The 144,179-nt window shown below is 43.2% G+C and overlaps 1 protein-coding gene across 2 annotated transcripts; it reads right to left on the reverse strand.

The window, feature by feature from the left end:
* Positions 1–22,779: 22,779 nt before the first annotated feature.
* On the reverse strand, positions 22,780–112,090 carry grik3 (glutamate ionotropic receptor kainate type subunit 3; the record flags this gene model as incomplete). Of its 2 annotated transcripts, none has more annotated exons than XM_084445130.1 (16): positions 22,780–23,259; positions 23,909–24,159; positions 24,289–24,514; positions 29,308–29,525; positions 36,241–36,359; positions 40,320–40,543; positions 55,223–55,426; positions 57,446–57,559; positions 62,758–62,865; positions 63,905–64,048; positions 64,931–65,101; positions 68,038–68,091; positions 70,036–70,217; positions 70,390–70,647; positions 70,941–71,114; positions 111,979–112,090. In XM_084445130.1, 16 exons carry the CDS (start codon positions 112,088–112,090, stop codon positions 22,780–22,782), a joined length of 3,039 nt encoding a protein of 1,012 aa, XP_084301256.1. The 2 variants fall into 2 exon arrangements, with proteins under 2 accessions (XP_084301256.1, XP_084301257.1); XM_084445131.1 differs by having other exon boundaries at positions 22,953–23,147.
* Positions 112,091–144,179: the final 32,089 nt, after the last annotated feature.

A 144,179-nucleotide genomic window follows, 5' to 3' on the forward strand; every position in this document is an offset into this window, starting at 1 on the left:
GTGTAAAAACTAGTGTTCTCATTAGAGCACGGAACATTGATTAAGATTAAATTTAAGATGCAAGACGGCATAGTCAAATCCAAGGACCATGGCATAGGAACGCCAGTAGTGCTAATGCACTGGATCCTTCATCGAACCAGCTTTCCAGTGCTGATTTTTGTTCGTTAGGCTATTCTCCAAAAAACAGCAGAGTTTGGTGGTGAAATCTAAAGATAATTAATTGTCATGGACAGGAGTGGACTGATTAAAACTAGCATTCAGACAAGCTATATATATATACTCAGGAAGCTGAGTTCACTTTGGGTTTAACTAGAGTCAACATTACATTGTCTTCTTGATACAAGGAGAAGGTGGATGAGTGTTCAGGGTTATGTATATGGCGTGAGCAGTGCTGTAGAAAGCCAAGTGGCGGCTTACTATCCTGGTTCTGCTGATTACCATCAGCTAGCATCAGGCAGCTCCCCGCAGATACCAGCACATTATCGCAGGTTTAGTACAGGCTCTTAATCACACCAGCCACAGAAATCCATTACTCTCTGTCAGCCTGAAGCCAGATCTCTATCTGCCATTTGAATGTTATGGTCTCTCTCCTCCCCTCTTTACTCTCTTCTCTGTTTGTTTGTTTCTCTCTCTCTCTCTCCCTCTCTCTCTCTCTCTCCCTCTCTCTCTCTCTCTCTCTCTGCCTTTCTCTGTCGAGATCTTTCCAAATGTTGCTATACCATTAACTTCTGCGTAGCTGTATGTGTATTTCCATTTGTGTCTGGGCAGCAATCTCTCCGTACATCAGCTAAACATTCTATCTTCTCCATCCCTCAGAAAGCCTGTTGTGCCCTCCTGTCAACAAGATGTATGACAACTACTGTATTGTTCCCAGTTTGAAGGCTGACATTTTCTCCTCTGCCATATCTCAAGCCGCTGTGTAGTATGATTCAAAGATGACATAGCTATTTTTTGTGTGAAAAGTGAGCAAATAGAAATAATATGTCAACCTAATCATCTACACACCATTTTCTAGATACTATGGACAATGTACTTATACCTTTGCTTTTTCTCATCGCAACTGGTAGAGTTGACCCTTCCTTCATCATGTATCCACACATTGATGATGTACAGTATAATCCTAAGCAGTGTACATCTGATACCCCCTAGTCTTCAGACCACAAAAAAACTCTTTAAAAAAAAAAATGAAAAAAAAAAAAACAGGTGGATGCAACAAACATTTTTTGTTTGATGTGGCTGCACAGACTTTTTACTTAAAGAAAAATCAATGGGGCTAGAATTATCAAATCCAACTTGTGCTGAAAGGGGGAGCCAGGGGGAAAAGGGAGCAGCTCGAAAAATCAATGCTGAGATATTACCTTATTTAACAGGTGCCATAAATAGTAGCATTATGGTGTTAAGTATTTCGAAGGACAAGGTGAGGTCAGACTGCTTGCAACATTTACTTTCACAGTGCCCTTGTTTATCAAATGTCAGATGCTTATTTGCTGCATCACAAACGTGGCCCTACAATAACTATATGGAATAGCGATAACATTTATCAATCCTATTTTCAAATAATCAACAACAAAAATGGATGCTACTACACTATCAAATAACACTACTTCCTGCAGCACACTGTCTTAGGAGAAGCAGAGTGCCTTGATGAGTGAACAAAATCTACAGAACATTAATTCAAGCCTAGGCCTATAGCCTATGAACCAGTCACCTGGACCATAGGGAATGGTGAAATAAATGTACAAAATAAATGACATTTGTGGCAGAAAATTTAAGATTCATTCGGGGATATAATTGGTGGGAACACATGGAGTTTACAGAGTCACATACACTGTTTATAGGGGAGCTGACATTACTTAGCAGATTCCAGTAAGTAAATGAAGTTGTAATCAACGTGATTGATAGCCCCCCTGAAGGACAGATGAGCAACACTGATGTTAGAAAATGCTATAATGAAACTCAAGGGATAGTGTGTCTGAAGGACAGAGGAGGCTGAATTCAGAGAACAGCCAAATGTATGAATTTCTATAGTCTATCCTTAATACTGTAAGTAGCTTACTGTAGGATGCTAAGCTACTGTGTTGCCAATGATGTCCATCAATCTGTCAACAAGCATTGCATACAGTATGCAGCAAAAACATAAATTCAGCAAAGTTTATATTTATTAAATTATATGACTAATGAGCTTTTGTTTTCATTTTCAATTCTAGTGGTGGCTTGTATCACAGTAGGAACTGTATTTCAGTGTAATATGGAGCCATGTGATGTGAGCTGTGGCAATTGAAAAGCACCAGAGACAGGCCCATAACCGGGGGGAGGGTGGGGGGGGGGGGGGGTCGGGTAGATCGAACGAACCCCGCCTCACGACCAAAGGTCCAGAATTTAAAACAAATGGTCCGCACTCCCCCCCCTCCAGCCTCTTTCCCTCAGACGGCCCGGCCACAGTAAGCCTCGAACCCTTGATACACCAGGCCGGGCGCCGTGAACGTCTGTGAGCATCACGAGTCTCCATGGTCTGAGTTCTGGCAGTGCGTCCCTCACTGTTGGCTACAGCTGAGCATGTTGAATCTGCATCAGAGCAAGCGGGCACATCGGTAAAGAGACATCACTCTGATTGGCTGACCTGCAGTAGCCTATTACTCCCAGTATTGAAATGCATTACAGTAGGTTACTTGAAATAACAGAAATAGGGTCTATATAACATTTTTTGACACCACACTCTGTGGCTTAGTTTGAGGCTGTGAAATCGGTGAGAGGAAAACAAAAGTTTGAGTGCTGTAGCCTCTTCCATCTAAAATAATTGGCCGTGTAGGACGACAGAACTTTATTTATATGCCATTTCCTCTTTCCTCCGGCATCGCTTTGGCACGTGCACTTCCTACTTCGGCTATCGGGAGCTTGGACCCATGGAGGTTCGCTATTTAAGGGTTTGAAAGTCCACTCGCACTCCGCGCTAATTGGCATGGGACGGCCCTTAACATGGCGAAGCTCGGCATGAACGCGCAAACAGAGAGGGAGTGGATAGGGCGAGGGGATTGGGGCTTGTTTGAGATTGGGCCCAGAAGTGCATTTCTCTGTGCCGTAGTGACCCTGATCCTCTGCACTTTATTCACACACATTCGCTTGCGGCTCGCAGAAGACCAGCATAGACCAGATGCAGATTCTATTGCTGCAGGTAACGAGCCGGGCGCCTCATGGCACGTCGCTTTTGCGTCAGGTCTGAACACGGCGTTATTTCATTCCATACAGGCGCAAAATGTATGCAATTGTTGTCTGTAGTCAGAGTTTCACTTGTGTGTTCAAGTGAAACTTTAAAATCAAATCAAACTTTATTTGTATAGCGCATTTCATACACAGAAGCAACACAATGCGCTTTACAGAGAGCAAAGGGGGATGGACATACATGTAGATCCTACCCATGCATGTTCCAGAGGGAAAAAAGAAACAGTTCACCCAGCCGCAATAGAGTTATAAATATTCTTCCCTGATCTCTCTCAATGAGACGATCGAGCAAACTCCTGGAAAATGTTTAAATCTTTTGGCAAGCAACATGGGAAGTCACATAAGCAACACACATTTTAATATAAACAATGCGCCATAGGATACACACACAGCATCAGACAAATGCAGAAGTGTCTAGTTCTTCACCGGTCTGTCCCTCAACAACACACATCTTAATATACACAGTGCACCATGGGAAATAAATTCTCACAGGATATACACTATCATGTACTGTACACTGCCATACATATACATTACAGCATCATCTAATTCCTCATCGACCACTCAAGGCAAGTCACTAAGCAACACACGTCTTGATGTACACACGATGCATAAAAGGATATACGCCAAGGATGTACAGTGAAGGATTCATTAGCTGGCTGGAGACTTTCCTCGTTTTTTTTTTTTCCCTGACACAAGGGATGTGAGGCACGCCAACAGTTGCCCCTCGTCATCTCTAGTTCTTTGATGTCATATTGGTGTGTCTGTACCTTCAGACCCAGCCTGATACCTTCCCACATGCCTTCACCGTGACCCCACTTGGCACCACAACAGAGGGAAATGGTCAGTTTGAAAACTGGCTCACACCGCTGATTACAGCTGTGCAGCGCTGTCGTTTCAGCTAAACCCAGGATGCAGCAGAGTTCAAAAGTCCAGGTTTTCTAGTTTTTATAGACTATTTTATAGACTGTACAGTATTGTATATGTTTAGGCTGTGTATTCACAAAACTGTCTTTCTCTCAAGGCTGTCACCGCAATGTCCAAACAAGATGTGTGTGTGACACTTGAGAGAGAGAGATTTTTTTGTTATTTCAGTTTTTCCAGGGGAAGCAACAATAGAGGCTGAAAAGAAAAGCTTGTAGGTTACAGCTGCCATGCTGCAAATGTAACTAAAATAGATGAGTGTACAGTCCTCCCAACTGGGAGGGACAGAGGGGGGTGTGATAGAAGGAACAACACTTATTTTACTGTAACATAAACACATCAGACTAAAAACATCCAGCTCTCTGGATTTACATGCCACATTGTTTTTAAAGACACATGCTTTGAGAGCCTGTGGATCATTAAGAAGGGCACAGGGGGATTCCGTACAGACCTAATTGCTCTCATTCATTTGAAAATCTTTTCCAGTATTACCAATTAATTAATTGGACTTTGTCGACTATTGTTGTATGTTCACTCAAATTAATCTCAGTATTTTGGCGATAACTTTCCTGTTTGAACGGTCCATTTGAACAGACTCACCGGTGGCTGTAGCTCAACAGATGAAGTCTCATTCTCAGCAGCTGTTGCAGGTTGTTGATGACCTCATTAGAATGCTGCCTGTGGCACAGCGTCCACCACTCTGAAGGACTTCCCATACGCAACGGCACCAACCGCCACTGCCAATGTGACACTCGCTCTGTGCCAAACACCATTTCCTAATGGCAGTTGTTTGAAAAGTCAAAGGAGAATAACCGTTAAGGGATGAAGTGTGGGGGTTCTTCGTTCTCAGAACAGAGACCTTTTCTGCTTGGGGAAATGAACAGTTCTGGGGTTTTGAGAAGCGTTTTGCAAAAAACATTGCAGGCAACAGATTTATAGCACTCATTTGACATTTCAAATCCCAGTTTGTAAACTCATCCATGTCAACTAAGTGCGCTTAAGTATGGCCTCAGGTTTTGAACTTTAGTTTTGAGGTAAAGGGTGGAATCATTGCACTAATTAAAGGGTTCTCAGCTCTCCCGTCACACAGGAAGGTGATATAGGTCTACAGTCTCATTTATGCACAGCTACGGGCAAGCCGTCACTCATGCTTTTATATCGGAGATGCCGGCCTGCATTAATGAAGCCTCATTGCACACGAATATGGTTTCTAAATCTGGCCATCCCACCATCACAGACAACAGACTGCATAATCCATAATGCACATTGTAGCCATAAATTCTTAGGATTTTCAGTGGCCATGCATTCCATTTTGGTGGCAATGTGGAGGCTACTAAGCCCAGCCTAGCGTAACCGAAGTAGTTGTCATAAATAGTGTGGCAATTATACCAAGCCACACTTATTTTAATAATGCATTTTACTGCGACATTTAGTGGTTGGCTTTGTTGACAAGAGTATATTTATGTGTTTACTGGATGACAGAGCAGATGCCCTGCCAAAGTCACTTCATTTATTGGCTGCATAAACCAAATAGTCTGAAAGATGAAGAGATTTCAAAGACTGTCAGCAAGTACATGATGCGGACATCAATTTACTCAACGTAGGTTTGTAGGAAGGTGAAGAAATTGAATACTTTTAGGATGAGTACCCGCCTGGATTTTATAGGTATTGCAGCATATGAGTGCAATGACAGAACACCATCCGAAGTTAACCAAGCCTTGGTTTGTTTCAAGCCCTGAAAGAGTTAGCTATTCGTCGACGATGAATAATATGTTGTGGCATCCGCCTCGCCGAGGGTCGGCGGGAGGCTGCCACGGGAGCGCTCCAGGAAGCCGCCTTCGCGCTCCAAAGCCCTGGTCAGCACCATGGACAGCACCGCCGGCGCCCCACCCCCCTGGCAGCTAAGGTCCAGTACCATGCTCAGCGCGGCCAGGTAGTGAGAGGTGTCTACTGGCCCTTCTCACTCCCCATGGCAACCCTGCCACCCAGCTGCAGCCGATTGCCCAATCAGCCTCTGCTGCCGGGACACCGGCTGCAGGCGATCGGCTAACGAGCTCCCACAGCATAAAAGCCCAGCAAGGGAGGCAAACAGGAGGCTTAGGGCTCAGTAAGTGACAGCGGTGCTTATTTGATGGACCAACCTTTGCAGGCGTAACCAAGTACCGCTCTTGACCCTGGTTTGTGTTTTTCTTCAGGAGTGAGCAGCCCTGGAGTACCCCGGCCCCACGCAGCACGGCTGAGGGAGACCGAGGGACCCACCTTATCTACAAACCAGCCTTTGTTCTAACCTTTGTTTTGTTAATAAATGCGCATTAGCGCGGACTAGCACCCGGCCTGGATCTCACTCACTGTGCTCCACCCTCACGGCTCTGCGGGGCATGCTACAATGTTAACATCAGCAGGAGCCATTGCAGCTGTTATTTTCGCAGAAATGCTGTTTTGACTGACTAAGAAACTAGACACATAGGCCTATGGTCTTAACCATTGGTTTTGGGTTTTACATTTACAATACTACAGTATCCACACATCGTTCTAAGTACAGTACTGTATAAGTGACCCTCCACAGGATGATACATCCAAAACTGAGTACATAATGCCTTTCTCAATGTTCATATTTTGATCTCAATGCACTCTATCGCAAACAGTACAGGCTACTACTTTATCAAATATTTCACCCCACCCACCCGCCCGCCCAATGTGAACCAGCCAGCTCTTAGAGGTCCAAACCAGCTGTTTTTTTTTACTTAAACACCACAAACGGAGACAAACAAAGCACCCCATCCGCTATTGGCAGTGCCCCCAAGGTACCAGGCCACTGTGCCAACCTCCTCCAACTGTCACTTCCTCATTGCATATTAATGAACAGCCTAAACAGCAAACCTGTAGCGTCATCCCAAGTAGTCAAAGCCAGTGTGCCAAGTTTGCTCAAAGCAGGGGATTGTGTGTCATTAGTGATATTGTTGCCTTCAAGGCTCTGATGGAGAGCAGTGGAGAAGGGTGACACTGAGAGCCAGGACTCTACAGGCTGCTCAGTTTGGCCTTCTCAGCCCATAACCCCCACCCCAGTCAGCCTCACATCCTCCAGTCAGCCTCACATCCTCCAGCTCCTCCATGGTAGCAGCGATATTAAGTCCACTAGATAAAAGACAGTGACAGAGAGAGAGAGAGAAAGAGAGAGAGCGAGAGAGAATATTTCTGACTTTATCACTAAACAATCAATCTTTCTGTGGGACACAATGAGATGGTAAAGTAGACATTGATTAAAGAAGGTCAAAAAAGGGATTGATTTTAATCACGCTGGAACATGATCCGCGACCTCCGAGATCATGGACTGGCATCTATTTGATTGGATCCGGCGGCATCATTGTATATTAAAATCTGTAACTAAATAGTGTGTAATAAAAAAAATAATATGGGGAGTAAAACCTTCCTGGGAAGGGGCCACACACGCCACCAAAGACTCAGACGATGGACCAATTTACTTAATGCATTTATTTAAGCACAACGTGTTTCACTTTACGCTTCATCAGGTGCATAACAAATAAAGCAGAGATCTTTCTTTTATAGAGGGCTGTGTGACATCACACACCCTCCAGGCACAGCTTGAATCAATCAATCATCAAACAATCAATCAATCAATCAATCAATCAATATGTTAATTACTTGGCGAAAAAGGTCATGTGCGTCACCATATAGAAGTATATATAGACTGTATATAGATATATATACAGTACACTGTAAACTACTCATTAACTTATCATGCATTCCTCAATAACTACTGTAGTAGTCCCCAGTCTGTTCTCCCATCATTATCTACTATATGGATTCATAGTTGATCAGTAACTAGTCATTAACTAATCATTGGTTCCTCATTAGTTACTCAGTAACTACTCACATTTTTGTTTACCTTACTTTAAAGGGGAATCGGAACAAAATTGATACAATGTTAAGACTGTCCTTAGTTCCAGTTTGTGTTCACACGGCAGAACACCCAATCAGGACAGATCAGTTCTGAACACGCCTCCAACACGCTTCACTTGCAGACAGCCTTCTGATTGGTCAGAATAGAGGGGCTCGTGGGATGTTTATTTTCAATAGAAGAATAGAAGGCTATACATTCGTCATGGGTAGGTTATGGTACTTTCAGGTGTACATACTGTACCTGTACATGCAAAATACAGAGTTGTTGTAACAGGGGCAGGAACCTATGTGTGGTTTCGGTAGGAACATAATATATGATGGACGCGGATCTATTTTCGAATGGCGAATAAAACCTACATAAGTATACGTGTGTATTATGCAGTGTGCAGAAATCTAGACAGGAGACTAATGTAATGTTAGCTCTTATACTTTTGACGACGACATTCTGCTCGGCCAGTGTTGTGTTGCAATAGTAGTGAGTCCTTATGTATGGCAATGTTTACGATAGCGTAGGAGTTGATTTCTGGCTAGCTTTCGTTTTGAGGGCCAGATACTTTAAAGACCACAACTGAATCGTAAGGGAGAACGCTTGAATTGAGACGAGACCACCCTCTCCAGGTGACCACCCTCTCCAGGTGACCACCCTCTCTAGGTGACCACCCTCTCCAGGTGGGCTCGTCGCGGTTGGTTTGTTGCGGAACCTGTCGCAATTGTTCACACGTGCAAAAATGAATCGTAATATGAGAGAAACGTGATAAATTGTGTGAAAACACCCTTATTGTTTTTGACTTTGAGTGATACCCAGAACATTTTTGTATGTCTAGGATCAATCTTTTTTATTTTATTGAGATCTGAAATGTTGGTAACAATGCATACTTTTCTCAATTACTGTCTGTCATTGGTACAGTCCAGGATAAATTACTGTAGGTTTAATTAAAGGTTTATTGCTAAAAGGTAATTACATGTTGCATACAATTGATACCCATCATACCGAAGGGCATATTTTTGATTTGAGCTTTGGTGGGTACATCAACCGGTGCACTTGCAGCATACAAATTGATAACAAGGGTTAAAAAAACTAACCTAAACATTACATGTCTGGTTTGTTTACAAACGTTAAGCAATTCAGTAGACACCTCATGGCTCAAATCTTGTCACGTTTGCAATGATAGGCAAGTTGTTGCCGTAAGTACAGGATTGTCACATATTGAAAAATACAATTTCACTTTGCACTTTCAATACTGAATCAATACGAGACGCGAGGATTTTCCCGTAGGCCTATTTATGTGCAAAGAACTGTAGTGTTGACGGAGGCTTGAACTTTGTAGCCATGCAACTAAATTCAAATAGATACCACAGCCAGCCTCACATGCGTTAGCAAGAAACAGCAAACCAATACTATCAGTGATATTGGGCTAGGGAGGCGGGGCTAGAGAAGGAGATCTGTTAAGCGTTTGTATACCAAATTATTGCTGGGGACAATTCAGTAGTCTCTGAATATTGATGGGGACATGTCCCCAGCGTCCCCACTAAATTCTATGCACATGATCATACCTTAGACAGGAATATTACGCATTATTACCTAGTGAGAATGTACTCAGGAACCGCTGTTTTTCCATTAAAGAGGAAATTAGTTAAAGTGACTGTAAAGTGAGATTTCTTTTTTGAATCATTCAAATTTGTCTGGGTGGTTAATAACATTTTTCTGTGGTTTGAGGAACATATTTATCATTGTCTTTACAGTCACTTTAAGGCACTGTTACGGGGGTCGACTAGCCTGGCTCGTACTTCTACTGCACTGCTCTACAAGACTAGTCAGCCCGTAACCTGGACGTCTTTCCCTACGTGTAGGTAGACGTGTTGAGTATGCTGACTTACCTGGGTGAGAGCAAGCTAACCTAGTTAGGGGGGATAGGATCGCTACTCACCGCAACCCAGGTAAGAACTCGACCAGCTCGACGCCGATGGGCCCGCTACGACAGCCCCCCGGAATAGATGCGCGGCCAGCTCGCTCCTTGATGGTCCGTTCAGTATTTGTTAAAAGGGTGTTCACTTAAGTCCATAATTATGGGGGAGAAAGAAGTCGATCGCACGGTGGCATCTCTTGGTCCATGTCTGGTCAGCGTGTCATTTCCAAAAAAGATACCTGCCCAGCTGTTTTCCATGAGCCGCTAATGAGCAACAACCCCCCCCCCCCCCCATGTGTCATCAGTCTGCCCCTAGCTCTAACTGTCAGCTAAGACCTGGCGTAACAGGCGTAATAGACATTACATCTGTGGGCTGTAAGGCTGCTGGGGCATTATATGCTATATGGCTAGGGAACCATTTCTGGTTAAATTACTTTTATACTTTTCCAGCATTCGTGTGTGGGGAAATGTGAAATAGACCCGTTGCTTAAACGTGTAATAGAGCCGTTTCTCTTATCCCATATAGCCTAATAACAATAGTTTGACAGCCAGGAGGCGCGCGGGCAGCGAGCATTGAGCAATCCCCCTGCTCGCCAGCGAGCCTCCAGGCGAGCGCACCCTAGCAGGGGTATTGCGATATGCGGAGCGCGCGCCCACTCAGCGCCCCACCCGAGTAGCTCCCCTCCCGGGTGCAGTTTCCTAAATCAGCCTGATCCCTGTGTCCAGTCCTGACGTGCATTGTAAAATGTCTCCATTAAACATTTAAGCAATGGCTCTATGCTTAGGTGTAAGCATGGCTAAAACGTGATACTGAGCCGTGCCTCTACTCGTCTATTACACGTTTAGCTGTGATTGACTCCTCCCAATGTGCATACAGTAGAGATACATAATCATGTATTCATGCATACAAAGTCCAATCAATACAGGTGGAAACTGTCTTCGCCTATCACTGGACCCATCTGGGGATCCATGTGATGGTTTACATAAAGGCATGCTATAGTGGATGCATTGGCAGCTCCATAAGCAGAGAGATGAGGATGTAGGGATAGGGGGGGTTGCATCAGAATAGTTAATCACCTGCTGGGGAACCTTTTCCCCCTGTGGAACAGAGATGTGTCTGGTCCCAGGGGCACTTCAAACAGTCTTGCTGTAGGCAGCAAGCAACCTTGAGATACGACACTGCTAGTGTGTCCTTTAGGAACGAACAGGAAGCTCAGAGGTTTCTGTCTGATGAGGAGCAAAACCTGCCTTGCACAACAACTTCTAAATAACAGTACACTGTGTCCAAATTCAGAATAACATTGCCTCGTGCTGTCTTATTATGGGATATGGAAGGCTCTTTGTAGACAATAGTTAATTGTATTTCTTTAAATAACTTTCAGATTCACAGCATCACCAAGAAATGTCATGTCCGATATCCTCTGATAGGTTTCCCCACAAGTCAAACGGAATCATCTGAGGATATGAGCTCTGATATCAGCCTGTGTCTGTGAGGATGAACATGAAAGTGAAATGAAATGAGTCCAGAATAAACAGTGGACTCTAATTCCAACATCCAGCCACATGGTCTCTCCCTGTACAGGCGTGACACATGAATTGCCAGGCTCATTATGGTCAACAGAATATTCATGAGTATTCCCTCGATGGGACCTCTCCATTGGAGCACTATGGTGTGCTGTAATTACACACTCATTAATTATTCACTGTTACTAATGTTATTGGGCTGGGTGGTTATAGCTGCCCTCTATTGCCCTAACATTCTCTGTTTTTTTTTTAGCATTCGGCACCAGCATTAAAGGAGAAGGCTCTTTTTCGACAACCTGGACCTAATATACAGCATATTATAAGACGTTTGACTCACCGAGATAACTTTGGTGGCGGCAGATGGGGCACCGAGAATGCAGCTTCTAAAATGTATTTTCTGCCGCGAAACGGTTGTTTTCATCAATCTATTTTTATGAATCGCTAGTTGTGCTTCCATAGAGCGAGGACTTGTTGTGGTTTTCACATGCCTCTGTAATATGATCTTTAGAAACGAAATAAAGCTCCCCCTCTTGCTCCAGCACGCATGCGCAGAGCAGCATGAAGACTGGCTATTCTCCGTCCGTAGGCTACATTCGCAGCTCACATTCTCTACGCTACGATCGGCTTCCATCATATTCTAAATCATCTTCTATATCCTCAAAATCTGATAAATATTCAGCCATATTGCACACAATATTCCAGGCACCAACAAGCCGATCGTTCTATGGAAGCACAACTAGCGATTCATAAAAATAGATTGATGAAAACAACCGTTTCGTGGCAGGAAATACATTTTTTAGAAGCGGCATTCTCGGTGCCCCGTCTGCCGCCATTACATGGATAAACTGGATTTCAAATTTCTTCTACAGGCCTCCGAATTACACCAAAGTTATCTTGGTGAGTCAAACGTCTTATAATATGCCGTAAATAAGGCCCAGGTTGTCGAAAAAGAGCCTTCTCCTTTAAGCTTCAAAGACATGTCAGAATACGAGAATCTAGCAATGATGCTTCTCTGAATTCCTGAATTTCTTTAGCCTGTAGGCTGAAGAGGAATTTTGATTATATGCATGTACTCAAAAATGCATGTTTGGTCTTTCTTAATATCCATCTCTACATATTGCCTTTGCCAGTATGAAACCTAATAGTCTTTCATCCCCAGTGCCTTTTTACATTTAACCTCAAGCCTCTGTTTGTGATGCACTCGTTACACAAAATGTTTAACTAGGCAGATGCTACTATCCTTACTCAAATGTTAATAATAATAATAATAACTTTAATTTATAGCGCCTTTCATAGACCCAAGGTCGCTTTACAGGAGAGAGACAAACAAAGCAAAGACATCCCAGAGAACAGTAAGAACATGGAACAGTAAGAACTATAATTTATAGGCAGAGGTGAACAGGTGGGTTTTTAGAGCAGCTTGTCCAGGGTTGGTGAATGGCGGATGTCCTTGGGGAGAGAGTTCCAGAGGGTGGGGGCTGCCACACTGAAGGCTCTGTACCCGAAGGTCTTGAGGTTTGCAGTAGGCTTGACGAGGCGGTCCTTGTTAGAGGACCTCAGAGGTCTGGGTGGGGTGTAGTGGTGGAGGAGATCGGAGAGGTACTGGGGGGCCAAGCCGTGGAGAGCTTTGTAGGTGAGCAGAAGGAGGTTGTATGTTTAAGCTGGAAGTTCTTCCTTCCCTAAAGGAATTTAAATGCCTGATTTCATTTCTTTATGATACATGTTGTAACTGTTTTTAACTAAGTGCACTGTACATTGTTTTGTTGTTCTATTTTGTTGTACACTCAGCAGCTCTGCAAATGAGGTGGCCTCACCTCAGAGCTCACCTGAGTATAAATAAAGGTTTCAATCAATCAATCAATTCAATCAATGTGATGCTGGATTTGACCGGGAGCCAGTGCAGGCGGATGAGGATAGGGGTGATGTGCTGCCAGGGCTTAGTGCGGGTGAGAACCCTAGCAGCTGAGTTCATTGCATACTGGAGCCTGTCCAGGGCAGTGTCCGGTAGCCTGGACAGGACTCCGTTGCAATAGTCTAAGCGGGAGGAGATGAATACATGAACGAAGGTCTCAGTGACGGAGTCGGAGAGATACGGCCGGAGTCTGGAGATGTTCCGGAGGTGGAAGAAGGCGGATTTGGTGGTGGAGTTGATTTGAGACCGGAAGGAGAGGGTGGAGTCCAGAATGACGCCCAGGTTGCGGACTTCAGGGGATGGGGAGATGGCGCAGCCATCAACCTGAAGGATGAGATCTCCAACCTTCCGGAGCAGGGCCGGGGTCCACACAACCATGAGCTCGGTTTTCTTGCTATTGAGTTTGAGTAGGTTAGTGGTCATCCAGTTTTTTATGTCTGTGAGGCAGCTGATGAGTGACTGAGGGGGGATCGGTGTGGATGGTGAGGTGCTGAGATAGAGTTGAGTATCATCAGCGTAGCAGTGGAAGTTGAGACCGTGGTGGCGGATGATCTGACCGAGTGGGAGCATGAAGATGGTAAAGAGGAGTGGGCCTAGCACGGAACCTTGGGGGACACCATGATTGACAGGACTGGGGATGAGCTGGAGCCATTGATGCAGACCAACTGTTTCCGGTTAGTGAGGTAGGACTGGAACCAGGTGAGGGCAGTACCGGAGAGGCTGAGGTGGACAGATAAAAGGTGGAGGAGGATGGAGTGGGATATTGTGTCAAAGGCTGCTGAGAATATTAGTGATGCGGCACTCTTGTTTTTCACATCCACGATTTCCTGGAGGGAGCTTGGGTTCAGTCATCGTCCATACTAAGGTTCACTGCACACTGTCCCCCATATCAAAGCAATCCTCCGGTGCAGCTCTGACTCCTCCAGTGCAGCTCTACAACCCTCCGGGCCCTCGGAGATGGCCGTGGCCAGGGTCGGCTGCGGTAGAAGCTCCACTCACCCTCAAACGGGTCGATGATGCATGGCAGCTGGGTGCCGTCGGCTCGCCCCGGAGAGCCTGTCAGAATCGTACCCGCGGACGGCACCGTCAAGGTCACCAGGAGAAACACTGGACATCTGCCAGCCCAGCAACTACATCACTGCTGACAAGCATGAGCGATGGAGGGAGTAAGTTCCCACAATGGCAAAGAGGGCGGTGTCAATGTACACAGCATTCGTTTGGTTTCAATTAAGAAATATGCAGTGTTTGTATGTACAGTATTCCTATTCATTCATTGGTTATGAATGAGAATATGCAAACCACATGAACACAGTTCCGACATATTCATGTATCGCTTTTTGATGCGTTTTCCTTCAGATTTGCCTTTGTTCTCGTTCTGTTTCATTCTCTGCTCGATCTCCTGATTCGTCGGTCTCTACCTCAGGTGGCCCCGCCCCTTCCCTCACAGGGCCCTCGTTCTCACCTACAGTACACCCCATTTCATGCGCCGTCATCTTCCATTCCTGTCTTAACGCTCATCGATTTTGTCTTCGCTTTCGCATTATTCACTTTTAACCTGCCCTTATTCTTGTTCCTATCCTTCCCCATCATTCTCAATTCTGCATGGATATTACCCTCCGCAACCTTTCCGTATCCCCCTCTCTCCTCTGTCTCTTCCCGCGCTGTCGTTTTAATTTCACTCCACGTCTCCCTCCACCTCTTTTTACATCTCTTTTTTTATCTGCCCCCCCCCCCTCCCCCAAGGCCCCTCTTGCTTTTTTACATACTCCTGATGCTTTCCTCCTGGCCCCCGCCTGTCCACAGGGATTCATTCATACTGAGAGATAATAAATCTTCCCATTAGGAGCCGGGCCCCTACCCATCGCTCATTATGCGCCCGCTGCTCCTCGGCGCCGGGGCCCGGGGTTCCCCCGGCTTCTTTGACACAGTCGCCTGCCGCCTCCGCGCCAGCAAGGTCAATCTCTCTCTGTCGCGGTCTGTCGGCGGGTCCGCAACATGACACATATACACACACGCTCGGTCACGCATATACTGTATGGTATACTGAGCGTACAAGCAGAGATGCTGAAAGACACTGGCATACACACACACACATACACACACACACACACACACACACACACACACACACACACACACACACATACACATAAACCCAGACCCACACCTACAGTACATACAAACACACACACACATGCATGCTCACTCATACACACACACACACACACACACACACACACACACACACATAAACCCAGACCCAGACCCACACCTACAGTACATACAAACACACACACACACACACATGCATGCTCACTCATACACACACACACACACACACACACACACACACACACACACACACACAGACTGCATCATTCTGATATACTGTACTATTTTTTTTCTTGGGTTAAGGTTAGGATTTTATCCCTTAGGTCAGATGTAATTTGGTAACCAATCACATCTGACCTATTGTCCACTTGTCCCCTGTCACTGCTGTGGAGGGTCTGTCGAACACCCCCACGGTCAGCGATCCGGAAGAGAGCCAGCTACCTAAATCTCACAAGTCTGTGACCGTGACTCCGACGCTAGACGGGTCACTGTAGAGCAGTGGACCCTCGTGCTGAAATTAAACTAACCACCCTCGGGAGTGAGGGCTCAATATGTCACTTCCCTGTGGGATCCGGCCAGTGATTCGGATCTGGTGAGACCAGGGCGCGAACCCCGGTACCCGCTGGGCAGCTGATGATGTATTTTGTAATACATTTCTGTCTCATTGTTTCGTCCCTTAGGTCAATCCAGGGGATGGAGTAACATAAAATGAACCCGGGGTCAAAGGGGCAAGGAGAAAGGAAGTATAAGAACAAATCAAGAATTGATTATATAGTCTTACAAAATAAAATAAAATTAATGAAACAAATGAAACATCAAATCAATAACATAATTAACACAAAGCCAAACACAACACACACTCCTTCCAAAAGAGAGGGAGTAGCCACAGCTCAAACAGAGCTGATCATATCATTAATGCACACAACACACTCCCTCCCAAAGAGAGAGAGCCACCGACTCCAATGCATGCAACCCGGCTTTATCTGCTAACACCAAAGCAGTAATGTGGAAATAAGGGACTCATGATTGGTAGAAAGGGTCTGTTTGAGACCATTCGACTGAGAATAGTCATCACTAGCCATGTTTCCATCCACTTGTCAATCGAATTATGTGAGGATCGCTAAAAATATGAATGCGAATAAAGCCGGTGAACGTGCGTTTCCATCTAGAGCTTTAAATCGGATAAAGCATTTATCACAAAAGCCTTTTATCGAACAAGAGAAAATCCAACGAGATCGACAGTACAAACTTTTTGTCGATTTTCATGACTTTGAATCGAATTTTACTGTTTCCATAAGTCATTTTTAATTCGATATAACTTAATTCGCATGAAACGTGTGGATGGAAACATAGCTACTTTCACCACATTCAATTCCATTAGGCGTGAGAGAGTCCACCTGTAAGGGTCTGTCTCTGCTTCCATGAGTGCTTTGCACTGAGAATAGACAAACGATCACTCAGGGTGTCTGTAAGCTCTGCTGTAGTCCCATTCTCAGACATTGAAGATGGATACTTCAAAAAGCCTCCATTCATCTTTTTCACAAGGCAGGGGTGCCCCACGCATTAGGCACTCACTCACACTCCAACATGAGGGCGCATCTGTAAGTGAGTCACAATGACTGAGATGCACCAACAGGCCTTTGCCACCTCCTCCACTATATTGTACAACACAACTTGAAAAAAGCAAACTGAAAAATGTATATTACAACTCCACTGTGCCTGATATATCAGGGTGTGTATACTCCAGTGTTTAGGTACAGTAGCAGTAGGCTCGTGTAGAACGTGACTTAAAATACATATTCCACCATAAGCAAATTGATTTTTATGGCAGATGGAAACAAGTTCTTCTTGAGAGAGCTTGAGATACCACAACTGTTGATTTTATAAAACATGGGCACACCTTTAATTGCTTGAAAACCCACAGCTGCAGCCATATATAAAATGTAATTTGATGCTGATCTCATCTTTATACGATTTTAAAGAAGTAGTAAAATATCATGGCAAAATATCAAATCTAGGCCATAAAGGGAGGATGAGGGTTTGTGTGTTGCCTTACTGATGTACTGTAACAGATGTTCACATCTCTAATAAGGACTGAAATTCGAAATACTGTATGATTATTTATATTCTATACCATTGTGAAATTACTTTAAGATGTTTTCTTTTTCTTTTAAATGATAAAAATGTATACTTTTGGACATATCCTTTGTTTTGAGTGACAGCTTGTGGGCGGACTGTCTGAGGCTGAGATTACAGTGACCACTGGTTTTGTTAACTAAGTAGGCTACTGAACTAATATTACTAATGAACATGGTAAGCTCAAAAACATTATGTTGAACATAAATACGATTGGGGCAATCAATCCCCATATGAATGAGCCACAGCAGCTGCAAGCCACAGGATCAGATGATGCTCTACCATGCTCTCAAACATGTATGGGGCGAGACACGGGTCAATGGTGCCTGAGCAGGCTTTGCCATCTCTGCTTATGACTGTCAATGAGCATGCAAGTTAGATAGCTAATCAAAAGGTCAGACTAGTGATATTGACTATTGAGTTTCACGCTATCAATAGATCAAACAAGTAATCCAAAAAGGGAACACTATATTTTCATAATTCGGATTGTGATTGAAAATCAACTATGATCACCAGATCTTTTCGGTGTCGACCAAGATATCTACCCTTGGTGGCAAAATAGGCAGTGTCAAATGATTTTTAAAACACCAATTTCTATCATTAAAAACACACATAAACATATATATATATATATATATATATATATATATATATATATATATATATATATATATATGTTTTTAATGATAGAAATTAGTGTTTGACACTGCCTATTTTGCCACCAAGGGTAGTACAAAATGAAGTGAATCGATCAAAATGTGACTTTAATAGGTAGGAACTTTCCACTGAGGGCTGTACATTGTTGCTTCATTAATTATTGTAGTTATCAAGAGTTAGTAAGGAAGTCTAACTATCATAATACATAAATGTGTTGTATTTAATCACCAAACAGGAGTACTATTGTTTAAATTTTTTATTTAAAACTTTAAAATCATATAACCCATACAGCAAACTGTACAATTGAATTATTCACAGTGTGTTAAAAAGAAAATAATCCATACCTTCTCTATATTTTGTATTTCCTCATGTTTAACTTCAGTGTCAGTTCTAATAATGGTCTTCTCTTAACACATACAGTTACAAGGAAAAAATGTTACAAAACATTACAAAAAACTATATTCATAGAAATTCTGCATGTCCACAAAGAAAACCCTGGTTGGCACCAACATAATCATTGAATTGTTTGAGAGGTTTTCTGTCAAATGATACACAAGTGCATCTCAAAGGAAATCATTTCTTAAAGAAAGGTGTATTCATTGTGGCTCAAGAATAACGGTAACTCAGAGCACGTACTGCTTATGGAACACTTATTCACTGTAGCTTACTTTTTCAGAACTTTTAGAACTCTGTCCACTCTCATCTATTTGCGAAGTTGAGGGAAGTGGAATATCAGGAGGAAAATGAAGTGTTTACAGCCAGTGTGTGTGTGTGTGTGTGTGTGTGTGTGTGGGAGGGGGAAAGGGGGGTCAGGCTTAAGACCACCTGCTTCAATGCACTCAATAAAGAGGCAGCTAGATCACAAAAGTCCTATTATAAGGGTGTTTTCTACAGTTTGGGGTAGTTCAAGATTACAATGTCACATACACCTCATATTGTTTGATAAACAAAGATATATTAATTTTCTGTTCTTGTTGATCATAATCCAATATATTATAATGGAGTTCAATCATATTCATTAGATAAATAGAGGTTGTGGGTATGGGAAAAGGGATCAGGTTAAAGTGACATTTGAAATCAAAGAAAAATCTATACCAAGTTCTACTCTGAACAAAATGCATGTACAGGTGCATCTCAGAAAATTTGAATATTGTGGAAAGTTAATTATTTTCCGTTATTTAATTAAAAAGGTGAAACGTTCATGTATTCTAGATCCATTACACAAAGTTAAATATTTCAAGGCTTTTTTGTTTTAATCTTCATGATTGTACAGTATGTTCATTTATACACTCAATACTCACACTACACAATACTTGGTCAGGGTTCTTTTTGCACAAATTACAGCATCAACATGGAGCGTGGCATGGAGGCAATCAGCCTTGAAATATTTCACCTTGTGTGTAATGCATCTATAATATATGAAAGTTTCACTTTTTGAATTAAATTACAGAAAATAATGCACTTTCCACAACATTCTAATTTTCTGAGATGCACCTGTATTTACCAGTATAAATTTAGCAAAATACATTTTTCTCCTGTTCATCTTATCTACATAATTATGCTCTAATTTTCTGAAGGAAATTCATAAACATGTATACAGTTAATCTCTACCAAACCAATGATAAGTCACACAGATTTAAGTTTCCTTGAATCTTAGATATTGAAAAAAGTGGAACCTAGGATATTTTGTCTTGATTTAAAAACAACATGAACCTCACAGAGGTCTGCTGTCTCCTCAGCTCCCTGTTCTGGCAGCTCACAGACTCCTAGGCTGTGTTCCAAATCGCATACTTCTACTTCTTACTACCAGTACCTACTACAGCTGCCCTTAGAAAGTACGTACTTTTCAAGCAGTAGGCATCCAATTGGGACATACTACCTTGTCATAACATTGCGCCGTCGCTGTCCATAACGCCACATTCGTCTACAGCTGTCACGACTTGCACATGTGACGCACATTTCCGCTGCGAACAGGATTGTGGGTCAGAATAGCCAGAAAAGCCTGCTGGCTTACATACTGCAGAATACTGGTATTTTTGCCATACTGCATCTGGCATACTATGTATTGGGACATACTACATCCTGTTTTGGCATACTATATAGTAGGGTAGTATGCGATTCGGAATTCAGCCGTAGTATCCTACAGCTTGACACTTTTCGCAGTTATATTGTACAGTTCATAGGCGTTAAAAGTCAACACATACGCACAAAATTGTATTAATCTGCCTGTTTGTTGATCTCATTATCATTTAGACATTATAAATATTTATTTAGCATATGATCTCTATCTCACTCCACGTCTGGAAATTCAAATGTAAAAAATCCACAACAATGAGTGTCTTATTAGCCACTCAGGGCCGTCTTCCAGACCAATAGTCAGTTTGTTGTCTCGTTTGCCTTGGCAGATTTTACACAATGCTCACATGAAACAACCTCAGCAGCCAGAAAGCTTTTAGATCAGGCCAGCAAAATGGAAAATAGCAAATTGGTGCGAGTTCCAAGGACATTCACTGGTGCTATGGCCACACAGTAAACACCTGGACAAAGACCAGAATGTTGTAGCTCACTGAGCAGACAATGATAGCATTGAAACCTCAGTCATAGGGTCACGGTTTCAGCCACATATCCTCCATCCAACACACCACTGAACCAGCAACAGAAGAAGGAGGGAACACAACGCAACTTGTTTACATGGCTATTGGTTTGAAAAACCACTCAAAGCCATTGTAGTCCATTTATAAAAAGTTTTATTAATGGGCAATGGCCACACATATTCCGGTTCAGTCTTAATGATTACAGCCTGGTATCACACCTTTTTCCCTAATGTGTGCCAAAAGCTTCTCGATATTGTCCTTAAAAGAAAGGATTAAGACTAGGCAATGAATTCATGTTTAGACACTTTTGTAGGAGGATTGTTTCTTTCAAGGGATTTGACTATACAACCACGCTCCCAATAATAATATAGCCTTCATTTGTTTGTTTGATTGATTACTAAGATGCCAAAAAACATGTTACTTTATGCAGGAGGAGTGTTCTCTGTCTCCCATCCAGAACTTCTATGGCCATCGATTGGCCGTTGCCTGGCATCGCCAGACCTATTCGCACATTTGAATTAGTCTGGAAACTCTCAGTTCATTTTCGATTTCCAAGGGCCGTTATCAATAGCCACAGATCAATGCCTCTGGATGCAATTGAACAACCAATAAGGGCAATGACACTTTGGTTTTCACTGTACCCCATCTTTATGGTGACCAGTGGGGTGAGTTGGAAAATTAAACTTTTACAACATCATGTTGCTAGTACAGTAAACATATCTCTCTCATCAACAAAAGCTTTAAGTGCAGTTATTTGTTATTCTTTTAGAGAAAATATACCGTCCAGTTTGCTTAATACTGTCGCAATAGCGGATTCAACAGACCGTTCCACATCAGCGGCAGCCATCTTTATGAAAGTGCCTCAATGGCGCTCCTTTGTACAGTCACTGGATCAAACCCGCAATATATTAGATAAAAGGTTCTGATTGGTCCGTCCAAGGTCAGGTATCGGGAAATCTGTCTGAACGGGAGGGTTACCAGACTGATCCACGGAGAGAAACAGAATGTGATCTCATGATCAGGATGGCGATGCCAGGCTAGTTTAATGTACCATCTAATGGGCATATCTTTGGCAATTGACAAGTTATTCTGATCTCAAATTTCTCTACATAAAAAAGTATATAGATACTGTATACAAACACCTGCAAATAATGTGTTTAAGCACAAACAAGTCTGACCATATACTGTACTGTTTGGATTACAATAACAAAATGGCACAATGTGTGGAAATATTATTTCAAAGTAAAAAATAAATCATATGTTCCCCAAACTTGGGACAGCTTATGTTATCCCTTTGTAATTTGTGCATTGAAATAGTCGATTTAAATTCCTTATTCACTGAATGATCTACGCTCATCCTCATGTGGTAGGTTTCCAGCGTTGTCAACAGCTGCAGGTTCGAATTGGTAGATTCCTTACGATGTCTTAAATGTCCAAGCCATATGTCCAAATGTGTCTTCCGTCATTAAGCCTATGACTTGAAGTCCAGTACCCATGTTAAGCCTGGACAACATTTGAGGTAACATTATCTCTGCAGCCAAAAGAGGCCCAGTCTCTTGCGTAATTAGGTAAAGGATAATCGGTAAGAACGTTGAATGACTTTGATGTGCTATGTGTGTGTGACATAACTGATCTCCAGTGGAAACTGCCCATCCTTGTCTGTCTGTAGTTCTTTTATTGCCATGCTCAGCTATGCCTCTTCTCTGACTTCAATTTGTCCAATAAAACGCCTCTATCTTTGTTGTTGATTGAGACTTTGTTGGGTATTTCCTTGGGTGTGTTTTAGAGTCGCGCAGCAGACTTGAATACAGATTATTTGGAGATGCTGTTGTTTCCTTTTCCTTCCGTTTTTGGAATACGTCGTTGAATGTTGTCATACCTGTGTTGCTGATGCCGCCATTTTGATATGCCCATGTTTTGTCAGTGTCCCCATGTTGCTGTGGTTAATAGTGAATCTGGTGATTCCCTCTATCCCGTTGTCCCTGGTCTCTGGCACAGCTCCTGTCACCTGACTCAGGAGGCTATTCCCCTGGGGGGCACACACTGTCACGGGAACACGGGGGTCATCCCAGTGTTGCACGTCATGTTGTCTTTTCCCGGGAGTCGTCGGTCGTTGAAGGTGTGCATGTTGATCACCGCATCTGTCTTCGCTGCTGCCGGGGGCTGGGGCTTGTGTTTCACACGCCTCTCGCAGGTGAACGACAGTTTGATCTCGTCCACCATGGCACTGCAGAAAGACCTCTGGGCGAGAAGGGGAGGGATGGGGGGATTTGAGGAAGGAGAAAGAGGGGAAAGGGACGGGGGGTAAATTCCTTAGGTTTAAGTTGTTCTGACAGCAAAGAGCGTCAACAGTCCAATAGTGAATCACACATCACCATGGAACCATTCGTGTTGTATGTGCCGTGGCTCCACGTGGCCCACAGCAATGTCAGACTGCACTAACATCGCCCCATGCAACCCACGCAATGTTTGGTGTTACAAATATACATGCAGTCAGATAGACACGGTGTCTATCCGTTCCAATTTCCTACACTAGCCAGGCATGCTTATAACAACCCACTTGGTTGTATAACTGATGATTTGCAGCTGTTGAGTTTCACAGTAATCTGACATCTGCAATGACTAATAACATATTAATTCTCTATGCTCCAATTTCCAATTATGCTAGTTAAAAGTAAATGCTGCGCTTTTATGGGCAAAATAGCACTAGGGATTAGCTGAGGGCATGCAAATCCTTTTATGGTTTATTTGAACTGAGAGCCATGGACAGCGTACAGCTCTGATTTAGAGCATGTGTATATATTTATTATAGTCATGAAATTAGTACAATTAGTAGCCAAGTCCACCAATGAATTTGAACAACAGAAACAACAGACATGATCTGTAATTGAATTTATGTTATAAAAAAAAATGAAAGGGGCATTTCGATACAGGAAATATTGGCTCAGAGAGGTTTTCAAATTGTGGTTCATTTCATTGATTGTCATCTTCAAGACATCTACCTGCTCGCGTGCCGCAGTCTTCCTCAGCTTGTATACGAACTCGGCGATGGCCACAAAGACGGAGAGGACCAGGCCTGAGGCCAGCACGATGAAGATCCCCCCCAGGTTCTGGATGCCCATCGGGCCCGTCTCCCGCCGCTCCTCATCCAGACAACTGTTCCCGCTCCACCACTTCTCCTTCAGCATGTGGAGACGGCCATCTTCCAGGATACTCAGGATGGCTATGGTGATCTTGTCTCTGTACGGGGAGCCTGCATGCACACAAAGTGTCTGCTTTATTATGGTTGAAAAAAGGAATGCTTTTGCTATTCTTTTGTTTTATTATGTGTAAACAATGCTATACAATACAGTGGCTATAAGGATGGGCAATTAGACCTTACCCAGGGGAGTGCCGATCCCGTAGCCCTTGCTGTCAATGATGCCTCCAATCTGTGTCAGATTGCAGTTCCTCTTTGTGATGTAGTCGATGGTAGTAGACTCCATAAGAAGGGCGTAGTCTGACCTGAGCACCCTTTGGATACCGTCCTCGATGGACTTGACCAATGACGTGCTCGGCTTGCTGCTCATGAAAGCCCACATCTTCTCAAAAGTGGAAACCTTTGATTTCTGAAAAGGACAGAAATAGCTTTGAATCTCCAACAAACCGTTCGACAACATCAAAAAGTGACACTTGATACATGCTGGAATGAACACCTTCTCTACAATGAATTGGCCAACAAAGGCGATCCTCAGTCTTTGTGCTACAATGGTAGTGAAAATGAATGCTTTCAACCTTGAGCACCTGTTATTCTGCATATCCCTGGCTGCTTGATGTACTACTAATGGAGGTGAGATTTTATTATATCCAAGAGTATGAATAAGATTACTACAACCACATCTTTTCATCTTTCCGTTTTAAAAAATGGATAGTTGGGCCTCTAGAGATAACTAGGCATTATACAATTCTATATCTATTCTGCACAAAATGAAATAAGAAATACAGGGCAAATTCAGTCTATCCAAGCCTTTGAGTTGGATAAGAAATATGTCAAGAAATATGCTTTTTCATCATCATCACATTTTATAGCATACTATAGCTAATTTAACTGTCAGGATACCATTTCAAGCACAGACCTCCTCTGCCCATGAATGCATTTCGTGGCTGTGTGCGTGCGAGCAGGACATTGCAGCAACTGTTATGAGCGCTTTATGCAAGTCAAAACCACTTGTCTCTTTCACCTTCCCGCGTCACGATATGGCCGATACACCCTCCCCCCCCCCCAACAGGGTGAATTAATTTTTGGCTCCTGAACCCAAGTCAACAGAGTTCCCCCGCTTATTTTTACCCTGGAGAAATAAGAGGTCCTGAGCCTAAGTCTAAAAAACCTACCCCAGTCCAAACCCTATGTCTCTAGCGCCCCCACACAAGGAGCTGGCTTCGTTTTGTTTACATTTGCTGACCCAGCCCATGATTCGGATCCATTCCAAAATGTAATGGGTTCTAAGTTGGCCCATGTTACACCCTTCCACCGAGAAAATCGGTCCAGTAGTTTTTGGGTAATCCTGCTAACAGTCAAACAAACAAACTAGAAACGCATCCATCCACTGAAAACAGTACGACTTTGGGTGCCTAAGCACCTGCCCATGTGCCCTTTGATGGCCAAAGTGCAAGGCTTTTTGGCAACGCTTTTCTTTTGTAAATAGTAATGCCTGTGGCCCCCATCTAAAAGTATTTTAACAATTAATAATATCATAAATTGAATTAAATATTTGAATGCCCATCTGACTGCCTCCTCAAGGCTGAGGAAGGCCTTGTGGCTGAAACATCCATTGTTTGTCTGCCTGTGTGCTATGAGAAAGTATTAGGATATTAATATATCCTAAAACTGGACATACCTGTGATTGCTGGTTCTTTGCTACTCCAAAATAACTTATTCTAAACCATGCATCTAGTAAGACTGTTTGTAGTTGTTGAGTCATGCTCGCACCCTCTTTCATCTACACTGCCTAACGGGCCCAGTAGCCAGTAGAGATTAAGCGGCAAACCGACAAATCTGGCAGATGATTTCAAGCAGCAAGAAGTCAGCATCAGCACTCAGCAAGCAACACTACAGTGATGAGTTACGTTGAGACAAACAGGTATGTGACCAAACAAAGTATAAATAGGCCTACTGTTCATTTTCGTTGATTGCACTTTAGGAATAGCTTGATTTGGAAGTAGTCTAATGTTATCTATTCTTGAACCAGATGCAGATGTGCCAACTATCATTAGCCTTCCTACCTTTCCTAGCCTAATGTGGGAATCAGCGAAATCCTGTAACGTCAGCAAAATAATTATTTGTGATGCCACCTCAGTTTCTAGCCTACGTTAACTAACAATGTTATCTAATTTAGCTAACAAACTGGTTGGCTAAGCCAGCTAACTTTTGCTTTATAGCTTGCCTGTTGCCAGTTTACATTTTAGCTAGCTATTATGATTACATATGATCACTAACAGCTGCATAGGATAAGCAACTAGGTAGTTAGCTAGCTATTGATGGCTGGTAGCCTATTTTGCTTATTAATTTAATTAATGTTAAATCTACATATTCTGGCAACGACAACATTTGCTGAAGTGAACTGAACTTTAAGCCCCTGCCCCTTTAACATCATCTGCACTGTTGGTTTAACAATAAAATACATACTTTTCCAATGTATATTTATTTAAATGTACATTTATATTTTACTTTTTATCATTTTAAAATGCATCATAAGGTGTGTTATGTTGAAAGGACCAGCTGTGCAGTGACTCCTGCTCATTTTGACCTGATAAATCTACAGCTACTTCCCAACCTCTTCAGTATTTATTTCAGTTCCATCATCTGCTTGAGTCAAGCTCGTTAGCCCTCCCTGTGATACTGAGAAGAAACTGAGGGCACTTGAGCTGATCACTTCTAATGAGGTAATTAAAGACACCTGTGTGTCTTTAATCTCTTCTCTTTTCATAATGCCACAATCATATCCAGCGAGCACACAAGTAAACGTGGTGAAGGAGAGAAGAAGTATCTTTTACTGAGTCCTCATCTAGAGTGAATAGAGAGAATCAGGTTATACAGTCCTCTGAAAAGGTCATGGAGATAGTTTGAGTCAGGGCTCACAACTGGTGTCATTATGAAATAGAAACAATACCTAAATTCTGATTACGATACTTTAATTTACTCTGTGGTTTATGAGCTGATGTAATTAGAGTCTAATTGAGAAACATATCTGTCATAGTAAAATAGATCAAGATCCAAAACCAGCAGAAACTAGCCACGTAGAAAGGCTGGAAGAGTCCAATTTGAGCAGACCAAGGCTTTTGGAAATGAATGTCCACAGAGATCCAACAACATTCTTGATTACATCATCAGGTCTGGGGAATGCTCAAAGACAGCACTCGGTAGACACCACAATATTACATACACATGTATGAACTATTCAACAGAGACTTTTGAAAGTGTAAAACTGGGACAATCACCCTATGGATAAAAGCCTCTTAGCTATTGAATGCCATACAGATATAGGATGTGAGACATAACTGTGAAACATGAATATGTTATTCATACCATAGTAGCAGAAGTATCGAAGTCAAAAACTCTAAATAAAAAAGTCAAAACCCTGCAGGCAAAAGCTGAAACTTGGGGGGGTCATTATGGAAGAACATAGCTGGAGAATTTGCTTTTGCAGTGGGAACTGATGGTATTGATTTTTTTCTCTGACAAGAGAGAAAAAAAACAATTTGGAAAAGTCAGTTAAAAAGTTATGATTAAACATTATAGGCCCTATTTTGTTGAATCCGACGCTGTCACTAACGCAGACACAAAAGTGAGGACGCTCTAGCAAAATCGGTACTTTTGTGACTGAGGATGATAGTGCAACCTCGCGCAGTTGTAAAAGAAGTTTGATTACGCTAATAAAATACATGTGGGTGTGGTGGGGGTTTAGTTTCATACTGGCCAATCACAACACCTGTTTTCCATCCATTTCCCAACACTATAGAATTGGCAATAACAGTTTTGCATGCGCCAGGAGAACTTCCCCCCCAAAAAGAACGCACCACGGTATGTAGCCTGCGTCACGATGGAGTTTGTATCACAAACCACCTGGATACCGCCGATTCACATAAATGATACTGTGATCAGATGGTGCACGCAACTGCGTTGGATATGTTGGATAGCTTATAATCGCTCATACACACACCCACAACTATTATACTATATTTGTCTGTCCAACATTTTGACGGTTTGCTGCCAAGTCATAATAAAGTTAGCGCTCATGAAATTATAATCACCGTTCTTTCCCTGTCCCATCATAAAACTTTAGAGCTACTTTAGAGCCCATTTTGGGGTTCTGAGTCAGAACAGACTAGTTTGCTCAGATAAACAGATGCTGGAAATAGCCTACTTAATTGTTTATAGTGTGATGCTAAAGTGTGTGCTTGTCAGATATTCGATATCCGTGAAATCCCCTGATAGGCTATTTATTCCATTATATGGTAGGCTATGCAAGGCATTCCGAGTAGGCTATATGCTGATATTTGCTAACACAACATGCTTGGACATACAGTACTGTAAACATCTGTAGTTTTTACTTTATGTATTTACAGGGAAAAATTGAATTAGAAAATCTTTTGACTGTGGCTACCACAACACCCATTGTACAGGCTATTTCGTTATTATAAAAAGTTTCATTCCTTTAACAACTGGCCATTTTCATTTAGTAAATTGATTGATTCAACGGTGGCAGGGGATTTCCGAAATCAAAAGCGCCTTTTTGGCAATATTTAAATCCAATTCTAATAGCTGGAGAACCTCATAACATCAATGAGTCAATCTGAACCTCTGGAGCTCGTCATGACATAACGTGAACACCGTTGCTCTTTGCTGCAAGGCTGCGACCCACTCTGCTGCCCGCATGGACAGAGTGAAGGAGAGGGTAGTAGCCTGGCTCCAGCCCCTGAATCTGAATGGCAACTCAATCTGAGTATCAGACTAGTGGAACAGAGCAGACACTTTCAGCTTATAATTGTAGCATCCCAAGCTTATTATTTTACAATGTAGAGATTTTGTCATTTATGTAATTAATAGAATAATACAATTAGGCCTAAATATTAGGCTATATGTAATTTATTTAGTTTAAACAGTTCACATTCCTGCTCCGCCTCAGCAGACAGCAAACACTGAGATCAGTCGGCTACACCTGACATTGTTTATTCCATTAGCCTACTTTTCCTGTTTTAGTTTGTTGCCGTGGTATTGTTTCAGTATCGGTATCGAGATATTTTTAGCAGGTATCGAAGTTATAATTTTGGTATTGTGAGAACACTGGGTGTGAAACACAATACTCAGTTCACTCTTTACCTCATTCATATTAGATGAAGTCAAAAGTACTTCTTAGTCTACCTTGAAGAAAGACATGGTAGCACCATCTTTGACCACTCCGTACTCGATCTTGGTCTGCTTGGCGATGTCGTCTGCTGAGTCCACAGGAGAATCCATCCTCTCTACGGTGAGGAAAGCCGCCAGGTTGGCCGTGTAGGAGGAGATGATGATGAGGGTGAAGAACCACCAGATCCCCCCGATGATCCTGGTGGAGAGGGCTTTGGGCATCAGCTCTGAGCCTGCATGGTAGATTTGGGTGATTGAGGACAACAGCAGTCACATACACGTTTCTCAGTAGAGCTGCTTGGCTTGCCAGTCCATTTTAGATAGACTTTAACATTGATTGAAAAAAAAAAACCTTAATTAATACAATGTTTATTTGGCAGAGACTGTACTTAAGATCTTTACCCGATCATGTCACAAAGTTCATTATCATATTACTATAGTAATACCTGTACTGTAGTAACATTGTACAGTATAGGGCCTACATAAGAACTGCTACAGTACAGTATGTGGTTACATGGTATTTAGCAGCTTAGGCTATTACACAAATGTAACAAGTTACTGTAGTAGTAGTAGTAATAATAATAATAATAATAATAATAATAATAATAATAATAATAATAATGATGATAATACATTTGCTTTTTAATGTACTTTATATTTCAAACAAATCTCAAAGTGCCAGTGTAGTGGGCCTCTCTAGGGGTGAGTGTATCTAAATAGATCTTGTTTTGATACAATTACTTTTATGTCGCCCTTATACCACATCCACACACTCCTTCCCCATGCTGTATGTAAAACATGGGAAAATGTTACATACTGTAGCAGTTATGTAACTATATTAATGCTACTACATATTGCATGGTAATTCACGTAACATTAAGGTAAAGTGTTCCCATTCCAATGATAAAGACTCAGCTAATACATTTCCAAGTTATATCGTCCAAGGTAAAAATATACAGAGCATAGTCTAGTGTTGGCGCTTGAAGCAGGACAAACCTAGCTGGCTATGATTGGCTGACTATGGAAGAAGCTAATCTGCACACTACTTTGTGGTGGCTCCCAAACAAACGTGGGATTAGCATTCCTAGTTCCCACATCTTGAGGCTGGGAGGGAACGTTCCCTTTAAAACCATGACATGAGGTATATTTGAACTGAGAGGAAACGCCCTTTGTGTGCCCCTGTCCCTCTGTGTCTCAGCCATGCTGAGAGCTGATCCATTAGGCTCAAACCCATTAGGCTCAACCGACACAGGAAAAAACACAAACAGACCACTGGTGGCAGACCTGAATATTCTTACAAAAGCAGAAAAACATGTTAAAATCTATTTCGTGTTTTTTAAATAATAAAAGTGACACGCATTTGCTTTTTGGCTGTGGGGTTTTATAAATAATCCTGATGAAAATGGGCCTGCAGCCAATTAAAAGAATGATACAGAGACAGAGGTCATGTCTAAATGTGACTGTCCTCTCACTCTGCCTCTGAGCTGCTACGTGCCAGTTCTTTGTGTATGCAAAAGCCCTTGTTCCTCTTCCTCATATGAGCACAAACATGTTCTTCATTAAGAAACCCTTTTCAGGGAAAGGTTGCATGCATTTACTAGAGAGATAATATGTGAGGTCTGGATTTTCCTAGAAATGTGTCGTACAATTTGCATGAGTGCATGAATTTACAGTGATGTTTGAATTTATTACAAAGCCTGCCTGTCAAATACTATACTAGTAATATATACTATGTATGATAATATATTTTATTGACAAGGGGACAGACAGTACTGTACAACTTACAGTATCAGTCAAGACAAGGATAATTTAGGTTGGCCAGCTCACTTCATCTTGAGCTATGAAATTATGTAGGGTGTTCTTTCACTGTCCTCTATTCCCATATCAGGTTCACAATAGCTTTCTGACCGGCATTAAAGTTACGTTATATTTTGTCCCTGACAACCTTTAAAACGACCTTCCCATCAGAGGCTGCCTTTGGTGCAGTCCGCTTCTTTACAGAGAAGATTTATGAGGGCAATTCTGAGGAGTAACTAGCCCAATGAGGAGAGGTAGAGTGGTCAGCTTTTTAACCTCCCCCACCAAATTTGATTGGATTTGTCCTTTGTGACTCTACAGGCTTACATGGTGGCAAAAACAGTGCTGTACCATCCAGCGATGCGACGGTGCTCATGTCACTGTGAATCAAAATCCGGAGCTGCGTTCTAGTGTAATAGGCAGATCCAGAGGCTTTTGTAAAAACGATAGGAATAGGGCTACACTGTAACACTGTGTTCACTTCACATTATAACAATCAAACAGGTGATTTACGAGTTTGAGCTATAGGCCTAGTGGATAGGCCTACAAGTTAATATCAATTTGGAATAACAGGAGTCACGCAAAAAATAGCAAGTGGATAATAATGATGAATTAAACTGTAGGCCTATTCAATGTTAAACCTACAGGTTCCCCCCAAAAAGTAGACATTTCAAATCATACCCCCCCAAGAGTAGACACTTCAAATAATAATATCCTCTCTTCAAATAAAAGTAACTGGCAAAAAGTTAAAAAGCCTTTATTGAGATATGCCGCTATACGCGTGGGTAGGCTCCCCAGCTTCCTGACCAATCAGCTCCTTCATCACACCTGTCTGAACTTGCACTCTCCTTTTCTTTTTTCTATTCTCTATTCAATAATCTAATTCAGTCCAAATGTTCCAATATATAGGCTAGTCCTTATAATCACTCCATCATGTTATAGTTCCCATAATATGACGAGAGGTATTGAATGGTTTTATGTCAGCAATCCTGATCTGTAATCATTAAACAATAGCCTAAGAATTGGTTTGCTCATGTGTGAATCAATGATCAAAAATCCAAACAGGAATTGGATATGGAGTTTGGATTACTGGAAAAAATGAAAAGAGGAACTTATGAAGATGGGAGGCCCGTCTGTGGACGACCCGATGATGTGGTGAACCGAGTAACACGGCAGCCTTATCCAGGCACATGGAACGCTGCGCTCACGCGCTGCGCTCCAGGACCAAGTTGGGTGAATGGATCGTCTTAATTTTGTCTTGTTGGTAAAAGTATACAATTACAATATACATGAATAAATAAGGTGAACAGTTAGGCTATAATAGTGTTATCATAGCAGTGCAGATTGAGATTTAATTCTCATTTAACAATGAGAGATTGAAATAAAAATGTGCTTTCTTTTTGGATTTGATTATTTTAAAAGCAGGGAATATGCACCAGAGAAACAAGGTTTGGAAATGTGGTATTTGTTGGGGATGGAAATGTATTTGTTGGTGACTGTTGGCGTTGGTTGTATGGCTTGACGGCTTCATTTTAAACTCACAACATTCTAGACTATGCTACTAGCCAAGAAAAATATATACCTTGATTGCTGTAGCTCAAACTCGTAAATCACCTGTTTGATATGCTCTTTAGCCTAATGGTGGTGTGATGTGCGTTTTCAGGCGTGTTAGTGTGATAAGAGATCTGAACAGATCTTTACGTGCAATTCTGCATGTGTAATCCCGGATCGTTTTCCCGTTCAAAAAACGTAGCCATAGTGTAATCCAGGCGTGAATCAAGGTCACACGCAGTATAATACAGCATTATCAAACATCAGCTGTGGGTTTATAGTTTTTAAAAGAAAATAAAAACTGAAAACAATACATTTTAGGTATGTTAAGTGGGAAGGTTTCGTAAGCTAAATACAATAAAAAAAAACATTTATATTGCATTTTTTCCACAGGTCTGTGCCCTTTTCTCACATTTTGACTAGTTTATTAGGCCTCGCGCGAGGCCCTGTGTGACCGCACAACTCGCACGGCCCTGGCGACGGCCCTGAGTGAGGGAAGAGCCATCTCTGCAGTTGTACTGGGAGAGAACCGGATCTTCTGCTAGCACAATTGAATTCCAGGCTATAAAATGCTCTTGTCAGTTGGAACTCTATATATGGAGCTGCATCAGAACACTTATAAATACCGAAAGAAAAACGGATCGGTCACATAGAGTAGAGGGGAATAAAACGGTGTCAAAGTGCTGTGCATCTCCTTGAAGAAGGACTCGTATCTTGTAAGCCAGAAGAAGCATAAATGTCCTTTCAAGGCAGAAGATAATGATGCAATTCGAGTGAACAACACACCACATCCATCTCACTGATGCAGTGTTACGGCAGCCAGCAGGGTTAGATGCTGACATCATATATACTGGAAACACTTTGACAGGACATTGAAATGTGAAATATGCTCACAGGAAGGAATATGGCTACAGTAAAACACAAACAACCATTCCAAGACCGTGGTCCAACTCGCTATAAGCATTTACAATATAACAATGCATAGCTCCTAATAACAGCCATACCATGTAAAACGCTGATGCATTTGTTAGGCTGAAGCATTCATATTTTTATCATTACATAATGTATATTTATATACCTCACTGAAGTTAAATCCAGCATGTAAACCTATCAAAGTTTTAAAAGTATATGAATGTAAATTGTCAGACATGTCCACCATCTGAAAGGGTTAGGCTACTTGGTCTGCCACTGAAATGGGTAGAATGTTCTAGCTCACTCATAACCTGTGAGAATTAAGCTTCAATCTTACTTCTGGGAGGAACGTTCTCCTCTGAGAATCATTATCTGGACTTAGCATTCGGTGCTTAGCGTCTCCATGACATCTCTCTCAATGTTAGTTATTGTTTATTTATCAAGTTTAAATAATTAAACCCATAACAATTCTACACTTTTCTATGCAGGGAAACCCTGATCTGGGACTCGTAGATAACACTGGCACATTCGCATTTGATGATTAATTATATCAAACACAGTGCATGTTTTGTGACTATGTGAAAAGCAATATTGCTGTGCAGATGGGACATAATGTTTGTTGTGAGAAAAAGCCAGCCAAGGCCTCTTGCAAACCCTTTTGAAACACATGAGGTGTGTGCTTTTGCACCTCCTAATTTTTCTATTCTCTGTGTCGTGTTTGTGACCTCCCTCCCACAAACAAGCTGGCAGTTTTTTCCTCACTTCCCTGCGTTTCTCCCAAACATGGCCATTTGCATTTTAAGCATGTCAACGAAATGGCTTCCTCTTCAGTGGCTGTCAGCATGTTTGACGGGAGAGCATAGGCTGTCTGTTTCTATGCCACTGCCAAGAAACACTTCTGTATAAATATTTGGACCGTATTTGTTTCAGGACGGCATGCATACAGTAGGTTGCCACACAGTTACTGTACAATTACTCTGTAAAATGGGTCCATTCTAAACAGAGGGAGAGACTGGGCTTAGGTCTGGCAACCTCTGTAGGCAGGCTTCATGCACACCTCCTGGGCAGGCTGCATGCATACAGTACCTCCTGGATGATGATGCACCACGTTAGCCCACTGGGTGTCAACTCTGACACCCAAGAAAAGTCTGACGATTCATTGTACAGTTAAACAATTAACTGACCTTGAGCTTAACTCACACTTTCTATTTTCAGATGTTTTCAACTAGAATTCCATTTTGATCACCTACCGTAGTGTAGGTACCGTAATTTTACTGTAGGTAACGCCACCTTGCAACATGAGGACAGTACTCAACGTAGACTCACCTGCTTTAACTGCTTCACTTCAATCACACACAAAGATGCAACATAGTTACAGTACATGGGTATCTCACATTAGACAATTAGTTAGATTGTACGGTAGGAAAAATAAATAGCTATTACTAATCACCAGCTGTTTCCCTTTAAGAGGAATGAGCTAACACAGGATGCTTTGAAGACAATTACAAAGGAGCCTCAATCCTGTTTAAAAGCGGAATTCTGTACCAACTAGCTTTTTGATGCGTCTCCTATTCCCTCTGCCACATGGCGAGCTGCTGTGGGATTCCTACCGTCGTCACGGCTCATCGTGGCAAATTGGCAACACTTCGGTGCGTTTTTTCAGGAGAGCTGCCGAGCTTTTTTGCTTAATGAATTGTGAAGCGTGTCTGCTATCCCTACAAGCACAGATCCACTGTGGAGCCTCACTAAGCCTTCTTGATTTGTCTTGTTACACTGAGGTTAAACAGTTTATTACTTGGTGCCTTTCTCCCAAGCTGACTTCATTCTGTCAATTCATTTCTGGGGGCTCTATTTGCCAATATACGCCTGTTAAAGTGTATGCAACTGCTCGACTATCTACAGTATGTGTCCCTGCAATAACTCTGCACACTCACTGTATATACACTGACTGCACTACTTTTTGTATATTGTTCTTTATCCTTTTTTGCACTATCTTTTTGTACAACCCCTTAGCACTGTCCTGTCTCATCCCTGCACCCTGTCCAATGTTGTCTAAATGTTATGCACCTCGCCCGAAAGCAAATTCCTAGTACGTTGTGAAACTGCATGGCAATAAACGGATTCAGATTCAGAATATTCTTGTATGCACAACAAATGATAGGACGCTGAAAGCAAAATACTACACCAGCATCATACAAGGCCTGGGTGGCATCCAGTCAAAATGACACTAACATGTTGTACACGTCAAAGTGAGGACTGACAGCTGGCGTTTGTTAGACACGTTCTTTCATGTCGTTCTTCTTCTCACCCTTTCGTCCCAACGTGCCCAGCAGCTGTTGAACGAGGCCAGCGACTGTATTACAGGGGAAACAAACGCGGCTATGTTTTCTTCCTAGCCTGCCGGTCTGTGACAGGTGTCTGACACCTACTCGCCTCACCATCCTTGTCTTTGAGAGCAGCAGGAAGGTGACAACATCTTTCCTTTGTCATGTACAACTGAGCTCCAGTTGTTCCTGACAGGCAAGTGTCTTACAAAACCGTCTTGGAATGGAAATCAGGTAGCTTGTCAGCTAAAGAGGTGGAGAGGAGGAGACGGGTGAGTGAGAAGAGGGGTGTGTGTGTGTGTGTGTGTGTGTTGGGGGGGGTCAGTTGTTTTTGACAGGTGATGGAGGGGTTGCACCACTCTACCTTGCTGCATCAGTGAGCCCACGCCGAACCAGAAGCTGTTTAGGAGCGTGAAGTTGTTCTCCACCACGTCAGATCCGGGGTTACAGGGATGGGCGTCGTACCATTCATATGGACTGAATCTGGGGAGAGGGAATGGAAGTGTTCAACAGGTACAATGAGACCCAAAATCAACAAGTCAAGACTGAAACAGCAAGGTCACAGGTGTCCAATTCATCAGTAACCTGTAGGGCTCTCTGATTTAAAATAAAATAAGAAGGACACACGCTTACAACACACAAATACACACATTTGACCCTTTTTCCATACAACAATGCTACCCCAGCATAATGATCATTGACAAATGGATATTGATATGATTAAAACAACATTACACAAAACTAACTTAAAGTAGCCTAGTATATGGCATACTGTTGGTATGTCCAAATTAATTAATGTGTCTCAAGATTTGCATTTGTCAATCATCATCCATGGATAAATCTGTTTCTCATACCCTATTGACCTGGAATTATGTTGCTTTTGTAATGAATCTGGTAATGAATGTAATGAATCTGGTAACATCGGTGCCAATACACTGGACCTACAGTACAGCTCTCTTTCATACTGTCCACTCTCATACTGTTTCAGGTCAGGAAATTGAGGATTTTACCTTTGAATAGAGCACTCCTGGTGTGTCCTTAAGCTCCACACTAATCAATAATTCTGTCCACACAAACAAAACTGCCACCCTGAATAACTACAATGTTGAATACCACCGTGTGAAAATGAGGTTTTTCTAATAACCTGCTCTTTGAAGTGCCTACCTGCAACAGTTACATTGTATCATTTTCAACTCATTCTTTGCTGGGAATTACAAACAGCATTTGTATATTGTCTCAACAAGCAAATGTGTCCTTGACAATGGCTGTCTGTCAAGTGTTCAAATTGGAGGTTTCAAATCCTAGCAATTAATTCAGCTTAACTCCGTTTTAGCACTTTAACTGTCACTGCACACACAGGCAGTTTAAATTATACAAAAATGTTACTTTGAGGATGATAGGTATTAAAATGTAATTTGTGTGCAAACAGGATGCATGAGAATCTGAGATGGCGTCACATAAAACCACAGATCTGCCTACCTGTGTCATTTAGTGGAACATCTTTACAAAGAGCTACACACCATAAATCCTTTGACACGATGAAAAGTCACTATGGAAGGATCAAACAGGCTAAATGTCAATGCATCCCCCTCCTGAAATACATTTAGAAGATGGCTGATTATTCAAATGTGTTTTGCTGTCAGGAGAGGAAGAGCAATCTTAGATCTTCCGAAACCACATACAGTAGCATTTTAAAATGTCCCTTTATCTCCTCTGCTTCTATGAGAAATGGTCAATCCATGGCAGAAGTGACTGAAATTGTCTTTTCAAAAGGAGGGGAAATAGAATGGAACAAAACAGAATAGAACTCATCAACTTAAAAAGATAAAAAAAGTTCAAGACTACATAAAAAAATGTACATAGGAAATAAAATATAAAAATATTTCTAGTGAGATTAGACCACATACTGTATACAAGAGGCTATAGCATCAACAGAGAGTGCCAGTTATTCATAAGATACCGTACTTATAGCGGTTTTCTTGACATCCAGACACACTGTTCCAAAATGTTGTGAGGATCTCTTTGAAGGTGTCCTCAGTCGTACAAAAAAAAAAAAGTCACACTCAAATGTTCTCCTCCGCTGTTCCTCCTCTGCTAATTTTAATAGACCAATGTTTCGGCAATGAGTCTTCATCAGGGTGTCTGGTGTTCAGTTCAAAAAGCCCCTGCTTCTCTGTGAAGATGCCATCTTCACTGAGACTTAACATCCTCCCTGTTAAATGTATTATTTGATGTGTTGGGTTTACGTGTATATTTGTGTTTAAATGTATATTTTTGGGCCCATGTACATTTATAAATCGTATCCATATCCAAGTGCAACTAACTACAAATCCTCCAGTTCGTACTGTCTCGTTTTTGTGTCTTACCAGGTGGCCTATACACAGATGGGTGTATGTAGGTGAATCCTTAAATTACCTGTCACTCATTATTGTGTATCATGTACACAAGTACATGTATCATGTACCATGGGACCTCAGAAAAGAGGGAGAACAGACATTCTGAACCACGGTTTGTATTTTGTCTATCTGTTTTAAAATAAACATGTATTGCATTTGCTGCAGTGTACATGCACATTCAGTGTAGTTGCGTCTTTTATCTCTTCAAGTGCGCAGCCAGCTTCTTCATGTTCTGCCTCTGTCTCATGCCAGAGGAAGTACCGGCACCTGGAGCTGTGACTGAGCAAACATTGAAACTTGGCCAGTGTGTTGGTATTCCAGGAGATAAGGAAGAAAAGGGGGTATACCATAACATAAGTACGTGCTTATGTTATGGTATAGAAGTCTTCAATTGCAATCTGTATCCTAACCAACAGCCCATTTTTATCTTTCAAAAGTCGTATATTTTCCAGGTCCTGAGAAGTGTACTGACGCATAGCCTCCACCCCCCCTTCCATAGTGCAATCCCTGCAGTAAAGGGGACTGATGAGACACATTTGTATGAGGCACAACATTTTTCATTCATACTTAGAGCAAGGTTGGTTATTATTTTATTTTCCTTTTTCACAGTCCTGTAAGTAGCAGAGTGGGTTTCCTCTATCCTCGACCCACAGCTGTATCAGGAGGCCTAGTGATTGAGAATAACGTTTGTAGTCCACGCCTGTAGGTGTCCTGTGAAAGAGATCACTGTTTGGAAGCTTACGTCTCAATAGTTTTGTATCATTTAGGATTTGTGTATCCAATGTCCAGTGCAGAACATTTTCTTGGCTATGGACTTCTTAGAGATGTAGCATTTTATTTTCCACAATAATATATTCCTACTTCATGATGCATCATTTGAGCTCACAGCTTTTCAGCTGGCTAGGCCGGTCTCCAAATAATATTTTGTTTGAGATTATTCCATACATGTGCAGGCGGTTGTTGAGGAGTGCAGCTGTGGGCTCTCAAACCTAGAGCCTTCAAAAGCCTACTTTCATGGAATTTTCTTAAGCACCACTTTGCATATAGAGAACCAGGAAATAGAAACAGAAGGCTTGGAGGAAATCTGCAAGTGGCACTTTTGGTTCTTGTCCGCTTTAACGCTAGGGAATATCATGGAGTGAACACAAAAGGACATTTCAGAGAAACATTTTCAGTGAATCACTTAGCTCAATCCGCAGTGATTTCACACATAACCCACACTGTAGGTCTAAAATTGTGCATGATTTGAGGAAATGTGGTAGAATGGGTTCAAAGACAGCTTTAGTGTCAAAGGGAGCGTCACAATTGAGAGAAATTATACAGGAAACACATTGAATGGGAGCCTGGACCTGGCTGGTGGTTAGCTTTCATCCTTGCTTGCTGTATAGCCTCAATGTTTCCCCTACCCTTGCCTTGGAGGGGCGGCCCGCACTCCCAACATCACTAACATTTTTCGAGTCATTGGAATTTAACATAGCGAAAACAAGCATTGCGGCTAGTGGACATTTTCTGACCGGGAGTGAGAGATGATGAAATTACAATATTTTGTGTTGCTGTAGCTAGTTACTTAAGTAATGTAACCATAGTTGAGTGCATGTCTCCTGATGTTAGTAACTATGTAGGCTAACATTAGCTAGGCTATGTATTGTGGACTAAATTGTGTTAGTCCACATGAAGTTGTCGACACCATGAATCCGTGACATGCCCGCCCCGCGACAACACTAGTAGTTTCGGGGGGCCTACCAATACTCCCTGAAAAAAATCTTAGGGGAAACACTGAACCTGTAGGTAACACTCCGTTCTGGACATCCACCAACACAGGCCTACTGCAGAGCTAAACCTTCAGTCCAGCCATGCAACACCCTCCACTGAAGTATAGACACACCACTAAAATGTAAGTGAGATGCAAAATAAACACTTGAGTCTTAAGTAAAAAATACCTTCTGATACTTCAATTTGAACTTGTCTGACATAAATTAAGCCCCTTTGGCTCCAAGAGGAGTATGTCAAAAAGTTGGCACTTTAGTGACAATTGTGTGGGACTCACCTGGCAATGACGAAGAGGACACAGCTTACACCCAGGTAGGCCAGGAGGATGTAGACCCAGATGTCAGGGGTCATGGGGTTGAGGAAGGAGAAGAAGCCGTTGTTGGTGGCGTTGGGCTTGCGGTACAGGATGCTGATGCCCATACTCATGAAGGGCTTGGAGAAGTCTATGACCTTCTCACGCATGTAGGTGATGGTGAGAGGTGCCACGGCCAAGTCTGCTCTCTAATGGAAGACAAAAACAAGACATCAGACGCTCACTCTTCTAGTCTACCTTTCACACCAAATCTCAAAATCAATTCAGTCAGACAAAGCTAATTCTGTAGAGCTTGTAGCGCCGCATTATGTAATAATCGTGCATTATGTAATAATGTAATACATTTTCTTGAACGCAATATGTAATAAACTCATAAACGCATTTTGTAATAAGTTGTTACATATTGCCTCGGTTATTTCAGAATGCGGTTGTTGCACTTTTTTATGAAGAAAAGGTAATAATTTGGTGCATTATGTAATAAACCACCAAAATTGATGTATTTATTACAAAGAAAAAACTAACACCAGAACAACATTGATTTTAAGCATCCCAGCATGAATCATAACTAGGGATTTTTTTTTTTTTTTTTAACTAGTAGGATGTTTCATTGGTCAAAATTAAATCAAATAGACTTAACTGTATTCATTTGATAGAGAATCATAATCGGGGTTACAAACTCATCATTACCAGACTCTGATTGTTTTTCACTGCACTGTTGTTTTCGCGTTTGGAAATACATGGAGGTGAATGAGCCATAGTTAGCCGTCAGCTTCTCTCTCTCTGCTTTATCTCTTTCTTGAGTAGCCTAATATAGCTCGTTGACGTGCCCTAGGAGGCAGGGACATGGCAGGGTCTGACGGTAAAGTTGTAGTCCCAGATTATGAGCCTGGCTGCATATTCAGGAGGTCACCATTTACATTGGAGGCCCTCGCACCTCTTGCGCATCAGGGTTGGACAGAAGGTTAATGAAACCAGCTGCTTTGTTCACGCTTGGATACCTCCTTCAACATGCAAATTCAACATGCAAATTCACAAAGGGAGTGTGGAGCAATCTCCTCTTCTTCTTTCTGTAACAGGAGAAGGCAGTGAGAGGTCAGGTAGACAGTGGTCCCACTCTACATGGGGTTGCATGGGATTACCTGCTCCCGTGGTCAACTCTGCAGCTGCTAAACACACGGCCAGCCTCCGAGGAGAGAGAGAGAGAGAGGGAGGGAGAGAGAGAGAACGAGAGAGAGAGAGAGAGGGAGAGGGAGGGAGAGAGAGAGAGAGAGAGGGAGGGAGGGAGAGAGAGAGAGAGGGAGAGAGAGAGAGAGAGGGAGGGAGAGAGAGAGAGAGAGAGAGGGAGGGAGAGAGAGAGAGAGAGAGAGAGAGAGGGAGGGAGAGAGAGAGAGAGAGAGAGGGAGGGAGAGAGAGAGAGAGAGAGAGAGAGAGAGGGAGAGAGAGAGAGGGAGGGAGGGAGAGAGAGAGAGAGAGGGAGAGAGATAGAGAGAGGGAGGGAGAGAGATAGAGAGAGAGAGAGAGAGGGAGAGAGATAGAGAGACAGAGGGAGAGCCAGAGGGAAAGGGAAAGCCAATCTGTCCTACGGCGCCATCCACTGCGTCCTCATTAACTATGTACATTTACAACACATACTGCTCCCTCTGTTCTCAGTAGCAAACTGCCTCGTCTCTAACCAAGCTGCCACTCAACCGGAAGATCAAGCAGCGGGCGATCCCTATGGCGGGCAAATATACAAGCCGCATGGCCATTTTCTTTTCAGACAGGCAGGCCTGGCATGCCAGCTAACCTGATAGTACCCTGCTGTGTGCCACATGGCTGGATGTTATCGCGGCGCACAGATGGTAAGCTTAGAGCCGATCTGACACCAAACTACCTCACCTGCTCGGACATCCTGTAGGGTTCATACAATTATACTCACTGTCCAGATCGGTCTGTCCAGTGGAGGTGGACCAGCTATTACATTCTGTGTATGGGTTAGTCATTCATAACCAGTGGGTTTGATTGCTCACTAGCGGCTATGTGGAATGATAAGTGGGGACAGTGTATATGGTCAGAGTACATTGGCTTCACAAATTACACTGTTCCCTGCATTTTTCTACCTCTTAACTAATGATTATAGCTCTCAACACAGCTCTGTTGTCCATCGATGCTTTCATTTGCATATATGAGGTGCTTTCATTTGTATATATATATATATATATATATATATATATACACTATATTGCCAAAAGTATTCACTCACCTGCCTTTACACGCATATTAACTTAAGTGGCATCACATTCTTAATCCATAGGGTTTAATATAATGTCGGCCCACCCTTTGCAGCTATAACTGCTTTAACTCTTCTGGGAAGGCTTTCCACAATGTTTAGGAGTGTATTTATGGGAATTTTTGACCGTTCTTCCAGAAGCGCATTTGTGAGGTCAGACACTGATGTTGGACGACAAGGCCTGGCACGCAGTCCCCGCACTAATTCATCCCAAAGGTGTTCCTATCGGGTTGAGGTCAGGACTCTGTGCAGGCCAGTCAAGTTCTTCCACATCAAACTCGCTCATCCATGTCTTTATGGACCTTGCTTTGTGCACTGGTGCGCAGTCATGTTGGAATAGGAAGGGGCCATTTTTCAGGAGCTGGGCTTGGCCCCTTAGTTCCAGTGAAAGGAACTCTGAATGCTTCAGCATACCAAGTGATTCTGGACAATTCCATGCTCCCAACTTTGTGGGAACAGTTTGGGGATGGCCCCTTCCTGTTCCAACCTGACTGTGGCATTAGTGTATGTATGTATGTATGTATGTATGTATGTATGTATGTATGTATGTATGTATGTATGTATGTATGTATGTATGTATGTATGTATGTATGTATGTATGTATGTATGTATGTATGTATGTATCTCTATCTATAACCACAACAATTGCTGCTGTCCACAGAATGTACCAACCATGGAATGTCATCTTTATCTCATATGGGATGTTTGTCTATGCGAAGGGAGACACAGTTTCGTACAGAAACTCCGTCCGACAGCCACACTCAGGGGCTAATCATCATAATTAGAAACAGCTAACAGGATCAGGTTAAACAGACATTTCTCTGAAAAAAAGCCATTTTCCTCACCAGACCCTACTGTGAAGGGAGGGGAAGCCTTCTGTGACACCTTACAGACAATCATTGACCAACAAGGGCCAAACTATGCAGAATTACTGTAAATCTGTTAATCTTCTTAAACTGAAGTGGTGTAGATTGAAAGGCGATTTCCCAGCAGAACTGGAGCTGAATTTCCACGGGTGTTCCTGATGCAGCTTATACAGGAGCTATCACTGCTCTGCACTGCACTGCACTGCACTGAGAGATCGCATTGTGACTACCTTTCCCCTCCGCCTAGACTGGGATAAGGTAAAGGCAAATAAATAAGCACTAAACTCAGTTGCTATACTCAGACTCAGCACAACAGCACTTTATACTCCATAGTCATCAGAATAGACACATCTACATTCTGTAAATAAGCATTTGAATATCAATAACTAAAATATATCATATGGGCCTACATAATATAGATATATGGCATATCAAGATCCACGAGTAGCCTACTAATGCATTTAACTAAACTGTCCAATTAAATCTGCTCTCAGCACATCCCTTTCATGTAGGCTATATATTTTGCATTTTGTATTAAAAGTCCATATACCATCTTGTTTTCTATTGTTATTTTGTTTGTTTGTTTCACCTTGCTTAAGCTTAGTGTGCACGTTGTAAGAGCCAGCGGAGAAACATCTCACTGCTCATTTTACTGGTATGTTGCATGTGACGAATAAAACGTCGAATTTGTACGTGAACTTGAACATCAATCATGTCAATTGGGAACCATGCCATCCAATAATCAGTGATCGATTGCGCTATTTAAAGGTGCAACTTTTCTTTTCTTTTCTCTCAACTTTTTCTGTGATACAGACCATGCAAATCCCAGTATCCTCTCTGATGAGATGCTAAAGTAATAACCTCAGTGTTTGAATTACTATTAGAAAATGTCATAATTGTCCACTGGCCCGCCTCACCATGCAACAGCCCTATTTTACCTGTAAAGAAGGCACAGTACTGTACAAAACGTGGCGTTTTGTACAGTACAGGACTTCAGGGCGATTAATAATGCGGTACACCAAAGAACCCCCGTAGTGCCAAACCCCACCACTATACTCTCTCAGGTGTCAGCAAATTCAAAATTATTTTCTGTGGTTGAACTTGTGAATGATTTTTTTTGTATTCCAGTAGCAGAGGACGCAAAACATTTTTTTTGCTTTTACCTTTAAAGGTAAACGTTTCCTGGATGTGATGCCCACAGGGATATGCAGAACCACCTGCCATATTCAGTGCTGCACTAAATTAAATGATTTAATGAAGGATTTCCTGAGTATAGCACAAGATTCGCTGGGCTTATTAAAATATTTAGCAGAGGAAGGTCACAAAGTAAGGCATGACAAATGTCAATATGCACTTGAGGAAGTTAGGGCATGACATCTCTGCGAAAGGCAGAACAATCGGATTAGAGAATTGAGGTTATTCTCAAAATACCTTAGCCCCTCACTAAGGAAAAACGAATGTAATGTCTAGGGAGCACAGGCTACTGTAGACAGTGGACCTCAAACTATGGCACTTTGACGCAGCCATTACAGGATTTAACTCACCAAAATGGCCTGGCCCCAAAGGACCTGGTGCCATGGACACTAGAAACACAGGAATGCTTTAAGGTGTTAAAACAAACTCTTGCCGCAGCCCCAACTCTGGGAGTTCCTGACATGTCAAAATCGTTCACCTTGGCAGTGGATGACAAGAAAGGATTCATGTCTTGTGTTCTTTTACAGCAACATGGGCCAAGATTACGCCCCGTGGCCTACAGTACTTAGCCTGGTATGACCATCCCGATCTAGCGAGCTCACTGCTTCGCTCCGCAATATCGGTCTGGCCTTCGCCCCATAGAGAGCGATTATGTGGGAGGGGGTACTTGCCTTGACAGACAAACACCTTCAGCCAATGAGCGTTCAGCAAACTTTTGCCAAATCCAGTCGGAAGAACGGCAAACACGTCTTTTCCACCAAGAAACTCCGCTAGTGCATACTCTTGTTCTTGTTTAAGTGTTGTGATTAAGTCTATTTCTGCAATAACTGCACTTATAGCTGCGTTTATTCTTCTAACGTTAACGTTACCACTCGTTGCTTCGGGAGCCGCCATGTTTGTTTAGCGAGCGGCAGGGACACAAACCAATCAGGGGCTGCTTTCCACTGTGGGGCGGGGCAGCGGTTAAAACGCAGTCCCTGATTGGCCCGGTATGGTCTGGATTTTGGCATAATCGCTCTGGAGGAGGCGAAGGCCAGACCGTTCTGCGCTAGTGAAACAGAATGTGAGCTGGCGAGAACGGGATGGTGGTACCAGGCTATACAGTACTGCTCACAGGGGCGTGATGCTGTAGCACCGGGACTTCCTGGCCTGTGTCACAGCCTCAGCAGCACTGGTGGCTTATCGGCCACTAACAGTCTTAGTTCCTCGTGCGGTTGCAGAGATCCTCTTAAAACAGTAGACTTGTCACTGAAATGTTTTAACGATGTGATATTTTTAAATATACTTATTTTGATCTTATTTTAAGATCTATTGATCTTATAACTAATACAGAAGCTTGCTTGATCGTCTTGTTGAGAGGTCTGGGAAGAATTTTTACAGTTCTATACTGGCTCAAATGGGTGAACTGTTTTTTTGATTCCCTCTGGAAAAATCAGGGGTAAGATCAGTTTGTACGTTCTTCCTCCCCCACACATATTTATAAACATGTATAAATAAGGTTTGATTTGATTTGATCATTTTTAGATCCTAAAATGATCTCGGGGGGGATTGTGATGGTAAATTTTGTCCTTAGAGCTGATCACCAATAATACGTATTATTCATGTTGTAACTGATTTTAACCATTTTACTCTGTGTGATTTTCATACAGGGATAATTGTTTAAGGTCAACCATTGACTTATCTCCTCCTAGGGGCCTTGTGCCCAAGCCACCTTGTCTGTGTTTTGAGTTTAGTTAAGCACCAGCTCGATAGAGAGGTAAGAATAACACTATCTGCTCGACTCTGGCTCATTTCACCTAGCTAAGACCTTATCTGGTCCTTCCTTCCTAGCTTAGAGTGTAGCTAATCAGCATCATATTGTTATGATAAACATGTACAAGTAATGTACATGTCCAAGTCTCTAAAATGGACTATCTCAATATTCTGATCCAACAGCTAAATCCTGATATTTTAGTCATTTCTGTGTCTTGGCTGAAAAAATCTGATTCTGATGTAGATCTTGGTGGGTATGCCCATTTTAGAGCAGACAGAAAAGGGAAAGGTGGTATCTGTAACTAATCTCATGCTCTGCTCCAAAAGAGTTTGAATGTCTGTCTCTGTCCGTAATCCGTCCAGCGGAGAATTAAAAGGGGACACCATGTCCCAACCAATATCCAGAGACTACTGAATTGTCCCTAGCAATAATTTGTCATCAAACAGGTTTTGGCTAAAGGCTATTTTATCCTTGCTTAAGAAATCCTAACTACTCGATTCTATCTAAGCATCATTTTCAAAGGGAAGACTGCAATGACCACATCGACCAATCTATTGAAGATGGACTCGAACAAGCCTATTGGTGCTGATCTTCTGAACCCTGATCTGTTGAGGTCATGGCTGTATTTTTTATTTGACCTTCAGCTGGAACAGTCAATGTGAGCACGCACAGTGCGCAAACCAGCACATTTTTTACACTAATTTATAAAATAATAAAGCATACATAAATACTGGTTTGAGCTCCAGATCAGATGATCTTTAAGTTTCTTTCATTAACCTCCTGAACTGATGTTTTGCATTTTGCACTTGCTGTATACAAATTGATAGCAAATTAGGTCCAAAAAATGTCTGGTTTGTTAATGTTATGCAATTCAGTGGCGAAGTGAGCCCCGTCATGGCTCAAACCCACGTTTGAAATGGCTATTTCTACATCCAAAAATAATGGCCAGTTAACAATGGTGTTAATACGAGATCATCCCGTATTGAAAAATAAAATGCACTTTCAATACTGATACATGTGAGATGCGATTTGTCCTATATTTTGGTGCACAGAACTGTAGTGTTGACGCAGGCTCTGAGCTCTGTCGCCACACAGATCTCCCACCTGGACTACTGCAACTCCCTCCTTGCTAGAGCCCCGGCATCAGCCATTAAACCCCTGGAACTTGTCCAAAAAGCTGCTGCTCGTCTGGTGCTCAACCCCAAAAAATTGATACAGTTGACTATTCACCTTCAGTAGATAGATTAGCCTCCCTTGGCCTATCAAAACACCTGCCAGTGGTTTGCAAGCAATTTCTCAAATTAAACCCTAATGTATTGTTGCTGATTCTACTCAATCTACTTTTTTACTGGAGGTCACTAAAGGTGTATTGCAGGGCTCAATTTTTCTCAATTATACTTTTCACATTGTATTATTAATAACATTGTCTCTTTTGAAAATGGCTGTAAGGTACACTTCTATGCTGATGATACAGTGCTTTATACTGTACATCTGCTTCTTCATCGGAACTAACATTATCTGCTTTGCATACAGATTTGGACTCTATCCAGTGCTCACTTCTAGAGTTTAAGACCTTAAACTGGTCTTAAATGTAACCAAAACAAAAAAGGTATGCAATTCTCTAGATGCCACACATTGCAGGAAACAAATGTGCATTTTGCAGAGTTTTGAAATTGAAAGAGTGCCCTCCTACAAGTACCTTGGGATTCTTATTGATGAAAAGCTGTATTTTAAGATGCATGTTGATGATCTATAAAAAGCTTAGAGGGAAACTTGGGTTGTTTTATATAAACAGATAATATTTCTCTCTTGTTAATAGGAAGCTTTTAGGTACTGTCAGAACGGGCCCTCCCTATACGCTCACTACGCAAATTACGTAAGGCCCCGCCTTCCCCTCCTCTCGTGCCAAAGCAGGTGTCAATCAGTTACAGCGTATGAGAAGATGAAGCGGAGCTACATTTCGGGAAATGAAAAGAGGGGAAAAAAAGCATGAGACTGAATTGCAGGAACAGCAATCAGGTAAACTTGCGTTATCTCCTCTCCAAGTTTGATGTCAGCAAATAACAGTGGCTAAAGTTAACGTTAAGTTGCTTGTTAACTTTCAGCGCATCCCAGTAAGTTAATCTGTCTGTCTTGCTAACCTAGCTCAGAACATGGTCTGCATGTCTTTTGCTTGTCAGACAGTGACTCCAGGGCTGTGTTCTGTGACTTTGTGCCTGACAAATGTGAGAGTGAAATTTATTGTGTACGGTTTGAGAAATGCCACAATGTGCAAAGCTGTTTATAAACTGCAGTTCGGAAATGTGTTGCGGTAATAGCTAACGTTACCTGATCTGTTCCACAAATATTTACGCTGTGTGGCCAAATTAGTTAGCTTGTTAATGTTAGCTAGCTACGTTGAAGTACATGTATTACTTGTACTTGTGTAATAGTTTTTCACTAGGGATAGGCCTATCCATATTGCAGCAGTGCAGCTGATTAAATTAATAAGATAATAAAATTAATAATAGCATTGTTACCTATAATTTACAGGTGCTACAGTATGCTGAAGTTTGTTGGTAAAGGAGATGCTGGATCATCAGCTAGTACAAGTTCAGTTGATCCACATACAGCCTCAGACAGTACTACCACAGGCCCAGTACAACCAGCTACTACAGATACCACAGGCCCAGTACAGCCAGCTACTACAGATACCACAGGCCCAGTACAGCCCGCTACTACAGATACCACAGGCCCAGTACAGCCCGCTACTACAGATACCACAGGCCCAGTACAGCCAGCTACTACAGATACTACAGGCCCAGTACAACCAGCTACTACAGATACCACAGGCCCAGTACAGCCCGCTACTACAGATACTACAGGCCCAGTACAGCCCGCTACTACAGATACTACAGGCCCAGTACAGCCAGCTACTACAGATACTACAGGCCCAGTACAACCAGCTACTACAGATACTACAGGCCCAGTACAGCCAGCTACTACAGATACCACAGGCCCAGTACAACCAGCTACTACAGATACTACAGGCCCAGTACAGCCAGCTACTACAGATACTACAGGCCCAGTACAACCAGCTACTACAGATACTACAGGCCCAGTACAGCCAGCTACTACAGATACTACAGGCCCAGTACAACCAGCTACTACAGATACTACAGGCTCAGTACAGCCAGCTTCAACAGATACCACAGGCCCAGTACAGCCAGCTACCACAGATACCACAGGCCCAGTACAGCCAGCTACTACAGATACCACAGGCCCAGTACAGCCAGGTACTACAGATACCACAGGCCCAGTACAGCCCGCTTCAACAGATACCACAGGCCCAGTACAGCCCGCTTCAACAGATACCACAGGCCCAGTACAGCCAGCTTCAACAGATACTACAGGCTCAGTAAGTACTTATCCTTGGCAGCCGTCGGTAGCTCAGCGGTCTAACAGGCCATTTAATCTGCATCAGCTAGTTACCGAAAGGTTGCGAGTTAGATTCTCAGCCCTGCCAGTGCCAAGTCTGACTGGTCCACAAGAGGAGCGGCAAAATTGGCCATGCTGCTCCAATGAGGGGGGGGGGGGGGGGTTACATGTCTCACAGGTCAGGTAGGAGGGCCCCTTAGCAGAACTTTGCTGAGGGCCCCAGGGAGGTCAGGGCTCTGGGTACTGTCAGTACTTGATTGTGGCAACATTATCTGTGCACGCTGTCCCTACCTCCTTGAAGCAGTTTGACACTGTCTATTATTCAGCACTTTATTTTATTACTGGTGATCATTTCATGGCTCACCACTATGTCAGGTTGGCCATCCTTGGCTGCTAGGAGAATGCAGCACTGGCTCCTGTATAGTATGTTTACAAAGCAATCTTACAAAAGCTACCTAATTACCTGACATCCGTCATCACATCACATGAGTTCCCTAGAGTCAACATAGGGCTGGGAAAAACTGCCTTTATTGTGCTTCTTGAGCATGGAATGAGTTTCAGGAGACTTACAAATTTGATGTCTTTGTCTCGGTGGGCAGGTAAAAATGTAAACGTTTTTAACTATTGTTGCCAAACGTATTCAGTGAATGAATAAAATGTATTGATGTATGATGATTTTGTATTGTCATTTATTTGTCATTTATGTTTTTAAAATACATGTACGTTGTGTGTGTGTGTGTATATATATATATATATATATATATATATATATATATATATATATATATATATATATAAACCTTTATTTAACCAGATAAAAACCCATTGGGCCAAAAGTTCTCTTTCACAAGGGTCACCTGGCCAAGAGGCAGCAAGTACATCAATGAAAGCATGCAAGTACAGGTAAAAACAAACAGGACAGAAATGGGTACAGACTCGGGCTACCAACTGCTCCACTAGAAGGAGCAGATTTTAAAAACTGGAAAAAAAAACAGATCTAAAATTTGTAGGGCACCATCATAATTGAGACATTGGTCTCAATCGATTTCCCCTGTATAAATAAAGGTACTGTAAAATACAAAAAAATGTATATTGCACAACGCAAGATTATGTTGTGAACGGTGAATCAATCACTGTGATTGTCTTATCCATTATAAAGACTCTCAGCACGCAAACACAGCCTGATGTCTAATAGCCAAACAGCATTATGTAGGCTTGATTGTTGATGGAATTGGAAGCCATGCTACCTGTCCGTCATATTGACAGCCCCAGTCTAATCCTGTCCTCGGTTACCAAGAGCTCCCCCACCCTCTGCTGTAAAACCACTCAGGTCAGCAACTGTCAGACAGAGAGACTAAGCACAAGTGCATGCTCCTCAGACTACCAATACAGCAGCTTTTCATTACGATACCTCGAGAAGGTCCAAATCCAGTGCACTATCTCTCCATGTAGACAATGAGAGTGTGGCTCGGAGTAACCTTCCCGTGTATCTGTCGAAGCAGAGATTAATTGCCACGACAGCAACAAATGATGTGTTAAGCCTGCTATTAATACTGGCAACACAGCATGATTAATGGGATCATCTATTGTGACTAAATCAAGTTTAACAAGGCCTGTTGCATCATTTAGCGCCTTCTCACAATGCCCTTTGGCTTTGTAGTGGGCTTTGTGACTACAGAGAGGGAAATGAAGGGTGCTATGCTACATGGTACAATGTCCCCTTCTCATTTAATTATCCATATAGTACCATGCGCCGCCACACACTCTCATCCGATAATTCCTCATTTATAAACAAAGGCTAATCGCTACTGTACACTAACACAGACGTGCATCTACATACAGTAGGCCACTGATATAAAATGGCAAAATTGTAGATCAGACCCACTGCTCATTATTTATTTTTGCGTAGGCCTAGAGCCATGGAAATAGGCATTTATTTGCTTTTGTATACTGTTTAATCTATTGAGCCTAATCCACCCAAATCCTCAATAATTTTCATGGTTGGATGCTGATTTTTCCTCAGCCTTCTAAGCATCCCCGCTGCGGATTCAGCTGTCATCTTGTAGCACTTTTCTCCACTGAAACTGAAATTAAAAGGGCTAAGGGCCCTGTCAAGTCTTCTTCAGCATGAAACATTAGTGACACCCACACACTCACATTCATGTACAAACATATTGGATGCTAACAAACTAAGTTTTCACTCTTAACACCAAACGCATTTCTTTATTTTTGTCATTCCACATTTGCTTCTGTTGTTTGACGGGGTGAAGTGACCTACAAAGATGAATGAAGGGGTACAACTGCTTTTAATAAACCCACACGAGTACTGCACCGTTAAATAGATGTGCCGGGCCAAAGGCTTTTTGTAATCCAGTAATGAAACTATGATTTATGTGGCCATGTGGGTTGACAGGGTGAATGTATGGGCTTTTGATTTAATGCCACTTTATCAGCTAAGAACAACTAGCTTGAGGTCTCCCTAAGACCCTATCTAACTAGGTGACGCTTTTGCAAACGTTATTGCTAGTGAACTGTAGTATCATAATGCAAGTCATCTACACTGCTATGAGGGTGTTTAGAAAGTTGTGATGGAAATAAATTGTACAAATAAATACCATTGACTGTGTCCATTTATTTTTCCCTTCCTCCTTCTACATTGAATTCCCAACACTAAAGTCTAATTTGTTCTAAAATACTTTGTCGCCATCTTAGCTCAGAACATTCACAAAGAATGACTAACCTCCCTGCACATCAACAAAAGACATCAACAAATGATATAGAATATTGGATTAGCAGGACAACAAACCAAAGTTGTGATTCCAACCTTAGAGATAAGGCTGTAGTTGGTTTCATATTGAAACCCTAGGCATCCAAGCGTCCCACATCAATCCCAGGTCAGTTCTCTTGAGCTTTCCCCAAAGTCTGTATTCCAGGTCTGCTGATTCAAGATCAGCTTATCTATATGGGCAGGAGGGAGAAGAGTACTGAGCCAAAACATGGAACTGGCTGATCCACAAAGCAGTGGTGATGCAGCCCTTGATAAGGAGCAGAGCCACAGTCTATAACCCGTAAACCAGGGGTCTCAAACTCCCGGCCCGCGGGCCATTTCCAGCCCGCCCCACCCCTCCATCCGGCCTGGGACATGATGTCAGAAATATAATGTAATCCGGCCCAAAAAATAATTTATTGTACACGGCGCCGGCAGGCAGGCAGGAAAAAAGAATTTGCACTAACTGTTAAAATATATTGAAATGTATAGAAATCAGTTAGAATGTGTATGAGGAAAATGTTAGTTATGGAATAGTCTCGTAACATTTAGAGACTGACTTGTGAGTCTAGTTATGGAAATGAAAAATGACATTTTCAGAAATATTGTACTTTCTTATAGTTACTAGTACTTGTAGTTGACATTGAAGTGGCCCTCCTATGAGTTGACGATACAAGCAGTGGCCCCAAGCCAATTTAAGTTTGAGACCCCTGCCGTAAACCCTTTACAGAAACGTTAGTTCAAAATCACATCTTATCGCTGTATCTACTGTAGCAACTATAATGAGGATAATTGGTAGTTTCTATGTACAGTAAATACGAGAGCAGATGAACGACAATGGAGACGTCAGAACGCTGGGTGTCTCCAACAAAGCCTTTATTTAACGTAGCAGATCAAAGGCTTTGGAACTCAAAGACGATGAGGTACAGCGGAGTGGAAGAAGTTCAGAGCATGAACCATATGGAGAGAAATAATTGAAGGTGTTCTGAAACGTGCATTACCATCGTACAGTTTTCATCATGCAGTAGTTTACACCACATCTTTTCTTATTATTCCCATATCGTCTGGCACAGGTAATCACTTAATTGGCATTCTCATACAGAGTAAGACACAAAACTCAAATGAAGAATGTTTACTGCTTGTTATGGAGGAGGCCTGCTTCTCTCTATCCATCATTTTCTGTCATGATCCACTCGTTCTCCTCAAGGTTGCTGCTATCAAGCTGCATCTGGCCACAAAGTCCAGGGAGAGATAAAGTGGCGGAGAGGAAGCCCACCTCTTCTGATCCTTTCAGCACCTACCCGTTGACTCTCTCCATGACTCCCTCCTCTAAATGCCACTTAAGCTATTACAACTTTTCAGCTGAGCACAGCGTTAACCCAAGGGGGCCTGGGATACCGGGAGGGCAATGGAGGAGGACACTATTTAATGCCAGCAGGACACTGTCATCACAGCAGGGGGTGTTAGAATCAAAGCATAAAAGGTAAGACAGGCTTCAATCTTTTATGCTTTGATTCAAACATCAACCTCAGTGGATTTGGGTGAAAGCGATACTGACGAGCAACACGGTGACACCTATAACAGTGGTGCCGATGACAAATACCTGGTTGGGCTCAGCTTGGCGCTGTGGTGTGTGGAGTGACTGAGTTTAGGGGGGTGAATGTAGGCGTGCGGAGTGACTGAGTTTAGGGGGGTGAATGTAACTGTAACTCAGTATAAATACCAGTATAAATACCAGCCACCCACGCCATCAAATTGCCAGCTTTTCGGTGGTGTAGCCGGGTTAAGTGTTGGTAGGTCAGAGGAGAAAGTTCAAACCCAGCGTGTGTAAGGGTGGAATCAATACCGACAAGAGACACAGTGACACCTGTACCCCAAGAACACTTCAATATGCTGTTTGATATTCAGTTTACCTAGCAAGCCCCGAGTTCAGCTTTTTAAATTAACATAAGATACGTATCTTGCACGTGATTGCCAGGGGTCTCGTTTGGCACAATTACAGGGGTACTGTGCTATTTGGGACATTTAGCCCTATTTGTCTGGTCTGTCTACCATGAACCTGAATCATAGAGACCATAATTTCACTGATCGTTAGGCTACAATATAAGTCACAATCCAAATATTTTTACATGTTCGGCATGGTTTGAACATAAGCATTCCCCTGGCTCTTGTTTTCACTGCTCCAACGGAGGACTATGTGCAAGTTATACCAAACACCTACAAATATTCGGATTGCGATACATTTCACAGGAGAGCATACTGAGACTGGTAAGATAACGCCCTGCGCTTCTCGTCTCAGAAAAGCACATGTATCATATTTTTTCCAACGCATTTACGGGTGCAACATTGACTTCCATTGTAGCCCAGTGAGAGCTTGCAGAAAAGCTGCAGCTATCTCAATACTGGAAAGAATTGTGAAATGGTAGGCAGACCACAAATAGGGCTAAATGTCTTAAATAACACACTACCCCCTTATATCAAAAAGCAAATAGTTGAAACTACAATATAAAAAAACTAACGTTTGAAACTACCAAATATGATCAAAACCAGCTATATCACATTTGGTGTAGAAAGCCTGGTCGTCCTGGTGTGTCCACTCACGTGTTCCATCAGCTCCTTGATCATGCCGTTCCACTGGCCCTTATCGTCCTGCGAGCCGTATTTCCCATCAGGCACCAGGCGGATCTCGTAGGTGAAGCCCAAGATGTTTGCAAGCTCCTTGAGCAGGTCGATGCAGAAGCCCTCAAACCGGTCGTTGCCCACCAGCGCCCTGTCAGACTTCTTAAGCATGACATATGGCTCCTCCTGCGCACACACAAAACATCAAACAGTAACCCGCAGTGAGGTCAGCGTTTTCAATTTGTCCTCGGCACAAGCATCTAATTGAAACAAAGTGATCGGGGCTGATAAGTCACTGTTGCGTTTAACAGGGAGTGACAGGAGTTCCGAGTCCAAAATGCGGCAACGAGTGTTTAAATATGGAAGAGTGCTGAGGTTTTTCCTAACATGGGCTGGACGCCTACAGGAAAATCAAGCTGACGTAAACGTGCACTGTGTCATCTGAGAAATGTTCTGCACTCAATTAAATGTGTGTTCGCTCTAGTTGCCAACGGTGAGGGCAGTTTAAATGAGTGTATCGGTTTTGACACGCAGAGCCGAGCCACCTTTACCACCGACCACGGCTGCTCTCTCCCCCACAGTCCTGTCCACTGCCCCGGACGGTCAGCCAGTGGGCAGGTCTGTGCAGTTTATGGTCTGGGAGCTGACAATCTTTACTGGCCTGTAATATTCTCCCTTGCTACTCATAATTTGGGTCATATAAAAGCTTGATTAGCAACAGAATGCAGCAATGAAACGGAACATGCCTGTGATGTGTTCCTCACTGCTGTCACTGGTCTCATGTGGGAGAGCATTCAAGTCAATGACTTTCATTGACACTGACTAAGGGAATAACTCAATATTTTCCTTTATTATGCCTCTGCCTCCATTCATCTGCCAGATAGGCCCACATATTCTACTGTACGTAGGAAAGCAAAGGCACACTGGCAAACTTATACAACTTGTCCAATTAACTTCATCAAAAAGTGTTCATGTCGAAGACAAAAAAAAGTCATCACCATCTGTTTCTAGCCTTTCAATTCCTGAATGTGTTAAAGCTCCCCAGGTTTGTTCGCAGCATGAGTGTACATTAGAGAAAAGGAGCTCGGCCTACGCAGAGATAGTAACAGGAAATGGAGTGCAACACAATTAATGTGAGAGAGTGAAACGCATTACATTTCTTAATCTCTTCTCCCGACCCAAAAAGTTATCACTATAAAACTGTCAGACGTCTTGTTCATGCATCACTGAGATCAGTTTGACGCAGTGTCATTAAGTTCAGAGAAAGCACACACTCTGATATCAGAGCCGGGGATGTTTTGTAGAACGGGAGAGTATGTGTGCTTTATTGATAGTCTCAGACAGTTGAGTCCTACGGGACTCTTATAGTACATTACACTGTCTTCTGCTGTAAAATGCAGCTTCATTTTTAACGACTGGTAAACCTAAATCAGTGTACAGGTGAATCATATGGTGCATCGTTCCAAGTGTGCACTACAGTATAACACTACACTACCCCAGGACTGATGGCTTAATTAATATTCATTTGTGGCAGTGGTTCAGCATTATGCAACGCCACCTGCTTCATGGTTCCATTTTGATTCTCTTTGTTGGAGAGAAGTTGCTACTCCTCAATGGTTGGCTTCATAAAGGCACTGATTATATCCTTTCTAGCACTCAGTCATAATTACAGCCTGGTAGTCCAATCCAGACCTAATGACAGTGTTTATCATTGTTGATAACTTGGGTGTCTGTCCAAAACAGGGCTATGGGGGACATTCGTTGTCAGCGCGTCCGTGATTGTACCACATAGACCCGGCGACAGGCTTGAATCTAGACAGATTTAGAGACAGAGGATCTACAAATGGATGTGGAGCTAGGGGCAGGAAGACTTTCTTATTTACAGACGTATAATTAATAGAGATGTTCTATAATCTTCCACTGTGTCCCGTTGTTGTTTTTAATCCTTTTTTTGCGTGTGACATGGTCCAAAATCCCAAGCCTGGGTTCTGCCTACTGGGACATCAGGTCATGAATCACTTCAAAAGACCTAGTAGAGAAGGTACAATAACAACAAAAAACAGACACCGACTCATGAAATATAGTTTGATACAGTAGTCAGGAGTCACGCGTTCACATGTCTTTTGCCACCGTTATTCTGCTGATTGAACTCAGAGGTACCTGAGGAGAGAGAGAGGGGCTGAAGGTGACCCCAGGGTGACCTACCAGGATGGTGGTGATAACTAGGGAGCGGTTGGCCAGCGAGTCCGTGATGTTCATCCCTTTCCTCTTTGGCAGCTCAGTGATGTTGAGACCTCCGGACACACTCCACTTCCCCACCTGCGGAAGATGAAAAGCGCGTAGGCTAAGTGTTCTGTTCCCCCTGCGGTGGCCTGTGACCCTCCGGGCTACGCGCAAACCATCGCTCCTGCATTAGCGCCCGTCGGGAAGCCCCGTCCAGTAGCATTAGCTGATTGGCTGAGTGACCTCGAGCCATGAGGTCAAGTAGATGAGAATATAAGGATATGGCACGATAGGGGCCTCTGGAACTGAGCATGAAGGGCAATTTGGAGAAATCTAATCATCATATGATGTGGAGGCTTGTTGAAACTGTAGTGGATACATTTTACACAGGGATTTGTTTTTGTTCACTCGGTAGACTTGAAGTTTATTTGCTTATCTATTCATTATTATACTGTTTCTGTGCATGTGATGAGATTGGGATTGCAATGTAATGTGTTGCTGGTTACTGGCTACTAAAGTTTCCTTCTGTAACTTATCAAACCATGTCACATTTTCAAAACAAGTGAATCAGTCACCTGTCAACTGTCACATTGCCCTTGTTCTAAAAATATCAGTACCTTATGAATATCATATCTCATGTTTTTCTAAATCAAGAGAGCAACGCGGCATCTATTCCACTCCAACACTACTACAGTCAAATCTCTCAACTTTCACTCAAAACTCTGAAGCTGCTCTAATGGCATACTGTACTACTGGAGGTAATTGGAGCGGTTTTGTGAATGCAAAGAAAGAAATGATGTGTTGCATTGTTAGTGCCTGCTCAGTGTGTGTGTGTGTGTGTGTGTGTGTGTGTGTGTGTGTGTGTGTGTGCCTGTGCATTAGGGATGGGATGATTCACCGATTGTATCGGTGCATCGTTTAAAAAAAAGTCTGCGATGCGAGTGCAACGGTTGAAAAAGTGTGCACAAGATACAATTTGGGATGAACTCGTGATGCATCGCTTTGTAACATCTTTACATCTGTAAAATCCACAATTTATCTGGTTGCCACTGACGCTGTTTTGCAAAGCACGCTCTGCAGACTATTAGGATACTACGTTACCATGGCTACTACGGAACCAGAAGGCGCATTAAGTTAGAAAGAGATCAACATGGAGGATCAGATAACACACTTTCCACCCAAGCAGTTCTACAAATCCAATGTTTGGCGACACTTCAGATTTTTGAAAAGAGACGGACAGCTTATGCAAATTGCAAAATATGCCATCTCGCTATAAAGTAGACAGGCAACTCGACCAACTTAAATACTCACGGCGACATGGTGTGTTTGTGGACTCTGAGACGCAAGACTGGTGAGCAAGCTACTTTTGCAATTATTGCAACATGTACTGTAGATCAATTAATATTACTGAAGAAAAACCCTAAAGTAAGAAATTTGAGTAAAAGTGAGTGTGTGGTGTTATGACAGTGAGGCTGGTGTTTACAGCAGCCTATGAATGCCAATAATAGTTCAGCTTTTTGACCTGAGGTCAAAAAGAAGCAGCATAAACATCATGCTTACTGAGTTGCACAGTACAAAATATGTCACTAAAAATGGCACTTTATTCTATTATTAATTTCTAATTTGCTGCCTGAGGAAAAAAAAATTTGAATCACCATATTGCGCCGAATTGCATTGTGTTTGTATCAGATCATGTTGAATCGCACTGCATCGCAATAGGGGGTGAATCATAATTCATATGTGTATCTTTAATGTATCGGATCGTTGGACCATGCATCAAAATGCATATCGCATCAGCCTGGTGATGGAGATTCCCATCCCTATTGTGCGTGTGTGTGTGTGTGTGTGTGTGTGTGTGTGTGTGTGTGTGTGTGTGTGTGTGTGTGCATGTAAAAGAGAAAGATAACAGAGGGTGCAATAAAATTTGATTTGTGAACAATGGACTTCAATTCAGTTTCAGCCATTTTTATGTTGAAAATGCCTACAAAAAACTGAAAAAAATCTGAGTAAAAATAGCCGATCGATAAGCAGTACAGCACAACACACATGGCTACAATTAATTTTCAAAGAAAGCACAGCATTGGGTTGTCGACAATGTAATGAAAAGCTGGATTATGCTGTGAGAGAAATGGTTCTGAGGAGTAATAGCCTGGCTGCAGCCCCTGAGTTGCACAGCGACGTTCATTTTTGAAATGCAGGGTCTGGAAATGATCTCATCCAGAGTGATTTTTGGTTGGAATTCCAACCAGGCCAATCAGCGTCCTTTGAATGCGATGACAAAATGAAACTGCACGATATGATTGGTCCTCGCTGAGGATTCCCCCATCCCTCTCCCTCACCCATCTCGGAAAACAGCTGCAATGGGAGCACTTTCAGACTGAATATTCAAGTGAAACGAAATGGCAATTCAATGTGTCAGGCCAGGGGAGTAATCTTGCTAAAATAAGACCAGAGATATGAACAAATAGGGAGTCACACAGGAGAGGAGCTTTCCAGTTGAAAGCCCTTTCTCATTGGGAGGAGAGACCCTTTAAAACATACAGTATCATTCCATATCAATAATAGTCCTATGGCTGTCGCAAGCAATCTACTACTTCTGCAAACCCTCCACCAAACTCTACCCCTATCCAAACCGTTATCTCTCTCTCTGTCTCTCTCTCTCCTTCATAACTATACTTTACAGAGTACAGTAAGTGCCATTTAATATTCACATGGGACTAGCGCTAGAAGATTATCCTTTTTAAGGCACACAAATCCACCGCAGCCGACATGAAAAACACCTCATAATGCCCTCCTGCCTGATCCAGGGGAGCCTTTGAAAACCATACAGTGATAGTTACAGCTTATTTGACCCAGCTAAGGAAGTACTCCAGGTGAGAAGACCTTTAAAAAGAGGCGTAAACAAGTTCCACTTTGCACGTCGGCCCATTCTTAGTAATTGTGTCCAATTAACTTGAATGGGCTGTCGCTGGGGCGGAGGTTTTCGGTGGGGTGTGCATGCGTGGGTGTGTTCGTGCATGTGTTTGTCTGTCAGCCGAAACTAGGTGGAAGGGTGTAGCATGGTCCAAATTAGAACCCATTAAATTTTGGGAGCGGTCCGAATCACGGATTGGGTCCACGGGCCGCCCAAACACAGCCGGACTGACCAATCACCTCCATTAATTTTTTGGACTATGATTATGCAAAACTACCATACCGATTTTTATGAAACTCAGTGGAGGGGTGTATCATGGGTCACCTACATTTTGGAGCAGATCTGAGTCACGGGCTGGATCCACGAATGAAAACAAAACCTAGATCCAAGCCAGCTCCCTGTGTGTGGGTGCTAGAGACACAGGGTTTGGACTGGAGGGTGAGGGGGCAGAGCCCGGAGTGCACCACATTGCCCCCCGCCGGCTGTGACCTGAGGGGGGTGCGACAGAGCCGGTCAAAATACAGCCACCCATTCAACTCAAGTCATTTTTTGGACTAGGATTACACAAAATGAAAACAAAACTTAGAACAAAGCCAGCTACCTGTGTGGGGGTGCTAGAGACATTGGGTTTGGACTGGGGTGTGCGGGGGGAGAGCCCAGAGTGCACTACATTGCCACCCACCAGCTTCGACACAAGGGGGGCGCCACAGAGCCGACCAAATACAGCCACCCATTCACCTCCAGTCATTTTTACATCTGCCCCAGCGACAGTAGAGGGCGAGATAATGTTATCGGTGGCGTGTGTTTGTGTTTGTTTGTGTGTTAGCAGGATTACGCGAAAACAACCAGACACATTTTCATGAAACTCCGTAGAAGGGTGTAGCATGGTCCAGCTAAGAACGCATTCAATTTTGAAGAGGATCCAAATCATGGGTCGGGTCCATGAGCCGCCCACACACGGCCAGCCATTCACCTCCATTAATTTTTAGACCTGGTTTACGCTAAAACTACCAGAATCATTTTCATGAAACTTGGTGGAGGGATGTAGCATGGGTAAACTAACAAACCACTCAACTCTGCGGTGGATCTGAATCACGGGGCGGGTTCACGAGCCACCCAAACACGGCCCGGGCTGGCCATTCACCTCCATTCATTTTTTGGACTAGGATTAAGCAAAAACGACCAGACTGCTTTTCAAGAAACTCGGTGGAAGGGTGTAGCATGGGCCAATTAAGAACCCATTCAATTTTGGCATGCACAACGCATTCAGGGGCGGAGGTCTGTGCTCTGAGCACCATTTCTAGTTATGTAGATTTCACATCATGTAGATTTGCCACTCTGGAAACCCTCTCGAAATTCAAGTATGAGCTCAAACGTGTGGGCTAATATTCAATTAGACTGGATTAGCCTAAAAGTCCCTATATTCACAGGCTCAATCAGTTAAAGCTGATTCCATGGATATACAGAAAAGAAATCCGATAATTCCATTGAGCACTGGTGGACACGTAAGACGGCAGGAGAGAGGTTGAGCATGAGAGACACAACAGATGGATACTAATATAATTTTTAAGAGACATTCGTGTTTATTTTTAACACAAGGGAAAGATGTTTTTTGAACAAAGCGCAAGACACTTTGGATTTCCAAAGCTGTCTCATCCATGAGCAGCAGAGAAGTTACAAGCTGACACATCTTAGCTATCTCACGGTCCCTGGGCATGGGGGGGGGGGTTGCTGGAGGAAATCATAATGACATGCATCTCTACTAGGATGTTTTTTCATTATGCATGACAAACCCCACACCCTAGACCAAGCTGTTTATGTCTGCAGGGTTTCTTGCTTCCAAGATAATACAGGAAGTTATCAATTCATAACTTTTAAAATTTGAAAAAAACAAACATTTTTTATGGTAAGATATGTTTATACACCCCATTAGCACCAAACAGCATTGTGGGGCACCCCTTGAGACTACCATTAACAGGCACTGCAATTAACAACCTAATGTCTATTCTAATCCAATTTGCTTTATGATCCCCTAACTTATACTTACGTTTGAACAGCTCATTTGCTTCCTTGTTAGGGGGTAAATGATATCCAGTATTTGTTCCACATTAAGGAACAAAAACTGGAATGGATTTCTGAATTTCACTTGGCACTGAGAATCCTATTTTATGCTTGTGATAAAAATGAGCACAGTGTGTTTGGTACAGTGGATTCTTGGCACGGCACTGCATGAACATTTACCTGCTGTACTGTAACATTTTATCAACCGAGTCGTGATTCTAAACCAGATGTTGTTTGACTTCAACAAACATATTGAGTTTGTATTCATATCCATAACTGAAGCTGTTTTACATGAAAACATTATTGTGAGTTGCAGTACCTTCTCCAGGCCTTCCTCCTTCAGGCTGATGATATCCAAGTCAAAGTCAGTGCGGAGGCCACTGGTTCGGTTGAACGCTAACCGGCCGGTCAAACCCTCCCATTGCGACTGCAACAGAGCCAAATTCAAGCCCATTAGTATACATAATCGTGTTAGTGAACCACAACCCACGCACGCACACACACTCACAAACGCACGCACGCACGTACTGTACGTACACATACAGACACACGCACACACACACACACACACACACACACACACACACACACACACACACACACTGTACACTCGCTTATTCAAAAACTCATACCAACACAAAACACACACTGGCTGCATTTCCTCTTTAATTACATTTTACATCCCGATGCCTCCAAATCATTTTCCCTCCAGACCACAGTGTTAATTAACGACCATCTCCTTCGCCTCATTCCCCATGAGGGGGAAAAAACACATTATGGCCCCATTACGATCCACCAATACCCTCACACACACGCGCGCGCACACACACACACACTCCTCCTGCGCTCTGATCTACAGTTGGAACTGATGGATCTAATTCTCCCTAAACTGAAACTGTATCCATAGCCTCTCTCTCTCCCTCTATCTCTCTCTCTCTCCCTCTCCCTCTCTCTCTCTCTCTCTCTCTCTCTCTCTCCCTCTCTCTCTCTCTCTCTCTCTCTCCCCCCCCCCCATGTTCAACAGGCCTGATCACACTATTCAGTGGCCATCATCTTGTGAGATGACATAATAGCTGATTATATGATTTGCACCTTCAACCAGTATTTTTGTGGAGCAGACTATGCACCAGTATCCCTTTTCAGAAAATGGGACACGATGACTCATTGGTACAGTTTGCCATCTGTAAACATGTCATGAATACACAGAATACACGAGAGGATTACTGTACAACAACACCGCTTTGACACGTCTATTACTGTAAGATGTTGTCAGCAAATAAATGTTTAAAGCAAGCAGCTTTATATGAAACCATTCAGAGAAACATACAAGCTCAGTTATTGTACTGCATTCTAATAATACTGTTGTAACCCTTTTTCAATCAGCTTTCAGATAAACTACTGTACAGTACCTTGATCAAACATGAACAAACAAGTATGAATGGGAACTACTGTACACCTCCCATCACCTCTTTAATGAAAGTCATGAAGCGCCCTCCGAAGCGCCAGGGTTTGTGACGATGACACTGCAGAGAGTTGACCGTCATCTGAGGGGCGTGCTGGTAGGACACGGACACAATGTGGACCGCGTCATAGGTCAGAGCTGCATCTGTCTGAAATAAAGGGAAGACCGTATTTCAGCTGATGGCTGTGGACTTGGAGGAGCTACTGTACACACATACATCACATCCTGCCTGAGGGAAGGACGACTCTGTCGACCCCCAAACGCCAAAGATGTTCAAAAGAGTTCGCTCTGTAATTTAAGTCGTTCCCTGTTGTGCTTTTTTGTAAATATAGATATGAAACTTTCTGGTGGAGTAAAAAAAAATTAAAGTCTAACCCTACCTTGATGTATGAGTCACCTAGATCTCACAGTGTTCCAGAAGCAATTAATATGGCATACTACAATAAAACCTACTGCTCTATATCGGAATAATGAGACCTAGGAGAGGGTTGTGTGGGAGTGTTTGAACCCCAGTCAAATACTTTAATAGATAAACAAACAAAGGTGGGACTGCTACAATGAAATATTCATACTGAATCCACATACTGAAGTCTTTATACCCCATTAGCTCCCGTATTATTAAGTTAGATTGTGAGAGGGGTGCTTTATTGGAATATGAGGGATGGGATTTGTGATTAGTGGATTTACACTTTTATACGGGGATTAGAATATAATGAGCTCTCTTGCTCTTCCTAAAACACAAAACAAATTCGATTTTCATAGTGTGTGACCACCCTGCCTCTACAGCATGTGCTTCTTTGTGGCATTATGACGATAATGAGGCCCAACACGATTAAGATTACATTATAATCATCAAACAAGGGACACATTAGAATAAATAGAATTGCTACCAGCTGTGGTGATCCAAGCAGCAGAAGTCATAGAAATATAAAATCCTCCTCCTCCTCATGTATACATAAACGGAATATCCACTCATACCTATAAGTGCCAGCTCTCAGCCGAACGGACGTGGAGATACTTAAAAACATACCGTCATGATGCCTTCCAGCAGACCGGAGTCCGGCTTGTGCGGTATCTGCCTCTCGTTGGACCACTTCTCCACAATGGAGGCCACCTGGGGGCTGTCCACGTTGAGGATGCGGAAGCCGGTCATGTTGACGCCGCAGAAGCGGTACGGCTCCAGGTCAATAGCCATGAGGTCCTAGAGAGAGGGCAGACGCGCAGGGAGGAGACCTCGTTTAGATCTGGTCCCAGGCGGGATTGGGCCTTATTGTTGTCGGGCTAGAAAATCCGTCACTGGCTTTGTCCTCGGCATAAAACCAGACGGATGGAGCGCATGCTAAAAAGGAGAAGTATTAAGGCTAAATAAAGGACTTGAGGGGATGATTTGGGGCTCTGAGCTGTATGAGCGCCGGAGGATAAGGTCTGGTGTGTGTGGCGGTCACTGGAACTGATATACTGAGCCTTGGTCTCAGGTCTCTTCACATGTTTTCACTCCATCCTCTCAACCTCCATAGAGGTCTTTTAGTATTGAACAGGTACATACCACAGACCAAAAGCCTTAAAATCAGCCAGTCAACCAGTCAGCCAGTCAGTCAAGAAATTACCCTAAATTAGACATCTACTGTCTCCCAGGTAATTAAACACAGCTTGATGTAGCTACAGTATTATTATTAGTTATTTCAAAGCGTATCTGAAACAAGGCATGACACAACCTATGTAGACAGCTGCGGTTCATGTTAAATGATCCCCCACGTAAACGAAACCAAGCCATATTTGTTTGCAGTCTTAAAGGGGAAAACCACTTAATCTGCCGGAGCATATGAATAATGCAGAGGGAACGATCCTGCTGCAGAATAAAGAGCAAACACAGATTTAACCCGGACAAGTGGACGTTTCTAGGGCAGCCACTCTGGCTCAAGTGTGAAGTCACATGTCGACACGTCGCGTCGGAGTGGGCCAAGGGGGGATCAAAAAGACATTTGGAGGAACATAATAGATATTTCATTAGCACCCCGTGGGGAAAGGGCTGGGGGAACGGGAGCGTGTAAGACACGCTGAAGATCGTTCGCCTCCAGATACTACATTTCTCTCTTGCTCCACCCCCCCCCCCCCAACCACCCTCCCCACCTCCGCCTCCACCACAACTACAGTAAGCACTTCAGGGTTTACACAGCACTCTGTTTCTGTAATGGAAAATCAGAGGAGGTGTGTTCTATACTAAATGGGATTCATTCCCATCCCACTCAATGCAGGTTACAGAACCATTTTTTCAACAGACGTCTGTCGAGAGCATATGCCCTGCACCTTTAGCTTGCCGAGAACGATTGCAATGTTTATCTCATAAGATACAATAGATTTGACATGAATGGCAGCATTATGTCCCCCTCCAAGTACGGTAAATCAACATGCCCTCGCAAACCCACATGATTTGTCAAAATCACGAGCAAGCATCGACAATACATGCTGCAGTTGCTGCGTGAGTGTCGACCACCATGTCGGCTTTCACAGCACTGCATTCATTTCCTGATGCTTTAAACACGCACCTGTCAAATGACCTTCGCTTGACCTTGGCCTGCCAAACCACAGAGACTCAGGCCTCATAACAGACTACACCCCCGTATAATGTATAAAGAAAGAAATGCAACACAGAGGCACAGGAAGACGGCAACACTCTTCCTCCCTACCACACCACTGTTGCCTTTTCATGCTCTAATAAGTCGGCATCTCGACCGCCTCCTCCCCCCAGATGATGATAACATGCTAACGATGAACATTTTCACTGAATATCATCGGGAGGAGTTGTGTAGCCAAATATGTCAGGCATGCTTTCATTGGATCAGATCAATTGAGGTGGCCTGGTACAGTATAATCTTCATAATGGTGTGTCCGTCAGCGTGACAGCGTATTACAGCCTCGGACGGCTGTACAGGCTGGACGGTGCAGCTTCCCCCCAAAAAATATGCTGCATTAACAAAAGAAGGATAAAAAGAAGATGACTATCGAAATAAAAAGATCACACTCCTGAAAGTTGGTGCTAAAAACGTGCTAAAAAGTCTGTGGTCTATGTGGTGATAATACAGCATATTATATGTATATACTGTATTATATATATATATATATATATATATATGTGTGTGTATATATATATATATATATATATATATATATATTAGAGATTATTAGAGATTAAGAGATGTATAATTCTGTAGACATTTAGCTGTTATTTCTGTATCTGCTGTGTATCTGTTTTGATTGTGGTGCTGTGTGACAGAAAGCTGGAGGTCTCTCCCAGTGAGAGCGCTGGCTGTGGAAGACGCACAGTGATGCGAGGCAGAACGAGGCCATTTCCACGCTGCTGAGTGTGAAAGATGACACACGTCACGCCTGGTCCTGTATGTCATATCACATTATCACAATAGGCTGGCCAAGTCCATCACGCCAGAGACTCCAGTGTGTGCGTGTGTGTGTATGAGAGAAAGAGAGAGAGAAAGAGAGAGAGAGCGAGAGAGAAACAACCATGGTTCACCCATTCTGCCCTCTCTTTTCTTACACCTAACAAAATAATACACTCCATTCTGAGGTTCTGCTATAGGAGTGATGGTGGTAAGACTTGTAACCTTCACTTTAAAACCAAATACTCTCAAGCTTACCCTTATAAGATATGATTAAGGAAATGAGACTTGACTAAGGAAATGGCTCAAAATAAGCTAAATTATTTTTTGTGTCTATATTACATGATATCAAAATACTATGATCTAGAGGTTGAGTCCACAGAGATGGTATTACACGTGTCTGTACATGTGTCTAAGGTATCAGGCCAGCTCTAAGGTATCTGCCTGAGCATGTCTGCCTCTCACCAACACTGAGATGACAATTCACTATTGACTGCCGATGTGTTGCCTTTGTACTGCCTCCTCAAAGACTTCTGTTGACTTTAACAGGGAGGGAAGTGTTTGCACTGCAGCGGAATAGCGAAGACTCCATTATGGCGGCAGTTTGTCAAACAAAATTGATATTATGGACCGGATCCAAACCCCATCGGCAATTAAATGCCATTCATCAAAAACTCAAATGGCGGGCAGGGAGATGAGAACAAGCGAGGGTCGATTTGCATTAACAAGCATGGTACATTACCAGAGTGGTGAAGATGTAGTGGTAGTACTCTGTCATCATCCCCATGGTCTGGGCCTGGGAGGGAGAAAGGGGGTGAGGAGGGAGGGGGAGGGAGAGAGAGGGAGACAAGACAATAGAAAGGTCCCTTATGGTCACGCTGGGATAATTCGCAACCGATGACCCAGTCAAAACAAACAATGGAGCAAAATGTGAAAATAGCCTGTAACATAAAACAGGGAAAAGGGCCACAGGTCTGATGAGTATACTCAACACACGTCTGTGTGAGGTTTGTGCTAATGTGCTAATGATGAGGCCACACGTGATCCTCAACACTAAAAGCAAAAAAATAAAAAGGCTCTACAGTGCCAGAGGAATTTCGATGTCATGCATTTAAACGATTTGCAATAGCTGGTCACATGACTTCCTCCCGAGGGAGAGGGAGCCTTCAATCAAAAGATAGCAGTAATGTCTCCTCGCGTCCCATCCTGTGTATTTCACCACCATTTGTTTTCCCTCCATCTACATCCAAACTGATTTTCCCATGGCGGCAGCACTTCCTCTTTAATTGTACCATCTGTTGCGAAGAATACCCAAGGTTAGGTAAATAAGTTCATGTACTTTCAGGAGTCTAAGTCACTTCTCCATCCACACACTACAAAGCAAGTACACATTAAGAAGTGTTCGGCAGTATATTTAACTGTACTTTGTAGGACACTTATTCATAAAGTGTGCAAACAACCTACATTACTATGTTATCGAGGAAAATCATTCGCTTAATGGCGTAGTTAATCTTGATGGATGTTCTGTACCATCCTAAATGTACCCGTTAGCGGTCTCTTGTACCTTTGTGTTTTGGGTCCCTGAATTCCTTTCCCTGTCTTTACTCTTCATCAACCTCTTTTCACCGGCCCTCCATCTGTCCCTAGTCCCCCGGTGGCAGAGCCACTTAAAGAAACGTGACAAAGTGCCATCAGGATGGAACCACTGTGAAGGGGGTCAGCGCTTTTAAGAGACACCTGGGATACGGCTTCCAGACTGTTCCAGACAGAAGGTCTGCTTGTACTGCCATGTTTTTTCCATTTTCTCCCCTGCACCTGGAGGGGGGATGTGAACTGACAGGATGAGGGTGGGAGGGGGGGGCGGGGGGGTGGGTGGAGGGGGGGGGGGGGTTGGGACTGTGTTCCAGTGACTACTGGTGTGAAGAGAGGACAAAAACCAGGTACAGACTAATAAAAAAAATGCCTTTTTGTTGGGAGGCCTGGGTCTATCAAACTCATTATAGCAAGGTTCGAATCAAGGTTATTATAGTTAACGAAAACTAACTAAAGAAAACTAGGTGTGAAAAAACATTTTAGTTAACTGAAATAAAAATAAAAACTAGACTTTACAAAAAAACGATAACTAACTAAAACTGTATTGTGTGTTTACAAAACGAACTAAAAAAAAATAATGTGATTGAGAAAATGTCCTTAGTTTTAGTCTTTTTCATTTCATACATAAGCCTAGTATTTTGTGTGGATATGAGATCTATCCTCCATTTTCTTTAGCTGTGGCCCTGCGCAGGAGTAATCTGACGTGCGCCTGATGGTTTGTTTCACACGGAGTGAAACAACGTGAGCTCACGAGATCAGGATGGTCTCACAAGGCTAGCACAGAAGAATAAAAAATTAAAACTAATACTGAAACTAATAAAAACTAAACTAAAACTAAGCATTTTCAAAAAATAAACTAAACTAGCAAACCTGTTTTAAAACTAATCAAAACTAAACTGAAATTGAAAACAAAAAGTTAAAACCATATAAAAATAAAAACTAATGAAAAAAGCTAAACTATTATAACCTTGGTTCGAATGAGGTACATCTGTTTAATTATCTAAAGCCAAGATCTCAGAACAGTCATACGACTGCTCTTCTTTTGCCTGCTGCTGTTGTTGTCGTTGTTGTCGTTGTCGTTGTTGTTGTGAAGGGTGCTGAGACAGGGTGCGAGGGGAACGCACGTCGATAGCACAGTGTGTCTCACCTGTTTGAGGACCTGAGCAGCCATGGTGTGGCTGCAGTCAAAGATGATGCGGAACTCCCTGCCTCTCTTCATCTCTTTGAGGAGAGGTCGGGTGTCGCTGCTGTCCAGAGGGAGCTGACGGATCTTTAACCTGATGTTGTACCTGGAGGGGGCCATTATCAGTTCCTGTAGTCTAATAAGACCTTTAGGAGACAAACGGCAGAAACGCTAACACCCACGGACAGGTACAGGATCATCACACAGGTTAGGCACATCAAGCTGCTTATTATTATTCATATCCAATTCACCTCCACCACCAGGGAGTTAATGCTGTTTCAAAGTTTCAAAATCTCAGAGACTAAAATGTTGTCTCACCTGTGCTATCGTCATATACAACAGTGGCTGTTTTCCACTTGAGGAACTGCACCAGGTCCAGAATGGCATAGCTGAGAGAGGAGTAATCTGGATAGAGGTTGGCGTAAAAGGAGTCTCTGTTGTCCATCGGGTGATGTTTCCATCGCACCTGAATGTGTGGCACTTCCAATGCATTGCAGATGGACTGGACAGCGTTTGACGACGAGCTATGTGATGGTCCAAATATTGCCACTACACCTAAAGACAGTTGGTCACAAGCTACAACAGCAAAAGAAGAGAGTGAATTAATTGCATATCAAGATTTCCAATATTTGGTTTAATAATTTGTTTAATATCAATATGAAATCTTTTCAACCACACTTGTTATTATCTGCTATACCACATATCAGCTGAAAACCTGGCATGAGGCAAGTTTAAATTTCACACAAATATCCTTGGATTATTCTTTGCCAGACTCAAGGTAGGGTTGCATTATGTGTTGTCCACAGGCCCCTGGATCCCCTGTCCAGAGCAAGGTCACAATCCTGCAACAAACAGTGCACGTCACTCACCTTTTCTCGATGCCTCAAAGCTGTCGTAGATATTAATCCTCTGTATGTCATACGTTAATGTTGTGTTAGGCAACAAAGTCCTGTTTCTGTTGATGTTATTGACTGCAAATTTAAAGGCAAGCTCCTCCGAACTGACAAATGGAACAGGTCCTTCTGTTTGTTCGAAAATCCCTCCTAAAACAAACAAAGAAAGGGAACAGTTGCATTAGCATCATGTCAACAGGTTTCAAACATTAACAACAAATGAATCAGGGCTTTCTTTTGCTTTAAAGACTGAACTATGTACATTATAGTAGGTCTGGCACTCGATTTGTCCAGTAAATACTAGCTAGACTAGGCATCGCCAGGAGTTTTGGGCCCCATTAAAAATATATTTCACTGGGCCCCTTATATTGTATAATTTGATCAGTGGTGTTTAGTTTTCTGGGCCCCATTCAAGCTGGGCCCCCCCGAATCATTCCCTCTTGCCCCATTAACGACGCCCCTGACAGGGAGAATCACTCCCATTTTGGAGGGAGGGCCGTGAATACCAACATTGGCTTTGAAGTGCAGAGCAGTAATGGAACCGAGGAGAGTGGGAGTAGAAAATGCCTCCATCAGAGCAAGTGCTAGCCTCTCTACTCCCCATTAGGATGCCCTTTTATTTCTCTCTAAAACCACAACAGTGGTTGAAGATTGGAATGTGGTAGACCTTTCAGACATAGAGTATACTTAATACATCACTCACAGGCTCTGTAAATATGTTTACAGTCACATAGGAGGAACATAACAGCCTAACGAGTTAAAGTACATAAACAAGTCATGGTCAAAACCTGGGGTGGTGTAACTGAAACGGTATATGAGGGGGCGTGTATCAAAAATAAAAAGACACGAGAGCTTGGAGCGAGCGTGATAATACTGTAGGAATATCCAACCGGGTAAAAAAAAAAAAAAAGAAAGACAAATAAAACAAGTCAGCTCCAATCGATACATCTCCCCATCAATATTTCAGTGTTTGCCTGGAGATAGCACAGTAGCAGAGGCAGAGAGGTCAGGAGAAGCACCTGTGGCCCACACATACCCTCCCAAAAGCCGCTGTGAGTGGTCAACAGGATCACAGACCCCTCCTGCTGCTCTGTGCAGAGCGAAAGCCCAGGAAGCCAAAGCACATTTCACTATTTATGACTCCAGGGCCCTTTGATGGTGGGGGGACGTGATGCAACTGCCTGGTAGAAGGCACAGCCACATTAAAATAAATGAATCCTTCCGTTTCCAAGGGCAAATCTCATTAGAGTACATTAAGTAATTGCTGGAGTATATACTAATTTGACTATTAAGAGGATAAAACGTGGCCTGCTTGGAAGCACTTTAAGAAATTTAATAAACAGGGAACCTGGGAGGAAAATCCGCTGCTCCCTGAGAGGAATATCCAGAGGAAGATTTACATGGCCTGCACCAGACGCTTGCCATGAGTACAGTAGGGAAGCCTTACTGTATGTGCTAGGAATTCTCACAATCCACCATCATGTGGAATAAAAGTCCTACTCTTGTATTATGAAATCCAAACAAAAAAACATAGTGGTGGTGTGTGTGACTATCAAACAGTTTCACAAGTCTACACAGGAAAAAAGCATTTCTGTTTTGAAAACTATTGCACTGCTGTGTTACTTATTATAAAGGGAAAAGGCTGATTGAGATGCAACTTGCGATTTTGTACTACGCTCAGTGGTCTTTAGATTGATTCCTATTATTAATCTGAATTACAAAGGCCTTTATTTAACCTCTAGCATCATAGCCTGACACACAAATCCACTGATTGTTGTTGCCCATTCTCGTAGTCTGGACATTTGTGTGAGCACTTTTGGAATAGGCTGTAGCCAAACGTTACAGTAGTCACCCTATATCGAACAAGTTCACAGCCATAGGTGAAGAAATCAGAGGACATGAATTATAATTTTGAGAAGACTATATGTGAAGAGTATAATATTTCATTAAAATTGTAGAACATCAATTACCTGAGCCCACAAGAAGCATGAATTAACATTTTTGTATGCAGTCAACACATGGTCAATTATTGCATGTGCAGGGAATTTCTATGTATAAGTTTTTCTGAGACAAAAACACTGCAGCACAGTTAACATCAAATGAGTCATGTTGATACCTTGGGCAGTGAGGGAGAGCAGTGAGGGAGAGCGGTGAGGGAGAGCAGTGAGGGAGAGCAGTGAGGGAGAGCAGTGAGGGAGAGCAGCGAGGGAGAGCAGCGAGGGAGAGCAGCGAGGGAGAGCAGTGAGGAGAGCAGTGAGGGAGAGCAGTGAGGGAGGGCAGTGAGGGAGAGCAGTGAGGGAGAGCAGCGAGGGAGAGCAGCGAGGGAGAGCAGCGAGGGAGAGCAGTGAGGAGAGCAGTGAGGGAGAGCAGTGAGGGAGGGCAGTGAGGGAGAGCAGTGAGGGAGAGCAGTGAGGGAGAGCAGTGAGGGAGAGCAGTGAGGGAGAACAGTGAGGAGAGCAGTGAGGGAGAGCAGTGAGGGAGGGCAGTGAGGGAGAGCAGTGAGGGAGAGCAGTGAGGGAGAGCAGAAATGCCATTCTTGATCTATGCACCGTTTACTGTACTATGTTTGCTTTAATGCACGCCATTGCATCTTTCCAGTGCTTCAACATACAAAAAAGCAAATGTGTGATTGTTAATCTACTTTCTAGAAAAATCTGTGTCTTGTTCCTAGCTGTCACCTTTGCTTAAATGTTGTCTTCGTAAAAGCATAACCTGGGCTATGTTTTCACCATCATAGAGGGGAAGATGTTACTGTGTTAGTTACAGTAGTTATTACACAAGCATAGTATAGAATGGTGATAAACTGATCTAACTGGAAACCTGGCAAAAACGTCAAAAATAAAAATCCAGATCCTTAAAGGAGTAGTTTGTTATTTAGCATTATAAGCCCTGTTATTAGGCTACTTATAATCATATACAATGGCCCACATAACATTTTTGACAAGCTGTGCACTCTTGAGATATTAGTGCTCATCGCTCGTGTCACAGCTAACCATATAATGGATCTCTATGGGCATACACTGTACTTATGGGCTGTACAGTGTACTTACAGTAGCTGTGACATTAGCAATGAGCACTAATATTTCAAGAGTGCACAATCTGTCGAAATATTTATATATGTACCGTTGTATGTGATCATAGACAACCTTATAACAGCGCTTACAGTATAATGCTAAATAAAAAACAAAATTCCTTTAAGAGAAATACTAATGGTAAACTTTTAAATTACAGGTCCCTAACAACGTATTAACTATTTTGTAACAACATATAAATTATTTTGTAACAACGTATTAACTATTTCATAACAATGGATGAACTATTTTATAATTTACTAGTAAATTGGAGTGAATCTCTGTTCTACAGTTCTACAATAGTTCACGTGTAGTTACGTGTTACCGGACCTGTAAATTAAAGTCAGGCGTTCTACAGTAGTTCATATGTAATTACGTGTTACCGGACCTGTAAATTAAAGTCAGGCGTTCTACAGTAGTTAACATGTAATTACTTGTTACCGGACCTGTAAATTAAAGCCATGCTCTTTTCTTAAGTTCTACAGTAGTTCACATGTTATTATATTTTTCTAATTGCACAGTCTACAAATCATACTCTGTGGCAATGTTTATTTTCTTTATTAGCAAATTGTACAATCAAAAAGAACAGTAGCATACATTCCATAAACACCAGAGAGTTTGGATACTTGATTCTGATTGGCTAGCAGCCGTGGTAAAATACTCTGCAACCCACGGCTGCGACCGCATAACAATTAGTATTAATGCGCCGTCAATTTCATTGATGAGGCCATTGAGAAATCAATTCAGCAATGACCAGCATTCACTTAGCTAGTAGCTAACGTTAGCTAGTAGTACCTAGCATTATTAGCCTACTAGCATTTTAGCTAGCATTTTCGTAAGTGTTGTAGCTGGCTAGCAGTCAGCTAGAGGTAACTTTAGCTAGCTAGCTACTAGGAGGAGAAAAGAAGGAAGAGTGCACGTGGCCGCCATATTACATTTTGGCGGCCGCTATGGTGCCTTTTGTGGATCGCATGCGCATACCCATTGAAGCCAAATTCCTTGAGTGTCACACACAGTGGTTAAGCTAAAGCTAGAATGTAGAATTAAGCAATTGACCACGAGAGGCAGTGGGTTACACTATAGTTCTGAATTAAATGGTTGCCAGGCAACATAGGCCATCTAGCCTATTTTTGGCCTTGTTGACATAAGGCATAATTCGGGTGGTTCGCGTTTATTTGAATATTTCCAGCCATGGTGCAGTTATTAAAACAGTTCTCCAGAGCACTTGTTTTTGCTGGTAGGGGTGTGGAAGCGTTGGAGTCGAACTGATGAGTGCGTTTTTGTAATAGGATACGAAAAAGGCCAGGTTGCTGCGAGTGGTTGCTACGCAAAGCCTAGCCTACCGCTATATTTTTCAATGGCCTCGTCAATGAGATTGACGCAGCAATTAATACTAATTATTATGCAGTCGCAGCAGTGGGTTAGTATTTTACCACGGCTGCTAGCCAATCAGAATCAAGTATCCAAACTCTCCGTTGTCGAAACTGAGATTAGGCTACCCTGTCTGGTGTTTATGGAATGTATGCTACTGTTCTTTTTGATTGTACAATTTGCTAATAAAGAAAATAAACCTTGCCACAGAATATGATTTGTAGACCGTAATGTAATGTAATATAATTACATGTGAACTACTGTAGAACTTAAGAAAAGAGCATGGCTTTAATTTGCAGGTCCGGTAACAGGTAATTACATGAACTACTGTAGAACGCCTGACTTTAATTTACAGGTCCGGTAACAAGTAATTACATTTGAACTACTGTAGAACACCTGGCTTTAATTTACAGGTCCGTTAACACGTAATTACCTATGAACTACTGTAGAACGCCTGACTTTAATTTACAGGTCCGGTAACAAGTAATTAAACGTGAACTACTGTAGAACACCTGACTTTAATTTACAGGTCCGGTATGAACTATTGTAGAACTGTAGAACAGAGATTCACTCCAATTTACTAGTAATTTATAAAATAGTTCATCCATTGTTATGAAATAGTTCATACGTTGTTACAAAATAATTGATCTGTTGTTACAAAATAGTTCATACGTTGTTAGGGACCTGTAATTTAAAGGGTTACCATACTAACAAAGGAAACGGTCAGTCCATGCTAAACTGATTGGTCTGAAAACATGCCCTCCAATGTACCACCCAGTATGCTTGTTCACACACTCCTGTTAGCCAGGCCGACGCATGCCAGAACCTCAACAATGAGACCATCTCATTATGCTCTTGGATGCGTGCACGCTCGCCCACTGCATTTGGGAGTGTACCCCTTTGTGCTCTTTTTCTGGGAGGGTTCCCAGCCTTTCTGTGAATAGCTTCCCCTTTTCCTGGATTTGCAAAGGCATTCTTCTCCACAATGAGCAACAAAAAATATGGCAGCAAACAATGATCAGCACTAAGTACCTGCAAAACACTCAACATTCTGGGAGGAAAATCAGGTGCAATATGTTCCTTAATGTCTTTTCAATTATGCGTTACATACTGTATAGAAACACTTTAAAGAGCCAGGGAAACTCTGCTACTGTGCTAGACGGTGAGATGGGATTCAATGAATAGTGTACTGTGCACTAGAGAAACGTACACTAAAAAAAATATTACTCTTTAAATTGGCTGTAATAACAGCTGGTAAAAGTGTCCATTCATCATCCAAATTAAAACATACAATCTTCAGTCTTAATGGTGTATCAACTGGCTTCCATAACCACTAATAACATGGTAAACCTTTATATACAGCAGGCATTCCCAAACTGTGAGGCGGGCCTCCCCTGGGGGGCCCCAAAGAAATTCAGGGGAGGCGTGAAGGGATGGTTAGAAAAAAAATAAGAAAAAATGCTTTTTGATTTTGAAATGTCTATGGTTTTTATGAATGAAACGTGATTTTAAAGGTCAGAAGATCAAAATAAATAATGGGAGAGATGTAAATTTGTGGATAGTGCAGAGAGAGCCTCCCCCTGCAGGCATGAACATGAATGTATTGTGCGAAAACGTCATAACGTTAACTAGCACCAGCTGCCACCGAGCTAACTTAGCTGTGTAACGCCAAATTAGGGGGTTGGGGGGCGCGGGTGTGTCACTCTTTTCAGAGGGGAGACCCACATTGATGGAGTTTGGGAACCCATGATATACAGTATCAATTTGTTATGAATACTGAATAGGCCAACATCCTTGCAGTGTATTACAAGATACCTATAATAACAATGTTCCAAATATCCTGCAAGGTGCCATGTTATGCAAAGTCACAATGGGTTTAGGCAAGCATTGTTCTTGACATGGTTTTGGTCATTAAATCATAACGGTAGGAGGAGTGACATAAATGAACTAACATCTTTGCTAATTTGGCATTGTTGTTCGTCCACGGACAAGATGAAACCTATGTTCACTGACAGCGCTCACAGCGAACACAAAGAATTGTGACAGGAAATGCTTTCACAAAGCGTAATATAGCCTATTATCATATAAATTGTATTATCCCATATAATGTTTAAGTTCATAATGGGAATGAGCGTTGTAATTACATTATATACCACTCCAACATCTATATTACATACAGTATATTTTCCATCTAGCTCCATCAAAGCTGCTGGCTGTTCTTATTGATTTGATATGATTAGAAATACTCATGCAGCCTTATAATGTTGTGATATCTACCTCGTCAGAGGACTGTCAGGTAACAACACATTTGAAAAATCTAATTTTATGCTCAAGTGGTTCTGCTTCTGCAATTTATCACAGCTATCGCTCCCTCTCTCCCTCCCTCTCTCTCCACCCCCCTCCCCCCCCCCCCCCTCTCCCCCCTCTTTCCCCTCTCCTCCCTCTCAGCTTATCCTGGAGTTTTGATCTCATTATCATTCTCAAACATTCACATCGGATAATCTGTCAAAGTCTGCGCTCTGCATCTCACAGGTGATAACCTGCTCACCGTCACGCGACCGGGGAGGCGCCCGTAATCAGCACACCTGCACAAATACTTTTTTATTTTTTATTTTTATAAACTGTTTTACAAGCATCAAGAGAAATAGGCATCAAGTTTACCTCACGGAAAGAGTTTGGCCTGTTTTTTTTGTACAGCTCACTTTGCTGGCCTCAGTGTGAAACTGTTTTTTTTTTTTGCTTCCCTCTGGAATATGTAGGGGTTAGACCTATGCCCACCCTCCCATTGCTAAAGCGCATTGTGTTCCCTCTGTGTATGAAATGCGCTATACAAATAAAGTCGTATGGTATGGTACAGTACGGTACGTTGTGCATTGTGATAAAAACCTGAGAGTAGATAAATTAAAGGGAGGCTGTGGAGGGACACGGGTCACAAACCCCAAATCCCTCCTCAGAAACACGAGACAATGCGCGGCACATCACCGATGGACAATCCAGCTCCACAATGCTGGATAATAAACAATCACCTCCCGCCTTTCACAGCCCTTTGTTACGGCTGGGGCAGAAACCCCTCCGTGCTAAAGCCTCACCTCTGAGCCTGCTCAATCAAAGCCTGTTCCAGAGAAGGAGACAATGGGAACGGACGCCAGGTGGACGGAGACCCAACGCTACGCCAGCTCACCCCTGTCCAACCCCCCCCCTCACCCACCGCCACCCTCCTTTGTCTGTTTCAGTGGCAGAGGGGGAAGCAGAACTGCAGCCCTGGCAACTTGTCACAGCGGGACACAAAAGTGGCTCGCAGCTGGAGGGAGGCCCGTCGATCTCCTTTGTCTCAACGGCACCTGGAGAGATGGCGGTGCAGCTAAGAGGAGGAGAAAGCCTCTCTCGCCAATGCCGTTCTCCTAATAGGCCCACGATGGACACAACAGCGCTGGCAGACACAATGTACCTAGTATCTACAGTACATACATTCATCTGACTATAACCTCTATAGCAGGTTAAGGTGATGATATACTGTAAAATACATTATTCATACTTGGGGTATCCTGCATCACAAATGCATTTCAAATCCACATTGCTTTGTCCATCACCTGGAAACACGTCGCTCAAATGTTTGAGTGCCCCGACACACGGGCTTTGCTGTGCGAGGTGCGAGGTGCACGTCACGGTCAATTGACTCGAAAGCTCATAAACCCAGTTAGCTCATGGGGCAGCACAGAGATACTGCAGCGTGAGACTGAGGAGAGGAGGGCGACATCAAAGATTGGATCTTGGTGTGCTAGCCGGTCCCTTCAGGAGTAAAATGAACAGCGCAGGCTGGGGGAGGAGTTCCATACACATCCTGCCGGAGCATAACAGGATGACCTGCCACGATCGGCCCTAGACGAAGCTGACAAAACATCAGCGTTTCCCGTGCTACGCACAGTACCCCTGCGCTAGTCCCTTCACAACAAAGCATCTCTCGAAACATCTCCTGAAACACAGCTGTGGCAAAAACACACAGAGTCTGGCATGAAATATGTTATTTATTAAATACGTTATTTAATAATCAGATCAAAAGATGAGGGTTTTGGTTCTCTCTCAGTATTCTGACTGGGTGCAGATTAGTGGCCAGGGTCAGCGCATAATTTATGAATTTTAAAAGGCAGCTGGATGGTACAGGTGGAGAATAATGACTCTCTACTGGGCAGCTGCATTATACAGTAGTTTTATGTGCATACTTTACCGAATACCATGGGTCAAATGATACTGGAGCTAAGGGGCTCCATTTTCATTACTGACACTCAAGAGGACCTTTTAAATCTGGTGTCACAAACCTGTTGCAGGCAAGTATTGATATATCCTGAGGGTTAACACTCTCTTTGCTGAAAATGGGCTCTAAAACAGAGATCACAAGGTTAGATAACCACTACAGGTCACAATGACTTAAGGTTGGTGTAATTGACATTGATTTTACAACTAAGGATGCAATTAATATCTGGGCTTGTGTTTGGCCTGTGGATAGAACTTCAGATTCAACACCAGGGCTCCCTACTATAAGCTTCTGATAGCTTCTCAGGGAGACCATGTTCACATGTCACATGGAACACGAGCAGCAGGTAATGCACATGGCATGACATGTGAATAAAGCAGCATCAATCAAGCAACTCTCAGACAGCGCTATTATCCTCCCACACTGAAATGAGTGGCTTTGGTGCCAAAGGGTAATACGACGAGAACGATCTCGCGTCTTACTGTTCTAAAGGGCAATAAAGACTGAGAAGTACTGGACTTATAAATAGGGTTTGTAAATAAAATCTCTGAAAAGGTGGTGAACACATATTCATTTATTTTACACTGAATTACATTAGTCTTTTAGCAGACACTTGTATCCAAAGTAACCCACAATAAATGCATTCAACGTAGGTAGTCAATATAACTACTAGTTGCTATTTATTCATACAAAGTTTCTGCATTTATCCAGATTCATGTTGAAAATAGGATCCCCTTGTATTGGTAATATGGCAAAGGTTTGTGCTCAATGGCTGACCAGGATTTGAGAAGACTAGGTGACCTTGTTTTTCAAGGTGCTTGCGGACAGGGCTAAATATAACACTGGCCTAGTTATTACTGGACCAACCGCACATGAAAAGTTAATGTAGACAAATGAGCAGGAGGTGTAGGGCAGATCGTCTGGGACACCTCTGGCTAGTTTCTGGGACGGGAGGCACTCAGATGGAAATTAGCTCTCTGTCTGAGGGCCTTCGCTACCCCTGGAACAGTACCAATCACAGAATATTTGAATTCTTTCAAGCATAAGACAATCCCCCCCCCCCCCCATCTTTTATAACTTTCTGATTTAAGAAAGTATTCCTTCAAGGCATGTAGAGGACTACTTTCTCAGAACTGTTGACATGATCTCCTTAGGAAGAGCTTCCCTCTGGAAGTGGCTCATCTGCCCGTGACCGAAGGGACACCATCTACTGTAGGAGCTGCAGCACATATCTCACTACATTCATCCATAGGCAGATAGCTGTTGAAGTCTACAGTAAAAGCTGCATTGCTGTTTTTGGTTTAAAAGTTGCTGAGAAAATAAAATCAAGTAAATATAATGCCAAATAGAACTATATACATCACACCATACTTCAATGACACAAATGTTTCGGAGCATGGTCATGAAACAGAAAACATGCTAAGCAATGGCATAACTAATACCATTTCAATAAAAAAATACTTTAAGGGGTAGTGTGCTATTTTGGACATTTAGCCCTATTTGTGGTCCGTCTACCATGAACCTGAAACATAGAGACCTCCCATAGAGAAACACCGATGAATATTTGGATTGCGAAACATTTCACAGGAGAGCATGTAGACACTGTTCAGATTACACTCTGTGCTTCCCTTCTCAGAAAAGCACATTCATCATAGTTTTCCAACGCATTTACATATGCCCCATTGACTTACGTTGTAGCCCAGTGAGAGCCTGCAGAAAAAACTGCAGCCAGCTCAATACTGAAACGATCAGTGAAATTATGGTCTCTATGTTTCAGGTTCATGGTAGACAGACCACAAATAGGGCTAAATGTCTAAAATAGCACACTACCCCTTTAAGCAAGGGGAACAATCTGTATTGATTCAAATGAAAGTCTGTAACAGACACAGCACTGTCTGTGGAAATCCCGCACTGGTACGAAGTGCTTCCTAGAAGACCTATCTTCCTAGAAGACCTATCTGAAGCTGTTTGGAACATACGCACCAAGCTTACAATGTAGTCCCTTTTCAAACACAGCTGTACTATTGTAGTTTTATAATACAAGGCCACTGTTTTATCACAGCACAAAACCATTATTCCTGAGCACTTTGCACCGTCTTTTCAAAGCCGATTAGAGAAGGGGACAAGCTCATCGTTGCAAAGGCAGGATATTTACATTTCATGGCCACACACACACCGAATTTTAATTTGGCTGCTGCGATTGAACACCCTGGCTTAGTGGTTTCACACATGAGCGGTTAATGGCTCTCTCTTAGCATCCTGAGGGACCATGCTCATTACCTGATCTGGTAAACTCTGACAGGTGCATCCGGTCTCATCACTGATCTTTGTTCATTGTGCCAGCCTCCCTAGCTCTGTCCAGCTCAGAGAAATCGCAATCAAAGAAAACAAGCCAGAGGGAAACGATGGCGCTAGCTCAAAAGGCATCTCGTTCAATGGCCCAGTGGAATAATACGAATGTGATCAGTGCCCTTGGCAAAAATATACAGTTCAACGTTAAATATCTAAATTATTCCTGTATAGCCTTTCTGAATATATATCTTTGGACGCCAACCAAGAATACCATTAGGCCACTTTAAACAAATCCATGAATCATGTGTTTCATTACATAGTCGCCGATAAATATTCTGTAAGGCAATGTCTTCTGTAAGATTATTTAGGTTTTTATTTGTTTATATCAAATACATCTGAGCATAGTCACTGTAACAGTGTTTACAGAAACCTTATCCATAGCCAGAACTTAATCATCATCCATTCTGAATTGTGCTTCCACTGACTGCTCCTTTTATAACTAGACCAGCAGAACCTTTTCACAAACTCATTTCAAGAATTCAAGACCCTTCATCAACCTTTGCATTGCTCTTTCTCAGGCACCATCCGTCCATGTTGAAGTGAACAATAACCTCTTTCTAAGCTTGCTGCATAACGGTATAATCAACTGCAAAGGGCCGACTACAGACGCCGTGTTCCACTTCCAAAGAGATTGGACAAGCATCTCAATGTCATTTCATCAGTGGATTTACAAAAACGATATTGAGTTTGACTGTTGGATAATAATACATCAATGTTTGATTAATTTCCGTCTGACTGCATTGAACTTCAAAGCAGCACCGGCAGATTCCCTTTTATCCCGCGTTAGGTATTGTATGATGCCGGTCTGCTGCTCTGCTGTGTTTAACTGGAACCGATGAGCAGAAATAGAGATGATATTGGCAAGTACTTGAGTAAGACGTACGATGATTCAGACGTGGATGTGAGCGGACTAATCTATCTCAACCACGGGCTTTCATCTAGACGGCATGCAAACATGTCTCCCATGACTCCTAGCGCTTGTTATTTTCACGTCGGTTCCTAGACTCTCTCACCCTCTGAGAAATGGTCACGCCCTCTGCACAGCGTAAATTGTTCTTTCTGTTCTCTATGATCCCTAACATGGACATGGAACCATCTGACAGCTGAACGCAGAGCCCTGACACCTGACTGAACAGCATGCCTCTGTTGGTCAAATAACACAGGAAGGATTAGAGCACCTTGTGGATCTCCCTTCCACCAAACGCAGTCAGGTTCATGAGCTGAAGGTGTTACTGTACCGCGCCGATTTAAAAAGATACACATCAAATCAAACTTTATTTGTATAGCGCGTTTCATACACAGAGGCATTACATTACAGTCATTTAGCAGATGCTTTCCAAAGCGACTAACAATAATTGCATTTAACGTAGGAAAAGCCAATGTACTACTACTTGCCAGAACTCACAAGTGCATCTTCTTTCTAAAACAAGTGACTAAGAGCATAATCTAGTGCTGAAGGCAAAGTGCAAGAATAGCAATCTAAAATACAGTGCAATACAATACAATACAATAAAATACAATAAGTGCTGAGGAGGGAGGATAGTTATAGTACTTCTTGAAGAGATGAGTTTTGAGCCTGCGACGAAAGATGTGCAGCGACTCTGCTGTCCTGACATCAGTGGGCAGTTCGTTCCACCAATGCGGGGCCAGGACAGAGAAGAGCCGTGACGGTAACAGGCAACACAATGTGCTTTACAGAGAGCAATGGGAGGGTGGGCATAGGTCCCACCCCTACATATTCCAGAGGGAAGCAAAAAAACAGTTGAGGTGGAAGAGGTGGAAGAAGCTGACTGATGATGTACAGTGGCATGATAGCAAGACAGACCACTGAACACTTTATGAATTAATACATAATATGTAAAGAATTAAATGCAGAATATGTAAAGAATTAAATGCATATCTGGATTAATGGGCTGCATTCGTATATAATATCTTTGTACACGTACTGTATGTGCAACACTCTTCATAAAAGAGAGTTCAGATCAGATTTTTCAATATCCTAATGTGACACTTGACCACGTAGGTCACTCACACTGTACATCTCATGTCCTCAAACGTGCATGTGTTCCCACCCACTGTAGGCTAATCTATGCTCCCTTTGCCCACGACATAAACTCCAGAAAGACAGAAAGCAGACTGAGCTAAATTCAGGCTGCGCAATCTAACCTGACCTCCTTGTGCAGTCGAGTCCCTAAAGCTCGTATCGGGCTGTTATACTGCTGATGGAATGTTCTGAGAGAACAGGAGCTCCCTGCTTATATCGGGGTTCTGGCTGTTTAGCATGTGTGGGAATACGCAGCAGTCGAAGCAGATTATTTGTTTTGAATGAGAGGCAATTCAATACACCCAGTCCAGAGGGAGAGGGTCAAATGTGTTCCTCGTGCAAAACAAGAGACCGGGAATGGCGTTTGAGAAATCTGTTGGCGGAGAGGAGGGACCTCTGCGCTGAATTGAATAATAAGAGCAACGGCAAACCCCGAACTCCACAGCTTCAACGCTGACAAGTTCATTACCGCACCCGATGCTGCCTTGCTTGTGTGGACTTTTTTCTTTCTCATGAAGGTTTACTATTAAAGGTTCTTGCAATAACTGCACACTCTGCAACTCTGCTGGCCACCACGACAGTGGCTGTGAGTATCAAATAGACGTGTTTTTGTGTTTAATCACTTAATTTACCCCCACTTTTTTTTTCTTGTTAGCCTCACGCTAAAGCTTGCTATAATATGTTAGATGTTATACATCAAACCAACATTGTTTTTGCTCCATCATTAAGCTAGGGAGCATACTAGGGCCCAGAGCACACAAAAGGCATTTTGATGAATGGGCCGTACAAACTGCACTTTGGAATGATTAAACCGTTTTTAGCGTCAACGACAGCCTTAAATGTTGGATCAGGGGCTCACAGCCCCTGCCGTGCAGCATGGGGGTGGGGCCCTGGGGACCGTCCTCTGTCTGGTGGGCTTAGAGCCCGCCATAGCCCAGGCCACTGGGACGGAGGGGCGGTAGTGTGTTCCCTGGCGAGCCAACACAGTTTAAATGAAGGCCGTCTGCTACGTGGGTGACTTTCAAATCCACATGGCCGATCTCAAGGGTGCTTGTGGGTTCAAGAGATGAAGCTGAGCTCGACACGCAGCTTAAAGAGAGAGCAAGGGAGAGAGAGAGAGAGATAGAGAGAGAGGGGCACGAGAGAATAGCATACAGAGAAACAAACATGATGTCCTTGCCTCTTTGAAGGCTTTCACAGGCCACGGCGCTAAGTTAGAGTTATTCCAATGACAGTCTTTAAAACTCAGGCACTGCGGTACTAGCAAGCTGTAGGGGACTGATAGCACCTTACCAAGAGGCTGTGATGGCCAACGAGAGCAGAGGCTGCAAGCATCTATTTGAATGTTATCAGTACTCAACTCTGTCATCTCTTGTAATATGTCAGTTAAAAATCAACAGCCATTCGCTGACATGCATGTGTCACATTATCTTGTAATATGTATGTCACAGAGCAGAGCGTCAGACAAGCATTAATGTCATTGTTTAAAGGACACCGCTCCACAGTAAATCATAAGTGTCTGGTGGAATCACAGGGAATTGCTCATGACTCATTACTTATGATTGCATACTGTTTCAGGCACTGCCACTGCTGGTTAACAGACTTCATTAACAAGCTGAGTGACTAGACGGTCATAACTTGGTCCTCTGGCGAAGTGAAGCTTCTTATTTGTTTAACCTGGATGGGACAGTCATTGAGATCAAGCCATCATTGGTTTCTGAGTTGTCTATGTGATTCCGAAGGGGGATGCTAACGAACAATTGCCTGATACGTATGATACAGGTTGAAGGTTAAGACCACACTATCAATCCTCAAGACTAATTTGGCATGGGAGTGGAGCCGCTCAATTATTCATCTTGTAATACTTCCCTGCAAATTAATCCTCATTCGTTGTGACAAGGAGAATTAAGTGATTGCTTACTAGGTAATTTGGATGTAATCATCTTTCTTTCCTGCTATGGGCCACTGTATGAAATCTACAGGGTATAATATCTGTTTTATAACCAGGTGCTACTGTTAAGATTAAGTAGATGATATTTGTTTCCCCAAAAAAGAGTATACAGTATGAATAAATAAAATAAATAAATAAATGTGCTGATTTGCTCCATGTTTTTAAAAGATCAAATTGACAGGTTCCTCTATGAAAATGTTTACATGCAATGAATCAAATGTTCCTAAATTTAAATCCATAATACATTATACAAATCTACAGACTTGCAGAAATAAAAAGCCTCTAATCTTGCTCAGCAAGACAGTGACCCACATTCAACCTGTACACCAGCTGTGAACTCAACACAATCTTAGACTCGGATTGTCCTCAGAGGCTAAGATTCAATGGGGATGAATTCAAGTGAGAATTTAAGCAAACATATAATTCTTTCTAAGATACGGTTTTAGTTTTGTACAAACTGGTGAAAATGTAATTACTGTAGAGTTGCCATCTTCTGTTGCACTCCAATAAATCAAAACTACAGAAAAGGTAACAAAAACAATGATATAGTCATCCAATAGACCATTGCAATTAAACCAACCAAACCCTAACTTACCTCAGCACTATTAGATGAAAGGGGCGCTTTACTCAAACTCTATTTGTCAATGCTTTCCAGCAATCCACCATGCATACGATGCAAAATCATCATTACTAGGGGTTGCAGAAACAGCTGTTTCAACAAACTTATTTTTTTGCATGGCGGATTCATGGAAAACATAAAACACAGATGTTGAGTAAAGCTTGAGATTTTCTTGTGACAGTGTCCTAATTTAGCCACCTGTGCACCTTCAGGTTGTTGGTTGTTAGGATCGACATGAAGGCTGATATTAGGAACATGTGGATTCCTAGAATGCAGTAGCACCTCTCAAGAAAATAAAAAAAGACTACCATGAGCATTGGAGCCAAGCAGTTCATCTGTTAGAATGCAACATGCCACACCAATGATAAGACTAATCACGCTGAAGACTAATACAAACCATTTAGTGCAGGAACAGGCATATCCTTTCTACTCACACCTGCTGTCTACCTGTCAAAATCCTCCTCTGTGCTCCCACTCCTCTCCTCCATCCCTGCTCCATCCCCCTCATCAGTCAAGCTGATTCACAATCGCAGGCCCCCTACAGCGGTTTGTCAGATGCCAGCCTCAGACATAGCGCACCGCTGCGCTACCGTCTCTGGAGCTACAGTAGCTGTCACTTATTTCCTGCTCTGCCTGCGAGAGGACGAAGAAAAAGGAAACATCCGGAATGTGAGGACGGCCGAAGCTGTCAGCTGGTCGTTAAGGAGTACACGTGTTCGGAGGCGTGTAACATCATGTCCTCGGTGATGCGTCAGCATGAGGGAGGGTTAGGGGTGAAAGGAATGGGCCCCAAAGACCAGAATAAGTACTGGACCTGCAACCCCTCGCTCCCTCTATCCTCTCATCTCGAAGCGTTGTCAAGGCCATGGTGTGGGCAGCGCAGCTGAGTTAATCTGTTTTCTGCATCGGCGGCTCGCAACGAGTACACTCTCTTTTTCATTAACCGACTGAGGGAGTCCGGTGGCCGGCGCCGCGGTCTCGAGAGCCGAGCCGCTGTCAGAACGGCCCGCCTGACCATCTCACACATGAGCTCCCTGCACAGCCAGACGGGCGCATGCACACCGTGCACCGAGGCACTTTACACTTTTTTTGGTTTACCCATTCTTGTTTGGGAAGTTTATTGTTTATAGCTTCTTCTTTCCCCAATAAGCTGGGGAAAACAGACAAGATCAGCCTCTGCGGCCACGAGGCGCCACCATCTCTTCTCTCCATCTGTCTGCAACGCTCTTCCGGGGGCTAATTATCCTAATCCCTGGAATCCAGGAAACAGGCTGGTGGCACATGTCTGTGTCCCAGGACGCTCGCTTTTTGCCTCCTAGTTAAATGTGGAAATTAATTACCGCCTGCCCTGCTGCCAGTGGGAAGAGGTAGGGGAGAGGGAGGCAGAGGCATTGTGGGAGTGGTTTAGAGGGGTGGGGCCGTCCAGGGGCCATCCCCTTTGAGCCCAGACACAGTATTGGGTATGGGTAGACAAGTCTCTTTTAGTGACCCTATGCTGAAGACTGCATGTGCTATTACGGCATATCATCAAACCTCAGTTGTGGCATAAATAAAAAACCAGGAACTATCATTTTTCTTGAGGAGAAAAGCTCTAAACCATCACCTCGGCACAGCTGAGAAGAATTTAGGATGTTTGTAATGTAACGGCACTGTAGCGTGTTGCACTCCGATTCCACCTTGGATAAACAACGAGCATTTCCAGAAGAAAATCCGAACATCCGAATGCCTGCTGCTCTCTCTCTCGTAGCATCGCTGCCTCCCGGCTCTTCCTAGGAGCACAGCCATGTTCTTTGACACACAGAGAGCCCTGGCTGTCACAAGCAGTCCAAACACAAGCAAAGGTAATGGACAGGGGCATTTTCCCTGGGAGGTGCAATTAACCCCTGGGTAAGCCCCCGTCGTTACAGGTCTGAGCAGGTACGAGACAGACCGCCACTTCTGGGAACCCGGAGTAGCACTCTGTACAGCATATCTCACTCTGTGACCCAAAACACACCAGAGCACCGAGCACTGCACAACAGAATCCCATGGGATGAAATGGGAGGAAGAGGACAGGAGGAATACTTTAGATCGTAGGTGAAGGAGCCATGAACAACTCATTTGTTCATGCAGAAGTTAATCTGTATTGGTGTTGCAAGTCAATGAGGGATAGTACGTTTTCCCCGTCCTTGTTCACAAAGCAGAAACCAAATCCATTCACCCAAAACAAGGTGATAGACAATGACCCTAGTCATGACTCTATGTTATAGAACAGGAAACAACAATTGATTCGAAATACACGAAGAAAATGCAGAAAAGGGCTCAGTATTCCAGTCATATGTGCTTTGTCCACATGGCTAATGATTTAGTGGTGCTCTCCAGCTTTGTTGGTGGAAAAACAACCACTGTGCTTATCCATTGTATGCCCTTGAGTGCCTAAAAAGCATACTGCACTAAATAAACCTTGTGTAACCTTGCGATGGAATGTTACTGTATATTAACATCTAGCATGATGCTATGCTCTCAGACCCTTAAAGTTGCTGATGTTAAATTTGGTGATCTACATATACTTAATGAAACCCCATCAAGCAGAGTGATGCGTTTAGTGGAGTAAGGCAGCAGGGAAATTGCATTTGCAATTCAAGAGGGAAAAGGCTTCTGATACCCTGAAGTAAAAATAAATAATTCTCCAAAAATATAATTCAACAGGATACACAATTCAACAGGATCTGTGGAAAATAAAATACACACAGCATACAATGTGAATGAATCAATCCATAGAGCAACTGGTATCTCGTTGTGTTGAGTCCACAGGGCTCTAGTGCTGCATCTGAGCCTCTCCATGTTTCTCATGGCCTTGTGTGAGATTGTCAGGAAGTACATCTTATTGGACGCAAATGGAGCTGACCTGTTCACCAGACGGGTAATGGGGTCACCTCTGAGCAGGTCGTTGTCACGGAGATAATCAAATAACCTAGCGGTAAGGGGAAGGTGCCGGATTTCAGGCTCGGAGGTACCAGTATCACGCACTTTCCTGCCCAGACATGTTCTCTTCATAAAGCCCACAGCAAGAGATCAATCCTCACAGGAACTAGACAACTCCTTCACCGTTGGATGTCAAAGCCTTTCTGGAGCATCTGTCTGAGAGGTTTTGGAGGCAACTTCAACAGAATACTGAGTATTAGAGATTATCCCACAGTCCCTTGTAGGGATGCACCGAGATTACATTATTATCTGGATCTGTTCAACAAATAAAATTATCTGTATCTGAATCTGTATCTGGATAGAAATCGGAAGGGGGCGTGGTTTATACCGGAAGTTGTGTAAAATCATATTTTCTAACCTACAGTAATATTCATTGGGAATGTAATGATCACATTGGCATATAATTAGTTCTGAAATATATTTCCACATCCTCATATTGTACTTTTAGACTCTGGTCTAAAGATAAAGGACAGCCATTAGGGTGTCATAATTTTAGCCACAATGTTCGACTTTTTTCAACAGAAAAAAAAGAAAGAAGCCAAAATGTGCAATGCTAGCATACCTAGCATACCTGGTACCAGGACCAACCAGACACCACTGCAATAGAGGGCGCTGTGTTACCATTTCAGATGCCATCTGGATGCCTAGCAACGTTTGCTCTCACAGAGTCAGACGACAACATGAAGCGAGCAAAATGGAGTTTTGACATGAATGAAGTGCGCTGCAAAATGTGCAATGCTGTCTTAAAACTTAGCAGCAGTACTACGACAATGCATGCAGTACCACATACCTAGTAAACATCCACAAGCCAGATTTCATCTGAGACTGAGTGTAGCCTATTTTTTTAAGTTATTATCTAGTTGACAATAACGTTACTCTAACGTTAAATCTAATGTTATGGCTCTAGCCATGTTTTTTCCCCCATAATGTTACTGCAATGGATATAAAGTCTGCCGGAACGCGCTTTCAAATCCATAAATACTGAAACGGAATGACCAGCTGACATTAGCTGAATAAAGAAACTTGCTTTCAACTTGATCTGACAATAGTTGAGTGAAAATGTGTCCTTCTTACCGCCTCGCTGTAGTCATTTCCAGTGGTCTCCTATTGGATTAGCATGCCGTCTCCTGTGATTCACTCACCAACATAACAATGTGAATGTGGATGATGCACTTGTTTTTCCTGCCAATATTAACAAGTAATTTCGGATAGAAAAAATGTTTTCATCACATTATCTGTACCTTTCCGAATAACGTATCTGTATTCGGGACCATCCCTAGTCCCTTGTGTAAACTAATGAAGGAAACCTATCATGATATCTCCATTCTATGCTGTAAAAATACTGCATCAGGATTTTTTTTTTTATCCTTGGAACATGATTATGCTCATAACGGCATTGATGGAAGCCGTTTAGACCGGGGTTTTTAGCACTCAGATTCTTAACACTCTGACTAGGAATGCGATCCCACCTTCACTTATCCTCATTAGGATCCTTTCGCTGATCATTAGCACTCTAAGTGCCTTTAATTGATACTCATCTCTCACAGATGACTTCCCCATTATCTGCTGGCTTACACTTGCTAGCCTGACAACTCTCCATTTGCACACCTTCCATCCATTCTTTTACATAACAGTGCTACAGAAGGGATAAATAAAGTTTCTCTCTCTCTCTACCTACCTATCCACAGTATCTATCGATCTACAGAATCTATCCATCTTTCTATCTGAGCTCCAGTGATCATCCCCTCACCATAGAAAGAGCTCCGTATGTCTACTCTCCATGAAATGGTAGTTCTTGAAGGCCATCAGTCTTTTTCCTCTCAAATCATTTCTCCATAATGTACTGCATGATGGCTCTGCTAGCGCGTATCATTGCAGCGGCCAGTTGAATCAAATGTGTTTGATATTTTGGGGTGTATGGCAGCCTCATTCTTTCAGATTGAAGGAGTGAGTGACAGATGGAGTGAGGTGTCTGCTGCAGCCACCCCCCCCCCGTGCATTCCTTGCTCCTGTTCCAACAACCCATTGCTTACTTTGTCTCCCTCTCTATTGTCATGCTCCTGATCCATATTCCTCCTTCTTCTCTCAATCCATCTCAGCCTGTCAATAAGATCATTTCATTTTTCATTTCATTTCAAAGCTTAATTTATACTCGTAAAGCACTGCGGTTTCTCTCATTTAGTGTTGACAAGTTCACACAAATACATAAATAATAATAGAACAAATACAATACACTATAATAATAATAATAATAATAATAAGTATAAAGTTCAAAAGCCATGGATTTAAACTGATTAAATTAGACTGATTGAATTAGGCTGTCGGACTGAAGGAAGGACCTCAAGCTTTAGAGTCTGTTGTAAAGTATTCCAGGTATAAGGAGCATCATGGAAAAAAGCAGCTCTACCAAGTTCAGAATGCACTCCTAAAAACAAGCCAATCATTTTGATCAGGTCTGGTAGGTACCAAGGCTCCAGTCCAACAGAGACGAGATGTATGGTGGAAGTTTACCAAGAATGGCTTTGAAAATAAACAAATACCAGTGATAGTTATGCCTTAAAGCAATACATCGCGATATTTGGACCTTTACAAACATGTCTGGTGCTAATTCTCCAATTAGATTTACTAAAAGTAAGCTGAATCGTCCACACAGTCTACTCAGAAAGATAATACATTGACGTTTATTACCTTTTAAAACTCGCGCCCCCGGGACACAGCATTCAGTCGAAGTGTGCATGTGCAACGTTGTGCTTCACGGCATATAAACAACACAGTAGTAGCTAACTATTCCAGCGTCTATGGATATCATGCGTTTTTTAGCTCAATGATATCATGGAGGAGGTCAGAAAACCAAAGCGAAACATCACAGAGGAAGCCAGAAAAGGAAAAAGACAATCTGATAGAGCGAGGGATAAGACCAGCAGCATCCCAGATTAACTCTGGTCCAGAGCAGTAGCCTACTATCCTGGCCTCAGATCTGTCTCGAGCTACATCCCAGATAAGGGTCTGTGGAGTTCCAGTAGAGAGGCTATGCAGGACAGGCTTGCGGCTATGCAGGACTATTGTTCTGGTGGTAGATATAAAGCAGTTGAGTAAAAGATATCCACAGTTGTCCAAGCCCAGTATCTGTTTAATAACTTGACAGAGACGAGTTCTGTTTTTGACAGATCACACAACCGCATCAAATACGGTTTGAAATAGTAGAACACTCTACAATGCAAACGGTGTGTAGACGAGGCTACATGAACTAAACTAAAGTCAGTGAAATTTCGGGTTCTATAAATCTAACGTGACAAAATGAATATAGGCTAACTGGTTGTGCAGAGTAAATAAATCAAGTAAACATAACTTTATCTGCTCAGACACCATCCTTTCTCCAGTCACTACGTGCACGCGGGCATGAAGACATCATAACAGGGCATAGTGCAATAGAATCGTCACATATCACATATCGTATTTATTTCAACTGACTGATTGATTGATTGATTGATTGATTTACTGACTCCCAATCTTAGACTTGTAAGAATTCTAAGAACCCCTGAGACTGCTTTTTATGCTGTTTTCTATGCGGGTTTTATGTTTTTTATACTGCTTTTTTATTTTACTGTATGCATATGTATTTTACTATTGTTGTTGCTGCTATCTGAGCGAACTGCCAAACAAAATGTTGTTGTATTTTATGTGCAATGACATTAAAACTAATCTAATCTAATCTAATCTATCTGTGACAGTGAGGAGGAGAGCAAGTCCTAATAAAGTTATGACAGTACGACAGTGCACTTACTTGCAGAACCTGTGGGGGGCGCAGTTCAGAGAAAACGCTATGTATTGCTTTAAAGAGAGAGGAGACTGGCCTGCCTTATCACATCCCTCTGTCGTTAGGCCTTATTCTTATGGTACATTTTGCTCCCCTCCCTATTCAAGTATAATGTTCAGGGACATCAAGGTCACAACTTCAAAGTACTATGCTCACTAAGAGGACAGACTTCAAAGAAATCCTTCACAAAAAAAAGCTCATCTTTCACTGCCTTCACTGAAGGACTAACACAATGCTGACTAGAGCACTCTAGGTCGATCTGTGGATTCCCTGATGCACTTTCAGTGACAGCCTCAGATACCAGTGTCCAACTGGGAAATTGCACCTGAACCACCCTCTAACGTGGATGTCGGAGAAAACGTTGACACTTGAGTTGCCAAGTTGTGACGTAATTGAACCTTTCACCTTAGCGCCAGCTAAGTATAGCTATATTCTGGGACACGGATTCTTTTAAGGTTAGGTCTTAGCAACAAAAATGGATAAGTTAACTGCCATTTTTTTCTGTTTCTCCTACTAATTAAAGGTGTGCTGGGGTTAAATCTTTCACGACATGACATAGGCTAATTTTGATTGATAATCATAATGATATAAATTACGATATATTCCAAGTTCTGACCAAAAAGCATACACATACAAGTTAGTTTTAATGCCCGACTGCGCAAACCTGGAAGTCGGAGCTTCCGAGTTGCACATTAACGCAGCAGAGGACCCAAGGAATTCTGACCAGTAACACCTTTCAAAAGTCCATCCCAACGCTACAGGACTTTTGAGGTTTGTGCCATGATAGTATTGAGTGACATGAAGAGGATGACCAAAGAGTGAATATGTGCTGTACTATCATGTACATGCATGTCCAGAACCTATTACTGGTAAGTTATCTCCCATCACGAAATAAGAAATCAACATGACTAACTTAAACATATTTCTACAAGTGTGCTTGTGTTCTTTCTGTTGGGAGTGAAGTTAATTCAATGCCATCTGGAGATGGTTCTGCTACATCAGGAGCATAGCAGCAGCTAGCGTCTGACCCCCAGGGCGCACTAGCAGGCTAACGACACCCTAATGTGTCCCATTACACCAAAATCGCCGGGAGGGGATCCTCTTTGTTGAGCATGGCACACGCTGCTGGTGGATTACTGTTGGATGCCCTATAATGATGCACGCCTTTCTTCACGATTCATAAAAGATACAGAGTCCAGTCCTGCTGGGAGTCATTATGAGGGCCATTTACATTTGCTTTTCTTGTCTGCACACACTTTTTCCCAGCGTATGACTGGAGAGCTTTGAAGAAGCTGAGAGGGGCCACGAGAACCGACCACGAGCTACTGTAACCAGTGGATTTTCCTCACAGATCGACACACCAAAGGGCCATTGAGCCCTCAACATTTATTCTCGAACCGCTCGTAAAATTACCGTCATCCACAGTTAATACTTTTAGCGAGTGCTTTGAAAAATCCCTTTTTGAAAAGAGATTAAAAAAAGGAAAGTCTAATGGTAGGCAAGAGTTCAGGGAGAAAATAGAGGCTTGGCCTGCATTTGCAGAGCATGAAACATGAATTATCCCGGTGTGACGCTGCAGGGTGGAGAGAATCACACAGCGCTCTCCTCCTATTTCCGGCCTCACCATTACCATTCCGTCGACAAATTGAATCTGAGGCTGATTTGAATTTCGCCACTGTATAACCTCTTATTTATTCATTGCTTTTCTTTCCCCTACATACCATTAAATCTAATAATTTGTTTTCAATACAGCGGCGGCTGCAGCTGTGAGCGGTCTGGCGGGTTTGCGTTCCTCTACCTTCGGTTTCCAATGGAAAAAAGAGAACAGGAAAAGCTGCCCATGGTTATCAGATGCTTAACAAGAAATGAGGGCAATAGGGCTTAGGTGATTAAACATTAAAGACCATATTTGGACCTTCCTTTTGATCTTCCGACAGGCCGACCCCGTTACCGAGTGTTGGCTAACGCCCTCGCGACGGGTAATTACTCCATTACCCTGATACCTCTGAAACCTGCCCACTGTTTACTCTGTGCTTGGCCTTTCATAGTAGGCTGTCGGCTGTGCTGGACAAGAAAATGATTGGGGGGCACTCCCAGGAGCGGGAGGGGGGATGTGTGTGTGTGTGTGGGGGGGGGGGGGGTACTGCAGAACCAATAAAGTCTTTATAATGGACAATTTGTCTCACATATAGACCTCCCTTCACTGATTTTATTTCAGAATGCTACAATACTGAGTACTCTGTCTGTGTGTGTGTGTGTGTGTGTGCGCACATGCCTTTTCAGCGTTTCAAAAACTTGTTTAAAATGCAAAGCAATAGTAGTTTTTGTAACAGCACGGAGAGAATGTTCCTGTTCCAATGAAAAAGACAAATGGCCGCCATATTTCTCCTTGACCTTAAACTGACCTGCGGTTTAATTGCAACTCCAGCAGCCCCTGAACATGTTAATCATAATATTTACCCCTAACACTGACTTCCACATGACTAGGGGACATTCTTCATAATCACAATATGGCGATGGTACAACAGTGTTCCAGTACACGCGTGATCACAGGCACATGGGTACACGCTACTGTCAACAAAATGATATGCTTTACTTTGAACTGCTGTCCGTGTAGCCATCTCCTGCAGTGAGACACATTAGCAGAAACATGTAGAGCTGCAGACCTTTTATGTGTGTATAATTATGCACGCTGGAAAGAAAGAACATGCTAATGACTAAGGAAGGACAGATCTTCATGGTAGCCTCTGGAGTCCTATATCTTAGAATTCATGATTAGGACAGACAGGGTCTGTACATACTCCTTTGGCTGTCTCAGGAATATACGGTTAAAACCCACATGTAGGACCTTGTAAATCACACGTCTCAGGCAGTGTCTTCTTAATAGAATAGGGATTTCACCAGAGCTTTGGAGTCTTACCTCCACGGGTCAGAGGGTGCGACAACCTTATTTGATGTGTTATGACGTTATGATCTCTGCTCCGCTGACCTTGAGCGTGATAAACTACGGCACGACGGGGCGTGCCGCTCTTCGTAGTCGTGCCTGAAGAAATGACCTTTTTCCCTCCGTCTGCGTTACTCAAGGCCACCGGAAGCCTTGGTTCTACTGGCTGAGCGCTGCCCATCCAGGGTATAGATTGCACACAACACACACACACACGCTTACAGATGCTCACACATAAGGCAAGATTAGGGGGAAGAAAGAAAGAGACAGGCAGAGAGAGAAATAAACACTCACAAACAAAAACCATCTACACCGAACAAATATGGACCAGCAGTATCTTAAGTCCAAAGCTTATATTCAAAAGAAACATGGCACTCCAGGCATCTTCTCTGGTGACATTAGCTAACATGTTATTTCCCTCTGATTACAACACTCTTCAGCACCCCCGACAAAGACGGTATTGTCTCTCAGGCTTCCCTTCTTTTAGTGAACAACCTTCGCCCATTTCTCTGCAGAACAAATGTAATGTTACTGCAAGGCAATCATCTGAAACAGCCTTCTACTTCTCATGCAAATGCAGCACGGAATACGATCATGGGTTTATTTTTCTATACCGTTCTCCTCCGGCACAGTCGGTCGGCTGCCAAGACAAGGATGACATAGACTGGCCTATTCCACTCAAGCGCTGTGACACTATAATCTTGCTCACAGAAACACCAGGGAACAGCCGCATAATGGCTGCTAAACCTGTAGCAGGAGCTCTGCGCCGCGTAGATGGGTGAAAAGAACGACGTCATGATGGACGAACAAAACAATGTAGATGGAGGGTAGTACACACAGCCGGAGGGGTGAGAACCACCCGCGTCAAAGTAAATTAATCGGAAACCACGCTTTTCCAATTTAAATATGAAACAAAGACATGTAGGATGTCGACACCGACAAATGTAAGGTTGACAATCCCCATTGATTTCATCCGCGGCGTGATTTAGGCGGCCTATTTTCGAATAAAGAGACCGGACACGAATGAGCCTGTGGCCACAGTCATCCAGGCTGGCAGCCGGTTAAATGCAATTGCACACATCACCAACAGGGATGCGCAGTCGTTCAGCCAAAGCAAGGTTGTCTTTTGCGGTTGAGGTCTTCCTCCGGGTCAGGCTGCGTCATGGGGTAGGGGGTAGGCAGCAGAGGCTTCTGGGAGCCACAGAAGATTGGCGTCGTGGTCATGTGTCCTGTCCAGGCGGAGCGGAGGCAGACGCTGGGCAGAACAACCGGAGGCGTCCCCGGCTACCTGGTGTGTGGGCAAACCTGCGTGTGTGTGTGTGTGTGTGTCTGTGTGTTTCTTCTCTGTGTGTTCTTGACTAGTGGCAGAAGGATGGATGACAGGAGAGCTGGGTTAGGGTGCCAACCGGGCACTGAGGCTGTATGTGGCAGTGCCAGTGTGTGTGATTGGCAAAACAGACTGTAGGCCTTCCGTAGCTAGCTTGACTTGTGTTAGTAGGTACATCCCTGTTTTGTTAATGCATGTTGCGGTGTTCCAGACTTATCTACGCCCTGTTGCAGTGGATCTATCGGACGAGCCGTTTCAATGTACTGAAGGGTCCATTCCTACAGTATACTGTGTCTCTGGCATAGCAACACCTGCCATTGCAACTGTCACAAAAGATGATAACCCCACACCCACACACACACACACACACACACACACACACACACACACACACACACACACACACATACCACCACGCCCCCAGAGCTACAACTTTCAGTCCAGAGTTCTTTTACATTCAATCATGTCCCCCAGATGAAATTATGTTGAATGCCATTATATGTAGATATTCGATTAGAATTGCCTTGCTAAAAAAGTCATTACCCCCGGTCCCATTTTCAACCGCTGGCACTAGAGATGGCCTTCTCTGACATCCATTGCTCAACTTCAGACACCCGACTGTGAGAAACTAATTAATTCGTCCTTCGGTCGCTCATATAATACAATATCACATTACTGTGCAATGTATTTGAAAGATTTAATCTGCGCACTACTCTATCTAGCTCATACTCATACCTTCCGAAACAATACAGCTTTATGACGGCGGAGGGATACGCTTTGCCGCAAATAGAGCCAAGTGATACAGGTACTATTTCTCTGTCAGGGGCATCATAGCAGATATCCCTCCACAGGTCAGGGAAAAGATGTCACAACCGAAACCATACTAGTGACAGCCCCTCACCTCCATGGTCCTTTCATCATCCCAGGTATGTGGACCCTCTTAAATGTATATATTCACAGGAAATGGGAAAAGTCATGGGCTGTGTGTTCTCTCCCCTAGTAGCATATTAAGGCCTGGGGGCTCAGGCAGAACTGGGTGGGGGGTGGGGGGGGTGGGGTGATATTGAAGCACCCTGCAATCACTGGGTCCCTGACAGGCTGAGCGCGGCTGTTCAGCCGGCATGTCGGCGTGGAGCACCAGGGCTCCACAGCTAATCAACCCCCAAGGAGGCGCTCTGTCTGCGGGGAGGGATCACTCAAACCCTCCATCAGCCAGCGTGCATGGGGAGGAGGCAATCACCGGTCCCATTTCCACCGGCTGTTTTTCCTCCCATCAACTTGTACGAATCAAGGTGTTCGGATGACTGGGAGGGGAGGGGAGAGGAGGGGAGAGGAGGGCGGAGCGACGCAATCAAAAGTGTCGAGAAAAAGACGTTAAAGCCAGGAGTTTCTGTGGCAAAGGTGCTATTTGACAAAGGAGCTGACATGTTGGCATCATCGACAATCCCAATTATCCCTTTAATCCCATGGACAAATACCTGTATTATGAGCCTATGGAAGAAGATCGCTCTGAAGACGATAGTATCAAGGTATAGTACTCCTCCCACAGTCTGCCATATAATGAGCCTATCGGTTGGGTTTCTGATCATTTCCGGGCGCTGGGGAAACAGGGCTTAGTTGAGTGCTCCATTGAAGTCTAGCAACGAGTATGAAATCATGTAATGGCCCAGAGAGCAGCAGCACATAAGACCCTGTAATTGGTGTAGAAAATGTTAAAGCCCTCTGATAGGAGCAAGGCACGGGGTCAGGGGGTGAGACAGGGACGAGGACATTGGTTATTACTGCGGTGATAAAAATGACAACGAGCGCACGCCGAACAGGATGCCGTCGCCAGTACAACACGGGGAGGAATAGAGAGTGAATGAGCCCCAAACAAATGCTTGCCCTTTAAAGGAATAGGAGTTTAAAAGAGGAGTTTTTTCGCCTCCCAAGGAATGAAAGAAGGGGTTGGTTTGGGAGGACGAGGACGAGTGGGGGAAACAGCGGGGAGTGTGGAGGGGGAGAGGAGAGAGGCCTTCTTTCTATCTCCTTCCTGTCTACTATTAAACAACTGATAAATGAATTAATAAATGAACAAAAGTCTGACATGCCGACAGTTGAGCTCAGCCTTCACAGTGATGCCAAATCCCATAATTGGAGGTAATATCTTCTACTGCCCCTCTTTTTAAAGTTTGACAGTGGCTGCGGAACCTCGCTGCTCTAATAGGCTCCACTCTGAGGCTACAAACGTATGCTCTCTCACACACACACACACACACACACACACACACACACACACACACACACACACACACACACACACACGTGTACATTCTTTGTGCCTCTCTCCCGCTCTCTGTCACACACACATTAACACACTATCTGTCACACACACATTAACACACCACTGTCATCTCTGCAGTAGCTGGTCTCCGTGCTCTGCTCTGCATGTCGACGGAGAAAGTGCGCTTTCTGATCTGGGGGAGCAGCTCACGCCAGCCATCATTAAGGGCTGGAAATTCAGCTCACACAGCTCCCTCGATAGTCCCCTGGCCTCCTCAAGTCCCTGAGTCGGAAGAATAAAAAGTATCCTAGTCATCCAATCATCTATCTGATTCAATCTGTTATTTCTGCCCAGTTCAGTATGAGGCAAGCCAATTATTCAAGACTAACAATGAGCCAATCGTACGAGCCGTCCTCACCTTATTCAAACTCTGGACCTTGAAATGAGAACGTATGTCTGTAAGCGAAGACCCATTTCTGTGTTCATTTCAAATTAGGACATTAGGGTATTCAACATGATTGGGTGTCTTTCTGCAGGAATAGACTTGTGCCATTTAGGGTAATAACTCCATCACACAGACAGGGGATCCATACGTGTACATGAACAAAGCAGTGAGAGGTTGTGCAGGGCATTAAACAAGCATTAATCCTGCGATGCCACCAGTAGTGCCAATCATTTTAAGTGATGGTCCAGTCTCTGTGGGTCATATATCAGTTGAGTCAGTCTGGTGTGTGTCTCTTGTTTTCAAAGGAATTGGTCCACAAAACGTCATGAGCCAAATGAATACACAGTAAAGTGCCTCGCGAATAGATTGGCTGAACTAAATGACCACAATGGAAACGCCTGTTCACTATCCGTTTAAGTAGTTTTACGGTATGTCTAAATGACCCGTCTCTCTGATTTCAAAACTGCGTTGGTGAGGTGTAATACAGAGGGCGGCTCTTTATTTTCCACCAGGTGAAGGCTTCCCTCCAAGTTATATGCGACATTTACAACAGATCACTTCAGACATTCAGAATATTGTTACGGTATGTCTAAGCTGCGACGCCCTCTCCATTCCCTTAATAGACGTCTAAGTCCAAATAACAGTAGTTTGGCTGCTAAGCTGCTCTTTCATGTCCCAGTGACGCCGTGCTTTGATGCTAGTGATGTCGGAGAGTGCAACGATGGCAGCAGATTATGGTACGTAGCGTCGCCAGTCATGATGAGAGTGTGTATTCTGAAAGGACTAAAGACATGGGCAGGTGGTGAATCAGTAACAACAAAGAATTAGGAATAAAGTGCTTCGATATACTGTAGTATGTATACAAAAATAAATTAGTAAGTACTAATCTAAACCATAACTCATGATTACTTTAGTTTACTACATATGATCAGTTTTCGGTGACGGACTGCAGATGTCTCATTTAATTTCCATGTTATTGGAATCACTGCAAGATTCATTTCAACAAACCAAACAATACTTGCTGATTATAGACTATTATTGGTCTTTCAATTTTCATGTTCACTTTATGTATCTGGCAACTGGCAGAATATAACACTTAACTTTACCCAATTTAATTTCAAAATTGAAAAAAAGATATTAAAAAAATAAAAATAATATATATATATATATATTATGAAAGTTGAAGTTGTGAAGAACCCACTTAATATAACAAAAAATAGTTTTAGGATCTCTAGTCATATTTTGTGGAGTCCATGTCCAAAAACTGAAAAATGATTTACTTGGGGACCAAATCATCAGCAGCTGTCACATTTTGGTTGCAAAATCAAGTTGAATCCAATTTTAAAGGTTTAATATTCTGTTTTCATGAGTTCCAATTTGATTGCCTGTCTTTGCTGATGCTGAACTTGATGATTACTTCTTTATTACTTAATTTATTTCCTCATATTTGGGAACTGAATCATGTCAAAGTGCAAACAGCGCCCACCAAGGCACACAGATGAACTGTCAGATCTGCAGATCATTATTTCATTATACATGAAGGCAACTTTATAACTGTAAAACAAAAATATTGACTACAATCAAAAACTATGTCCTAGGAAATTAAAAAGGGAGTCAATATATCAATACTTGAGACTGCAAAACACGATTAGAGGAAAAAACACAGGACACTGTGTTTCGACTTCCCTCATTAACTCGCTGATAGAGAATTGATTTGGAGAATTAATGTGTTGATGAAATAAGCAGACAAATAACCAGCCTGTTTTTTCATTCCTAGGCGTACCCAGGAAATGCATGTGAAATGAAGAAAGCATTTACGACACAGATTTCTGGGCTTTGTGTTTTAATGAATCTCTAAGCTTTTTGTTAGGAGATGCATTTTGTCTGTTTCAACAATGAACAACTGTTGCATATGGCGATAGGTTGGGAGGGAGGGGGGGGGGGGGGGGTAGGCAGAGGGTGTAAAAGTGTCCTTTTTATCCTTCACATTTTTATTCTACTAATTTTTTTTTGCTATTAGCCCAAACTCTAACCTTAACCTCGAGTGGCTAGGTTAGAGGCATGCTTTTTGTTGTAGTAACCTTAACCGTTACCCTAACCGCTCGAGTTGAATACCTACAATTACCATAATCTTCTCTGTAACACATTTCTACACATGCAGTAGGTAACACTGCTTCTAAAAACATTAAAAACAATAAGTTCAATTGTTTAGCACTACGTTTAGCACTATGAAATGAGAACATGAGCCATTGCTAAAATTGGGCCATTGACACCAATCATCTTCTGGAATCTTCCGCTATCAGCCATCCCAACTCTTCACAAAAACCATTCAAAGCAGGGACCTTAGGGGATGGTAATATTGGAACGGATTCTTACTGCGAGTGCGTTATAGAGCCTAATTCAGACGAGCATCACTAATAGCTTAGCTGAATGGTAGCTTCACTCCCAGACCGCCCACTATCCCTCCTGCCCCGCCCTCCCCGTCGATGATAATCTCCATCTCGAGTCCCATATATCTCCCATCTGGTCACGCATACAGGCTGTCCTCAAATGATTCACAGCACGCACTCTTTATGGGTAACCACAATGCACCCCGGGGACCGATGGATGGGGGTGCTCACCAGACAGAACAGTAAAGCGTTCACTTAGAGAGAGGCCTGTTCTAGATTGTCTTCCTGCACACAAAGCACTAGAGGAATCTACGGGCTTTTACTGTGTTAGCTAAATTGATAGTGGCGTTCTACCTCTTAGCTTTCAAGTCAAAGGAGAAAGGAACGCCAAGGATCCAGAAGTGACCCTAACACTCTCTGTCATTGGTTGTTGCAGTTGCTGCCGTGGGGGGGGGGGGGCTGGGGGGGGGAGGTGAGAGGCTGAATCTGGTAGAAGAGATCTCGGTTTCTCCCCGGAGTTTATCAGTGACATCCATTCATTTGCAGTGGTTTTTGGCCCCAGATAGGTTTGTTTTATATTCTTCTCCAAGGAAGAAAGGAGGGTGAGTCTCCATGACTCTGCTACACTGCGGAGTAGGGACCAGTGCATTGTTCATTCATGTATGTCTTTTCATTTGTTTAGGATTGTATGTGCTCCGACCTGTTTGACCTCTGCCTCTTGGCCAGGTCGTCATTGTAAATGAGAATTTGTTCTCAATTCACTTACCTGGTTAAATAAAGGTTAAATAAAAATAAATAAATCTGCTCCCCTTACCTCCATTTCCAGCCTACACACACGCATGCACGCACACACACATACACATACACACACACGCCAACACACACACACACCATTCCCCAGTCATGGAACCACAATATGTGGGAACCACACAAGCAGACCTGACATTTGCGGTGCACCCATGACAATGAAGCCCTGATTAAAAGGGCAGAATGAAACTGTACATTGTGCTGAGCCCCTGCTTAATAGGGTTTAAACCAGCCAAGGCCACTGATAGCTTCACTGTCAAATCCTGATTACTATAAAGGAGAAGAAGAAAAGGTCTTGCTATTGTAATGCGTGTGTAAGGGCCGTGTGTCAGACGACCGTAGTAACACAGGTTTAGCCAGACTCCGTCTGGGAACGGATAAGGACCTTCCCTGAGAACGGGAGGGGAAACCACTCCCCTGAATGTCCTCTCCTATTTGAAAGGTAACAGAATAAAGGCTCTGTTTTATCTTACTCAGGACAACTCACAATAGGAGCTAGCATAGCAGCGCGGCGGGTTCTCAAATTGGGATCAAAAGGTTTGCGCTAATTACCAACCTAAATAAGAGTCTCCGGAATATCGTCTTTGCTGACTTTCTCTTTTTCTGTGTGGAGGGAAAGCAAAGGGAGGGAGTGTGTGTGTACATTGTGTGCGTGTGTATGTTTTTGTATGTGTATGTCTACAAATGTGATGACAAATTACCCCCTGTGCTGAAACGTAGCAAACGCCTGTGAAGAGATTGTTCCAATTAACTTTGCTGTACAGCTGCATGACCCACAAAACAAAATGGCTGGTGATCAAGGGTTCCTCTCTGGTTTTAACAGTAATGTTATTTGACTTTTCCCGCAGAGCCCAGAGGAGGCTGAGAGGCGGAGTCAAACGGAGAGGACAAGGGCATAATAAAGACAAATGGGTAGAGCATGAAATTTGATTCAGTGCCTTGGTACGGAAACATTTCACCCCCCAAAAAAACCCTGACACCGACAAGCCATGAATTTCAAAACACTGTAAAAATCCAGGAAAACGTGCATCCTGTTATAATGACATTAGTCCCAAGAGGAGACCGGGATTGGAAATGTAGGGAGACACTGGAGCGATTCTATCAGGCTGCTATTTCACCTGCCGTCCCCTCAGTTCTGACTGCTGTCAAAACAACATGTGGTTGAATTATTTCAAAACTCGACTCGGAAGGGAATGAACTGAAGTGAATGATTTATGCAATTATGTGTCCGATACACCTCCTGCTACAGATACTGAAACCCATCCCTATGAAACAAGAATTGTTTGTCTAATTTCTACAACGGAACAGATGACTGGACAGAATGAGTGTCCGGTAATATAAGGCTCCCTCTCTTTCTATATTTAAATATGTATCAGGAACATATGCTCAGACCTCACCTTTGACTCCTCACTTGTAGTATGATATGAAGACCATCTGGAGTAGAGAGGCTGCTAGGCTTGCAGGAGTAGATAGCCCCCCTGTGTCACAGGATTACCTAACTAGCTGGGATATCCGTTACATTAGTCCCCGTTGGTCATATTAAACGATCGTTACGGGGAGCAATAGAACGGTCTCACAGCTCAGAACAGCTCTCTCTTTCCTAGGAGACACACCAAAGAGATGGGCAAAACACTGGCCCGATGACGCCCGTGCATACTTCTACAGCAGTCGCTCAGAATGATGCGTATGATCGTGATTCGGCAAAACGATGCATTTCAGCGTGCCTGGAATATGACAGTAGGAAAATGCTCCTTCCTGTTAGGTGTGAACGGCGTCCTGCTGATGAGAACAGGAGCCTGTAGACGAGCGCAGGCCCCGCGCAGAACAAACACAGCATCTGCCGCTCCTCATCAGCTATATTGGAGCTAATGACGAGCCGTGAGCATGCGACAGAGTGGATGGAATTGGATTGTGTAGAGGCCCTGTGAGACCATCCGACATATGTTTCTGGAGAATGATAGTGAATTGGGTATGTTTATACGGACTGGTTGTGTGTGTGTGTGTGTGTGTGTGTGTGTGTGCTCATCTGTGTGTGTGCTCATCTGTGTGTGTGTGTGTGTGTGTGTGGGTGTGTGTGTGTGTGTGTGTGTGTGTGTGTGTGGAAGAGAGTGTCTGCGGAAGATACTGGACTGTGCAAAGATACTGTAAGAGACTTGCAACTTGTGTTTAGGTTGTAAATGGCCATCGGTCCTCTTCTCGTCAATCTAGCAGTCAGTAAAATCTACCAAAGAGTTGGACATCATTGGATTCCTCTCTGCCTATAGATTCTAGCCAGTCTTGTTCTGAGCAGTTTGGAGTCAATTAGTTTCAGTGTAATAACGTGAAAACTACCGCGGTGAAAAACAATCAGAGTCCGGTAATAAAATGAGTTTGTAATTCCAGTAGTGTATTCTGACTATTATTTCTGACTATTTTGAATCTTGAAGTGTTATTTTTATAACAAACTTGTAATAGATGGTCTATGGAAACTTCCGCATTCTCCCACCCTGAGCGTGACGTAAGAGTGAAATGGCCGCCGTGTGAATAAGCATCAATGAGATGTATGATGTTCATTTGGTCTGTCTCCCTCTGCTGTCCATATAGTGTTACTGCGCCATAGCAGATCAATGCATTCTACAGGGTCTAACTAAGAATAAGCACCAAAAGAGCAACTAAACAGCTCATGCTCTGAACTCTGTGGATATAGAAAGTAGATGGCCTCCTAGGTAGAATAGACTATACTTTTACTGAGACAGCAAACATAGTTGTTTTTTTAAGTTCAAAGGAAAATGGGTCTGGGCAATGTGAATAATGAATTGAAGAAGAATGCTTTATTCGCCGTACGGCAGTGTAACACACGCATTAGGGTTGCAGATGAAATTCTTTTCTGCTTTTCACCCATCCCATCGACCTTCCCCCAAGGTCGCCCGGGAGCAGACAGCAGGCGCGTGCATGAGCCGCGCCCGGGGATCGATCCAAGCGCTCCCGTCCATCTTCGTCAGGGACGGACAGCGTCAGCGATGTTCTTCTGCAGGTTTTTCATTTGGGTTCGGACATGGGGAGAACATGCAAACTTCTCACAGAAAGGCCAGGGAAATACCCTGGTGTTCTGAGAGAACTCGCCCCCCAGCGCTGAGGTAACAGCGTCCTTGGTGGGAATCGAACCCAGGACGTTCTTGCTGCGAGGCAACGGCGCTGTGCAGTGCGCTCGCTTGTGGTGACTGCCCCCCGGTGGTGGACTGTGGTACTGTGTGCCGGACGCACGTACGCGTGCACTAATGTACAGGGGTCAATCTAAAATCCCAGGTGGGGGACAATCAATCAATCAATCAATCAATCAATCAATCTATCAATCTATCAATCTATAAACCATTAATTATATAGCACATGTCAGACATGAATGCAACACAATGTGCTTCACAACAAAACAAAATTGCCATAAACAAAATAGTAAAAGGCCACAAGACATAAATAAAATACAGAAATAAATAAGCATAACAAAGGAAAGTGAGAGAATGCTGTGGATGTGTACGCCATGTTTCTCACATAGTCGTGTGAGTACGAGTGGGTGAAGTTGTGAGTAAGGGTGTGTGAGTGGGAATGTGTTCTCACAGGTAAAACAACCGCGGTACGTCTCCCCGTCAAGCTGTCGCCCGTTCCCTCCCTGGCCAACGCAGGCTACCGAGTCACACATCAAAAGGAGCCTCTCGCTGGCTCCAATCCTTCCGTGACCTCGCCCAGCCTTTGTTCACGTGCACTACAACGACGTCCACGTGCACTACAACGACGTCCGGGCCGCCAGCCTCCACCGCCAGGAGGCACCCTGCTCTACCTTCCGTCTAGAGAGAGATTACATTTACATGAAAATGAAATATTCATTGCCACTCAGCAACTGATGGACGTCCTCATTCGATATGACTTTTGATGTTGCATCTCTAGTTGTTGCCGTTCTTCATTCAAACTGTTTTGTTTTTTTCTTGCGTCTTTCTTCTGCCGCCTGTCCTCTGAGGCAGGTTCTCTTGCATGTTGTGTTGGTCTTGACTGGTATAAATAGTACCCAGGTACTATTATGGGCAGACTCTTCACATACTGTTTTTCCTGAGTCATTTCAGATGCTCTTTGTGTGAACATCAGTGAGGTGTGTGTGTGTGTGCATGCGTGTGTGTGTGTGGTGTGTGTGTCTGTAGGTGTGTGTGTATGTGTGTGTGTGTGCGTGTGCATGTGTTCTCTCTTTCCTGATTGGCAGAGCACAACACAGGAAGGACATTTTCTGATGTAGGAAAAAAGACGGCCATCTGAAGTGACTCTTGTTCGGAAAATTCAATAGAGACTGCAGCTCCACTTACTGAAGTGTGGTGTGCGTGGTCACAATGCGCACAGCTTCAGGTCATAGACATTAGATTATGTAGTGGCATCAGAGTAATACGGAATACGGAAATATTAAAACTCCTAAAAAGCATCCTATATTATGGTAATCGTACGTGACAAGATCTGTTCACTATACGAACACTTTTTCCACAAAGTGAAATTTTCACGCTGTTAAATCCCACAGCCTTCAACGTGGATAACTGAGGATGCCGTGAGCAGCTGTTTCAGGATGAAAAATAGAGCTAAAGAAATGAAACTGACATGACATGATGAGGGAGATTGATTAACTGGCAATGATGAAGTGTGTTGTCTTTTCTGGACTTCTGGACCTTGGTAGTTTGATGACCCCCGCTTATTGTTATTGAAAGGGAGGCCATTGGGTTGTTGAAGTGCGGGCGCCTGGCTGCTCGTGCGTGCTGCCGAAGCCTGATCCTGGGGGGTTGGTCCGGGTATGGGAGCTGAACACGCAGCAACCCGGGCCCCGCACCGTCGGGGAGGGTGTAGGTGGGCATGCGCGAGAGGCTAGGTGCTCGTATCTCCACTCTCCTTCTTGGCCGAACTTTATTTTTCTTTCCTTTTATTGTTATTGAGACTCTCAGTTTTGGATATTGCGATGCTTCCTCATGCATGTATGAGTGATGAATGTGTCTGTGTGTGAGTGTGAGAATGGCTGTGTTTGTGTTTGGGTCAGGGAATGGGTTTGGATTGCTTTGTACTGTGATGTACTTATATTGCAGTAGTATGCTAATAAAAATAATCAACAACAAAAAATACTGGCAATGATGAAGTACTTTAAGTATTAGGTAGAAAAAGTAATTGACTACTCAATAAAATCCTGTCTGGCATTGAATAACCCTGTTCTGAAATAAAATGGGACAGGAGACCATAAATTAGTTTAATCAATTCTCAGCCCCCACCTCAGAAGAGCAGTATAATCGCTTCAATAAGCCATCTGAGGTTACACACAATTCAGACGGCGTAGCGTTGGATTGTAATGTGTAAAAAAAGAAATAAAGGAAAAAAAAGTGTGTATGTGTGTGTGTGTATGTATATATATATATATATATATATATATATATATATAACAAAAACAGTCTGCAATTTAACACTACTTTGGACAGTATCTAGGCAGACATGATTATATTGATGCAATACCTGTACATGTACTGTATTTTCATATCAGCAATCTTTACTCTGCTTTCAAGAAAGGCAAATATCCCTTCTTGGAGGTGAAGGTGTTGGTAAAATGCCTGTTTACATCACTTCTTTATCCAGCATTCATGCAGCCGTACAGTTCTCAACACCTTCTCACTAAAATGTCAGACCTGGTGGATGTGAACATGTGAATACTGCATTTTATTAGCCATCTAATCCATCTCTCTCTCCCTCTCTCTCTCTCTCTCTCTCTCTCATAGTTAAATCATATTTCAACATGTGTGTCATTCTAATTTCATAACCCCATATTAAAGAAATTCCTCCCTTATATTTACCCCAGGTTGTCAATCTCAGACAGGATGCCAATGGACAGCTTAGCGGTCTGACTAAGAGGATAACAGAGCACCCCCCTCCCCATGCAAATGAGTTTTATAGCATGGTTCTTGTTCAGGCTGGGCAATCTATGAGTCTGAGTGAGATAATCACTTTATTGACTGGCGACGGCAGACACTGGCCACGGTAGACACAATCATGCCTGCGAGCCCTCTGTCAAAGACCGGCAAAATCACAACCAATCACCAAAGCCCACAAAGAAACGCACCCCAATCATGGTGCCATCTTCACATTATCTTCACATTATGTGCTGCCAAGATGGGAAAACAGAGTCGGGCGTCTTAGAAAAACGAAAATGCAACCTGGATAAAGACCAGAGGTGCAACAGAGGAGAGGAGTGGGATGGTTACAGTGTAGAAATTATATTTATTCCCTCCGACATTTACAGGCTCACAGATTGAGTCTGATCGACCATCTGGCCTCACTGCGGATCCATGCATTGTAAAAGCACTAAAATCAATGGCAACAACTCCACCCTGGCTACCCACCATTACCCAGATGGCATACTTGGAGAGCTGCTTAGGCTACTGTACCTAACGAAGAGCAGACTGCACACAGACGGAGCCCCCCAGCACAACGGCCTCTGCCACTACAGTCAACTGTGGCACGGCTGTTTCGTTGAAGCCTGTGGTAGTTGGTGCAAAGGCTCAGCACTGGCATTCATGCATGAGCTTAAACGTAACCCGGCTACACACACACACACATATACCACCACACACACAGAACCACGCACACACACATCCATAGTCTTTCACACACTAGCAGCACATGCACATGTTTGTGCAACACACAGAATGTATTTGGAACAAAAAACAGGGACTGGGACAAAGGCAAACAATATATATATGAATATACTTAGACATGTTATTGAACTGAACATTGTTCACACACACACACACACACACACACACACACACACACACACACACACACACAATCATGTACACTGTGCACACAGCTAACACAAAATAGAGGCACGACATCAAGGCATATTCAACAACCTTGTATGTCCTTCCTGTTTTTTGTCAGAAAAGAGGACCGAAATCCAACAGCACCTGCTCAATAAAAAGAGCAATAAAAATCTATTAAAATAAATCTATAAAATGAAACCTGGACATGTCAGGGTAAATTTGGCTCAGCTCTGTAGCATTTCAAAAACAAAACCTGTCACAACATATTTTAAGGCTCCAGAAAAGTTATTTTGACCCGATGTTTTCAGTTTGAATCAATCTCTTGTTTGAATCCATCTACAGTCTACATAACAATGTTCCCGAGGTTGTTACAAGCATTCAAATATTAGTATGGGCTGCTGCCCTTTAGAATCTCTAATTATGCTATTTAGGCCTAAATTAAATGACAATGTCTGACTTGTGATATGGACTTACTGTTGAAATGTATACAGGCTGTTACTGTTGAATTTGTAGGCTATTTGGCATTTAATAACATATTATTAAATATAACACAGGCGTATTATAACCCATATTCAATCCAGATCGATAGTCTGATTGTCTATTCCGTTTAAACCGCTTAGCTGGCTCTATTTATATTTTCTGCTAAAATGCCTTTAGTTTTATAAGCCAATAAGTAGCCAATTTCTTCAGGGCCATAACTTATTCCCTCATCTTTTATCTGCGGATTCTGGATATATGTTATCGGCAAATGCCATCCTGACAAACTGACCAGCATGGCACCGGGCCACTTGTCTAAAACGATTTGCCTGGAGACAAAAACGTATTGATCTTCTATTCTGCCCCGGTCTCCTTGCAGCACACGTTTCATGGCATCTTCGGTCTGCGAATGACATTTCTCACTGTTTTTCTGAGAGTGATTTCAAGAGACAGAGTAGGCTGTCGGCGTAAGCGTAGTTCTCTAGCGAAGTAGCGAATACATTGCAGGAATATCTGCGCTGGGGACGCAACTTCGATACGGCCCACCGACAAGCCCCGTGAAACACCTGTATAAGCCTACCCCTTTACCCGATGCCTATTTGTTCTCTTATCCTACAATGAAAGAAACATTCTGCTATTCTGAAAACTTTGTGAAAAGGAATTGCATTGCCAACCTCACACTCGTAGGTGTGTATGATTCCCTCGCCATGTCAAACAATTTCGAATAACGTGTTCAAATTTTAAAAAACAAAACAAAAAAACAATAGCCTTGTTTTGACTAATTTATAGCCTACTTGGAACAAATGTGCGCAGGCAAAGGGGTCATGTCCAGGTATTAATGGGTGATAGCTGCCCCGACTTAACAGTCTCAATCGTTTTGCATTGGGCTATCCTTTAGACATTTTATTGCCTAATGTAGGCTAATCTAATTTATCCCTGAAGCTGAAGCACATATTCATGTGATAGGAAAAATATGAGTGCACGACCGTTTAGTCCAATGTATGCACTCACAGACAGATGGCCACACTTTCCTATATTGATAGGATTTAACTTTCAAGAGCGGCACTGCTTTATCAACTTATAGCATAGGCTATTACAATTTAAACATTCTTACCTATTCGAATGACATGAGGCATCCCGCAAGAGTACTGAATCCAAAACAGACATACAATGGCCGTTTTCCAATATTCCAATAACGAACTCCGAGACAACCAAGTATTTCGCATGATTGTAAAGTCGTGGGATCCACTTTTTAAGATTCCAAGGATGCTTCAGAATTGCTCATCAAATTTGAATTCGACGGAGTCATATGTGGATTTGAATGTCTGCGACAAATGTGCGCTCATTGTGCAGGGTGCAACATTCTCCGAGTTGTTTCACTCTCAAGTCTCAAAACGGCTCGTCAAGATAAAGCCCCAGTTCCTCACACACAGGCGGATCAGTATTACACCTGCGAACACTGGCTGCTACAATTAGCCTGCAGGAGTCTCTGTATCCCCTCCTACCCTTGATGCTGTCTGCTGGCTCAAGCGCCACAACAACCGGGCTGGATTCCGGTCCAATGTGGAAGGGAACTGCGCCTGCGGTTGCCTCGGACGATATGAGCACAGGAAAAGGTTTGAAAACACGTTTCACAGTTAAAGCATTTGATTTGTAGAACCTGCCGACGAAATAAGCGCATCAGTGAAGCCAACCTCTATATAGTTTTCATTATTATTAATTATTTTCAGTTTTCAATTGTGACAGATATAGAAGCGGTCTATTTTAGAAAATACTTTAAAATATTTGAACCCTAAAAACCGTGTTGTGGTTTTCTTGCACATCGATGAATGGGGGAGATTGAAACAGATAATTAGAGAAAACAGAGGTCCCTAACAAGAGGTCTTATAGTAGCTGAATTATGGTGACTGTTCACAAGCCATGGACTCACACTTATGCGTTGTTATGTTATGCACACCATGTTAGGGTTTTGATGGAGGACCCAAGAGCAGACACGATTGGGGGGAAAGCCCGTAGGCACGTTTATTGAGATCCGGGGAGAGGCAGGCAGTAACGTGGTCCGTAGACAGGCGTGGGTCAGGCAGGGACGTGGTAGTCGTACAGGCGATGGTCAGGCAGGAGCGTGGTTGTCGTACAGGCGTGGGTCAGGCAGGAGCGGGGTTGTCGTACAGGCGTGGGTCAGGCAGGAGTGTGGTAGTCGTACAGGCGATGGCCAGGCAGGAGCGTGGTAGTCGTACAGGCGATGGTCAGGCAGGAGCGGGGTTGTCGTACAGGCGTGGGTCAGGCAGAAGCGTGGTAGTCGTACAGGCGATGGTCAGGCAGAAGCGGGGTTGTCGTACAGGCGATGGTCAGGCAGAAGCGTGGTAGTCGTACAGGCGATGGTCAGGCAGGAGCGGGGTAATCGTACAGGCGTGGGTCAGGCAGGAGCGGGGTAATCGTACAGGCGATGGTCAGGCAGGAGCGGGGTAATCGTACAGGCGATGGTCAGGCAGGAGCGGGGTAATCGTACAAGCGATGGTCAGGCAGGAGCGGGGTAGTCGTACAGGCGATGGTCAGGCAGGAGCAGGGTAATCGTACAGGCGTGGGTCAGGCAGGATCTGGATACTGGGAAGACAGGGAGAACAGGGTAAGGTGAGGCTTAGGAAATCTTAGGCTAGGTAAGGCTGGAGCCGCTAATTACCAACTTGGTGAGTCAACGATCTGGCACAGAGGGCTGTGTGGACCGGCTTCTTATCCTGCTGGCGATTGGCTGATCAGGACCAGGTGCGTTGAGGTGTGGAGGAGAGGCAATCAAGGTGATGCACGGCAGGTGTGGATCGGGCGCGTGTCTGGCTTGTGACCGCAGACGTGCCCGCAGTTCCCGCTGCAGGCTCTGGGAGGTGCTGGGGGAAACGGAGTCCGGCACTGGAGAGACGGGGACAGGCTTGGGGCCAGAGTCAGAACCGGGGCTCGGGCCGGGGTCAGGGGGCTGAGGAGGTGGACGAGGCTGACGAGGTGACACACCAGGCGCGGTGAGAAAATTCGCACTGCCCAGTTCGTCCAAATCTCGCCGCGGGATCCAATGGGTTGCCGTGCGAATCCGCCGCAGAAAGTTTAAAAAAAATTAACTTTGGCGAATGTCGCCGCGCGGCGAATCCTGGCCGCCGCGCCACTGGGTTCGCCTGATTCACGCTGATGCACGCTGATGCACGCCGCCCGTGCTGCCTGCCGCCCAGTTCACACGAATTGTATTGACTTTCTATGACATTGACGGATGCCATTCACTTTCAATGGCTGCAGCCGAATGGCATTCTAGTTCCATTGTTGTCCTGGTGCGTTGCATTGCCTGCGTTGCTAGTGTCGAAAGTTGAGAAATGTTCAACGTTGCTGGAGCTGCCGACCAATCAGATGTCTTGACGGAGAAAGACGTGATCGCAAGGCGGGATTTTCACATTTTTCAAAACCAAGATGGAGGACAAACTTATCATCGCTGTTTGTTTCCAGGGGGTTTGCAGGATAGGATGTACCCAATACCTGCGGGCACCACGTTCACGTCACCTCAACCACAATCGCTCAGGAATTCTGGGGCCTATGAAAACATATCACCAGCAGTGGCGATTGCTCCTATAAGCCAGAGTAAGCCTGGCTTACCCATACAAATCCAAATAAAACTTTTTTTTTCAGTGAAAGAAGGCACAAAAATCGACTTTCAGACTGTTTTTGACTTAAATGCGTCTTGTATTCTGCCATATCGCTTCATTTTGATCCTTGTTTAGCGTTTTGATAGTGCTCAGTCTCCCCCTACAGTCCTCATGAAAATACAGTCCACGTTACGGTCCGTTAACAGCTGTTTCACTAGCTTGTCATTCACTTAACATTGTAGGCCAGGTAAAATGATTCTGGCTTACGGAAATCAAGACCGAATGAAAAATCAACCAATCAAATTAGCCCACACATACAAACCGCGAAAAATGTCGTCATCAATCGAAATGTAACCTAATATGTCATTTGTCAAAATACTTAAAAGTGGGCGTAGGGTAAGCCAGTTTTCAAAGTGCTTACATTGGAATTCCCATTGACATTTTAACATTGGGACGGTTTATCCAATCAAAACTTCATGTAATGACTTCCCCGTCATTCACGTCACCTGTCAATCACATTACCCACTTTGGCTATCTAGCTAGCATCAATGAACATGGAAAACGGAGATATTGAGTATTTGTTGAAAGTTGATTCCAAAATGAAGTGGATTAAACGAGTTTGGGTTACTATATACTGTAAGGTAGGTCTTTTGTGATTAATTACAGTTGTTATGGCTGTGTGTTTTGCTTTGCCTAGATTTAATCAGCACTCGAGAGCATGAACTTTGCTTCCTGGAGTGGTGGGCTACAGTAATACGCCTAGTAGCCTAGTAGTAGCCTAAACACCAATTAGTGAAGTAGGGGAGTAGGCTATTGAGTGCTGTGCCCTAAGGCGGTGTATTTTATCGACCTGTCATTCCTCTTCATGGTGCTTGTTGTAATATAATGGCTCTGTAGTTTATTTAGTGTGTCCCTAAAAGCTTGGTTGTTTCAGCCTAAATATTGTCCTCTTATTCGCTCGCTCTCAAATTATTAGTGTTAAAAAACATCAGTAGCCTAGGCTACTGCAGTTTTCCTGTATGTTTTTTACATATAAAAATGCCACTGCTCAGCGCCCTTCTGGTGCTGTGAAACCGCCCATCATGGCATGCTTTGAAAGCGCACCACCCAAAAAATCGTGCGTTCATTGGTCCTGGCTTACCCGGTTCTGGGACCCACCAGACGCCACTGATCACCAGGGGCCCCTATGAAGCACACATGCACACTAGCTATAATATAATTAGTAATAGACATCATAACCAAAATGTCTGTTCCTAACATTTTGTTGACTTAAATTAACTTTTGACAATAATGTCAACAGGCCTCACCTTCAGTTGGGAGTAGGGCTGGTTCATCGGGGGGGGAGGGTGAGAGAGGGCTGCTGCCACATATGTTGTTTGGCCTGACAGGCAGAGGCAGGGACAACAACTGATTTAGTATAAATAGCTTGCTAAAGGGTTGCTTGCATTGATTAATGTTTTTTTCTGTGAAGTGAGCTCTGCACTGCGCCGTGCGCGCCTCTATTAGCCGTCATTGCTAGCTTGGAGTAGCCTAGCTAAACAGCTTCATTTCTAGACCACCTATACCTTCTTTGGTGAAAAACATTGTCATACTGTATACTGTTGACCTTGTTTTTGTAGATCATGTTTAATTTTCTGCTCCTTCCTTTTCTGAGCACCTGATTTATATTTGTGCTGAGACATAACGCCGGGTGATCAGCTAGTGATGGGTGAAAATGAACAAATTAATCTTTTTGAACGACTCTTTTTAGTGCTTGAGGAGCCTGGACGTGCATGGAGCGGTCTGAAGGATACTCGTCACTTCGTCCATGTAGCTCCTCAGTGGTGGAAGCCTCTCGCATGAAGGTAGCTTGATACCCCCGACTACCTGCCTGGCCCCTCTGAGGATTATTTCTAAGGCTACCACAAATAGGATGGGGGAGAAGGCACATCCCATTGCAATTCCACATTCCAGCTGTTGCCATCCTGTAGTGTAGCCCTCCAGAGTGAAGCACATGTGCAGGCTGCTGAAGTATCTGGTGATGATGTTCTGCACACAACTCGGGACATGGAAGAATTCCAGCGCAAAGTCAACCAACTTGTGCGGCACTGAGCTGTATGCGTTGGCAAGGTCCAACCACACCACATACAGGTCCCTCTTCTCTCTCTTCACATGCTGGATCTGGTCCCAGATCACAAAAGAGTGCTCGATGCATCCGGGGAAGCCTGGATTTCCAGCCTTCTGGCAGCTTGTGTCAATGTATCTATTCATCGTGAGGAAGTTGGTCATTCTCCTTGCCAGAATAGAGAAGAAAATCTTCCCCTCCACGTTCAACAAGGCAATGCTTCTGAACTGGCTGATGGTATGGGAGTTCTGCTCTTTGGGAATGAACACACCAAGGGCTTGCTGCCACTCTGCTGGGACTTGCTTGCTGTTTCTTCCAGGCTGTTTTCATGAGCTTCCACAGCACCTTGGTAATCAGGGGGCAGTTCTTGTACAGCTTGTAGAGAAGCCCATTAGGCACGGGGGCTGACGCAGACCTTGCTTTCTTGATGACCTCCTCCACTTCTCGCAGCTTGGGTGGGGAGGTATCAAAAGGCAGCGTCGGTGGGGATGGCCGTGGTACATACCCTGGGGAGCCGAGTGAAGCAGCCCGTCTGCTGTCACTGTACTGGCTCTTGAGGTGTTGCTCTAGCTCCTCCTTACTGATCTCCAGCCTCCCACTCCTCTTCTCATCCAGCAACTGTCGGTCGTACTTCTAGGCGTCTCTGAAGAAGTTGGTTCTTTCCTTCTCTCTTTTCTTCCTCCTCCTGATCCTCTCCACTCTCCGCAGCTTGGCGAGGCTTTGTTTGGATTCGTCCCACAGCTCCTTCAAGCCGACTTTCTCTTCAGGTGCAGCTTTTCCTCCAGTTCCGGCGGAGCTGGCGCCTGGCTCTGACTAGCTGCTCAATCTCTATCTCTCTCTTTCCTTTTCTTGGGGCTGTGGGCTCTTTCCTACTGGCCTCGCCAGACTTCTCTCTGCATTCCTCAAAGATGATCTCCCCAAAGCTGTTAAGCTTGTTCTCAACACTTCCTCGCAATGTCAGCTCCAGCAGTTGGCTCAGGTCGGAGTCAAGATTCTGCCACACCACCCGATCATTTGCTTTAGGCCACTTGATCTTCTTGCCCCTACCTGGCTGCTTCACCATTGGCTTCGTGGGGTGTACCTCTGGTGGACTGGTGTCCTCATCTTTGCTTGGCGGCTGCTCCATCGGGGGGTTTCCTTTGACTGCCTCAGAGGTCTCAGTGGCATTGGGTCCTGCTGCACTACGGTTGCAATCCCGGCTTTGGGTCCCTGTCGTCTGACCTGCTTGCGCAGAGCGAGGTCGCTGGTCTGTCTGCCTTCTACATTTCATCTTCCCCTGATGGATGTGTAACCCCCTGCGTGATGTCACCTTCTCCTTCTTCCGGAAGTACACTTCCGGAGGATTTTCTCATTGTCGTTATTCGTTCCCGTCGTTGCCTCTTGGTCCGTCCTATTGGGCCCATCTTCCATCCCGCCTCTCGGAGGGCCCTCGGGTTGTTTTCTCTGAATTTATGTAGTCTGTACCGGCCATAAGTGAAACTTTAATGATATTTTATTAGCATGAATGTCTTTTTGGTTTCTTATTAAGTCAGTTGTACGCACAGTAATATGTCCTCAGATAGCAGCATTCCCCAACTGTCATCTGAGGACATGTTCTCTACCTCTTTTGTATGTATATACGCAAAATACCGCGTAGTGCATTGTTATCCTCTGCTTTGGCAAACAAAGCTAGCTACAGTATCATCCATCTTTGTTCTGAGCTGTTGTTGTTGATGTATACTTTAACGCGGTTACCTCGTGGATGACGTCGTTCTCCGTCTCTCCCAAATCCCACCTCACCACTTCCCAGCCAGGTAGTCATGCCGTCTGTGGGGTTTTGTCACAGGTGGTAATATACAGTGCAGTATAGCACTCCCTGCTTCCATGATTCGAGTGTGAGCTTGTGCTCAGAGGCTCGCAGTCAGACATACCTGTAAGAAGTCTGCGGGCGAACTTTGCGCGATATGGGCCACAGGTTCCAAGCAGAAATGAAACACATACAGACCCTGAAAGGGCTCATAGTGCACAACCACCAGCGCAAATATTGTTTGCCTACCCACCCCAGAACTGAGATACGGGTATCAAACTGGCCGTCATAGAGAATGAATGGGGACATTTACTTCGCTCCTGAGCCAAGTCCCATCTGAATGGCGGTCAATGAGTGGTTAATTTCTGTGCAACGACACTAATAGACTCCAAACTGCTAAAAAATGACAAGCTAGATTCTGTTGGCCGAAAGGAATCCAATGACGTCCACCTCTTGACATTTACTCGATTTCACTTACCGCTAGATCGACCAGAAGATGAGCAATTTTATTCAACAACTGTACATGCTGACGACACGCATCATGAGCGGTGGACGACAGGTTCATGGTGCACTTGTTTATTTTCTAATATATCAAATGTTCATTTTCCTTGTCTATACCAGTGCTGTCAAAGTACTGTTGTTTTAGTAATCAGTCAATCCATGGTGCATCTTATACTGTAGTACATTGTTCAGTGTAATACTAACTGCATTCAAATGAAAACTGCTGGCATACTGTACGATGTCCCTCACCTTAGTCAATCAACATAAATGCCTGCTCTACTATATTTGTGGTTCTATTTACACTGGCGCAAAATAACCAAAACCCACTGAATCACAGACCATTGACGAAGCAGGCTTCTTATTGTATTTAGCGAGGAGCTCTGTCTGTGTCAATGAGTATAAGCTCCCATAACTGCTTAGAGCCTGTCTGTCCATCCATTTTTCATGCTTTACACAGAACCGTGAGCTTCAAGCGGAGGGGGAGGGAGAAACATGATTGCATTTCCATTGAGCACGCTGGCTTCCCAAGCAAAGCCTCATTCCCCCACTTCTTCTGTGCTGAATGTCTGGTAATACAGTGCTGATGAGGGGATGAACTCACACCTCACAGGTCTTAAAGTATTCTGTAACACAGCCTTCTACGCATTTTCCATGTTTAAACCTTGAATGAATTTGCTACATCATTTGAACCCTTTGTTTCTCCCTTGCGATGAATGGTATAGATATGTATCTTTTGGAATGTCGCTTTAACCCCTGTGAGGCACAGGAACAACTGCACCACCACTCGCAACCTCAAGAGGGAGTACAACACTGTTACAGTCGTTCATGAGGGCTTCTCAGTGCAGTGAGGTAGCAAGCCCAAATTTTAACAAATATAAACTTCAGAAAATGTCTCCACTCCAGAGTAAAATTAAGTCAAAATCATTCATACAATTATTTTGACACATACTGTAGGTCTGTAGTCTATAGGCAAAGATTGAAAGTAATGTCTTGGTGGTCTATAAGTATTCCCGAACAAGTCTTGTGTTTTTCTGTGTTTGAATTGCAATGATTTAAAATGTGTGACATATTTTATGCACAGGAGAAGTATAAGATCACTGCAAACATAGACTTCAGAAAATGTCTCCACTCCTGACTGAAATTAAGACATTTTACCTGACTTATAGTTTAAGACATTAAAACTATTTTGATAATTAGGACAAAACCACATAAAAACTGTTGTAGCCTAAAATCGCTGTAGCCTATTACAGTAGCTGTAGATTAATCCTATTAACTACCTCTAAACCGGTAACTTTACCTATTCCCTCCTTCTCTGGTTACTCGGTAATGATAATAAGAACAATAATGCAATAATACTTTTAATCTGCTATACCGTAGCTCTGCATTCAACAGCTTTGTAGTACACTATACTGTAGCTTCTTGAACTTGATTGGTCCATTAAACCGCTAATAAATCAATATGTGTTTTTTTTGGACCCCAGCTGTATACCATACTCCCCTTTCCTACCTTTCTTTATCCCCTGAGTGTTTTGAAATAAAAGATACCTACGGTCATTGTTGGCATTTATTTTTTTGTGATTTCACACGTTATTTTTAACATATGCATGTTAAAAATAGGCACACACAAAATAAATGCCAAACAGTGTGTACTAAACAGTATGTACAGTTTCAGTAGTACAATAACCCTAATATAAAATATCCAAGTATAGCCTATAGCAGTCGGTATGTACATGTACTGTAGGTCCTCTCTGGCCCCATCCCTACTAACACAATCCGGTTGCGGGACCGTCGTAACAACATGCTCCAGTATAAGTGTCGCATCATCCGCCGCACGTTTCGTAATGACGTGACGTGCACTGAAATGTGGTATATGCCGTTACGTCACCACAGTGTCACACAATAACATTGTGGATCCGTTGCAGTTGCGTGCTAAAAACCTTATTTCCGCAATATAAATGACAGAATACTAAGCTTTGTTACGTACGAAGCTTTGTTTGAAAAATCACATGGTTTTGTATCGATGCACATTGCATCGGGAGGTCGACACCGTGTTGTGACTACTGCGTTGAGCGTAACATGACTACATTTCAACAATTTGAATGAATTGGTGGTGCACAACATGGCTGCTGTAACAAATCTTGCTAGCTAGCCGAGCAGTTGGGGCTTCTATTGTGTTAACTTTAACCTCGGAAAAATGAATGCCTAAAAACGAATACCAACTAAAAGTGTTGTGGGTTGATGCGAATTCAACAAGAAAACAAATTATCCTATTTTATTCCAGGCGATTAATGTCGGTTATCCAAACTCAGAGAACGAACAGCCATTGTATGGGACTTTGAACAGAAGCAATGTAAACATTTTACAGATATAATGTGGCATCTGACAAGTGTGCTTTTCGAAGCTACCCGAATGACGAACGGTATCCAGCAGGAATAATAATATAAATATAAATAATATATAAATAAGCTTATAGGAAAAGCAAAACACTTTTCCGAAACAGAGGATCAACAACGGCAGGTTAACCAGATCCCAGGAAGATTAAGCACATTTGGTCAATTATCATTTGCAGTCACAGCCTCTGGAACACTCTCCCTGTACACCTCAGAAACAGCACCACACACTGCTCATTCGCTCACAACCTGAAAACCTTGCTCTTGAGTAACCAGGTGTGTACTTGTGCCTAGCTTCGTCATGCCTATCCTGTCTGTCTGCATCTGTCTGTCTTACTTTATAGCCTTTGTTGATCTGTCTCTGCATGCTTGTACCATATTTTTAATTTTATTTTATGCATGTTTTATTGTGTCAATGTTGTCCTGTGTTTACATATTATTTATGCTACTGTTGTCTATGAGCTCTGTCCTAAGTCTTATGTCTGTAAATGTTGTCTCAAGTTTGGATACCTCTGTTTTATGTGTTTAAATGTGCTCTGTTTCTGTCCTGCTTAGCTTGTTTTGCCTTGTTGTGTATACTTTGCTGTATGTTTTTAATTGTCACTATTGTTTTAATGCCTTGATCCTTCTTATGTTGCTTTAACATCAGGCCAGGGACAACAGGTGAAAATTTGTTCACTAATCCTGGCACATTTACAATTGTAAAATTGTTGATTAATGTACAATGTCCCTGTCCCTAAACTAAACAGGGCATCCGTCTTTAGCTCCCTTCCACATAAAGACGTTACAGGTTTGAAATGGGCCACACGAGTTGTACATAGTCACTCTATTGGTCTGTTTGTAGGTACCTCATCACACAATATAACTTCCATTTCCACTAACTGACTGACTTTTTTCTTTTTGCCTGAATAAAGGAGAGATGTTTGGTTTACACGTTATCGCCATTTACTCCCTACTTTGGTGTAATTGATCTCGATGCTGTCCTACCAATGAAATGCCATTGCTTCTTTAATTGTATGATTTAAATTTTTACTTTAAAATGTACATAATTTACAAACTTTCTGACAACTCACCAGTGACGTTACACATGTGTTTCCAATAAAGTAGGATGAGGACTGTAATATAATGTAATTGTCACATTATTTAATTACATCCTAGTTACGTATATAGTTAGCTCTATAGTTATGTTCTATAAGGTTACAGCAATGTTGCCGTACAGTCTCCTTGAGGATAGGTTTTGCGACCATATAAGCCTGTTGTCACAATGTCGCCTGTTAGTAATGTCACAATGTCGACCAATGTGCCACGTCGGCTTTACATGTTAATAGGGATGCAGCCAGCTCAACTGCAGAATAGACCACGTACATGCAGGCACCTAGGTGAGTGCAACACCTCCTTGATTCTATCCCTCAGTCAATAATTAGTTGACATTTAACAGACACTTTGATAGTAGTATAGTATACGAATAGCATTATTGTAAATATAACTAGAAAGTACATTTCCTGGAGAAAGTGTGAGGTGGGCTAGCTGCTGCAGCTGTATGTAACAGCTACTGCTAGTACTACTACAGACCAGGCAATCTCCATGCGTCTACCGGCGAAGACCGTGTGTCTCTAGCCCACTCAAGGGCTGAGTTGGGTCTGTGGCGTGAGGCAAGACTCCGCCCCCTCAGGTCAGAGCTGGTCAGAGACAGTGTACTCCTCTCTGGGCCACCCACCAGCCCCCACTGGTGAAGACCGTGTGTCTTTAGCCCATTCAGGGGCCGTGTTGTGGGTTCCGTGGCGTGGATGGCGTGGCAGTGAGACTCCGCCCCCTCAGGTCAGAGCCAGTCTGGACAGGGGCTCTCTGGGCCACCCACTGGCGAATACCGTGTGTCTCTAGCCCACTCAGGGGCTGAGGTGTGGGTTCTGTGGCATGGATAGTGGTGTGGCAGGATTGGGGAGGGGAAGGGGGGGGGGAGTATAGAGCAGAGATAACAATCGAAGTATACAAACAAGCATACACAACATGTAGACCTATATACTGTACACGTATACATGCAACACACATACACATACAGTATGTACACAAAAACATGAATACAAAACGGACATACACACAGTACACGCTTTAGTCATGAAAGACTTCCTTGGGGAGTGTATTAAGAAATGACCTGACCTTGGACCATATTCCCTGCTCCCCTCTGTCAGCATAAGATGAGCTAGCTCCCTCCATACTGACAACATTCAAAAATTAACTTAGCCAGTTATTTAAACAAAAGCAGTTATGTTTCCTAACCTTCCAGTTCATCAAGATAAGCCGAACTGTGGATGCATGTGCGAGAGATATCATTTTCTGAGCAACTGCATTATGCAAACCATTCACATACTGGCCTGGCAGACATGCCTCTGGTTTCACTGTGGTCTCTATGTCTAATATCTTAGAGAGTGTCTCCCCAACCATCTCCCACAGGGGTTTTACATTTGGGCAGGACCATAGAGAGTGCACCAGGGGTTTCACAGTTGGGCAGTACCATAAAGAGTGCACCAGGGTACCATTCTTCCCACAGCCATGCCGGCAGAGATGGATCCATTTGTTTCAGTCTGGAGGGAGAAATGCAAGCTCTGTGCAAGATCTTGAACTGAATAACCTTGAGCCTCACACTTTTTGATATAGTTAATGAGTGTTTCCAGATATATCTTCAGGGGAGAGGGAGATATTGAGGTCTTACTCCCACTTCATCTGTGTCTGGAAATTAGTATTGGGAATGGAGAGGAGAAGACGGAAATACATGTTAGAAACCAATCCTCTCTCACATGTAATCTTTTTAAGATCGACATCTAGCGCACTGTGGCTACCCACCAGGGTGCCACGACAGCTCAGCTTTTGAACAACAGATCTCAGCTGCATATATGGAAGAAATTAATTTTGAATTTTGACTTCAGTTCTTCAAATGAGATTATGGCCCTATCTTCCACATCTGACAATATTGTAGGGAGGGAGGGAGTGATAACCCGACAAACTTCCAGCCACGCAACAGTCACAGCCGATTTACACCGTAGGAATGCTGGATAAACATTTAAGTTGGCCTACATACTGTGATGGGAATGAGTTGTGGGACTCTGGACTGAGCATAGATTCAGTGATTGACTGAATTGATTGGATTGAACACAGGCGGGATTGGTTAGCAGACAAGACTGGTTACTGTAGACATAGGCGATTTTACCCTCTGAGAGTAGGGGGGGGCAACATTTTGACGTGAGAAAAAAGAAAAAAACTGTTCTGCCGTCTCGTCCCATCTATTTACAAAGAATACCAGTTGTGAACAGTATGCTAATAAGAAATCCGTATGACAATTCAATATGTACAACGCATCAAACTTCATCTAGACACCACGAGCATGTCCCCACTGAGCAAAGACACGTCTAAAAGACGTCTTTTAGACGTCTTTTTTTGTCTTTTTCGGACGTCCAAAGACATCCAATTAGGAGCCAGAATGAATGTTTTTTTTAACGTTCAGATATTGGACCCGTTTTGCACGTCCACAGACGTCTTAGAGGGGTCCAAGCCAGACGTTTGAATATTGAGGGGTACAGCAGACGTACAAATGGGGTTCTGGACCGACGGACGTTATTAAGACATGATCTGAACGTCTCCCTGACGTTGCGTGTTTGCTGAGTCAATATGACTTTATGACCGAGCACTAGGCCATACCCAACATCACAACATCAAACTGCAACTGCCTGCTGGTGCTAGCTTCCTCGCCGATGGTGATGTTGCTAGTGCTAGTGCTAGTGCTAGTGCTAGCTCCGATAGCCTCTGGAGCACTTCTGCATTCGGTTGCACCTGCTGCGCTGTCATTTCGAGTGGTAGCTTCTTCATTAGCATTGCCAGATTTTATTTTATTTTATGAAGAAGTGGTTAATTGTTTTTATAGCTCTTTTTGCCATTATGAGCAGGTTGGCTAGTTGTAGCTTGTTGAGCACTGAGCAGTACAGTCAGATCAAATTTTTTTCGACGGACGAGTTGTGCCATTAGTGGATTATGAATATATATATATTTTTAAAGGTAGCCTAGTTTAAGTAATAAATACACTTTTAAAAATAATGATGATCTAACACAAACTGGTACAAACCACAATTATGTATTTAATAATTGTGTTGATTAGTAAAAAAAAAAAAAAAAAAAAGTTTTTTTTTTGTTTTATTTTAAGAATCTGAGCAGAGTTGGGCTGTCCAATCAGGGGGGGCACTTGCCCCCCCTGCCCCCCCTATAAAATCGCCAATGACTGTAGATGAAGAGATGCAAACAAGATGAACAGTGACAGTACCTGCAACAAATGAGGAACAGTCTGGCCTGATAGATACAGCATGAAGCTGTACTAAGCATTTCAACTAGAGGGTTCACATGGCAATACAGACAGAGCAAACGATCTCCGGGTCTGCTCTGGTTCTGAATACACCTTCAACACCACGCGCTTGTAAACAGTTTTGTGATTGGTCCAAATTTTGCGGGAAGTTTGGATTTCTGGAAATCCTTTCTTCGCTGACACCGGTGATCGACCCGTAATCGAAAATGGAGCATCAGCGGCGTGCGTGTATAATAGTGTTGATTGGTCTTTTCTGGCTCATATACCAGTGTTCGGTATATGGACAACATATCCAGTTTGAGTAGGCATCACGAATGCGTCTAGAGAACAATGTGCTATCGTATTGCATATGATCAGGAGAAGACGCACTGCTCAACAGAACATTGAAAGCCCATTTCCTTCATGCGCTCGCTAAAACAGTTTGTAGACTTTGTAGACAGTGCAGGGTACAACAATGGGTTGTTTTGGTTTGTGGGTAACGTGCGTTCTCACTGCAAATGAATCATCCCGCGGGGCGATTGCAAGTGGGCTGAGACCACCCTCTCTAGGTGGTCTCAGCCCGGTTGATTTGTTCCAGAACCGCAAGCGATTGCTGTGTTCACATATGACCAAACAACCTGATCTACGGGGGAAATGCTCCCGGTATCGGAACAACAAAATGAATAATGGTATGGTTATGCAAACACAGCTTAGAGTAGGCCCAAGTCAGACTAGTTAGGCCTACTTTAGAGCTGAACAGCATTTTTGTATGGGACTAGAGACTAGACTTAAGCCAAGGCTTCCTGTATTTTTCAAAAATGACTGGGATGTCCAGGTTTGGAAGGCTGTCTCAGGTGGCAAGATTGGTCCTTGTGCTTCCACACTCGAATGCAGATGCTGAATGGGTATTTTCTGTGGTCGCACTGAACAAGACCAAGACCAGAACAGTCTGGCCCTTGAGGGAACACTGTCTTCCATCATAATGGTGAAGATGGCTGGACTCGAACCAAGATGCTTCAAGTGGGAGCCCCCTACCTCTGTCATCAAAGCATCAGCAGCCGGTTGATGTGTTTCTATTTTTTTGTAAATATTTTTTTCCGGAGGACTCAACTATAGGCTCACTAAAATCGACACTTCATTGCAGGCCCTCAAGTCTAATTAATATTACAAAATATTATGCCCCAGCATAATAATGCCCTAGGTATTTTTTGTAAATATTTTTTCTGTGAACTTTGTTGTTGATGTTTGTTCTTGATTCATGGTACTTTCTGACATACATTTGAATTTAAGTGTGTATGTAATATACTGTATGATCTGATCAGGATCTTAAAGTTGCACTGAAATGAAAAAAGCATTCTGTACCATTTTGGTTCACATAATTGGTCATAGTGTTCACCTATTCAACGATGTATGCCAAAAAATTTACAAAATTCTACTTTTGTTGTAATCTTATATCAAAGTATATAATTTCTTACTTCCTGGAAAACGGTAGGTCACGTGCAATGACGACAACAGGTACCTTCGATTTTAGACCAATAATCTCACGACATCCACCCGTCAATCAACGCTATCGAATCTGTCTAAAGTTCTTAAAACCCGTCCACTTGTCAATGTTCCAATCAAATTCCTCTAAACATATGTCCCACCCTCATAGCTTGTTTGCATTGGAAATACGTCAAACTACAGAAGTTAGATGATCTCAAACGTCCGTTTCAGTGCGACTTTAAGGATGAAGCCCCCCAATCCTAATTGCCTAATAAAAATCTACTTTGAGAACTTTATTTGAAGTCCTGTACAGTATATGCTTAGATGTAATTTGCCATTTTTACAGTATTTCAGTTATTAGGCTTATAGTAAGTTTGAGAATGTGCTGGAGGTGAGCTGAGCCAGGGTGGAGCTGAGGGATCTGTCCATGGTTCTGGAGGTGAGCTGAGCCAGGGTGGAGCTGAGGGATCTGTCCATGGTGCTGGAGGTGAGCTGAGCCAGGGTGGAGCTGAGGGATCTGTCCATGGTGCTGGAGGTGAGCTGAGCCAGGGTGGAGCTGAGGGATCTGTCCATGGTGCTGGAGGTGAGCTGAGCCAGGGTGGAGCTGAGGGATCTGTCCATGGTGCTGGAGGTGAGCTGAGCCAGGGTGGAGCTGAGGGACTCGGGAGACTTGGGAGTATAAAGGCCCCTTGTTCTTCTTTGAACAACTGTGAGAACTGGGGGGGAGGGGGTGACAAAGTGAAAAAATCTCACCCCAAACTTGGCATCCCTGTTGTCGTGTATTATACCTTACTCATGCCATATGCTCTAACCACTGTGCTACCTACCGGCCACAGGTCAATGCCTATATTGTCATCTCAATGTAAGTGTTCAGAATACTAAGCACAATGAAACGCACGGCTTGTTCGGGAATATAGACCACAAATACATCTGTATGTAGACTACACGGTCAAGGCTAGGAAAATATGTTTTATTTACATTTTAAGTGCTGTTTACACATCTCTCTCTCACCCACTTTCATCAGTTAATATCGGATAGGTTGTCACACACAGGAGCTCATCAATGCCTCCTGGCGGTTGGTGTGTCACTAACTTAGAAAAAAAATCCCTAAAACAAAAAACATCGTGCCACGGCATGTGGCAAATCAGTTGATAAAGATCTGTACACAGGCTGATAGTGAAACTAATTGCAGAATATATTACGTTTTACATCAAATTTAAATAGTTTACACAAGGCAAAACCTTGATTATTGAGTATTAATGAGCGAATGACTCCTTTGTTGAAAGTCATCTCTGGTCCATTAATTTTGCTCTCCTGTTTTCAATGGGGGGAAAACCCAAGTGCCTGTGTCAGAGGACATGCAAGAGAGAACAACTTGAACTGACTGCCATTGCATATTCATGTCTCAGGAAGCAGATTTATTGCCTCTTGGCACAATGTAAGGGCTATCAATGTGAGTTATGTGGTCCTGCTCTCACATTATCAAGATTCATTGACATGCTGCTCTTTCAACCACAAAGTGTACACAGCTTTAGCAAACAAGATGCTCTGGGTCTGTGGGTGCCTGCTGTAGAGAGACTGGTGACTGCTCTCTCAATCACCCTGTGTGATGTGGACCTGATCAATGATACTGATCAGAATCCCCAAGGCAGGTGTGTGCCATCAGCTGAGACATACTGTACTGCCCAGTACATCTCCAGGATCCAGAAATGTGAGACATTCATTCAATCATACCCTGGAAGTGGATTCTTTTTCTTTTCTTTCCCGTTTTTTAAGTAAAAGGATTGTAATTATTACTGATTGCATGCTGTGCTGGCAATCACTCTTCTGAGTAACGTTACCCCCCGCCCCCCCAAAAAAAAAAAAAAAAAAAAAAATGTTTTAATTCCTTTTGTGTCCATGGATGACTGTTTTTGACTTAACTGTATGATATAGAGTGGTGAGGTCTGACGTCATTTTGTAGGTTTAAAAGTTAACATCGCCGGCATTACAGTAGGTTCTGAGTCCAAAATCCCTATGGGAAAAAAGAATGGGATTTGCAAAAAATTAAGAAAATACAGTCTGTGTTTAACAGAGAATCACAGAATAGAGTATGTTTGGTTATGAAAGTGAAAACATCATTAAAGATGGGTTTTGTGAATTTTGAAGCCTTTAGTTGGCTGGTGCTGGTTTGCCCAGCATCAACACCCACCAGACGCCACTGTTTTCCCATGGAATGATGCTGTTACATTTACAGTACAAGCTAGCGGACCTCAGCAATCAATGACTTGTCTGGCAAGTCAGTTATAGCTTATGACTCAGAAAACATCAAGTCCCTGTTGTAAAACTAGAAATATTGACAAGTGTTGCACTTAGTTGACTTGATTGATCAGCATATTTTGTTTATTTTTCAAGCAAAGGTAACAGAAAGAAAGAGACAATCAATGCCCACAAAGAGCTTTTCAGTCGCCTCCTATAGTCTAGGTCTGTCATTGGCTAGGAGGAGATGTGCAATCTAAGATGCTAGATTGTTCATAATTATTTGGAGAAATTGCTGTGCAGCCACAGTATTGAGCTGCAAAAAGGAATCATGTGAAACATTTTCCTCATTGATTTTGATGCTCTCTTCGAGAAGAGTATAAAAGGCTGGCTGAAGATGAGGTGGGAGATCGAACATCTCCCCACAACAAAAGGTGAATAGGAACCTGTCTGAAAGATTAATACAGTATGGTTATGAGCTGGGTGTCATGTTTTTCAATCTTGCGTTTCATAGAAACAACAGTTTTTGATGACAAAAGCTTTGAAAGGTCTTGTGAAGTGGAATCGTATACACATAATTGCTTTCATCAAAGGCCTCAGTACATAGACGGCCTTTGCTATGTTTCACCCGTTTCAACTGAAACGGGCCCCGCCCTCGTTAGGGCCCCCGACTATAATTCGATAGTCACCCCTTTCCTCTCACTAAGAACATGACTGACGGTGTCAAAAATATGAACTAGTAAATTGTCTGAATTTCGGAAATAGTCGGACTAGTCTACAGTGGAGATTGTTCCTACTGTATAAGCCAGGGTAAGTCTGGCTTACCCATACAAATCCAAATACAACTTGATTTTTGCGCCTCCTTTCAGTGAAAGAAGGCACGAAATTCAACTTTCAAACTGTATTTAACTTGAATGCATCTTGTATTCTGCCATATCGCTTCATTTTCATCCGTGTTTAGCGTTTTGGTAGTGCTCTGTTGCCCCCTACAGTCCTCATGAAAATACAGTCCACGTTACGGTCAGTTGACAGCTGCCTTACTACCTCGTCATTCACTTAACATTGTAGGCCAGGTAAAATGATTCTGGCTTACGGAAATCAAGACCAAATGAACCAGGCCAGGTCCAGCCTGGCTTATGTGTGTTGGCTGGCTTGTTTCTGTGCGGGACTGGTAGGACGGTAATGTTTGATAAATAAAGATGGGTCTTGTCACTGTCATAGAATTTACAACTGGCCTCAAGACTTTTCAGATCTCAGCCTTTGTTCTTAAAACCTATTAATCCAGTCCCCTGCCTTTTGCTATTCCAAACACCTTTAAACCTTTGTCCTCTCTCTCCTTTGTAATTCCAAACACCTCCTGAACCTCTGTCTTCCCCACTTCTTTGTAAGGACAGACACCCCTGTCGTGATATCCTCACCATGACGGGAAGGCCTCACACCTCAGACTTCCCGTCCTGGCCTAGAACATTGTTCCTTTGTCTATATTCAAAGTGTACCACTTAATATGACGTACAATGGGTTAGCCAATCACATCCCTAGAATATGGGTTGGGGTTGGGACAGAATCTGATCTATAAGGCATGGGGTAAAGGTTGGAGTGAAAGGATGAACATGTGGAGGTTTGGGGTATAGTCCCATAAAGTCATCCCCACCGGGTCTTCAACCCCAGTCTCCAGGGTGGGAGTCCAATGCTCTGACCACTACTCTACTTGTGCAGTGGAGATCGGCGGGTTGATTTTGGTGTCCTTCTTGATTTAGGTGTGCTGGGACTACTGCCTCTTGTGGTGCCAACAGAGAAATGCAGGCCAACATTGTCCGCAGTAACGGAGGGAGGGAGTGATAACCGGACGAACGCTATACTAGGTGCGCTGGATTACAGCCATGCACAAAAAAGCATCAATACATTAAGCTCATTTCTCCATCACCACCTAAAGCTGTGCCAGTCAACAGTCAGTCTAATCACTGAAAATAAACCACATAGGCGTAGAGCGACTGGTGCATCACATCCTATACAAAAATGAATTACTATAGGATTTGAAGTGTCCTACTCCTATTGTAATGAGGACTGTCAATAATGCAGTAGCGTACCGTGGGGTATTGCACAGGGTCTTCTCTGACATTGTTATTACTCCCAATGCCCCCCAACCCCCCCCCCCTGCACACCCCGTACACACACGCAGATAGGGAGAGAAACTACACACGTAGGGGTCAGTGGAGTCTGGTGGGTCCTAGAACCGGGTAAGCCAGGACCAACGAAGCACGCACGCACGCATAGCGTGCACGTTTTTTTGGGGGGTGCGCTTTCAAAGCATGCCCTGATGGGTTTCACCGCACCAGAAGGGTGCTGAGCATTGGCATTTATATGTAAAAACATACAGGAAAACTATAGTAGCCTAGGCTACTGATGTTTTTTTTAAACACATCAACAAAGGCCAATAATTTGAGAGCGAGCGAATAAGAGGGCAATATTTAGGCCGAAACAACCAAGCTTTTAGGGACACACTAAATAAACTACAGAGCCATTATATGACAACAATGGCCAAGCACCACGAAGAGAATGACAGAACGATAAAATACACCCCCTTAGGGCACAGCACTCAATAGCCTACTCCCCTACTTCACTAATCAGTGTTTAGGCTACTAGCCTACTAGGCTACTAGGCGTATTAGCCCACCGCTCCAGGTCTTGATTTGGTCTTGATTTGATTTGGTCTTGACTTCCGTAAGCTAGAATCATTTTATCTGGCCTACAATGTTAAAGGAGAATGCTTGTTTTTGACAACCTGGACCTTATTTACGGCATATTATAAGACGTTTGCCCATGCGTGCTGGAGCAAGTGGGGAAGCTATTTCGTTTCTAAAGACGTTTCTAAAGATCATATTACAGAGGCATGTGAAAAACCACAACAAGCCCTCGCTCTATGTAAGCACAACTAGCGATTCATAAAGACAGATTGATGAAAACAACCGTTTCGCGGCAGAAAATAGATTTTTTAGAAGCTGCATTCTCAGTGCCCCGTCCACCGCCATTACATGGATATACTTGGCTCGCGCTGGATTTTAAATTTCTTCTACAGGCCTCCGAATTACACCAAAGTTATCTCGTTGAGTGAAACGTCTTATAATATGCCGTAAATAAGGTCCAGGTTGTCAAAAACGAGCATTCTCCTTTAAGTGAATAACGAGCTAGTAAGACCGGTGTCAACGGACCGTAACGTGGACTGTATTTTCATGAGGACTGTAGGGGGCGACGGAGCACTACCAAAATGCTAAACACGGATGAAAATGAAGCGATATGGCAGAATACAAGACGCATTTAAGTCATAAACAGTCTGAAAGTCGATTTCAGGCTTCCCCTTATGGTGTCAGAACAATGGCTTATGATCAAGTTTTCAAATCAAGTTTTGAATTACTGAATTGCGGGAACAGCAATCAGGTGAACTTGCGTTATCTCCTCTCCAAGTCTGATGTCAGCAAATAACAGTGGCTAAAGTTAACGTTGAGTTGCTTGTTAGCTTTCAGCGCATCCCAGTAAGTTAGTCTGTCTGTCTTGCTAACCTAGCTCAGAACATGGGCTCAGCAGCGCATCTCTTGGTCTGCGTGTCTTGTGCTTGTCAGCCAGTGACTCCAGGGCTGTGTTCTGTGACTTTGTGCCTGACAAATGTTCGGAAATGTGTTGTGGTAATAGCTAACGTTACCCGGTCTGTTCCACGAATATTTATGCTGTGTGGCCAAATGAGTTAGCTAGATTAGGTTAACTGTGTTAGCTAGCTACGTTGAAGTACATGTATTAAGTGTACTTGTGTAATAGTTTTTCACTATGGATAGGCCTATCCATATTGCAGCAATGCAGCTGATTAAATTAATAAGATTAATAAAATTAATAATAGCATTGTTACCTATAATTTACAGGTGCTACAGTATGCTGAAGTTTGTTGGTAAAGGATATGCTGGATCATCAGCTAGTACAAGTTCAGTTGATCCACATTCAGCCTCAGCCAGTACTACCACAGGCCCAGTACAGCCAGCTACTACAGATACCACAGGCCCAGTACAGCCAGCTACTACAGATACCACAGGCCCAGTACAGCCAGCTACTACAGATACCACAGGCCCAGTACAGCCAGCTTCCACAGATACCACAGGCCCAGTACAGCCCGCTACTACAGATACCACAGGCCCAGTACAGCCAGCTTCCACAGATACCACAGGCCCAGTACAGCCCACTACTACAGATACCACAGGCCCAGTACAGCCAGCTACTACGGATACCACAGGCCCAGTACAACCAGCTACTACAGATACCACAGGCCCAGTACAACCAGCTACTACTGATACCACAGGCCCAGTACAGCCAGCTACTACAGATACCACAGGCCCAGTACAACCAGCTACTACAGATACCACAGGCCCAGTACAGCCAGCTACTACAGATACTACAGGCCCAGTACAGCCCGCTACTACAGATACTACAGACCCAGTACAGCCAGGTACTACAGATACCACAGGCCCAGTACAGCCCACTTCTACAGATACCACAGGCCCAGTACAGCCCGCTACTACAGATACCACAGGCCCAGAACAGCCAGCTTCAACAGATACCACAGGCCCAGTACAACCAGCTACTACAGATACCACAGGCCCAGTACAACCAGCTACTACAGATACCACAGGCCCAGTACAGCCAGCTTCAACAGATACCACAGGCCCAGTACAACCAGCTACTACAGATACCACAGGCCCAGTACAGCCAGCTACTACAGATACCACAGGCCCAGTACAACCAGCTACTACAGATACCACAGGCCCAGTACAGCCAGCTACTACAGATACCACAGGCCCAGTACAACCAGCTACTACAGATACCACAGGCCCAGTACAGCCAGCTTCAACAGATACTACAGGCTCAGTAAGTACTTATCCTTGGCAGCCGTCGGTAGCTCAGCGGTCTAACAGGCCATTTAATCTGCATCAGCTAGTTACCGAAAGGCTGCGAGTTAGATTCTCAGCCTTGCCAGTGCCAAGTCTGACCAGTCCACAAGGGGAGTGGCAAAATTGGCAATGCTGCTTCAAGGAGGGGGGGGGGGGTTATAGAAAAAGGTTGACATGTCTAACAGGTCAGGGCCGGCTCTGATCAATGAACATGGAAAACGGAGATCTTGAGTATTTGTTGAAAGTTGATTCCAAAATGAAGTGGATTAAATGAGTTTGGGTTACGATTTAAGGTAGGTCTTTTGTGATTAATCACCAGTTGTTATGGCAGTGTGTTTTGCTTTGCCTAGATTTAATCAGCACCCGAGAGCGTGAACTTTGCTTCCTGGAGCAGTGAGCTAATAGGCCTAGTAGCCTAAACACTGATTGAATAAGGGGAGTAGGTGTATTTTATCATTCTGTCATTCCTCTTCGTGGTGCTTGGCCGATTGTTGTCATATAATGGCTCTGTAGTTTATTCAGTGTGTCCCTAAAAGCTTGGTTGTTTCGTTCAGCCTAAATATTGCCCTCTCTTATTCGCTCGCTGTCAAATTATTGGCCTTTGTTGACGTGTTAAAAAACATCAATAGCCTAGGCTACTGTAGTTTTCCTGTATGTTTTTACATATAAAAATACCACTGCTCAGCAACCTTCTGGTGCTGTGAAGCCTCCCATCAGGGCATGCTTTGAAAGCGCAGCGTGAGTGCTTCATTGGTCCTGGCTTACCCGGTTCTAGGACCCACCAGACGCCACTGCTAGTCTATAAGTAAAGAAAACAGTCTAAATTGAGCACAATTTAATCTATAAGGTTAGAACGTTTTTTTGTGTGTTTTTTTTTACAGTAGATCCGACAGGTCTAGTTCAATAATTCGTTTGAGTATTTTGAATATCTATTTTTATTTCGATCGGCCGCATCCACTTGCGTGCAGCCAATGGCCTGGAGACTTGCGAAGTTGAATAAACACATTTCAAACATCAAAAACATCTTGTGTGATCTGAATTACAGTTCAAATAATTAGTTTGAACTAAATGAGTAATAAAAAAGCATGCCTTAATTAAAATAAATCACCCTGTTGTGAATATGGGTCAATGGTCATTGAATATGGGTCTTTTATTTTATACATTTTTTTCTTCTTATAATTGCTCTTGAAACGGGCCCTCAGATGGTTAAGGCCGGCTCTGCTTCAGTATCAACTCTTGAAACAATAAGGAAACTTTGTAGCCCTCATACTTTGTAGCCCTCACATAATATAAATGCAAAAGCATTCAGTCTGAGATTTTAATTCAGTAGGTGGCAATGTTGATACTGTACATACTAAGAGTGTGCCCGAATACAGTTACGTTAAACGTTATTTGGAAAAGCACAGATAATGCCTTGGAAACAGATATTAGTTACTCTAGTTACTCATTATTTGTAGGGGGAAAAAAAAAACATGCACATCATCCTTATTAGCATAATGTTATGTTGATGAGTGAATCACAGGAGACGCTGCGCTAATCTGATGAGACCATTGGCAATGGCTACAGCGAGGCGGTAAGGGAAGGACACATTTTCACTCACCCGTTGTCAGATAATGTTGGAAGGTCAAGCAGCAAGTTTCTAATGTTAGCTGATCATTCCATTTTGGTAGGTATGGATTTGAAAGCGTGTTCCACAGGCAGACTGTATATCCATTGCAGTAACGTTATGGGGAAAAAACATGGCTAGAGCCATAACATAACATTATTGTCATTTAGACAATAACTTCAAAAAATAGGCTACATTCAGTCTGAGACGAAATGTGGCTTGTGGATGTTTACTACATGCGTGGTGCTGATGACTGCATTGTTGTAGTACACTGCTAAGTTTTAAAACAGTCTTGCACATTAAGCAGCACATTTTCATGTTCAAACTCCGTTTTGCTCACTTCATGTTGTCTTGACTGAGAGTGAAAGTTGCTAGTCATGTAACAGCTGGCATCTGAAATGGTAGCACAACGCCATTTGACAGTTGTTTTCCATCACATCCCAGTTGAGTTATCCTGATATCAGACAGAATTGTCAACTTGCACACCATTGAGAACTTCAATTTAGAATCAGCAAACTTTTAGTGGGCGGACTCGAACTTGGAAATATATTTCAGAACTAATTATATGGCAATATTAAATCATTTTGATGTTTTGAATGTTCAAAAATTGTATTGCCAATGAATATGAAGTTATTAGAAAATACGATTTAACGTTGCGTCCTGTATAAACCATGCCCATTTCCCATTTCTATCTGAATACAAATACGAATACAGATAATTATGTCGATTGATCAGATACAGATACAGATAACGATGTCTCGGGGCATCCCTAGTACATACTGTATGAGACATGGACGTGTGTGTTTCCACTGTGAAGGCCTTGGGAAGCCTGGATGACCCTGAATGTCTCTTTTGAATAATCTTCAATGGTCATGTCATGGACCAAAACAGCATGCTAGTGTCTGAATCAGTTTGCTGTAGAGTGGTAATAGTGGTAAAGTAAAACGTGTTATTCATGCCTCCGTTAGACATACAAGGCTGTCACTAACCTGGGTTTGAAGAAGCTATCACAATGGCCCGCAAGACATCCTCGCAGCTTTAGTGGGTAGACACAGATAATTAAATGTCGATTTACTCTCTTCAACTGCACTGGAGCAATATTGCTGCTTTGCCATCTGTTGACAGATAGAATGGCGGTCATGGCCTCATACCGTATGATTCAAAGCACAGTGCCATGTGCAGACAAGGTTATGAGGAATTGGCCCAATTCTGGCACTGGCTTTACTGTGGCGGTGGACTGTTCAGGCTGAGAGTTGAAGACTGCTCAAGATGTATGTCCTCCCTCTGACATGTGTGTGTGTGTGTGTGTGTGTGTGTGTGTTTGGGCATGCATGTGTGTGTGTGTGTGTGGGGGGGGGGGGTTGGTATGAGGGAGAGGGGAGACCATCACTAGCCTGATCAGTCATCCAGACAGTCTGGAAGATGGGAAATGAGTGCTGGGGGGGGTTCAATACAGAGGTTATAGATGAGAGAGGGACATAGAAATAATAGATCCCACCCTTTCCTGCTTTATTCACTGAATTATTATCATTATCACAGTCTAGTACTGATTGATGTTGAATTCATGCTAGGAATGATAGTCACAATGATACTGCATTAATATTATGTATAGCATAAGAAGCCTACTACTGTATTTGTCAACTTAATACAGTTGCCACACCTCTCATGGCCTAATGTAAAAGAGTTCAACTGACAGGAGATGAAGCTGACACTAACACCGGTGGAACCCGACAGGTTCGCTGTTGTTCATTCACTAGTGGAGGGTGTCAAATAACAACCAAGTCTTCTTCTCACAAAACCCCAAAGGTCAGTCACGGTCAGTCACTGGCCACGCTGATGACACTTTCAATAGGGCCGTGAGTTTAGAAAGAGCAAACAGAGGCAGTGAATTGTCACTTGAGAGGCCCGTTAGCCACCTTGTGAGATTAATCAAGTGGCAATTAATTCCACCCCCACCAACTACTTCTCTCTCTCTCTCTCTCTCTCTCACACACACACATACACACACACACACACACACACACACACACACATATACACACACTTCACCCCATGTAGCAGTGGCAGCTGCTGAGAGTGCATGTCCGCATAGCTCAGAATTCATGGCCCACACTTGGCTCGTCATCAGACCAAGATCAGATTTAATGGAATGTTATGTCTGACCCTACACTTGTGGAATCATATTTGCATACCTAACGAGCATGCAGATGAAAGTCAGGAGGACGGCCACAGTCATCTGCGCTGGATTACAGTACACTGCCTCTTGTCTAATGCAACGTCTGGAAATTGGATGTTCATTTAGCTTATCCCTCTTGGCTGCAGTTGGCATGCAACTCCTCTACTGCTAGTCTTTTTTAGGGAGGCACTTACTGTTTGTGCTATGGTGCTGATGCAAAGCATTAGACTACAAGTTGACAGTGCACAATCTTAAAGCAAAAATAAATATAGAGCTAATTACTGTTTACTTTTTTCTTTACATAAAAGTTGTCATATATGCAAATGTATTCATTATCTCTGAGGGGCTCATTGAGAGTAACAAACTGAGAGAACTGTATGACACATCCAGTAAATAAATAATCCGGCAGCCAACCTCCCACAAAGGGTCTGTTCTGGAGGTTATCTTAATTCCCCTCTCGGTTCAGTCGAGTATCTGTCAGTGACCGAAAAAGAGCGTCGCTGACAGCCACTGTCCGATTAGTCACCATGCCGGCTAATATCACTGAGGCAGTTGAGCAGGCCAGCCTTTGTTGTTGTTTACACTCCATTTGCCCATCATTAGGCTTGGCAAGGCTTGCTCCTGTCTCCTCTTATATTAATTAAAATGGATATACAGTAAAGACTGTACACGTGGCCCCCTGCCAGAATTTTGAAGTAAGACTCAATTAACCTGAATGAACCTCTCTAACACAAACAATGAGAAATGATATGCGGCATCCATCCCTAGACAGGCTTAGTGAGCTCAAAAGTACCTTATAAATGGTTTAGAATGTATTTCCACTTTGTTTTTGTTTGTGGCTGCCAATTCTTTCGACCATTAAAATCTGCATCAATGTGAAATAGGTATCCTGATAGAGAGGGTGGTAGGGAGGGGTGGAGGGGGGTATATATAGTCACTGAGAATAGTTGTTTCAGGAATGATCCTAAAACAGCTTCCTTTCAGTTCTGAAAGTGAGGAGTAGCACAGTGAAGCAGTCTGTTAATTTTTGAGCCCGCTAATTACCTAGTAGTCACTGTACCTCTGTAGGTGCATGTACATACATAGGAACAAGCGATATTGATCTGGTAAACGTTTATTGTTTTTTTTGCCAATTACCTAGTACCTTTGGTTAAGAACAAAAGTATCTACCATGCCTAAGCAATAAAGTCAAAGAGGGGCTAACAATGTGAAGTGGTTGTCTGGCTTTAGGTGTTGCTGTAACAGATCGCACTAACAGGGACATTATAGAGCCTTAAATCACACCGTCTTTGTGCACACATGGTAATACCTTGTTCTTTCTCTATAGGTATGTGGTACTAGAAACAATCACTAGTTAAATGCATCTTATTGCGACATGTACTGCATACCTAGTGATTACTATGTCATTAACAAGCTGTACAATAAAGCCTTACTGGATAAAATACAGTGGAAGATTCTGGAAAAGTCCAATTCAGACACTCATGGGGAATTGCGGGTGACGTGTGGAAGATCTCTCTGTGAAGGACGTGTTTGCAGATGATCCAGAGATGTCTCACCAGTGATGTTGACATCACATCAGGACACACGGCTTGATACAGTCAGACTCACACGGCAGGCAAACAGCAGAGCATGTCGTTATATTTGGAGGTCACTCAGGATTACAACCCTGTGTGTGTGTGTACGTGCATGTCATTTGCCATGCATGTGTGTGCGTTAGGACACTGTACAGTACATTTGCACCTTTGTGAGAAACTAGTCCCCCCATGAAAAATAGGCCTCGCTAATTTCAAACGTTTTTGAATTTATAAAATACGGTGGTCCCTTGACTTTAATGTTATCACAATGGCAGTTCTGAGTAATTGCACCCTGCAGCATTGCCTACCCCTGGACGACTTTTAATTATGTTACAAAGTGTGCTGTTCTTCTGCATTAATTCCTGCACAAGGGGCTTGCATGATCGTACCTACTTTGCTGAATTATGACTTGCTTTTTAGATTTATGAAAATACTTTTGTTGGTTTTTGCAACCTTGGGGCATAACCTGTGGAAACGTTAGTGGTATTTGTAGATTAATGGGTTAGATTAATGTCATGTAATAACATGTAGTACAATTATGCTCAACATGCAGTAGGGATAAGCCACAACTTCTCATAACACACACACACACACACACACACACACACACAGATCCTCCCATTGGATATACAGTAGTCTTAATGGGGAGTAATTGTGGAGCCACTGGTATGATCTCTTCTTCACTTCAACTTGATCCATAAGTGTCTGAACCACTGTTTGAGTCACACACCAAATACAGTACAACTTGAGGGAATAGTGTCATCATGGCAAAATTCAAATGGACACAACCGTTTTGTCAAGATCTTATAATGGCACAGTACAATCATTATTATGGGAAATCCCATGATGAATGATACAGAGTAACATTTTACATAGACTTTTATTCTTGCATTTGTCGCAGATTTTATTATTAGGTGTGAGCAGCAATCCCTTATACTGTATCTCATCACTATAATCACGGGCTGAGCCTGGGCATCCATTCCACTCTGAAATGCCTATATTGTAAAGCAGTTGGCTGAGATGGAACGGCCTTAGAAAATGTGGAGAAAAAAGTGTAGTTACATTATTTCACAGTCATTTTCAAATTGCGACATAAGAGAAGAAAAACCTTAATCATTTAGGAGAGAAAGATAACAACAGAAATAGCTCTGGAGTTCTGAATTAATCAATGTGACGTTTCTTGTTTCCAATAAAGAAAAAAATCACCTTGGCAAATATTCGTGCAAACTCATACTAATTATTGTAGGTAGATTAGTGTTAGTGGTGGAAAATCAAGGTGACATATTGTATGAGTGTGCTTTAATCGACATATACAGTAAATGTACCAAAAAGAAAATTAAATTCAGGTTTATTCCTCTTACAGTTTATAACACACACACACACTTGTGCAGGGAGAGGCAACATTAAGAACACACATGCTGGAGTGGTCACTGAAGAAATCTGAACTCTGAATTTTCCCATCCATGTTGTCCTTCTTTCAAGGGCAACCAGGAGCAGTGGGCGGTCAAGTGCCCCGGTCAGGGGCAGGGGAGCGATGTACTCTGCATGTTTTAGTGAAGGAAACCCATATGAGCACAGTGAGAACATGCAAACTCCACAAAGAGAGAGAACGAGCACCGATGAGCGCATGGCCTCAGTATCAACAGCGCCCCACGCGGGAATCGAACCCACGACCTTCTCGCTGTGAGGCAGCGGTGCAAAGCCCCATGCCACATTACCATGCTGTTACACGCCCCCTCTGTTGGTAGGGAGAGGGGCTAACATAACGGCCCGTAGGCACACACACCGGTGTGGGGAGAATGAGGATGGCAGGTAACTGCTCACTGCTACACAGAAAGTGTAGCACCCACTTTACCTGACCTAGTGTGAATAACAATGGTTTACACAAAACATACCCAGCTATAAATATATGTAAGACCCAAAGTGGGGCATTTATTTACTTTCACAGAAAGACAACATAATAACCATTAATAAAAGATAATAAATGAATACACAAACGACATTTATTTACTTTCACAGAAAGACAAAATAATAATAAATTAATACACAAACCAGGTGCAGTTCTAAAGCAAACAAGGGAGAGGAGAAGGACTGTGTGAGAGGTGTCTAAAATAAAAAAGAGCGATAAGCTTCCCTGTCCATTAACACTAATTAGAAGCCAGATAAAATTACTACTGCTAGGCCCTCTGCACTCACGTAACTGCTACACAGAAAGTGAAGCACCCACTCGTCCTGACCTAGTGTGTACAACAATGGCTTGCCTACGTGATGAGGTGTTTACCCATGGGTTTTTTTACTCAGACCTTCTCCACAATGCCAGAAATGAAGAGGATCAGGACAAGTCAACAACTAACAAACACCCACACAGAACACTAGGATTACAGACAGAACAAAAGTGGGCCTACAACCAAACGAAACAACCCACTTCTTTGCACAGGAAACAAGCCAGAAAGCCAGAAAGATGTAGGTGGCAGATTCTTTCTCTGATTGGACAACAAGGTAGGGGGATGGTTGGACAGATGGAATCGATGATAAGATGATTGATGGGACACAACGAGCACAATTATGAACACCTGGGGAGGACAGACAAGAACAAGAGAAGAGAACAAACATCGGAGACCATATTTTTATCTATTTATTTTATTTTTATTTAACCTTTATTTAACACATGCAGATATTCAGCAAATACTGTTGGCTGCTTTGCTGATACAAGACAGAAATAGAGCTCTGTTCTGCTTTTGGTATTTAACACCAACAGTATTGCTCAACCAATCTGTCCATACACAGTGCAAAATGACTATCCCATCCAGTTAAGTTATCACTGTCTGAGATCTAAGAAATGATGGAAGGAGAGAAAAGGATCACTCTGAAACTGGCTCGTTCAATCAATGCACCCAACACCACACTGACTTAATCACAGATCTTGTACATGGATAATCACTACAAGTGAACCTTGCCATGGTGACATTTGCATATATTGAGTTACAGGAGTCAGTCTTACTTAGACACTGTCAGGTTTGATCACCGTTTGTGATGGTATCTACAGGAGGCTGAACAGATTAACGGGCATATGAACGCTGACATCGGGTCGTTTGTAACACTTCAACAGGCTTGTGTTTTGACGTCTGATTTCTTATAATTGAGGGCCAGCAAATAATTTCAAGGAGATCATCAGGTCAATTTTATTCAAATGGCTACAGATGCAAATGTCAATGCTAGTATTCATTGCCAGTGAAATCACATAGGCAATAATATTATTGGGCTAATGCGATTAATTGATCAAATTCTCAATTTGGAGCTTGTTTTTTTTGCCAATTGTACATTTTTGGATCTTGAATTATGCTTTGATTTGTGGTTTCATCGTGAGATGTGCAGTAGCTTCAGAGATGACCGGGAGTATGGATCCTGTTCCAGCAGCTCACCAGGAACAACAGTACTAATGAAAAGAAGAATTTGAATCGAGCAGTTACAGTCTCCTCCCATGTTAAGAGTTTGGAAAATGCGTTCTCCTCACAATACGTCTCCTCACAATAATTCTCATTGGTCTCTCTGCTGGTTAGAAAAGGCCAACATTAAGAATGAGCCTAAGAAACTATTTGGAAAAATAATCCTGGGCATACTTCTTGCCTAATGCGCTATGGGTAATGGATTGATACATTTCCGAATTACATTCTCGGTTTTATCATCATATCTGTGCATTTCTTATCCTCTCCAGTTTACCTCTACGACATCACAGCTGATAGTAGTTTCTGCCGTTACTAAGCCACTACACCGCACCCTTCCTCCTTTTCCAGCTGGGAAGGAGAGTCAGACATTCACCGACATGTGAGCGTGCACTGAACCAGAGAGCCATGCACTGAACCTCGCCAGGGACCGGCCCTAAAGACCGGCCCTTCAGCTGAGAGAGAGGCATTGAAGTGTTTCACCACCTTGGGGTGGCAAAAGGTCTAATTATCCATTGTGTCTGCTCTGTCAGGGATGGCAGAACCATACAAGGCCTTTGCACAGCTACCGCCACTGTCAAGCTCAGCTGCGCGGCCTTCCTGAGTGCCTGCTTGTTTCCCCCACGGGAACCCTGGGAGAAAAGAGTCGAGCAATTATCCACGGACGGCAAAGTGAAAGGTGAGGGCGATTTTATTTACCAGTCAGTGAGTGGTTAATGACAATACAATATTCTTGAATTATAAGGATTAGAGGGCAGGGATTTGTGTAGAGCCAATGGGATTTCCATCATCACTTACGAATACAATCTACTCCAATCTACAACCGAGGCGCATGTTTATACAGCCTGTTTATACAGCTTGTTTACGATTATCTGCAGTTGCAATGCACATTTCTTAGTAGCTTGAGTATGTACAACAATAAACTTCCCACAAACGGGATGGCAATTGCCACCGTTGCAACCACCCAGTGCTTGTTCACGATAAGTCTGCATTTTGTCTTAGATGGTCTCATAACAGCCATCTCTCTGTGGTTTTGATACCCACATCCCTGTCATGTTTAAAAAATCTCTATCTTTCAAAATGTCCCCTTTTCCAGGCTGCATGTGTGTCATTCTGAATGAACAGGCTGTCATCAC

This window comes from Borostomias antarcticus, assembly GCF_949987555.1.
Source record: "Borostomias antarcticus genome assembly, chromosome: 10".
NCBI lineage: Eukaryota > Metazoa > Chordata > Actinopteri > Stomiiformes > Stomiidae > Borostomias > Borostomias antarcticus.